Source organism: Dryobates pubescens, chromosome 1, assembly GCF_014839835.1.
Source record: "Dryobates pubescens isolate bDryPub1 chromosome 1, bDryPub1.pri, whole genome shotgun sequence".
Taxonomy (NCBI): Eukaryota; Metazoa; Chordata; class Aves; order Piciformes; family Picidae; genus Dryobates; species Dryobates pubescens.
In genome coordinates, this window is record NC_071612.1 from 33,623,027 (window position 1) to 33,767,205 (window position 144,179).

The following is a 144,179-nucleotide window of genomic DNA, read 5'->3' on the forward strand; positions in this document are numbered from 1 at the left end:
CTTTGAGATCATCAAGTCCAACCTATCACCCAACACTATCTAATCAAATAAACCATGGCACCAAGTGCCTCATCCAGGCTCTTCTTAAACACCTCCAGGGATGGTGACTACACCACCTCCCTGGGTAGAGCATTCCAATGGCCAATCTCTCTTGCTGGGAAGAATTTCTTCCTAACACCCAGCCTAAATCTCTCCTGGCACAGCTTGAGACTGTGTCCTCTTGTTCTGGTTGCCTGGGAGAAGAGACCCCCACCTGGCTACAACCTCCCTTCAGGGAGTTGTAGAGAGCAAGGTGGTCTCCCCTGAGCCTTCTCGTCTCCAGGCTAAGCAACCCCAGCTCCCTCAGCCTCTCCTCACAGGGCTGTGCTCCAGATCTCTCCCCAGCCTCGTTGCCCTTCTCTGAACACATTCAAGTATCTCAATGTCCTTCTTAAATTGAGGAGCCCAGAACTGGACACTGGACTGTGTCTTCTTGTTCTGGTGCTGGTTGCCTGGGAGAAGAGACCAAGCCCCGTCCTGCCTACAACCTCCCTTCAGGTAGTTGTAGAGAGCAAGAAGGTCTCCCCTGAGCCTCCTCTTCTCCAGGCTAAGCAACCCCAGCTCCCTCAGCCTCTCCTCACAGGGCTCTGCTCCAAACAGAATACAAAAATAGAATAAACCAGGTTGGAAGAGACCTTCAAGATCATCGTGTCTAACCCATCATCCAACACCATCTAATCAACTAAACCATGGCACCATGAATGGACTCACCTGTCCTTTACAGGTGCCATGCGTGCGGTCACCAGGTTGTCACAAGTCTTGAAGATGGTATCCTCATGAACAGGCAGCTTACTCTTAAGTCCAAACAAGAAAGAAGTGCTCCTGGCTAGGACATTCACAGAAGGCTCCAGCAATTGTGTTGCTACTGGCAGGAATCTCCATTCTCCCCAAGGCAAGTGCCTTTGCTTTTTCAAGACTGTTTTTGTTGTTTGCTCATCATGACAAAAATGTTCTGAGATGTCTATTTGGCAGACAACTACACCCCTGCCTTTGAAAAGTATTTTGCCATTGTAGTAGGCTCTGGCAGTTCCTGGTATTTGTGCAGCTGTGACTCACTTCATCTGGGACTTAACACAGGGTCTGCTGCTCTGCATAATGTAGCAGTGGCTGAAGGCCAAAAGATAGCATGAATGTGTCTTTTCCATTGGTGCTACCTTTATTCCAAAGGGCAAAACTCACTCTGCTAGGGAGCCAAGCTCTGAAGCTACAACAAAGGCTGAGACTGGCTCAAAGCAAAGCCTCTCGTTCTTGCTGTGATTCAGCTAGAGAGCACAGCTTCATTTCAGGTGCTGCTCACAACTCAGATTGTAAATGTCAAAACCTGGAGGCAGGACTTTATCAGCAGAACAATTTTCTGGCAGAAATTTGGGGAATGAAGAGAGGCAAAGCTCATGATCAACACTAGGCTATGCAGAAAAACAGCTCTTAAAAGAGTTTCACTTTCCCATAAGCTTCTCCACCCAAACTCTACAATTTTGGCTAAGTTGAGGGTGCAAAACCACCATTGAGATTTAACAAGAAATGATAAAAGTCACTGCTACTATAGGAAATATGTTGAAGAAATTCTGAGGGGAGAATGATACAAATCATGTGAGGATCAGCTGAGGAAACTGAGGGTGTTGAGTCTGGAGGAGAGGAGGCTGAGAGGAAACCTCATTCTCTATGACTACCTGAAAGGAGGCTGGGGAGGGGTTTGGAGCACAGCCCTGTGAGGAGAGGCTGAGGGAGCTGGGGTTGCTAAACCTGGAGAAAAGGAGGCTCAGGGGAGACCTCATTGCTTTCTACAGCTACCTGAAGGGAGGCTGTAGCCAAGTGGGGCTTGGTCTCTTCTCCCAGGCAACCACTGCCAGAACAAGAGGACACAGTCTCAAGCTGCACCAGGGGAGTTTTAGGCTGGATGTCAGGAAGAAGTTCTTTACAGAAAGAGTGATTGGCTATTGGAATGGGTTGCCCAGGGAAGTGGTGAAGTCACCATCACTGGAGGTATTTAGGAAGAGACTGCATGAGGCACTTGGTGCCATGGTTTAGTTGATTAGATGGTGTTGGGTGATAGGTTGGACTTGATGATCTCGAAGGTCTCTTCCAACCTGATCTGGTCTGTTCTATTCTATTCTATTTTTGCATGGCTGATGCAGCATGGTAACTGAGGTGAAGCTCCCCAAAAGCATGCAATGGTTTTTAGCAGCTATTAGGCAAATCAAAGGCTCTAACATCCATCCAGAGTATCGCTCGTAGCACAGCTGAAGCAGAAGATAATACAAGTGCCACCAATCTTGTCAGTGGAATTATTTTAGGAGGTGCTTTCAAGAATGGTTGAATTACCCCATGGAAGAAATCCGACTCCAGAATAATAGTATCATCAATGATCCAAACTGAAGCAGCTGCTCCATTAGTCTCCAATCAAAAGGGTGAATTGGTATTGATAATCCTGAAAGCGTCGCATAAACCAGCAAGATAATTCTTCCACTTTTAAAAACCAGTTGATTTCTGTGGCATTCACCAGAATTATCTCTGCACAGCAACATTTCTTTCCATGCTGGAATGATGAATTTTCATCACATGCAGATGGTAGAGTCTGCAAGTTGGTGATTAAAGGGAACTGCAGACACAAAAGTTTGTCTAGGAGCAAAAGACTAAGGGCCTTCTAGTCCCACTTTCTTGTACTTCTTGAGAGAGGAAAATACTCTTCTCTGGGAGAGGTTAAAAAGTGAAGTCCAATCATTGTTTGTTTGCTTGTTGTGGGTTGTTTTTTTGTTTTGTTTTAATTGATTGTGGCAGTTTTGGGCTGTGCCTAGAAAACTTTCCACAGATCTTGAACAGAAAGTAGTAGAATGTAAATAAATTGCCTTTGGATGTAAAAGGGAAAATAATAGAATAGAATTAATCAGGTTGGAAAAGGCCCCTGAGATCACCGAGTCCAACCTATCACCCAACACCATCTAATCATCTAAACCATGGCACCAAGTGCCTCATCCAGTCTCTTCTTAAACACCTCCAGTTATGGTGACTCCACCACCTCCCTGGGCAGCACATTCCAATGGCTAATGTCTCTTTCACGGAATAATTTCTTCCTAACATCCAGCCTGAGCCTCCCCTGGCACAGCTTGAAACTGTGTCCTCTTGTTCTGGTGCTGGTTGTGATAAGTTCTAAATAGTGCCACTGGGCTGAAAATCAACACAAAGTTTGAGTTGTATAAACCAACTTTCTCTCTTTTGGCTTCCTCCACTCTGGCAGATACTAGCTGGTAGCTTTTGCTTAGCTGTTGCTGACCTTGGCTGTGTTCTTTGTTGTGGTTAAGTACTAAAAGCAATACCCTGCTCTTCTCCCTTTTACCATGTACAGGGGGGAAGAGAGCAGGAAGGGGGAAGCTATTAGTAGCCCCCTGTTTTTTTCCAGGGAGCTTCTTGTGTTGTTTTTAAATTGTAAATATATGTAAACATTGTCCATTTTGTACATATTCCTTGCATTTCATATTTGGATTGCAGTTTAGCCTGTAAACGTAGCTTCACTTGTTTGCAGATCAGCTGGTCTGGCAATTTTATGTTGAGGGGGAATCTCAACCCACCACAGCGAGGCTGCAATGAAGTTGTTTGGAAAACATACCATGAAAATCATAGAATTGTCAGGGTTGGAAGGGACCTCAAGGATCATCCAGTTCCAACCCCACTGCCATGGGCAGGGAGACCTCACACTACAGCAGGTTGCTCACAGCCACATCCAGCCTGGCTGTACCCAGTCATGAGGCTGCCACCACCTCCCTGGGCAACCTGTGCCAGTGTCTCACCACCCTCATGGGGAAGAACTCCTTCCTAACATCCAATCTCAATCTACCCATTCCTAGGTTTTTTTCCATTCCCCCCAGTCCTATCACTCCCTGACACCCTCAAAAGTCCCTCCCCAGCTTTCTTGTAGCCCCCTTCAGATACTGGAAGGCCACAATTAGGTCCCCTCGGAGCCTTCTCTTCTGCAGACTGAACAGCCCCAACTCCCTCAGTCTGTCCTCATAGGAGAGGTGCTCTTAAAGGAAAAAAGAATCAGCAGACTGCTGCCTTCTGACACCATGGAATGTGCATTTCTTCCTTAAGCTCCATGTTGCTGTCTCAATGTTGCTTAATGTTTGGTATCATCAGCAAATGATTACTGGTAATTAACAGCATTTTATTTACACAGTCCTGTGAGGACCTGTCATGACACGCTACTGAAGAAGGTTAGGGGGGTGTGTGTGTGTTTGTTTTCTCTCAATAATTAGGTTTGGAAGCAGTGCTGGGTTTGCAGGGTGTATTTTGACATATTCACAGTATCACAGAACATCAGAAGTTGGAAGGGACCTCCAAAGGTCTGCACAGGAATGCATTCCTGCCTCAGCAAATAAATCTACTGACCCAAAAGTTGAATGCACACCAAGCTATGTTGTAGGATAATTCTGTTTGATTATGCAGGGAATATTCAATTGAAATAATTGGAAGTTCAGCCAGATCCCTGCTTCCCCCTGCCCCTACTGCAGGGCCAGTGCCCTAGCCTAGTGTCCAACTGTAAATAAGAGTTTTTTCCGGAGAATTTGAGTCTATACTCAGCACTGGTTAAGCCACACCTTGAGTCCTGTGTCCAGTTCTGGGCCCCTCAGTTTAGGAAAGATGTTGAAATGCTGGAAGGTGTCCAGAGAAGGGCAACAAAGCTGGGGAAGGGTCTGGAGCACAGCCCTATGAGGAGAGGCTGAGGGAGCTGGGATTGCTTAGCCTGGAGAAGAGGAGGCTCAGGGGAGATCTTCTTGCTGTCTACGACCTCCCTGAAGGGAGGTTGTAGCCAAGTGGAGGTTGGTCTCTTCTCCCAGGCAAGCAGCACCTGAACAAGAGGACACAGTCTCAAGCTGTGCCAGGGGAGGTTTAGGCTGGATGATAGGAAGAAGTTCTTCACAGAAAGAGTAATTGGCCATTGGAATGTGCTGCCCAGGGAGGTGGTGGAGTCACCATCACTGTTTAGGAAGAGACTGGATGGGGCTCTTAGTGCCATGGTTTAGTTGATTAGATGGTGTTGGATGATAGGTTGGACTTGATGCTCTCAAAGGTCTTCCCCAACCTGGTAAATTCTGTAATCTGTAATTAGGAGGTCTAGAGGTGAATTAACAACAATTCTAGAACTTCAGAATCTTTGTTTTACATGTTGCAGAGTCACTGTGTATGTTGTGGACAGCAATTGCATCACCCTTCATTTATATTTTTGCTATGGGATTCTGTTACCAAGAGTTTAAATCCTCACTCTGGAGAGAATTATTTTTCCTTCTGATTATCAGGCAGAGCAGTCCTGTGAAGAAACCTTTTTATGTCTTGTGCTTTGCAGGTTGAAAAACTTCTTGTACTCTAAGGAGGATTGGTCAGGATAGGGTATAAGTGAAGAGCCACTTTCAACCTTTAGCAAAGGCTGAGCCAGATATCAAATGACTCTTTTTGAAACTGGAAAAGAATACAGACTACAGCCTCTTGCCTGCCCCATTATTTTTCATTTTCACATGTCTTTGTCCTCTGGATTTGGCTGGAACAGTAAGTGCTCGCAGTAGTCAGGTAGAACAGCTGCCCTGTTAGCCTCTAACAAAATAAGACCAGACAGATAATCAAATAGTAGTCTCATGAGAGTGTTCTATAAGCCAGGAAACAATTCTTATTCTTAGCATTTGCAGGGACTTTCCATCTTACTTGGAGAGAGAGGAAGCATCAAAAACAAAAGGGTTCTCTGCAATGTGATTTCAAAGTATGGGAGCACCCACAGTAGCAGACTCTCCAGAGTGCCTGGAGAGCAGCCAGGTGTAAAGGGACCTGGGCATAGTGGTTGACAGTAGGCTGAATGTGAGCCAGCAGTGTGCCCAGGTGGACAAGAAGGCCAGTGGCAGTATCAGGAATAGTGTGGCCAGCAGGAGCAGGAAAGTCATTCTGCCCCTGTACTCAGTACTGGTTAGGCCACACCTTGAGTCCTGTGTCCAGTTCTGTGCCCCTTAATTTAAGAAGAACATTGAGATACTTGAACATATCCAGAGAAGAGCAACAAGGCTGGGGGAAGGTCTGGAGCACAGCCCTGTGAGGAGAAGCTGAGGGAGCTGTGGTTCTTTAGCCTGGAGAGGAGGAGGCTCAGGGGAGACCTTATTGCTCTCTACAACTACCTGAAGGGAGGTTGTAGCCAGGTGGGGGTTGCTCTCTTCTCCCAGGCAAGCAGCACTAGAACAAGAGGACACAGTCTCAAGCTGCACCAGGGGAGGTTTAGGCTGGATGTGAGGAAGAAATTCTTCCCAGAAAGAGAGATTGGCCATTGGAATGTGCTGCCCAGGGAGATGGTGGAGTCACCATGACTGGAGGTGTTTAGGAAGAGACTGGATGAAGTGCTTGGTGCCATGGTTTAGTTGATTAGATGGTGTTGGGTGATAGGTTGGACTTGATGATCTCAAAGTTCTTTTCCAACCTGGTTAATTCTGTATTCTGATTTGCTAGAGTCTTTGTCCTCTTATAATTCACTGTGGCTTTAGCTACATCATCAAATAGCATGGTGAAATAGAAACAGGTCTTCAGAGAGAATCAGTTGGCCCTGAAAAGCTAACACCCATAGTAAGCATGTTTGGAGGAAGTTACTTTTAGTCCAGCACTAATCTAATCCCACAGGCTGAAGACACATTAGTGCTGAAACACAGTAGGTTCCAGTACTCCTGGAAATCACCTCCAAAAAGATGCTACAAGCCCCTTCATGTGCTCCAGGGACTCTGTTGTGCCAGCTAAAGCTCAGTAGGTGGTGGCTGGGAGGCTCACTTTGAAAGCATGCTCCTCACTAGAGCTGAAGTGACAGTGTGTGTAATGTACACTCTGTGTGCTTGCACCACTGCGCTTGAACTATGTCACTTCCTTGCTAGGGGAAAAAGGGCATCAGCTGGAAGAGTTTGAATGGTTTAGTCATGAGGTCTGTGGTGACAGGTTGGAGGTGGGTGTGCCAGGGGAGGTTCAGACTGGATGTTAGAAAAAAGTTCTATACAGAAAGAGTGATTGCACATTGGAACGGGCTGCCTGGGGAGGTGGTGGAGTCGCCATCACTGGAGGTTTTCAGGAGGAGACTTGATGGGGTGCTTGGAGCCATGGGTTAGTTGTTTGGGTGGTGTTGGATTGGTTGATGGGTTGGACGCGATGATCTTGAAGGTCTCTTCCAACCTGGTTTATTCTATGTATTCTGTGTATTCTATGATGATCTTTGAGGTCTCTTCCAACCTTGGTGATTCTGTGAATGCTTGCCCATGCTTTCTAGGCTTGCTTGCTGCCCATGACATTGTGGTAGTCCAAGATGGACTTTCTAAAGGAACTAGAGTGCATCCTGGTGCCCCAGTCCCCTGTAAGACTCATCCCTTGCCTGCAGCATACATGTTCTTCACGTTTCTCATCAGTCACCACATTACCTAATCAAGTCTGCTGTCTTCAAAGATGTGTCTTGGCAGGTGGGAAACGCAGGCTCCTAAGAATTCCAGGCTCCTGTGCTCTCTGTTCTGGTAAAGATAAAACTGTGCTTTGGGGGAGGAGGAAGAGGACTGTGGATTTAGACCTTGAGAAACAGGAAGCATCAAAATGTATTTTTGCTGTTTGCTGACTCATTTTTGAAAACACTTGGAGACCTAGGCGAAAGGCAATGTCAATTATCACAGACCAAGGGACCACTTGTGCTTGGAAGTTATCTTTTTGTACCCAAGCACTTCAACCTAGACACTACAGTGTAGGATTTGATTTTTTTTTTCCCTCCATTTCATCACAGCTTAAATGTCTGCCAGTGCACCAACAGAATAGCTTAAATGTAAAAGGAATGTTTTCTTTGTGGTCTAACCCTTCCCCTCTCCCTTGGAGGCAGAGAGGGGTGCAGTTTCCTCCTTTCCTACATCCGTAGCTCTCCACTTCAGATTTTTTAAGTGCTGCTAAAGTTGTCCTGCTAGTAATGATCTTAATGAACAAGATAAGTGAGCAAGCAGTTAAATCAATGTATTGGAGATGAAATCTTAATTAAAATGATATTTAGCTATGGGAAGTGAGAGGTTTGTAATTTATTTTCTATTAAGATGTTGACTGTTTCACTGAACACAAACCATTTCGTGGCTTTAATCACAGCACGAAGGCTGCGCTGAAGTTGTGCTCCTGCACCTTTGTGTTCTCCTCCCATGGATAGCCATCATCCCCAGGGATAGCCACCATCCTCATATTTAAAGGTCCACTTTAAAAAGCCAATTCAAAAAAATGTTTGCATTCATTTTTCTTTGTTGCCCTGAGAAGTGTGGAGCTGTTTTCATTTGAGCTCCAGGCTTAAAATACTGGGTGTGTGACTCTGCACCTTCTAGCGCCTGAAGAGGTCCTGCAAGAAGGATGGAGAGAGGATGCAGTGATAGGATGAGGGGAAATGGTTTGAAATTAGAAAAGAGGAGATTTAGATTGAATGTTAGGAACAAGTTCTGCACCATGAGGGTGGCGAAACACTGAACAGGTTGTCCAGGGAGGTAGTTGAGGACACATCCTTGGAAATATTTGAGGTGAGGCTTGACAGGGCTCTGGGCCACCTGATGTAGTAGAAGATCATAGAGTTGTTAGGGTTGGAAGGGACCTTAGGGATCATCCAGTTCCAACCCCCCTGCCATGGGCAAGGACACCTCACACTAGATCAAGTTGCTCAGAGCCACATCCAGTGTGCCCTTAAAAACCTCCAGGGATGAGGCTGCCACCACCTCCCTGGGCAACCTGTGACAGTGTCTCACCACCCTCATGGGGAAGAACTTCTGCCCAACATCTAATCTGAATCTACCCATTTCTAGTTTTGTTCCATTCCCCCCAGTCCTGTCACTCCCTCACACCCTAAAAAGTCCCTCCCCAGCTTTCTTGTAGCCCCCTTCAGATACTGGCCTCCCTGGAGCCTTCTCTTGTGCAGACTGAACAGCCCCAACTCCCTCAGTCTGTTCTCACAGGAGAGGAGCTCCAGCCCTCTGTTCATCCTCATGGCCCTTCTCTGGACACATCTGTCAGGCAGGATTTGCCCTTGGTGAAGCTGTGCTGATTGTGTGAAATCACTTCTTTGTTATTCTTCTACCTCAACAGTGCCTCCAGGAGGATCTGCTCCATGATCTGTGAGACTGACTGGCCTGTAGTTCTCTGGGTCATCCCCCTTTCCTGCTCACTGCAGGATCATTGGGCTAGATGACCTTTGGAGGTTCCTTCCAATCCAAACCATTCTGTGCTTTGTGTTCTACCCAAATGCACTCACACAAATTGCATGTGCATGCTTTCTGAAGATGCCCCTGATGATTGCAAGTGGGTTGGACTAAAGGGCCTTCAAATCTTCCTTCGAGCCCAAGCTATTCTATGATTCTATAAATCTAGAGGGTGAGGCACATGTAGGAAGTTGCTTTATGTGTCTACACTTAATGTCTACACTGGCAACTTCACCAAAAGAAAAGGGTTGAATCTACTCCCTTGAGGACATGGCTGTGCTAGTCCTGGCTGGTTTATTATGCCTTTTTGTGTTGGTGGAGAACAGAACACCACAATAATTTTCTCTTCCCTCCCCATGCACTGGATGACTTTGCCCTCAGTAAGATAAGTGCTCCTCACAGAACTACATGAGTAAGGACCATCCAGTTCCCTCTAACAGGGGGAATGAAGATGGCTTACTCACTAGGGCTAGATTTTCAAAGCTTTTTATGCACTCCAAGTGGTCTGGAGGCACACAAACCTGCCATCAAGTTTCACATGGTCCTGTCAGGGAAGTAGTTGTGTCCAGGAGATAATAGAGCAGATGTGTGATGTCAACTATGGAAAATTACATATGAGTGCTTGAAGAAACAAAATGCATTGCAATACCAGGTGTGAAGGCTCCCAGGTGAAAAATAGAGTGATATCAGCTAGTTTCAGAAGTTATTTTTCCCTCTGCCTTCTATTTGGACTTCAGCTTTAAGGATGAAAATTCTTTCTCGTGTCATTTTTAGATTCATGCTAGATTATATGTACCTTGCAGTTGAATAGGTGGCTTCCAGACTGGAAATCACAAGTTTGTGCTCACTGCCTTTGCTCATTTTGCCAGAGCCTAAGGGTTAGGCCTATTTCTATGGAATCCAAATCAGTTCTTATACTTTTAAGAAGTGATATACCCTGACTGTGTTTTAGCAGACTTCTGCTTGTATTTCACTATCCTGCTCTCTTGCACTCTGACCTTGTGGCCAAGAAGGCTAATGGGATCCTGGGGTGCATTAAGAGGAGAGTGTCCAACAGATTGAGGGAGGTTCTCCTCCCCCTCTACTCTGCCCTGGTGAGGTCACACCTGGAGCATTGTGTCCAGTTTTGGGCTCCCCAGTTCAAGAGGGACAGGGAACTGCTGCAGACACTCCAATGGAGAGCTACCAGGATGATTGAGGGACTGGAGCACTGTCTTATGAGGACAGGCTGAGAGGGGGTTTAATAAATGTTTATAAATGTCTGAGGGCTGAGTGTCAAGAGGGAGGGGACAGGCTCTGCTCAGCTGCACCCTGGGATAGATCAATGGGTAATGGATATAAGCTACAGCACAGGAGATTCCACCTCAACATGAGGAACTTCTTCACTGTGAGGGTCACAGAGCACTGGAACAGGCTGCCCAGAGAGGTTGTGGAGTCTCCTTCTCTGGAGACTTTCCAGCCCCATCTGGATGTGTTCCTGTGTGACCTATGCTGGATTCTATGTTCCTGCTCTGGCAGGGGGGTTGGACTCGATCTTCAGAGGTCCCTTCCAACCCCTGACATCCTGTGATCCTGTGAAAGATTTCAGATGAATTTAGGTGCTGAGCTGCTCAAAACAGTGTTCTTCTGGATGTTAGTATGGGTGCTGCCCTGGAATCCTGGAGAAATTTCACAGTTACATTTAATGCTTTCTCTGGATCTTCTGCTATGAGGTAGAAGCAGAGCTGAGGTGTGATTTCCCATTTATGTACTTAAAATCTTTAACAATTCAATCCTTGAGTTATTGTGCTCTTTCTGTTTGCCAACATACCATCACTTCCAGGATTAGAAAGACTTTTCTATACTCAGATGAATTAATTAGTATTCTCTATTTTGTTCTATAGACTCAACCAAACTAAAGCTTTAATCTGTGTGTTTTCCTGTTTCTTGTCTTTAAAACCATTTCTTCAGTGGGGAATTGGCTAAACAAGATATTCTCAAGAGTAAGTTCATAAGACTCATAGAATGGTCTGGGTTGGAAGGGATCTCCAAAGGTCAAGATAGAATAGAATTAACCAGGTTGGAAAAGACCTTTGAGATCGAGTCCAACCTATCACCCAACACTATCTAATCAACTAAACCATGGCACTAACTGTCTAATCCCCTCTGCAGCAAGCAGGGACATCCTCAACTACATCAGGCTACCCAGAGCCCTGTTGAGCCTCACCTTGAATATCTCCAGGGATGGAGCCTCAACCACCTCCCTGGGCAACCTGTTCTAGTGTTCCATTACTCTCATGGTGCAGAACTTGTTCCTAATGTCCAATCTCAATCTGCTCTTCTCTAGTTTGAAGCCATTGCCCCTTGTCCTATCGCTGCAGGCCTTTGTAAACAGCCTCTCTCCCTCCTTCTTGAAGGACCCCAGCTCTTAAATGTGGCAAGCTAACCACTCTGACAGTGTTCTTGAGCAGTTTCTGGGAGCTGGTGTGACTCTCCTACTCATCCCATAACTGTACAGCCCCTTTAACAAATAACTGATAGACTTTAAAAGGTTTTGAAAGACAGTGAATTATGTAGCCTTGTTCTTCTGTTCTGGAACCCATTAAATATGAGTGAAGAATTTAGAGCCAGTTGTTTTCCCTTGCAGAAGATGTTCTGGTTTGTGTCTCTTTAATAATAATAGCAACTTGAATGCTACAATTTTGCTTCTACCTTAACAATGTTCCACTTGCTGTTTCTGAACTGATACCTAGCAGGTCTGGAATGCCATTCTTGACACCTACCTTTGCAGCCCTCCTACTCTCAGCAACAGATATTTTCAGCCGAGGATTTAAATATGGCTGTTAGGTCAGCTGCTCCAGTACTAAGTGGCTGATGAGTATCTGCGGGACATGATTTGCTGTCCTTTAATTCATTATCCTGCATCAGTATCTCCTTCTTTTGGTACTCATCTAGGTAATTTCCCCATCTTTCCTTCAATATCCACCTTTCCTAACCTGTACTGTGTCCACTTCTGGGCTCCCCACTTCAAGAAAGACAATGAACTGCTTGAGGGGGAACAGCAAAGGGCTACAAAGATGATTAGAGGATTAGAACATCTCTTGTGAAGAAAGTCTGAGTGGCTTGGGACTTTTTAGCCTGAAGAAGAGGGGGGGGTCTCATCAACGCTTACAAACTTGTGTCAAGTATTTGATAGTGTCTCGCATCACATTCTGGACACCAAACTGGAATAGCATGGACTTGAGGGGTGGAGCACTCACTGGACGAGGAATTGGCTGGATGGCCACACTCAGGGTTGTGGTCAAAGGCTCAGTGTCCAAATGGAGACCAGTGACAAGTGTCATGCCCCAGGGGCTGGTACTGGGACCAGTGCTGTTTAATATTTTTGTCAGGGAAATGGGCAATGGGATTGAGGCTCCCATCCTTCAATTTGCAGATGACACCAAGCTCTGTGGTCCAGTTGACATGCTGGAGAGAAGGGATGGCATCCAGAGGGGCTTGGACAGGCTGGAGAGGTGGGCCCAAGCTGACCTCATGAAGATCAACAAGGCTAAGTGCAAGGCCCTACACCTGCATCAAGGCAATCCCAAGCACAAGTACAGGCTGGGTGAGGAGTGGCTTGAGAATAGTATTGAGAAGAAGGACTTGGGTGTAGCAGTTGCCCAAAAGGCAGCCATGTGCATCAAAAAAGGTGTGACCAGCAGGACCAGAGGTGATTTTTCCCCTCTACTTTGTTCTTGTGAGACCCCACCTGGAGTACTGCACCCAGTTCTGGTGCCCCCAGTGTATGACATCATCTGACTGCTGGAGTGGGTCCAGAGGAAGGCCAGGAAGATGATTAGAAGCCTGGAGCACCTGCCCTGTGGGGAAAGGCTGAGAGAGTTGGGGTTGTTCAGCCTGCAGAAAAGAAGATTCCAGGGAGACGTTAGAGTAGCATTCCAGTACCTGGAGGGGGCTATAAGCAAGCAAAGAAGAGAATTTATACAAGGGCTTGTAGTGATAGGATGAGAGGGAATGGATTGAGGCTTGAGGAGGGCAGATTTAGACTGGAGATTAGGAAGAAATTCTTTACAGTGAGGATGGTGAGGCACTGGAATAGGCTGCCCAGGGAGGTCATGGATGCCCCCTCCCTGGAGATGTTTGTGGCCAGGTTGGACAAGGCCTTGAACAGCCTGGGCTACTGGAAGGTGTCCCTGCCCATGCTACGGGGGTTTGGAACTAGATGATCTTTTAGGTCTCTTCCAACCCAAACCATCTTATGAATCTATGACATACTTAAAGGGTCAGGAGGATGGGGCCAGTCTTTTTCCAGTGGTGTCCAGTGACAGGACACAATGGGCACAAACTTGTATATAGGAATAGAATAGAATTAACTAGGTTGGAAAAGACCTCTGAGATCATTGAGTCCAACCTATCACCCAACACCATCTTATCAACTAAACCATGGCACCAACTGCCTCATCCAGTCTCAGCCAGGAAACTCCACTTCAACATGAGGAGGAAATTCTTTATGTTGAGGGTGATGGACCACTGAAACAGGCTGCCCAGAGAGGTGACGGAGTCTTCATCTCTGGAGTCAAAGCCCACCTGGACTCCATCCTGTGCAACCTGTTCTAGGTGACCCTGCCTGTCTCTCTGTGACTTTCAGATTCCACTTTGCAGTTTTCTTTTATTGCTTCTTTGGTCCTTAGGAAATCAGACAATCAGAATTTTTCCAGTGGTAGTTAAAAAAAAATTGTAGTATTTCTTGTTTCTTGTTTGCTTTTCAACATTTTCAGACCTATTTTTTCATGGACCTGGGATTGCTTAGCCTGGAGAAGAGGAGGCTCAGGGGAGACCTTATTGCTCTCTACAACTACCTGAAGGGAGGTTGTAGCCAGGTGGGGGTTGGTCTCTTCTCCCAGGCAACCAGCACCTGAACAAGAGGACACAGTCTCAAACTGCACCAGGGGAAGTTTAGGCTGGAGGTGAGGAGGAAGTTCTTCACAGAGAGAGTTGTTAGCCATTGGAATGTGCTGCCTAGGGAGGTGGTGGAGTCGCCATCCCTGGAGGTGTTCAAGAGGGGATTGGACGTGGCACTTGGTGCCATGGTCTAGTAGGCATGAGTTGTTGGGTGACAGGTTGGACTTGATGATCTTTGAGGTCTTTTCCAACTTTGTTGATTCTATGATATTCAGACCTATTTTTTTCGTGTAGTATTTTATGTACTCATGAAAGAGGTTCTTCTCTAGTTTTGAGAGGGGTGGATTTCTATTGCTTACATAAAGGCACAAGGTGGGGGGGGAAAAATCAGATTTGGGACTTCCTGCTGTCACCCTTAGTCTTATGCTCTTTGAGGAATACCATTGGTGCTGATTTTATTTTAAATAATGAAGATGAAAAAACTTTGTTTTGTCACTGTTTGAGCTACCTGGCATTTTAGCTGCAGTCCTTCACCTCTTTCAGTGCTAGCAAGCTGCTTGGACCTACTACCCAGGGGTGCAATCAAGTGCTTTTAAAGAGGTGCTCCAAACTGCTCCTGTAGAGATTAGAGGGGTTATTTTAATCCTGAAAGTACCCTTAAACGTCTTACATCGAACTTCCTTGGCTGTCACATTAATTACATAATATATTTTAACGACAGGACGAAATTTTATAGACTAGTAAAGAGTTTTAAGGGCTCCATAAACATCACAATGCAAAAGCATCAGAGGAGTTTGTTGCTTATTTGGTGAAACGCAGGCAATTTGGCAGATCAATCCATAATAAAGCCAAGGACCGCGGCTATTTGCAGGGCAAAAGGACTTCCCAGAGAGAAAGGGACTTGGGGACAGGCTGTGCTTATTTTCGTGCTGGAGGGGACAGCAATCCTGCTCCCGGGAGCCGGTGCCACCAGCTGCATCAGGGAAGCTGCTCCTGTGCTTACTCCATAATAAATGCATATTTCCCCCTCTGAGCTCATCATGGTAGGATGCTGCCTGCTGTGTTAATCCACCAAGAAAGAGACCTCAGGTCATACAATAATATGTGCCTTTACCTTCTGCCAGTACCCCCAGGACTGGCTATTAATTTTCAAGTCGTTGAATTTTCACTTAATGTACTGCAGCTCTCTGAGGCATGCTGAGTTTCTTTAACCATTAAAGCAGCTGTAAGCTGTGTGTATAAAATAATAGCCAGATGATGTGTAAAGTAGCAGGAAAAACCCCAGCCAAAGCCCTGCCTTTCATCGGCATAACCACGGCAAGAGGGATTATTTACATTTCGGTGCAGTTACATCTTGACTCGGAGGAGGAGGATGGCTATAAAACGATTTGGTTTTGATGCAGCAGCGGTTACTCCAGGAGTGCCCTGTAAGACAGCTGCAAGCCGTGGCATCTCCGGGGCCAGGAAATTGGGCTGGGGATAGATTCAGGACCCTGAAGCCGTGCCAAGGAAGACCCTTTATTGAAGCGCTGGTCCCGCCGCCACCTAACTGGCTGTCCCTGCCGCCGGGGGAAGCGGCTCCCACCGCGGTTGCGTCTCCTGCCTCGGCTTTCGTCTTGGTGGGGGATTTGGGGTGATGGTAACGGTGGTTGTTGGGGGATTGTTGGCTACTTTGCCCCGTAGCTCTCCCGAGAGAGACAGGAGGAGGGAGCAGCAGAGAGGAGACAAGAAAGGGAGGGAGCAGAGCGTTTTGAATCTTGCAGCAAAGCCTTGTGCGTTTTATAGCACCGCGCATCGCTCGCTTTCCTCCCCCTTCCCCCCCGGGGGCGCTCCGCGGCCGCGTAGAGCCGCCCGCAGCCTTCTGGCTTGCACCACTCAGGTTCCGTGGCTGCGCGGAATTCCCGCCGTCGCACTTGCGCCCTTGACGAGCATGCCGCCGGCCTCCAGCACGGCTTTAGGGACCGCGGTTAGAGGGCTGAGCCCCTTCTCCTGGGGACGGACGAGGGACTGGAGGGTCCCTCCTTGCCCCCGCAACCGGTGCCGCCCTCCCCAGAATCACTTTCGCGCCGGACGCGGGGCCGCGCAGCCTGCGCGGGTGTCCGCGCACATCCCTCGGCGCTTCTCCTCCCGCCTGCGGGTCTCCACTTGGCAGGTCCGAGGGGCTGCCGCTCAGATTGCGAGCAGATCTCTGAGTGGTTTTAAAGATTAAAAAGATTTGAATATCCGTAGACACGTAGCTTCAAATATATGCTTATGACTTTCTCTCTTGGTATATTTCTGTACGGGCAAGACGGCATTATTTTCCCTCTTCGGAGGAAATAGCAAATCAATGCCACCCTTTCTCCCAAGCATGTTTCTCTTCTAGTAAAGGAGGCTCCACCTCTGCCAGGGACTGATTCGCCCAGCAGTTTTTAGGATAATTTATGGAGCAACCTGATGAGCCTATTGGGCGAGTTGCTCGCTCCTTGTAGAGTGGGTTCCTACCTGTTTGGGTGGTTTATTTTATTTTATTTTATTTTATCTCCCCCCCCCCTCCCCTTTCCTACCCCTCCTTCTGCCTGCCGTGTGCCGGTGTGTGTTGGGGGGGACGCACGGTGCGATTGGCAAGGTCGCTATTCCCCATCCTCTCCGGAGAAAACTCGGGGAAGGGAGAGAGCCTTCAGCCTCATGGATGCGTGGGGGAGCCCCGCGCCCCTCTGGAGCCGCCGCCGCGGGGCCCGGCTGCTGCTGTTGCTGCTGACGGTGCGGCTGGGGAGCGGGTGAGTACCGCGGGCATCCCGGCACCGGCCGCCCGCGCCCTGCCGCCGGCTCTCGGCTGGCTGAGCCTTGTGCCCGGGGGTCGAGGGGAGGGGGGCTCGAAGCAGGCTTGGGGAGGGGAACAGGGGAAGGGGGCGCGCTACGCGCCGCCAAACTTAAAACCAGAAGGTGCCCGTGCTCCCATGGCGGCTGCTGCGGGAGGCTGCGGGGGAGCCGCCGCCAAAGTAAAACTTCAGCCGTATCCCGCTCGGTCTCTGAGCAAGTTGGGCAGTCCGGGCTCAGCTCGCTGCTGGGAAAACCGCGGCGATCCCCCCGCAAGGCCGGGCCGGAGGACACGGGCTGGTAGAGAAGCCCTGAGTCCCTCGGGGGGCCGTCGGTGTGGGCTGCACCCACGCAACCAGCTCCCGCCGCGCCCGCACCTTCTGCCGCGGTGCCTGTGCTGCTGCTCAGCAGCTGGGAGCGGGGCTGGAGCTGGGCTGGCGAGCGGCTGCGGCGCTGGTGGCCGTTCCGGGAGAAGTCTGGTCCGGCGCTCGGTGGTAAGGCGGGGGCACTGCCCGTGGTGCCGGCACTTTCTCACGCTGCTGCCCGTGCAGTGGAGCATCATGCACCGCACCACCTTGAGCTGCCGCCGGCGGCAAGGGGATCGGGCCCACGCGTGGGGTGGTGCCGGGCAGCTGCTCAAGTCCCAGAAGTTGGAAACGTGCGTTTGAAGGGAGAGTTAACGGCAGCGATCTGTAGAGCTCTGAAGAAACACTAGCTTGGCATTGCTGTGCAGTTGTGTTATTAGTACCCATAACAACGAAAAGCAATCTAGTCATTCATCCCTATTAATAATGCAGAGCTAATGTGAACCATTCCACAGGTTATACTCTCATAAAAATCACAAAGCAGTTCTGAAAGGGTATTTGTCTGTGGATCTGTGTGTCTTTCTTTGTAACCATAGACCAAATTATCATTCTAAGAGGATATACCCAACGTGTAGTATAAAGACTGGCTAAAAAATACCCCAAAGTTTAAAGTCTAGTAAATGTTTTCTTTTAAGTATGTCAAGCACTAGACCCCTTCCCCATACTGAATGGTGATTTATCAATCTCTGTGAAGTGTGTTATCTCAACTCATCTCTTGTCTTCTGTGTTATCCTACTCAGAAATGCCACTCACTGATTATGCTTTTCTTATTCTGTGTCTTCTAAAACCTTGCTATGTTAGGGAAATATAATTTCCATCAATGCTTTTGGAAAAAAAGATTATAAAAAATAACCAGTGCAGCTGTGCATCTTCAGAATGTTTCTTAATGAACATATTGTACCTCAGGTATGAAAGAAATTATCAAGTGGTTTGAGAGAGAAAAGAATATGCATGCTAATTTATCAGTTCAAAGACTTGGATACAAAGGAGGAGGACCAGCCCTAAAAAAAAATATGTATTTTTTGGTTTTTGTTCCCTCTTGAAGTGTGGTTGTGATTAGAGGATTAGGTATAGATTATTATGTATGCATCTCATTAACATTAGCTTTCATAAATAAGTTGCTAAGAAGTCTTCAGTGAAGGGGGGGGGGGGAATGAAACCCTAAGTTACATGCATTATTTTGTGTTTCAGAGCATCTCAGATAAAATGGAACCTTTTGCTGTAGATATTCATGTATCTGAATCAGCTTCAGGCTTGCCTTTCAGTTGGAGGCATACTAAGGGAAATGGTGGAATGGTGACTGGGAGATGTATTTCTTCTTCAATTTAATTTTTAAGTGACCACAAATGGACATGTTTTTCAGATGCTGATTCTGTGCTCTGTAGTGCATTATAACTTGGGGGTGTTTGCAGAGAGCTCTGGAGCTCTTAGAGCCCTTTAGCAGCCTGCCATAAAGTAGGATGGAAATGCTATTTTTTTTCTCCTTCTTTGGGTGCCTTTCTGTAGTTTCAGCCCAAGCTTTACCTATGAAGGTCAAACTGAACCACCAAAGTAATGCTTTTCTCAAGAACAGACTAGGTTGCTCCAACGCGGGCTGCTTTTCTGAGCCAAGCCACCTTTTCAACACAGACTTTTGCAAGGCTGCAAACTGCATCACTTCCAATGTGCATTTATAGACTTTGTGCTGAGTGTGAGTCAAATTACTTCAGGTGTAAAAAGTGGAAAAGACTTTGGGAGCCAGGTCCAACCAAGAGTTTATCCTTTCAATGCTGTACTGTGACATAAGACCAAGCTTCCTTCACCAAAGGAATTCATTGCATTTAATGTCCATTGCAATGGGCTGCCCAGGGAGGTGGTGGAGTCACCATCACTGGAGGTGTTTAGAAAGAGACTGGATGGGGTGCTTGATGCCATGGTTTAGTTGATTAGATGGTGTTGGGTGATAGGTTGGACTTGATGATCTCAAAGTTCTTTTCCAACCTGGTTAATTCTACCCCATCCCTACCCCATCCACCAGTTCCACCCCCTCCCTCCCTCCCTCATCCAGTTCTCCGCATGCAGCACAAGCAGGACAGAATGGCCAATGCACTTGGTGTAACTTTGTGAGTCACTATATTGCCAATAGCTGACATCCCTTCTGTAGCAGATATTGGGCTGTAAGCCCTCCTCTAAGGTACATGCAAGGTAAACTCCTCAGCAGTCACTGCAGTCCTCAGTGTTCAGCAAACCCACAGTTCCTGCTGAACTCCAACAAATAGCTAATTCAAAGGGAGAGCATAAGAGCTGACAATATAATTAATATTATTTCCTTGGTCCTAACCATACAGGTGGAGCAGAACTGTAATTTCTTCTAATTTATGCTGCTCTAAGTGGTAGGTGCTGGTCAGCATCCCCAACAGTCTGTTGTAAGCTGTACTTAATGTTGGCCATATCTTCCCTTTCAGTTGTTGCAACCTGGTGTTCTGAAAAGCAGTTCTAAATGCTCCACTTCTACGTAGCTGTCAGCAGGCACAAGTGTCAGCTAATGTTTGCTTTCCCATTTCAAAGCATCTCTTAGGGAAATACTTTTATAACAGGGCCTATATTTTCCCCTCATAGAAATTCCTGGATCAGTGTTAAGCTTGTCATAACACTATGGGTTCTTTAAGGCTTGATGGTAGTGATTTACTGTTTCATTTGAACATCTGTGGTATTTATTCATTATTATCCTCACTCTTATGTGCTTTGTTCATGACGTGATGGTGAAGAGGAACTTTAGCAGTCCTGGTGGTTTGAGAGATGGCTTATTTCATTAAAAAGTTTATTAATATTTTGTTTGGTTAGTATAAAGTTTAATGAGACATAGACACTGAGAAATGTTTCTGTTCTTTGCACACAGTTTACTAACTATGGATTTAAAGGAAACCTTCAGACTATGACAATCCATAATAATAACAATAATAATAGAATCTCTCCCAGAAAACTGTACTTCATTTTCAATTACTTTTAACTTTCTGTTTGTTCAGTGTGCTTGATGTTATAAAAGAGCATCCTTGCTACCAATCCAGGCCTTCCTGAGGTGGGCAGAAAAGGTTAGAGTCAAGCATTTGCTGACTTCTGTCAACTTTCTTTCTGGGTACATAAGTCAGTTATTTAGGGGGTCTGTGACCCTTAGGAGTGTCTGTGGTCTCTAGAAATGGGTAGATTCAGATTGGATGTTAGGAAGAAGTTCTTTCCCATGAGGGTCGTGAGACACTGGCACAGGTTCCCCAGGGAGGTGGTGGAAGCCTCATCCCTGGAGCCTTTATGGCCAGGCTGGATGTGGCTGTGAGCAACCTGCTGTAGTGTGAGGTGTCCCTGCCCATGGCAGGGGGGTTGGATTTGGATGATCCTTGAGGTTCCTTCCAACCCTAACAATTCTATGATTCTCTCTGAAGCTGTAGAGGAACTGTAATTAGCTGGGTCAAATGCAACACTTAGTTTTTATGGTCAGGAGGTAGGACTACTGACATGGACTTAGCATATCCAGTGTTTGAAAGTGGATTGCCTTGGTTTGTGCTGTCATATATGCATACACTAAAAAGTCATTGTGTCTGTGGGGCTCAGACTAAAGCAAAGATGAGCATCTCCCAAGGTGCACAGAGACCTTTTTGTAGTACCTTTGTTAATTACCTGCAGAAAGCTTTCTTGCACTGCATCTAAGTTGAGCATTGACACCTGGATGCATTCCTGTGTGGTCTGCTCTAGGTGCTCCTACTCTGGCAGGGGGGTTGGACTGGATGAGCTTTCGAGGTCCCTTCCAGCCCCTGAAATTCTGTGTAAAATAACAATATCATAACTTGGTGAGGAGCAGCAGAGGGAAGTGGTGATGACAAATGAGAGCATGACAGGAACATTTCAAAGGGTGGTGGATGACAGTGACACACACTTTTATTTCTTAACACTTTCTCTGAATGGTAATCATTTGCAAGGAGTAATTCACAATGCAATTGAATTAACCTGGAGGTGACACAGAAGTCCTAATTTTGCATTTTCACACATGCAAACATTCCTAATAAGGCTGAAAGTATTGTGAGGAGTTCAGTGGCTTACCAGCCTGTGAAAGAACTTGATTCCACATCTCTAAACTTAAAATGGTAAATCATGCAACAGCATTGAACTAATAAAAAGGTAACAGGAAAGACTCAAAAGGTCATCAGGAGTTCACCAGGACAGAGCCTGTTTCAAAGGAGGAAATTTCAGAGATATGGCCAAGATGGAAAGAAATAGTTTCTAAAACATGCTTTCATTGGTGGATGCTCAAGTCAGAAGGATCTGTTGTGATAATCCAGACTGGTATCAGAATAAACAAAGCTGCAGCATTTATCTTGGCTTCTGCATCAGGTTTGTTGCTTCACTATAAGTGTTTTAAGTCCCTGCATAAAGATTTGATGAGGAGGAATCGATGAAGTGTTGTACAGTGTTTCTAGTCTGAGTTTTCCCTGGCTTCCAGCCAAAGGAGCCAGCTGAAAAGGCTGATTTAGTTATTTTTTTTCCTCCCCCCAGTGCTACCTGCTACAGCTGGCTCAGGCACTGGATCCCACATCCACCTTATCGTGAGGAGATCCTGGGTTTTGGTTCATACCTCTGGTTCTTCAGGCTGTCCTCAGGCTGTGTGGTAGTTTTAGGCTGATGCCTAGAAATTTTCCACAGGTCTTGAACTGAAAGTGATAGAAAGTAAATAAATTCCCATTGGATGCAGAAGGGAACATAATGATAAGGTCTAAATAATCCCATTGGCCTGGTGTCTAACATAAAGGTAGTTGTGTACACTAACTTTTTCTCTCTTTTTGCTTCCCCTGCTCTGGCAGATACTGGCTACTGCTTCTGCTAGCTTGCTGACCTCGGCTGTGTTCTTTGTTGTGGTTAAGTACTAACAGCCTACTTCCTGCTCTTCTCTCTCTTTTGCCTTGGGTATAGGGGGAAGGGAGCAGGGAAGAAAAAGCTGCTGGTAACCCCCTGGTTTTGTCCAAGGTGGAGTTCTTGTGCTGTTTCTAAATTGTAAATAGATGTAACGCACATAATCACAGTATCACCAAGGTTGGAAGAGACCTCAAAGATCATCAAGTCCAACCTGTCACCACAGACCTCATGACTAAACCATGGCACCCAGTGCCACATCCAATCCCCTCTTGAACACCTCCAGGGATGGTGACTCCACCACCTCCCTGGGCAGCACATTCATTGCATTTCATATTTTAGATTGTACTTCTGCTTGAAAATACAGCTTCATTTACTTTCAGCTGAGCTGGTTTGGTAAATTCATTTGCTTTCAGCTGAGCTGCTCTGGCAATTTTATGTTGGGTGTGTGGTGGGTGGAATTTCAACTCACACATGGGCGCAGACCAATGGCTGCAGCTGCACATCCAGAAATGGAGTATGGTCTGCAGCCATCTACTCTTCAAATGAAAGACAGCCACCAAAACTCTTATTTCCCTTGTATGTCTCTGTCAGGTTTTGCCTTGACAAGAACTCACAGCACCTCATCAAGCTGTGCCAGGGGAGGTTTGGGCTGGAAGAAGTTCTTCCCAGAAAGAGTGATTGCCCATTGGAATGTGCTGCCCAGGGAGGTGGTGGAGTCACCATCACTGGAGGTGTTTAGGAAGAGACTGGATGAGGCACTTGATGCCATGGTTTAGTTGATTAGATGGTGTTGGGTGATAGGTTGGACTTGATGATCTCAAAGGTCTTTTCCAACCTATTCTATTCTATTCTATTCTATTCTATTCTATTCTATTCTATTCTATTCTATTCTATTCTATTCTATTCTATTCTATTCTATTCTCAAAGGACTCAGCATTTTTTGTCACAAAACATCCTTCTGTCTTTCTCTTCCCAGCCTAGTGTTCCATGATATGTTGTACACTATCAGCTTGGAGAAACCTCTTCATCTGTCAGAGATGAGAAGCTGCAGTGCAATTCTGTGCCTAGCATTTGTTGCAGGACAAATGATCCAGTCCACAATGGAAGTTTTAGACAAATGGGTCACAGTCAGAGATAACTCTGTGCAGAGTGGAATGTTTCTGCTGAATCAGATTTACCCACGCTACACTCTCACCATACTGGTGAGATAGGAATGGCTAATTCTGTATTTCTAAATTTGCATGCAGCTATTTTTCTTATTTTCAGGAAGACAGTGAATAGAGATCATAGAATCATAGAATTAATGAGCTGGGAAAAGACCTCAGAGATTAAGTCCAACCTATCACCTAATACCTAACACCTCATGACAACTAAACCATCGCTCCAAATGCCACATCCAATCATTTTTTGAACACCTCCAGGGACAGTGACTCCACCACCTCCCTGGGCAGCACATTCCAAAGGACAATTACTCTTTCTGGGAAGAATTTCTTCCTAACATCCAGCCTAAACCTCCCCTGGCACAGCCTGAGATTCTGTCCTCTTGTTCTGGTGCTGGTTACCTGGGAGAAGAGACCAACCCCCACCTGGCTACAACCTCCCTTCAGGTAGTTGTAGAGAGCAAGAAGGTCTCCTCTGAGCCTCCTCTTCTCCAGGCTAAGCAACTGCAGCTCCCTCAGCCTCTCCTCACAGGGCTGTGCTCCAAACCCCTCCCCAGCCTCATTGCCCTTCTCTGGGCACGTTCAAATATCTCAATGTCCTTCTTAAACTGAGGAGCCCAGAACTGGACACAGGACTCAAGGTGTGGCCTAACCAGTGCTGAGTACAGGGGCACAATGACTTCCCTGCTGCTGCTGCTGGCCATACTATTTCTGATGCAGCCCAGGAGGTAACAAGATGTGTCCCCTTTGGATGTAATTAGATTATTAGCACTTTCAATGAATATGCTTTTCCTGTTGTTTAAGGCATTGTATCATGCAGGATGAAGTTTTATTCTTATTAAGTCTTGTTATTATTAATGCAATTTTATGGTCCAATTTATCATGCAGAATAAAGTTCAGCTGGGCAAAATTTATAGCAGGGAAAATTTGTGGTGTTATGTATTAAATTAGGTAGCTAACACTGTCACCATAATTCATAAAACACTATTTTTTTAGTTTTAAGATTAATTCTCTGATATATTGTCATGGTTTAACCCCAGCCAACTACTGAGCACCACCCAGCTGCTCTTTCATTCTCCCCACCCAGTTTATATTGTATGGAATATTCCTTTGGCCAGCTTAAGTCAGCTGTCCTGGCCATGACTCCTGCCAGCTTCTTGTGCCCCTCCAGCATTCTTGTGGGCAGGGCATGAGAAGCTGAAAAGTTCTTGTCTTAGGACAAGTGCTTCTTAGCAACAACATTCTGCCCCTGTACTCAGCACTGGTTAGGCCACACCTTGAGTCCTGTGTCCAGTTCTGGGCCCCTCAGGTTAGGAAAGATGTTGAGATGCTGGAATGTGTCCAGAGAAGGGCAATGAGGCTGGGGAGGGGTTTGGAGCACAGCCCTGTGAGGAGAGGCTGAAGGAGCTGGGCTCAGAAGAGACCTCATGGCTCTCCACAGCTACCTGAAGGGAGGTTGTAGCCAGCTGGGGGTTGGTCTCTTCTCCCAGGTAAGCAGCACCAGAACAAGAGGACACAGTCTCAAGCTGTGCCAGGGGAGGTTCAGGCTGAATGTTAGGAAGAAGTTCTTCCCAGAAAGAGAGATTGGCCATTGGAATGTGCTGCCCAGGGAGGTGGTGGAGTCACCATGACTGGAGGTGTTTAGGAAGAGACTGGATGAGATTGGATGTTAGGAACAAGTTCTGCACCATGAGAGTAATGGAACACTGGAACAGGTTGCCCAAGGAGGTGACTGAAGCCCCATCCCTGGAGATATTCAAGGTTAGGCTCAACAGCGCTCTGGGTAGCCTGATGTAGTTGAGGATGTCCCTGCTTGCTGCAGAGGGGATTAGACAGTTAGTGCCATGGTATAGTTGATTAGATAGTGTTGGGTGATAGGTTGGGCTCAATGATCTCAAAGGTCTTTTCCAACCTGGTCTGGTCTGGTCTGGTCTGGTCTGGTCTGGTCTGGTCTGGTCTGGTCTGGTCTATTCTATTCTATTCTATTCTATTCTATTCTATTCTATTCTATTCTATTCTATTCCCATCAGTGTGTTAATAACATTATTTTCTAAATTATTCTATTAGTTATGAAATTCAAACCACAGAACTACACCTGCTATTAGGAAAAAACACAATTGGCATTAACCCAGCTGAAATCAGGTTATACATTTGCATGGCAGAATTAATTTTGGAGATACTTTAAAAAATAAAGTATCCTCAGAGTTCTCTCGGGGAGAAAGGTACTTGATCTTACCAGCATGCAACCATCAAATATAGAACTGTAGAAAGGTTTGGGCTGGAAGGGATCTTCAAAGGTCATCTAGTCCAACCCCACTGCAGTGAGCAGGGACATCGTCCATTAATCAGGTTGCCCAGAGCCCTATGGAGCCTTGAATATCACCAGGGATGGGGCCTCAACCACCTCCCTGGACAACCTGTTCCACGGTTCTACCACTCTCATGGTAAAGAACTTCCTCCTAATATCTAAATCACCTCTAATTTCCAACCATTGCTCCTCTTCCTATCACTCCAGGCTGTTGTAAACTGTCCCTCTGCAGCCTTCTTATAGGATCCTTTCAGGCTGCTGTTAGATTTCCCAGGAGTCTTTTTTCCAGGCTGAACAATCCCATCTTCCTCAGCCTGTCCAAGTAGCAGAGATGTTCCAGTCCCCTGATCTTTTTCACAGCCCTCCTCTGTACCCTGCCCATCAGGTCCATGTCCTTCCCATGTTGAGGACACCAGAGTTGGACACAGTACTGTATTGTATTACACCTGATGCAGGTGAGCTATGGGCCTGTACCACTGGCACTGCTTTATCGATGATGGCCATCCAGTTGATGGCATGCAGGTTGAATCCTTTGGGAGACACCTGTGACAGTCATGAATTTAAGTCACCATATGACAAGAGGTGGATTATTCTGTGGTGGGTTAAAATTCATCCCCTCCTCCCCCCCCCCCATTAACTCTGCCAGACCAGGTCATTATGAAAAAAATGGAAGCTGTATTTACAAGCAAAACTACACTCTACAATAGAATGCAATGAATGTGTACAAAATATACAGGATTCACAATATTATACAGATACTTACAAGTAGCAAACAACATGAAACCCGCCCTGGGCAAAAAGACCAAGGAAACTGTTCCACTGCCCTCCCACTTCCTGTCCCAAGAGAAAAAGGAGCAGAGGGAAAGCAGTGGTTAGACTTAACTGAAATAATGCGGCCAAGGTCAGCCAGAAGCAGAAACAAGCAGAGAAGAGATCAGAAAAGAAAACAAATTGTTATCACAGAATCACCAAGCTTGGAAGAGACCTCAAAGATCATCAGGTCCAACCTGTCGCCACAGACCCCATGACTAAACCATGGTACCAAGAGCCACATCCAATCCCCTCTTGAACACCTCCAGGGATGGTGACTCGGTACAGCCAGTCTTACCTTGGATATTTTCTCCAATGAAATTGTTTAGAATACTCTTTAGTTTTCCTTTTCACACCCAATAGTGATTGATTTATATTTTTCTACTTTTCTGTTCAAAACCTGTAACTTCATTTTAAAGGCAGAGCCTAAAACCCACCACCACTCTTGTTGTGAAAAAAAAAAAAAGGCGTTCTGTTTGAGACCAAATAAATTGCAGGGGAGAAGACCTAATTTTGCTTGCAGACAGGAAGAGGCAGCAAGCTCTTTTATGACATGATTTAGGTATTTACATCAGCCTTTATGGAATACATTCACCTCTTTTGTACAATTATTCATTAATTTCATTGACCTTGGGATTAGTCTGCAAGTGCCTAATGGAAGTTACACTAAAATTTTAGTAGAACCCATTCACCATATTTCTCCTGGGGACATGTCATTGCCTAATTTGGTAGCTGTATGGCCTTTTCTAGGGTTTTAAACCAGATTATATGCCACAATTACAGTTCAGTGCAAGTCTCTGGTTCTCTTTCTGCTTCAGACATCTGCTGCTGCTTCAGTCTGTACATATTTCTTTGCTTCCTGTGGAAGGAGTCTCAAGCTGCACCAGGTGAAGTTTAGGCTGAAGGTGAGGAGAAAGTTCTTCCCAGAAAGAGTTGTTGGCCATTGGGATGTCCTGCCCAGGGAGGTGATGGAGTCCCAGTCCCTGGAGGTGTTCAAGAGGGGATTGTATGTGGCACTTGAAGCCATGGTTTAGTCATGAGGTGTTGGGTGACAGGTTGGACTTGATGATCTCTGAGGTCTCTTCCAACCTTACTGATTCTATGATTCTATTTCAAAGGAGCTTGTTTGTGTGAAGACCTGCAGTGGATTTCTAGTTGAAGATTTAGGAAGAAATGTCCAATCACAGAATCATAGAACCAGTAAGAATTAGTAAGGTTGGAAAAGACCTCGAAGATCATCAAGTCCAACCTGTCACCCAAAACCCAATGAAATGCTCACATTAATACCTTCAAGTACCAGCAACTTAAAATGACTGAAAATGTCTTATAAAGGAGAACTCATTTCATATATTACTTGAGATGCTGCTGATGGTTTAAAGTAGAGCTCTAATGAACTTTACTTTGCAATGTGATGATTGTTATAGTGACTGTGGTATGGCATTTAATTAGGGTAACTGCTTTTTATTGAGACTGTGGTTCTCAGCATTCATTTTTGTTAGATTTGTTAAGTGTAGTTCCACTGTGGAAAGGGTTTCTTGGATTAATGCACTTAACCCTTCAACAATGTATCAGTTCATCCTGAACTTGATGACCATTAAGCTCTCGTCAATCAAGTACAGAGAGAGATCTGCAGCCTCTTGAACAGGGTGCTGACATGTGGCACATGGATTTATGTGTCTATCTTTGTGTGATGATTCTAGTCTGCAGCTGCCAGATCTGATACTGCCACAGTTGGCACATGTTCCAGACGTCCAAAGTGGTGATGTCTTTTCATCATCATGTCCTTCCTGAGCAGGCTGGGCATATTTTGTCCTCTGTTTAATGTAGTTTGTCCTTTTCAGTTGTATCTGCTTAGGCTTTATGATTTGCCATTGTTATTATTTATCTTCTGTTCCCTCAGTTTAGGAAAGATATTGAGTTGCTGGAATGTGTCCAGAGAAGGGCAATGAGGCTGGGGTTGCTTAGCCTGGAGAAGAGGAGGCTCAGGGATTGCTCTCTACAACTACCTGAAGGGAGGTTGTAGCCAGGTGGGTTTTGGTCTCTTCTCCCAGGCAACCTGCACCAGAACAAGAGGACACAGTCTCAAGCTGTGCCAGGGGAAGTTTAGGCTGGAGGTAAGGAGAAAGTTCTTCCCAGAAAGAGAGATTGTCCCTTGGAATGTGCTGCCCAGGGAGGTGGTGGAGTCACCATCACTGGAGGTGTTCAAGAGGGTATTGGATGTGACACTTGAAGCCCACTTGAAGTTGGACTTGATGATCTCAGAGGTCTTTTCCAACCTTGTTGATTCTATGATTCTATGCTTCTATGATTCTCTTAATCTTCCTGATGCTTGGTCTTGATGAATAGCAGAATATGGCTGCTTGCATTTTAATGTAAGCATTGCATTTTAATTCCATTCCATTCCATCCCATTCCATTCCATTCCATTCCACTCTATTTAATTGCATGGTCAGGCCAAAACCCACACTGAAGGTAAGAACCAACTGAGAAGATAAGACTTACCAGCTTATATGTCTATGTTTCATTCAATTCCATCTGAAATAGATCTCCCTAAGAATTTTAGTAGGTTTAGACTGAAGTTGCAGTCATGGCAATATGGATTATTCTAAAGCCCACTTTATCTTCCTGATAAATTTTATATTTCATTCCATGCAGTGACTGGAAGGCTTTCCTTTAGAAGGCATTTATAAGAGGAGGATATATATATATGTATACCTATAAAAGTTGCAAAATGCTCTTGATCTCTAAGATTAAAGAATAGTTGGCATACGGGCTTGCATTAGAAATGTTTGGACTAGGACAAATTAAGGACCTACTTACTGGAGATAATGGATACTCTCAAGCACTTCCCTAGGCAAAGGGCTGCTTTAAGATGCGCTCTCAGAAAAGAGGAAGAGATGTAGAAGCTCTGTGAATCATACAATTGTTAAGGTTGGAAGGGACCTCAAGGATCATCCAGTTCCAACCCCTCTGCCTCACGCTACATCAGGTTGCCCAGAGCCACATCCAGCCTGGCATTGTGGGTGTTACAGTCACTGAGTTACCTCAGTGGTTTTGTAAGCCACAACAAAATACACAAGACAGACTACAAGTTTATAGTCAGAATGTGGAGTAATTGATGTGAGGAAAGAGAAGTGAGAAATGTGTCCTGTTTCCTTGCTTGTCTGGTGTAGGACAAGAACAGCTCAGAGCATCAATCCCAAGCACCAATATAGGCTGGGCAGGGACTGGCTTGAGAGCAGCCCTGAAGAAAAGGATTTGGGGGTGCTGGTGGATGAGAAGCTCAGCAGGAGCCAGCAGTGAGCATTTGCAGCCCAGAAAGCCAACCAGAGCCTGGGCTGCATCAAGAGAAGCATAGCCAGCAGGTCAAGGGAGGTGATTCTCCCCCTCTGCTCCACTCTGGTGAGACCCCACCTGGAGTACTGTGTTCAGTTCTGGAGCCTCTCTTACAGAAAGGATCTGGAGGTGCTGGAAGGTGTCCAGAGAAGGGCCATGAGGATGATCAGAGGGCTAGAGCTGCTCTGCTATGAGGACAGCCTGAGGGGGTTGGGGCTGTTCAGTATGGAGAAGAGAAGGCTCTGAGGAGATCTTATTGTGGCCTTCCAGTATCTGAAGGGGGCTGCAAGAAAGCTGGGGAGGGACTTTTGAGGGTGTCAGGGAGTGAGAGGACTGGGGAGTATGGAACAAAACTAGAAATGGGTAGATTCAGATTGGATGTTAGGAAGAAGTTCTTTCCCATAAGGATGGTGAGACACTGTCACAGGTTGCCCAGGGAGGTGGTGGAAGCCTCCTGCCTGGAGGTTTTTGCAGCCAGGCTGGATGTGGCTGTGAGCAACCTGCTGTAGTGTGAGGTGTCCCTGCCCATGGCAAGGGGGCTTGCACCTAGATGGTCCTTGTTGTCCCTTCCAACCCTAGCAATTCTATGATTCCATGATTCCAAAACAGTGTGTGGTAAGAGGATGAGGAACAATGGTGATGACTTGCAACAAAGAAATCCCAGCTAACTATAAAGATAAACCTTCACTGGGATGTCAATTTAACAGTGGAATAAATTGTCCAGTGTGGGTTGGGATCTCTGTCCATGGTACTAACCTGTATGGCCTGAATTCAGCATTAGCCCTTCTTTGAGTAGAAGTTAGCTTTCCAAGATCCCTTCTAAATTGCATGGTTATGTGGAAAATGACAGGAAACAGCTTGGTGGGTTTTTGTTGTGTGGTTGGGGTTTTTGTGTGTGTGGGTTTTCTCTTTTGTTTGGATATGGTTTGTTATCTCATTGTGCAAGAATCTTGCTCTCTGTTGTATAGCATAAAAGAGAAGAGAGCAGACACAGGTAATTGTTTTCATCAGAAATAGTGTGCATCAGGAATAGTGTGGCCAGCAGGAGCAGGGAGGTCATTGTGCTAACCAGTGCTGAGTACAGGGCACAAACCTTGAGTCCTGTGTCCAGCTCTTGAATGTGTCCAGAGAAGGGCAACGAGGCTGGGGAGGGGTTTGAAGCACAGCCCTGTGAGGAGAGGCTGAGGGAGCTGAAGTTGTTTAGCCTGGAAAAGAGGAGGCTCAGGGGACACCTTGCTGTCTACAACTAACTGAAGGGAATTTGTAGCCAGGTGGAGGTTGGTCTCTTCTCCCAGGCAACCAGCACCAGAACAAGAGGACAGAGTCTCAAGCTGCACCAGGGGAGGTTTAGGCTTGAAGTGAGGAGAAAGTTCTTCCCAGGAAGAGAGATTGGCCATTGGAATGTGCTGCCCATGGAGGTGGTGGAGTCACCATCCCTGGAGGTGTTCAGAAAGGGATTGGATGTGACACTTGGAGCCATGGTTTAGTAGTCATGAGGTGTTGGGTGATAGGATGGACTTGATGATCTCTGAGGTCTTTTCCAACCTTGTTGATTCCATGATCGGGTCTAAGAAACTGGGAAGTATGTCTGTGACCACATATGGGGGAAAAAAAGCCATTTTTACTAAGACTGTCAAAATGCTATCACTGTACTAATCAGGCTGAATATGTCCAGCAACTCTGAACTGGCACAGAGAATTACCTGCACTTGGATAGATAGATGTGAAGAAAATTTTCAATTGATTTCTGGACTGCAACTTGATAGGAGTAGAGGCAGCAGTTCTGCTGGTCTGAGTATATCAGTATTTGGATGAACTGTCAAGGAGATAAGATTAATTCTGTGTTATATGAGAAGACTGACAGATAAAGAATATCTCTGCTGCTCTGGGCTCAGATAATAATTCTGCTGAGGTCTTTAAAAGCCATTTGAAGTGATAACAAATTTGACCAGTGATGGTTTCAAACAGCATGGGGGATTTTCTGAGAGGTGATTTGGAGGAGGGCACTTTTTTTTTTTTTTTTGGTCTGGAACAGATCTTTATTAATACCTGTTGTTCTTAACCTTGACAATTCCCCTTTCTTAGATGTTCTTTGCAGTCAGGTTGTGCCTTCATTAAGTGCTCATAGTTAAGGCTGGCTGTGCTGTTCAGCCATTTCTGTTCAGAGTGCTATTTGTGATATCAGATACCACAGAGATGTCAAAGATCATCTTATAAGAAATTTGATAAGTGAGGGCCTTGCTGAGACTAAATGTAATTGTAGTTAGAGTATTGTGTGTGAGAGAAAGTGTTTCTCTGAGGTCTTGGGTGACAGGTTGGACTTGATCTTTGAGGTCTTTTCCAACCTTATTGATTCTATGATTCTTTCAGAGATGTACTTCAAAGCTGCAGTGACTCAAGAGAGCTTGATCACCTGATACTTGTGATATCTGTTAAGGTATCACAAGTCTGATGGTCTAAACATACAAATATATAGGCAGCACTTTTTGTCCTGTGGCATGAACAGCAGATGCTCCTGCTTTAATCCTTGGGGTGCATTAAGAGGAGAGTGTCCAGGAGATGAAGGGAGGTTGTCCTCCTGCTCCACTCTGCCTGGTGAGACCTCACCTGGACTATTGAGCCTAGTTCTGGGCTCCCCAGTTCGAGAGGGACAGGGATCTGCTGAAGAGAGTCCAAGGGAGAGCTACCAGGATGATCAAGGGACTGGAGCACTGCCCTATGATGAGAGGCTGAGAGCCCTGGGGCTGTTCAGTCTGGAGAAGAGAAGACTCAGAGGGGATTTAATAAATGTTTATAAATATCTGAGGGCTGGGGGTCAGGAGGGAGGGGACAGGCTCTGCTCACTTGCTCCCTGGGATAGGACAAGGAGCAATGGATGTAAGCTGCAGCACAGGAGGTTCCACCTCAACACAAGGGGGAACTTCTTTACTGTAAGGGTCACAGAGCACTGGAACAGGCTGCCCAGAGAGGTTGTGGAATTGTCTTCTCTGGAGACTTTCAAGCCCTGTCTAGTTGTGTTCCTGTGTGACCTGTGCTGGATTCTATGGTCCTGCTCTGGCAGGGGGGTGGGACTCGATGATCTCCAGAGCTTCCTTCCAAACCCTAACATCCTGTGATCCTGTTACTGCTATGATTGTTCTTTTCTCTTTTACACAAAGCTTTACTTGTTTAATACTAAGAACTTCTTTATGTGGCTTATCCATACAATCTAATGTTTCTTTCAATATATGTTTCTTTTCTCACGCTTTTCCATGATAAATTTACTGCTGATTTAAGGTCCAGATCCATTCCTACATTAAAAACTCAGGCAGGAGAAGGGAAAGTGATAAATATGAGATTAAAGAAGGGGAAGAGCACAACACAGGTTGTGTAGCCCGAGGAAGAATTAACCTAACAGTATGTGGTAGGTTTACTGGAAAAAAATATGCAGAGAATAAGTAAAACAGAATCAGCCAGGTTGGAAAAGACCTCAGAGATCATCAAGTCCAACCTATTACCTAATACCTAACACCTCATGACAACTAAACCATGGCTCCAAGTGCCACATCCTATCCCCTCTTGAACACCTCCAGGGACAGGGGTTCCACCACCACCCTGGGCAGCACATTCCAATGGCCAATCTGTCTTTCTTCTCACTTTGCGCCTAAACTTCCCCTGGCACAGCTTGAGACTGTGTCCTCTTGTTCTGCTGCTGTTTGCCTGGGAGAAGAGACCAACTCCCACCTGGCTACAACCTCCCTTCAGGTAGTTGTAGAGAGCAATAAGGTCTTCCCTGAGCCTCCTCTTCTCCAGGCTAAGCAACCCCAGCTCCCTCAGCCTCTCATAGGGCTGTGCTCCAGACTTCTACCAGCCCTTATACTTGGACAAAGTACATAAATGTAATACATACTAGGAATTGCAGCCAGTGAATAGCAGCTGTCTTAAGGACATTCCATACTTTTGAACAGTGGAATCCTGTGTTAGTAAAAATCCTGGAGCAGCTGCTTTTGGCTGATGTTAAAGATCCTCAGCTAACTGAACCAACTCAACCTGGGGAGGGACTTCTTAGGATATCAGGTAGTGATAGGATTATGGGGAATGGAATGAAGCTGGAGGTGGGGAGATTCAGGCTGGACGTGAGGAAGCAGTTCTTCACCATGAGAGTGAAGGGAGGTTGTAGCCAGGTGGGGGTTGGTCTCTTCTCCCAGGCAAACAGCACCAGAACAAGAGGACATAGTCTCAAGCTGTGCCAGGGGAAGTTTAGGCTGGAGGTGAGGAGAAAGTTCTTCCCAGAAAGAGAAATTGGCCATTGGAATGTGCTGCCCAGGGAGGTGGTGGAGTCACCATCCCTGGAGATGTTTAGGAGGAGACTTGATGGGGTGCTTGGTGCCATGGTTTAGTTGATTAGGTGGTGTTGGATGACAGGTTGGACACTATGATCTTGACGGTTTCTTCCAACCTGGTCTGGTCTATTCTGTTCTGTTCTGTTCTATTCTGTGTTTTCTGGTTTGGAATAAGTTTGCTGTCTTCTCTCTTTCCTTCTGCCTCATTCCAAATCCGGGAGGGAAAAAAAAGAAATCAAAGTTTACAAAGTGAGATGCATAGAGATTTAAGTAAAGTCAAGAGGTTTGGACCACCTTATCTCCCAAAGTGAATAATTCCTTAATGAACATTGTCTAAGAACTTAGGTTTGATCCTGATAGATGATCATCCTGATAGATCATCTCAACTCAACTTGCTGAGTGTAAATGTGAAGAGATTTCTACCTCTGAAACAGAGTAGTTCAAATCTGTTTAGTAAGACAAAGAGCAGTGATCCAGCCCCTAGAAATGAACATGTACACAGTGTCTGTCCTGTTGTCCTCTTGTGGCTAGGTGTTCTTTTGGGGGAGCTTTATGCAACATCCAGATTGAGAATTCAGGTTGGCAGGTATTGTGTGCTCTGCTTCACTGAAGAGAGTACAGAAGACTTTCTATATATTCTGGACACTTCTTTTTTTTCCCACCCAGCATAATTTCTTTCTTATCTCAGTCCTGTGGCTGCGCATCAGTGGCTATGGCTTAGGAATCAAAAGTGTAGCACTGGATGCCATCAGCACTGCAGCCCTTATTGCATGTTCACTGGTCTTGAGCATACTTTAAAGAAGAGTTTAAAAGATGGGCTGGTGGTAGCTAGATGGGTTAATCACAATCAATCATCTCTGAAAAGGTCAGTAAGATAGCAACAGAAAGAGTGAGATTAAGTCCTTTCCCTGTATAGAACAGGGGTGGTCCAAGTTAACATGTCCAGAGAAGGGCAATGAGGCTGTGGAGAGGTCTGGAGCACAGCCCTGTGAGGAGAGGCTGAGGGAGCTGGGGATGTTTAACCTGGAGAAGAAGAGGCTCATTGCTCTTTACAATTACCTGAAGGGAGATTGTAGCCAGGTGGGGGTTGGTCTCTTCTCCCAGGCAACCAGCACCAGAACAAGAGGACACAGTCTCAAGCTGTGCCAGGGGAAGTTTAGGCTTGAAGTGAGGAGAAAGTTCTTCCCAGAAAGAGAGATTGGCCATTGGAATGTGCTGCCCAGGGTGGTGGTGGAATCCCATCCCTGGGGGTGTTCAAAAAGGGATTGGATGTGGCACTTGGAGCCATGGTTTAGTTAGTCATGAAGTGTAGGGTGATAGGTTGGACTTGATGTTCTCTGAGGTCTTTTCCAACCTTATTGACTCTATGATTGATTCTAGTTTCTCCATGTTTGGTTCTATTGATTTCTGTGTGTGCTGCTTTAGCTAATAGATTAGTGAGCCACAAGCTCTGGCTAACCTTGTGTACTGGTATGGAAGTCTAGTGTATTCCTCTTCTGGCAGTTGGCACTTTGTTCAGACTGTCTTATTTTCTAGACAAAGTGAGATGTTTCTGGGTAAGTAGTGGGGAATGTGCATTTCAAGCCAAGGCTCTTGTCAGGCACAGAGAAAGATTGCCTTTAATATAAGTGCCTCCTTAAATCGATTTGCTTAGTTGTGACTGGAAAACCTCTGGGATGTTGGGATGGAATTTTCTCTTCCTCCTCTGAAACTGAATTATTAATAAAGCTATCAGTGTCCTCAGCTCTATACCTATTTCTGGGGTTGCTTAGCCTGGAGAAGAGGAGGCTCAGGGAAGTCCTTATTGCTCTCTAAAACTGCCTGAAGGGAGGCTGTAGCCAGGTGGGGGTTGGTCTCTTCTCCCAGGCAACCAGCACCAGAACAAGAGGACACAGTCTCAAGCTGTGCCAGGGGAGGTTTGGGCTAGATGTTAGGAAGAAATTCATCCCAGAAAGAGAGATTTGCCATTTTAATGTGCTGCCCAGGGATGTGTTGGAGTCACTATCACTGGAGGTGTTTAGGAAGAAACTTGATGGGCCATGATTTAATTGATTAGATGGTGTTGGATGATAGCTTGGACTTGATGATTTCAAAGGTCTCTTCCAACCTGGTTAATTCCATTCCATCCTATCCTATCCTATCCTATCCTATCCTATCCTATCCTATCCTATCCCATAATTCAGAGTTCTAAAACTGGAGTAGGACCAGAGGGCAGAAAGTGAAAATTTGAAGTGTATTTGTTTGTTTGTTTGTTTTTCTTGTTAATTTCAAATTTATTTAACTACAGTAAATAGGGGAAAAGAGAGATGTGGAGAGCAGGTTACTCAGAGATGTTGTATCATTGTCATCCTTGGAGAGCCAATGTGAATCAAGCCTTAAGCAACTTGCTGTGACCTCAGTGCTGGCCCTGCTGTCAGCAGGAGAGTTGTCTAGAGACCTCCCATGATCTCTTTTTTCCACCAGAGCTGTCCTGTGACTCTATAAATAAAATTAAGAACACTTGAAAATGTCAGGATGCTCAAGTGACTGTGAGTGAAGGCTTCATGGTTGTATCTCCTCTTGGGTTTAGGTGGGAAAGGCCTGACCTCTTGTACTTTCCATTTTGACTAGATCTGTGCAGCTCTTAATAATAGTGTGGAAAGAACACTAAAGCAGGACAAAACTGTGTCACCATCACTTCAAATTCCCTGCAAATAATTGAGCTGACCCTGAGATTCTGTGCAAAACTGGGTGCTTGGGGTTATGGTTTAGAGGTGAACTTTCTAGAGCAGGGTCAGTGGCTGGACTTGATCCCAGGGGTCTTTTCCAACCTGAATGATTCTATGAACTCTGGCAGTTTCACCATGCTTTCTCCTGCTTGTGAGATGGAGGGCAAGAAGAAGAAGAAGAAGAAAAGGTCAGTTTTGCAGTGGGCATGGAAGAAAAGGTCAGTTTTGTAGTGGGCATGTTTCTTTCCTTAGAGAGCTGCTTATAAATTAAGTTTTGCTCCTCATCATCTTAATGCTCCTGGGGAAAGACCAGCAATGCCTCTGCACTCTTAGCAACCATAACCTCATTTATATAGTAACTAGATGACACAAAGTGCAAGCAGACCAAAAAGATGTACTGAAGAAAGCTGCATGGTACTGAAAGATGAAAGATCTGGCAGTAGGTAGCTTTGAGGGAGAAAGAGTGGACAGTTCCAAAACCTAGTTTCCTACTTCTTTTAGTGCTCCTGTTAGTGGGCTCCTGCTAATGGGAAATGTTAAATATTTAATATCTGGCATGTCTGTAATGTCTGTGTGGTAAAGTAAAGACCAAGTATTTTATGGTGCATTTCAACTTAAAAGAAAGCAAGCACTTTGCAGACTGCTACAGGGGAAACTGTCAGGGAACCTTATATTTAGAGTGCATATTACTCTCAGCTATAATAGACCCTTGCAACTTGTTTGCAGGTATGAAAGTCCTGATATACAAGCAGGCAGTGCCTTTTGTTCATCCTCTGGGAACCTGCTGAGCTGTGGTAAATTCTCTGTTGCACTTCCCAAATTAAGCAGGCATGCCAAAACCACTGAGCATTTTCCACAGCAGTGACAGTCTTGATTTTCACTATTATTTGAGAGCTGATGCAAGGTCTTTTGCATGCAGGCTGGTTTGGTGCATTCCTGCAATGGAGTGTGATAAAAGCCATGCACATGTACTCCATCCATGTCCTTTCCTGATTTTTTTTCCCCTGTCCTTTCCTCCTGAAGGTATGGGCTCCATGTGTAACACAGCAGTGGTCTTCATTCCTGTAGGAAATGTGGCCAAGAGAGCCAGTGGTATCCTGGGGTGCATCAAGAAAAGTGTGTCCAGCAGGTCTAGGGAGGTTCTTCTCCCCCTCTACTCTGCCCTGATGAGACCACACCTGGAATACTGTGTCCAGTTTTGGGCTCCCCAGTTCAAGAGAGACAGAGACCTGCTGGAGAGAGTCCAATGGAGAGCTGCAAGAATGATTAAGGAACTTGAGTATCTCCCCCATGAAGAGAGACTGAGAGCCCTGGAGCTGTTTAGCCCAGAAAGGAGAGGGAATCTAGTCAATATCTATAAATACCTGAGGGGTGGGTGTCCAGTGGAGGGGGCCAAGCTCTTTTTGGTTGTGCTCAGTAGTAAGACAAGGAACAACAGGTTCAAGCTTGAACATAGAAGGTTTCAGCTCAACATGAGGAGAAACTTCTTTACAGTGAGGGTGACAGAGCCCTGGCGCAGGGTGACAGAGCCCTGGCACAGGCTGCCCAGAGAAGTTGTGGTGTCTCCTTCTCTGGAGCCTTTCCAATCCCACCTGCATGCATTCCTGTGCAGACTACCCAGGGTTTGGCAGGGGGTTTGGACTTGATCTCTGGAGGTCCCTTCCAACCTCCAATGCACTGTGATACTGGGTACTGGGATAAATGTACTGAAAAATTCCACCCTTAGTTATGACAGCAGCATGTCTGTAATTTAGAAGCCCTTAAGTCCCTTTCTAATGATATTGCAGCAACATCTTTGGTTTTGGTGTGCAATACCAATTAGTACAAGGACAGTCATTCAATTGCTGTCCTTTACTGGAATGCCTGGGTTTATGTTACCATTAGAACTGGCTTATATGGACTACATGCATCCTGTAAGGCTGCCCTGGGGGGTTGTGGAGTCTCCCTCTCTGGAGATATTAAAAACATGCCTGGATGCATTCCTGTGTAATCTGGTGTAGGTGATCCTGCTCTGGCAGTGGGGTTGGACTGGATGATCTTCCAAGGTCCCTTCCAGCCCCTGAAATTCTGTGATTCTGTAATAACTGCTAGCCAGTGCCCATTTGTTGAAGATATGTGGTGTGACTGTCAGAGCTACTGCTATCACTGTGATGCACTCTGCTTGAATTGAAGCCCATAGTTCCCTGAAATAAGCTGGGTGAGTAATATAGATTGCAAACTTCAGTGCTGGAGGAATGCTGAAGTCCACATTTGTTTGATTCAAATGGAAAGAAAACTACATCCAGGCACTCTTTGACCTCTTGGTGTTCTCTGAGCCAATCTGCAGACACAATCAAGGTATTGCAGTTTCTTCCTAATGACTTAGTGATTAACTATATATTGCAGCTTCTCTCATTAACAGATAGACATGTTTGTTTCATCTTGATAAGACAGGTAGCTAACAAAGGTTATTCCTAACTGAAAGGAATGGTGCAGCAAATTAACTATAGGTTGTTGTACTAAAAATGTATACTTTAATATATTTTGTAATTAATATTTCCTGGTGAGGGTGGTGAGACACTGGAGCAGGTTGCCCAGGGAGGCTGTGGATATCCCCTCCCTGAAGGTATTCAAGGATGGGTTGGATGAGGACTTGAGCAACCTGCTGTAGTGGAAGGTGTCCCTGCTCATGGCTGGGGTTTGGAACTAGATGATCTTTAAGATCCCTTCCAACACATCCAATCACATCCTGGGCTGCATCAAGAGAAGCATAGCCAGCAAGATGAGGAAGGTGATTCTCCGCTTCTCTCCACTCTGGTGAGACCCCACCTGGAGTAATGTGTCCAGTTCTGGAGCCCCTAGGACAGGAAGGATCTGGAGGTGCTGGAAGGCATCCAGAGAAGGGCCATGAGGATGAGCAGAGGGCTGGAGCTGCTCTGCTATGAGGACAGACTGAGGGAGTTGGGGCTGTTCAGTCTGGAGAAGAGAAGGCTCTGAGGAGACCTAATTGTGGCCTTCCAGTATGTGAAGGGAGCCTACAAGAAAGCTGGGGAGGGACTTTTTAGGGTGTCAGGGATCTTGACACATTAGGGACTTGATCTCAAAGGTTTTTTCCACCCTGCTTAATTCTGTATCTAATTGTTTTGTTTTAATAAGGGCCTGCCACTTTCTCTTGGCACCAGAGTGCATTTGAAGCTTTGTGAAATACTCTCAATAATGTTCAGTATTTCAGCAGTTTTTTCCTCACCTCTTGTGTATTTAAGTTTCACTGTCGAGACGATTATCTTTTAACCTAACCTTCTTTTTCTTCTTCCTCTTTTTGTTCACTAACCATAGAGCTGATAAAGCAGATGACGAGGATGATGAAGATCTAACTGTGAACAAAACATGGGTCCTTGCACCCAAGATTCATGGTGGGGATGTAACTCACATCCTGGACTCCTTGCTTCAAGGATATGATAACAAGCTCCGGCCAGATATTGGGGGTAAGCCCTATAAAATAATTCAGTAAATAGAGGATGTGAACCAAAGCTGGTGTACATTTTGTGAAAGAGGGCAAAAGTCTGCTTCATGCAAATTTTAACTCTCAATATAACATGCCAGATAGAACAGCAATAAAATGAAATGATTTTCTGCAACTGGGAAAAATAAGATTTGTGAATGCTTTATTTACAGTCTCTCTTATTGTGAGGTATTGCTTTTTGGGGGGGATAGTGGGCAATCTGTATTTGCCAGCAGCAGCAGGGAAGTCATTGTGCCCCTGTACTCTGCACTGGTTAGGCCACACCTTGAGTCCTGTGTCCAGTTCTGGGCTCCTCAGTTTAAGAAGGACATTGAGATATTTGAACGTGCCCAGAGAAGGGCAATGAGGCTGGGGAGGGGTTTGGAGCACAGCCCTGTGAGGAGAGGCTGAGGGAGCTGGGGTTGCTTAGCCTGGAGAAGAGGAGGCTCAGGGGAGACCTTATTGCTCTCTACAGCTCCCTGAAGGGAGGTTGTAGCCAGGTGGGAGTTGGTTTCTTCTCCCAGGGAACCAGCACCAGGACAAGGGGACACAGTCTCAAGCTGTGCCAGGGGAGGTTCAGGCTGGATGTTAAGAAGAAATTTTTCCCAGCAAGAGAGATTGGCCATTGGAATGTGCTGCCCAGGGAGGTGGTGGAGTCACCATCCCTGAAGGTGTTCAAAAAAGAATTGGATGTGGCACTTGGAGCCATTGTTTAGTTGTCATGAGGTGTTGGATGATAAGTAATAGGTTGGACCTGATGATCTCAAAGGTCTTTTCCATCCTGGTTGATTCTATGATTCTATATTAAATCATTACAAGGCAATTATAATTTGCTGTGTTCAGATATATCTTCTGGCAGGAAGGGTTGTAGATGTAAAGCAGTGCTGGTTATTTAAAAAATCTGATCTTGAGTCAGTAGGAGTTTATTAAAGGAGCATTCCTAGATATTTTTACTCTTTCATTGTAAAGGGTTTATGCTGAGCCAATTTAACTCAACCCAGTTGTCTTTTTCCCCTTAGCTCAGATTTTGAAGAAAGACTGCTTTTAAGTATCTTAGAATATATTTTAGTACTAGAGGAAGGACTACAGGATGGAAAACTGCACTTCCTATGTATGCAGCTAGAAGGAAGGTAGTTTTGTCATTCAATAGTCAAAGCATCAATTTGCATATAACTATTAAGTGTAAATGTCTGGAATAATGTTGTGTTGAAAGCATGGCGTGCATGAAACCTTGCCAGCTCTTGCCTACCAGGTGCATGCTGGAGCAAACTGAGGAAAAATAATTTGCCTCTGAATTTGTTTCAGAGGTGGAGGAGATAATTATTTGTTAAATCCTTGGCTTTCCCTGTCAAAGGAACGTGGTGTAAGTCTGTAAGCTGCTTATGTGATAGACAATTCAACAACCTAGACTTCTTTCATTCATGTAGGAGATGCAGTCAGATGCAATCTCAGCTGAAGTATCTGCTTTTGAAAGCCTCTGCCAAATTGCTTTCTTCCCCAAATCTCTTAGTTCTGTCATATTGTTGACTGGTCCCCTGAAGATGCTGAGTGACAACTTTTCTCTCACTGTCACAGCACAACCACATGGGAATCCCATGAAGTTCGTGGCAAGGCTTTGCCTTCAGGTTCATATATCAGGTTCATCAGAAATTGTGTGGTCAACAGGAGCAGGGAAGTCATTCTCCCCCTGTACTTGGCACTAGTTAGGCCACACCTTGAGACCTGTGTCCAGTTCTGGGCCCCTCAATTTAAGAAGGACATTGAGACACTTGAACGTGTCCAGAGAAGGGCAACGAGGCTGGGGAGGGGTCTGGAGCACAGCCCTGTGAGGAGAGGCTGAGGGAGCTGGGGGTGTATAGCCTGGAGAAGAGGAGACTCAGGGGAGACCTTATTGCTCTCTACAGCTCCCTGGAGGGAGGTTGTAGGCAGGTGGGGGTTGGTTTCTTCTCCCAGGTAACCAGCACCAGAACAAGAGGACACAGTAGGGGACCTGCCTCAATCCAATAGATTAAAACATGAATAATGAATAATCATGAATAATAAGCCAGAGTCCGAAGAGCTGGAGACAGTTGGCTGTATTCACCTTGTTGCCAGTAGAAGCCATGTTAAGACTAAGTCCCTTCAGAATAGAATATAATAGAATAGAATAGAATAGAATTAACCAGGTTGGAAAAGACCTTTGAGATCATCAAGTCCAACCTATCACCCAGCACCATCTAGTCAACTAAACCATGGCACCAAACGCCTCATCCAGTCTCCTCTTAAACACCTCCAGTGATGGTGACTCCACCACCCCCCTGGGCAGCACATTCCAATGGCCAATCTCTCTTTCTGAGAAGAACTTCTTCCTAACATCCAGCCTAAACCTCCCCTGGTGCAGCTTGAGACTGTGTCCTCTTGTTCTGGTGCTGGCTGCCTGGGAGAAGAGACCAACCCCCACCTGGCTACAACCTCCCTTCAGGTAGTTGTAGACAGCAATAAGGTCTCCCTTGTGCCTCCTCCTCTCCAGACTAAGCAACCCCAGCTCCCTCAGCCTCTCCTCACAGGGCTATGCCTCACAGGGCTGTGCCCCACAGGGCTTGTGCTCTGGATGGACAGGAAGCTGCAGGGTTCTACTACAAGGAAGAAATGAAGAAATATGGACAACATAAGTTGACATTTTGAACTTTGAGTGAAAGCATCACATTCTGTCCAGCTACAGACATTTAAGAGTCAGAAAAACAGAATCAGGCTATAGTGCATTCATCTCAGTCTGCTTCAATTATGCAGATAAAATCTGGTGTCAGATTCCACATCTTCAGCGTATATGTCAGTACTTGTACAACAGGGTTATTGAACTGGAATTCTAATTATCTTGCAAGGCAATAATAACCCACAGAACATTTTTACTATTGAATTACAAAGCTTAGTTACAATAGCAACATTTTTGTTTTGCTTGTTTTGGACCTGGACTTTTTGGGTTCGAATGCCAGAGCAGAATTTTGTTCTCCTCCTGATGCTGACACAGAATTGCAGCACCTCAGAATATGAGACAAGGAGGTTTCATTGTTGAACATGCACTTGGTTGAGGGAGGTGATAAGGGAGAGAGTCAAATTAAAATCAAAATGTCAGGGGCAAACATGAAATCTAATAGCAGGAAACCACATTGTCCTTGCCAGCATCTCAGACTGAGACAAGAAGGTTTCATTGTTAAACATGCACTCAGTTGAGGGAGGTGATAAGGGAGAGAGTGGAAGTAAAACCAAAATGTCAGAGGCAAGACTGAAAGCTAACAGGAGGAAACCACATTGTCATTTTCTGTTTGCCTTATTCAAGTATCCAGGGGGCTGCCTGGCTGGCTTAGTGTGAGAGCCCGTTATTGTGCTGAGCTGCAGGGACAGAAGTGGTCAAGAGGGAAAGGATTGAGGCTGGAGGAGGGGAGATTTAGACTGGAGATTAGGAAGAAATTCTTGACAGTGAGGGTGGTGAGACACTGGAACAGGTTGCCCAGGGAGGTTGTGGATGCCCCCTCCCTGGAGGTGCTCAAGGCCTCATCCAACCTGGGCAAGTGGAAGGCATCTTTGCCCATGGCAGGGGGGATTGGAACTGGATGATTTCAAGGTCCCTTCCAACCCAAACCATTCTATGAATCTATGAGTTGCAGTTCTTTACTGCTACTCTTTGTTCTGTTTATCAAGCTTACTAATCTTTAATTTAATTTACAAAATTGTACCTTGAGGTCTTTGGAGCATAAGGGAACTAGTACTGAAGAACCTTCTGCTCAATATGGAGCAACAGTACTTACCAGATAAAGTCTCTCATCTGTGGGAACAATCCCTTTAATTACAGATGCAACCTTGGAGTGTGGACAAAGCTGTATTATTCTCACTGCAATGTTACCTTTTGAATACCTGATTTTATAACCTGTCTTGGTCCAGAGAGGGAAAGAGCCTCAGTTCTTTTGACTATTCCCATGTTGTGAAATGAGAGGCACGCACAAGGCCAAAATATCAACAGCTAGACTATTTATTACAGAAATAAAATGGAAATAAGAAGGGGAGAGGGAGAAAATAGAGAGAGAGAGAGAGAGAGAGAAGAGGAAAGGAATTACCACACCCCTCACCCCCCCACCCCCCCACCCCCCCCCAAGAGAGTCTGAGTCTGTGGAGGAAAGGTGCTGCAGGAGGTGCTGGGTTTGTAGAGAAAGGGTGCTGAGGCTTTGGCTGGAGAAGAGATGTGGTCCTCTGGGCAGCTTCTTCAGCTCCATGAATTGCAGCAGGCGGAACTTAGGACACGGAGAGAGGGTTCAGTCTGCTTCTTCCAGGCTCCATGGCCTCTTTTCTCCGGAGCAGCATCGTCCTGGGCTTTTCCTTCTTTCTCAGCGGCATGGTCCTTCTGTGTTTTTCTTCTACAAAGCCAGTAGTGGTCAACTTTTATACAGTTTTCAGTCCTTAGGTACGTGTCCAAGCATTGTCCCTCAGGAATTCAGGGGCCAGGAACTCCTCCTTAAGTAAATATCCAGGTATCATTCCCCAGGAAATCTTTCTGTGCATTTCTGTGTGTTTGGGCAGGAGTCTGGATGGAGGGGGGGGGCTTCACCTTCCCCTTCTCCATCTACCTGCCCTCACACCCATTACACATCAGGAAACAGGTGGTGAGTCCATTGTCTTGCCATCCTCCCTTCCTGGGGGTATCTGATAGCTGGAAATGATCTTGTCCTGAAGGCATGGTGGCTGGGTCCTTGGGCCGTTGTTGTAGGCCAGCTGCAGTCCGGTGTTATCACGATGCAATCGCAAGGTGATTTGCATCCAGGATTGGTAGACAGGATTCCTACATGATCTTTGCACCTTCCTTCCAGTGGCTCTGCCCAACACATGTCAGCTATTGTCTGGGCAAGCAGCAAGTGAATTTATCTTTGTTGAGTCACACAAGGAGAGACAAGCTTTAGTCTCTCACATAACCACACTAGCTGTTATTCCTTTAACTTTCTTTCTTTAAAGGAAAGAATCCTGGCTGTACACTCTTTCACCTCTAACTTCTTTTCAGGCACACTGATCTGTTATTAGCCTATCAATGCACAGCACATTTTTATTTTCCCCAGCTATGTCTTGTGTCCAATATGATGGAGATGAAAACTTAATTAAGAATAGGGAACAATCATTACAGAGCTACAATTATAGAATCATGGAATGGTCTGGGATAGAAGGGACCTCTGACGGTCTTGTAGTCCAACCTCCCTTCAGTGAGCAGGGACATTCTGCCCTGTACTCTGCACTGGTTAGGCCACACCTTGAGTCCTGTGTCCAGTTCTGGGCTCCTCAGTTCAGGAAAGATGTTGAGTTGCTGGAACGTGTCCAGAGAAGGGCAACAAAGCTGAGGAGGGGCTTGGAGCACAGCCCTGTAAGAAGAGGCTGAGGGAGCTGGGGTTGCTTTGCCTGGAGAAGAGAAGGCTCAGGGGAGACCTTATTGCTCTCTACAACTGCCTGAAGAGAGGTTGCAGCCAGGTGGGGGTTGGTCTCTTCTCCCAGACAACCAGCACCAGAACAAGAGGACACAGTCTCAAGCTGTGCCAGGGGAGGTTTAGGCTGGATGTTAGGAAGAAATTCTTCCCAGCAAGAGAGATTGGCCATTGGAGTGTCCTGCCCAAGGAGGTGGTGGAGTCACCATCACTGGAGGTGTTTAAAAAGAGCCTGGATGAGGCACTTGGTGCCATGGTTTAGTTACTAGATGGTGTTGGGTGATATGTTGGACTTGATGATCTCGAAGGTCTTTTCCAACCTGTTCTATCCTATCCTATCCTATCCTATCCTATCCTATCCTATCCTATCCTATCCTATCCTATCCTATCCTATCCTATCCTATCCTATCCTATCCTATCCTATCCTATCCTATCCTCTCGTCAACTAGATCAGGTTGCCCAGAGCAACCTGAGTCTTTCAATCAGCAGTTTGAGGAATGTCATCATTGCTAGAATTTTTAAGCATGGTGAAGATGATTGATCATGGATGTGGAGAAATTAGGTACCTAGAGAAATCTGTGTAGTTACAATTGCCCAATAAGCAAGGCATGGGTAAGTAATTGTGTCTTAGCACCCTAATGTGAAAATTCATGTGCTCAGGGATAAAAAGGATGCATGAACAAAAAGTGGACTTTCAAGAAACTAATAGAAGCACTGCTTCAGAAAAGATAAGGATATCAGAGGGAGATTCTGCTGAACAGGTGCTCTTAGTGTGGCACTGATGAAAGGATGATACAGGCAGGGAAGTAATAAGCCCAAATAAGCAGGAAAATATCAAGTAAAACTAGAGAGGAATGAATTCTGAGGTGAGGAATATTATGTAAGAGCTGAAGGAAATTGAAATACAAGAGCAAGATGTAGAAGAGCTTACTCAGTGAACGTTGAAAGTGCTGGATGTGTGCACTGAGTAGAAAAGGGTGGAAATCATAGAGGTGGTGGGGTAGAAGCATTGGCTAAAGATGGGTTCCTTTTAAATAAGAAAAGAAGATAAGAAATGTGGAGTGCACGGCTCTGCTTTCATCAAAATCACTTTGAAAAACATTCTTCAGAGATGGAGCTGGAAGCCTTCTGCAGACACTCAAGGCCGAATTTTCAATATAGATAGCCACATAAGTAATGCTCTGAGATAACTGCTGGTGAGAATTGCATTAATCCATGAAAAACTCTTACAGGCTGAAGGCCTCTCTTATTTCTCAATGTTTAGTTACCTGCATGCTTAATCTTTTTTTTTTCTGAACAACTGCTTTATCACCAAGAAGAGATGCTTCTTTAAGCAATTAATGAGGAGTTACAGGAAAACATGCTTGAAGAAAATATGCTTGGATGGAATGATCAAAGAGTGTCTTAGTTTAAATGAAATAGCATGACAAGTGATAGTCATGAAAAAGGTCCAGTACAAAATAAGGGACTGGGGTAAGCTAAGGGAAATGCCCAGTGAATTTAGATGAATGGGCAAGCTATTGTAGCCTTCCAGTATCTGAAGGGGGCCTATAAGAATGCTGGGGAGGGACTTTTGAGGGTATCAGGGAGTGATAGGACTGGAATGGAACAAAACTAGAAATGGGTAGATTGAGATTGGATGTTAGGAAGAGCAACCTGATCTAGTGTGAGGTGTCCCTCCCCATGGCAGGGGGGTTGGAACTAGATGATCCTTGAAGTCCCTTCCAACCCTAACTAGTCATTCCATTCCATTCCATTCCATTCCATTCCATTCCATTCCATTCCATTCCTTAATGCTGAGGCTTGGTGTAATGAAAATGGATCAATATTAAGCAGTGAAAAGCACAATCTTCTGCACTTTTACCATAAAGATGATAATTTCTATCAGGAGCTGGGGGTTTATAAACTGACAATAACCAATAAGGAGAGCTCTTCAGTGTAGCAGAGAGAGATCTTTCAAATACTAAAAGCTGAAAATTGGGTCTGGATAAATATAGGCTAAAAAAAAAGAGGGAAAAAGAAAGATAATTTGGATAGCAAGAACAATTGCTAAACTAATTTGTCAGTGGCTGAGGTGGATTTTTATCACTGTGGTGATAAAATACAGATTTTGAAGTGAGATTGGAGTTCAGATAATGCCTACATCTTGGGTTTGTGTGGCAAGGTTCTCATAGTGGGGGAGGCTACAGGGGTGGCTTCTGTGAGAAGCTGCTAGAAGCTTCCCCTGAATCTGATACAGCCAATGTCAGCTGGCTCCAAGATCCTAGGATCCCAGGATGTTTGGGGTTGGAAGGGACTTACACAGAGCAGGGCCATGGAATCTAGCACAGGTTGCACAGGAACACATCCAGATAGGTCTTGAAAGTCTCCAGAGAAAGCAATGGATCCACCAGCGGCCAAAGCTGAGCTCATCAGTGATGGTGGAAGCACCTCTGAGATAATTATCATGCCCTGTTGACTAACTCCTTGAAGAGCTGGTAGTTTGCTTTCCTAAATATTAGGGTCTTGTCTTTACCCTTTGCCTGTCCTATATTCCTCAGGTGTATGAACTCCACCAGAGTGTGATTACTGCAGCCCAGGCTGCCTCCACTCTTGACAGCACCACTTAGCTCTCTTGTTTCTTGTTTGGAAGTTCATTCTTGATCTTGGATTCCAGCCACCAGAGTTGCTTATTTATGATATTTATTTCTTGGGACAAGCCTGTCCTTGACTCTGTGTTGGTATTAGTTGATGCTCAACACTTGCCAAACCTTTTGATCCAGGAGAGGAAAAGTTTTGTGTTGTGAAGAAAAAGTGGTAAGGCAAGAAACCAGAAAGTGTGAGTAGTACTCTCTAGAGTAGAGTTAGCAAGCAGTTTACCTGTGTGCTTCAGCTACCTTAGGAGTTGTTGAACTATCCCTTGGGGGCAGCTAAGCCTTGATGATCTTCTCTTTCTCTCTTTGTTCAGTATGCAATCTGCTGTCCTCTCAGCTTCTGACTTTAGCCCAGGCCAGTATTGTCTTTAGGTGTAAATATTTAAGGTGCACAAGCTCTTTCTCCCCTTTCTTAGAAGTTCCTGTAAGTGTATAGTGCTGTTTAGTGCTTTCAGAATACACAATTAACCAGGCTGGAAAAGATCTTTGAGATCATTGAGTCCAACCTATCACCCAACACCATCTAATCAACTAAACCATGGCACCAAGTACCTCATCCAGGCTCTCCTTAAACACCTCCAGGGATGGTGACTCCACCACCTCCCTGGGCAGCACATTCTAATGGCCAGTCCCTCTTTCTGGCAGGAATTTCTTCCTCACATCCAGCCTAAACCTCCCCTGGCACAGCTTGAGGCTGTGTCCTCTTGTTCTGGTGCTGGTTGCCTGGGAGAAGAGACTAACTCCCACCTGGCTGCAACCTCAGTGTAACTAACTAACTAACTAACTAACTAACTAACTAACAACTAACTAACTAAGGTTGGAAGAGACCTCGAGGATCATCGAGTCCAACCTGTCTCCACAGACCTCATAACTAGACCATGTCACCAAGTGCCACGTCCAATCTCCTCTTGAACACCTCCAGGGATGGTGACTCCACCACCTCCCTGGGCAGCACATTCCAATGATGAATGACTCTCTTGGTGATGAACTTTCTCCTCACCTCGAGTCTAAACCTCCCCTGGCACAGCTTGAGACTGTGTCCCCTTGTTCTGGTGCTGGTTGCCTGGGAGAAGAGACCACCCCCTTCCTGGCCACAACCACCTTTCAGGTAGTTGTAGAGGGCAATGAGGTCACCCCTGAGCCTCCTCTTCTCCAGGCTAAGCAACCCCAGCTCCCTCAGCCTCTCCTCATAGGACTGTGCTCAAGGCCTCTCACCAGCCTTGTTGCCCTTCTCTGGACATGTTGAAGTGTCTCAATGTCCTTCTTAAACTGAGGGGCCCAGAACTGGACACAGTAAGGGGCCCAGAACTGGACACAGTTCAGGTAGTCCCTTCAGGTAGTTGTAGTGAGCAATAAAGTCTCCCCCAAGTCTTCTCTTCTCCAAGCTAAACAACCTCAGCTCCCTCAGCTGCAGCTCACAGGGCTATGCTCCAAACCCCTCCCCAGCTTTGTTGCTCTTCTCTGGGCATGTTCTACCCTTCTTCCTGCTTGTCGTGCTTTCAAGGCTGATACCAAACATTTAAAGAAAAAGAAGCAGCATTCACAGTAGAAAAATCTTCTGAAGCCCTCTTTCACTGTTAGCTCTTTGCGGAGAGAAATGAGCAGTAGTAATTACGTGGATGTCAAATTAGCACCAAGGATGTATTTTCCTCCAGCATTTGTCATTTTCATGGACTCCAATCAGTTCTAGTTGAGGAACACGAGAAGGGTGAATAGAATAGAATAGAATAGACCAGGTCTTTCTTCTAATTCACAAAAATACTTTGCTCTGAAGCATGCAGAGAAACTAAGGTAACAAAGCAACTTCTTCCAGCCTTCTTGAGTTGTATCTTTTCCTCTGGATCATTTGGGTCAATTAGAATAATTTCAACAGAGGGAGATTTTCAGGCTCTTCACCGGCCCTTAATGGCTGTAACAATCTTCCTCAGAGCAGTATGGGAAATGCAAATTGAACTCCATGGCACATTAGAGGAGAGCCCTTCTGGCAGATCAAGTAGTGCTCACTGCAAGCTGGAATTTCATGAAATTGACAGAGCCCCCATTAAAAACTGGCTGGCTGACAGAGCTCAACATTTAGTTTGCTAATAAGGAAATATCAGTTGTGTGGCTGTCTGTAGTGGGGTCTCAAAGGAAAGTCCTGATCAAGAATAATGATACTTTGAATGATTGCAGCAGTGAATTTTTGGTAGTGAAGTTGGCAGATGATACAAAGGATGCTGGGAAGGAAGAGTTTGGAATCTGCAGAGTAATCAACTCCTTCAGTAAAACTGGAGATACAGAAATTGAGATGGAGAAAAATGAGAAGATTATAGGGGGGGAGTGGGGAGGAGGGAGGAGGATAGGAGGAAGCCTGTGGGTCCTATTTCAAGGTGAGGGATTCTGCATAATAAAGCAATGATTTAGGAGGAAACTTAGATATTTTGTGTAGTATAAGGTCTTAGCTATGTATCCCCTGAGCTTTTTCCTGAGATTAAGTCTCCTTTTGAAAAGGAACTCAAGTAGAAACTTGAAAATGTTGAAGCAGTGCTGATAACTCTTATGAAGATTTGCAGTTCTGGTTCCCACTTTTCGAGATGGATCTGGAAACAATGGGGTAACTTTAGAAGTTAAAGCTGAACGGATTATCTGTAGATTGCATCTGCTGTATGCAATATGAACTGTTCAGCATACTGAAGGCAAGTTTCAGAGGTGACCTTAGTCACTGTATGTGGGTACCTGTATGTGAAGAAGAGGTTTCACAGTATCACAGTGCATTAGAGGTTAGAAGGGACGTCCAGAGATCATCCAGTCCAACCCCCCTGCCAGAGCAGCATCACCCAGGGCAGTCTGCACAGGAATGCATCCAGGTGGGTTTGGAAAGTCTCCAGAGAAGGAGACTGCACAACCTCTCTGGGCAGCCTGCTCCAGGGCTCTGTGACCCTCACTGTAAAGAAGTTTCTCCTCATATTGAGATGAAATCTTCTATGTTCAAGTTTGAACCTGTTGTTCCTTGGTTTATTACTGTGCACCACCAAAAAGAGCTTGGCCCCCTCCACTGGACACCCACCCCTCAGATATTGATACATGTTGATGAGTTCCCCTCTCAGTCTTCTCCTCTCCAGACTAAACAGCCCCAGGGCTCTCAGTCTCTCATCACAGGGGAGATGCTCAAGTCCCCTGATCATCCTCATGGCTTTCTGTTGGACTCTCTCCAGCAGGTCTCTGTCTCTCCTAAACTGCAGAGCCCAACACTGGACACAGTATTGCAGGTGTGGTCTCACCAGGGCAGAGTAGAGGGGGAGAAGAACCTCCCTAGCCCTGCTGGGCCAGGAGGCCATTGGCTCTCTTGGACACAAGGGCACATTGCTGTCCCATACAGAACTTGCTGTCCACAAGCACCCCAAGGTCTTTCTCTGTGGAGCTGCTTTCCAGCTAGCAGCCCTTAACCTGTCCTGGTGCCTGTGGTTGTTCCTCCCCAGATGCAGGACCCTGCACTTGTCCTGCTTAAACTTCATGAGGTTTGATACAAGCCTAGGCAGTTCTGAAAGTTAGAGTCAAAGATCTGAAGCTCAGACCAAAACAAGATTTCTCGACTGTAAGGAGAGTCAAGATCACAGGATGTTAGGGGTTGGAAGGCACCTCTGGAGATCTTTGAGTCCAACCCCCCTGCCAGAGCAGGACCATAGTATCCAGCACAGGTCACACAGGAATGGATCCAGATGGAGCTGGAAAGTCTCCAGAGAAGGAGACTCCACAACCTCTCTGGGCAGCCTGTTCCAGTGCTCTGTGACCTTCCCAGTGAAGAAGTTCCTCCTCATGTTGAGGTGGAACCTCCTGTGCTGTAGTTTCTATCCGTTGCCCCTTGTGTTATCACAGGGCACGAGTGAGCAGAGGCTTTCCCCTCCTTCCTGACCCCCAGCCCTCAGATATTTATAAATATTTATTGAATCCCCTCTCAGCCTTCTCTTCTCCAGACTAAAAAGTTCAACATTTTCTGAAAAGCTGACCACTTTCCCTAATATGGTTTAAAAGTAGTGGCATTGCTTAAGCCATAAAACAAGACGAGATTCACCTCTTGGTGTTGTAGTCTAGTAGTGAAGTTGCTGTTCTGCAGCTCAACAGAGTTGCAAAACTAGAGGAAGAGGACATCTGTTGGGGCCATGTGGCATGTGTAAAATATGTTATATTGTACATATGTGCACATACATGGTTTAGTTGATTAGATGGTGTTGGATGATGAGTTGGATGCCATGATCTTGAAGGTCTCTTCCACCCTGGTTTATTCCATTCCATTCCATTCCATTCCATTCCATTCCATTCCATTCCATTCCATTCCATTCCATTCCATTCCATTCCATTCCATTCCATTCCATTCCATTCCATTCCACATAGGCTGGAGGTGAGGAGAAAGTTCCTCCCAGAGAGAGTTGTTAGCCATTGGAAAATGCTGCCCAGGGAGGTGGTGGAGTCACCATTCCTGGAGGTGTTCAAGAGAGGATTGGACATGACACTTGGTGCCATGGTTTAGTTAGTCATGAGGTGTTGAGTGACAGGTTGGACTTGATGATCTTTGAGGTCTCTTCCAACCTTGGTGAGTCTGTAATTCTGATTTCACCCTATGGCGTTCTTTTGACAACAGTATACCTCATGCAGAATACTATCCCAGCTGCTAAAAATTGATTTTACTTGAGGAAACTTTGGAAACTTTGGAGCTGATGACAGGAATAGCACTAACAAGCTCAGAAAGGAGGAGCTTGGATGTTAGGAAGAAGCTAGGAGCTAGGGGTGTTTAGCCTGGAGAAGAGGAGGCTCAGGGGAGACCTTGTTGCTGTCTACAATTACCTGAAGACTGGTTGTAGCCAGGAAGGGGTTGGTCTCTTCTCCCAGGCAAGCAGCACCAGAACAAGAGGACACAGTGTCAAGCTGCACCAGGGGAAGTTTAGGCTGGAGGTGAGGAGAAAGTTCAAGAAGGGATTGGAAGTGGCACTTGGTGCCATGGTTTAGTAGTCATGAAGTGTTGGGTGATAGGTTGGACTTGATGATCTTTGAGGTCTTTTCCAACCTTATTGTTTCTATACACACATGCTATATACCTTTTTAGTCAGTTTTTTTCCTTGCTGCAGATCTAAACTCTTGCATTGCACTTCTTGTGTGAGTACTGCAGATATTGAAAACATTTTCTGCCCAAGAAGTACTTTTTCTGGTTTTCTTTTTTTTCCTCTCCCCAGGAAATAAATTGGGTTTCCAGAGTCCATTTAAACTTTCTGTGAAGCGTGCTGGGGATAGGATGGTGACCAAGAGCCTCTGTGCTCCGTGGTTGTGCAGAAAATCCTTTGTGCAGCCTCTCTGGTGTGCCTTACTGGCAGGCTCAGGGTCACAGGAGTAATCGGATTTAGAATCGGGGAGAATTTCCTCCCAAGTGAGATTGGCAGCTGAAAGGTACCTCAGGATATTCAGGGAATGGATCTTGCCTGTCATTGTCGCTGGCAAGGATGTTAATGATACCCTGTGTTTGAGTCTTTGATTTTTGGAGATCTTAAAAATCCTCTTAAGACTTTAGGTCTTAATGTTGTAGAGCGTTTGGGCAATCTCTGGTGGTTTGCAGCATAAAGAAATCAAATTCAGTGACCTAGGGTCCCTCTCCTACAGAATCAAAGTGCCTTTCTTGTTTGCACCTTCCTCATTTTCCAACTGCAGATGGACAGAGATGTTTCATTTTAACCTGCTACAACGGGACAGAAGGCCCAGGAGAGCTTCTTATTGGCTATCTTTATTCCACTGGGGACTAGGCTATGCGTGCTTTTCTTTTCACATTCCGGATTTCCAGCACATCCAGAAGAAAATGCTGGGGAAATCAGTGAAGCTAAAATGTATTTTTGATCTTTAAAATGTCTTTTGAATTTTTTTTTTATCATTATGTTTTTACCTTTCCCCCCTATAAACCAGCCAGGCAGAAAAAACCTGAATTTATCAGTGTCACCTGTGCATCAGATGTGACTTTCATGGGCAGTCACTTAAGGTTTGTGCCCTTTTGTAGGGGCGCAAAGTAAGAGAGGGCAATCTGGAGGACTATTTTTAAAACAGTTTTTGTTTGTTTGATTGTTTGGTTTTGGTTTTGGGTTGGTGTTTGTTTTTTTTTTAACATATATTCCCCCAATGAGGACAGACTGAGGGAGGTGGGGCTGTTCAGTCTGGAGAAGAGAAGGCTCCAAGGAAACCTAATTGTGGCCTTCCGGTATCTGAAGGGGGCTACAAGAAAGCTGGGAAGGGACTTTTCAGGGTGTCAGGGAGTGATAGCAGTAGGGGGAATGGAAAAAAAAAAAAACTAGAAATGGGTAGATTGAGATTGGATGTTAGGAAGAAATTCTTCCCCATGAGGGTGGTGAGAGACTGGCACAGGTTGCCCAGGGAGGTGGTGGAAGCCTCATGCCTGGAGGTTTTTGCAGCCAGGCTGGATGTGGCTGTGAGCAACCTGCTGTAGTGTGAGGTGTCCCTGCCCATGGCATGGGGGTTGGAACTGGATGATCCTTGAGGTCCCTTCCAACCCTAACAATTCTGTGATTCTATAGTTACATAAGCAGACAATATAAATATAATATAAAATGGGGGTGTGTGGTGTGTGTGTATTTGGTTAGTTGGTTGCTGGATTTTTTTGTTGTTTGGGTTGGTTTTTTTCCCCCTCCTCATTTACCATTTATACCTTTTAAACCTGTCTTCCATCTGCTCACAAAGCACAGGTGGAGACTTCATTGTGAAGAAAAAAATTCATGCTGATAATTCCAACAACTGACATGGAATAAGGGAACCAAGCCATATATGACCCTTCACAGAATGAGCAAAGAAGAGGTTGAACTATTCTGAGTTGTTCTGAATTATTCTGAATCTCATAAAAGAATGCCAGATTTGCTGCTGGTTTTAGTAGATAGATTGAATTATACTAACAATGCATAGAATTAATCAAATATGTAATTATTATGATTGCTGTTTTGTTTAGTGAGAACTACAGTGATTGAAACAGATGTCTATGTCAACAGCATTGGCCCAGTTGACCCTATCAATATGGTAAGTCCCAATCATTGGCAGAAAACATTTCCTCAGTGTGCTGTGGGTTAATGCTATGGAATACTTCTGACCTCATTCCAAATACACTTCTTTATTTCTTACTGTGTGTTCTTGCACTGTGGGTCATGCTTGTGGGTATTGCAGAACTAGGGTTAGACTCCATCTGAAATGGTGATTTAAAAGAGATAAGTTTCTTCTCTTCACACACAGGACATTGTACCCGGTCTTTACTTTGGGTTGTGGTGAACATTTTCGTTGTGTTTTCTAACTCCTGCTGTATCCCTGGCCCAGTATAGTTTCCTGCAGCTACTCTTCAGAGGTTAAGAAAAACACCTGGGGGCAGGAGTTGATCTGTTAGAGGGTAGGAAGGCTCTGCGGAGGGACCTCAACAGGCTGGACAGATGGGCAGAGTCCAAAGGCATGATATTTAACACCTCTAAGTGGCAGGTTCTACACATTGGCCACAACAACCCCATGCAGTTCTACAGACTGGGGTCAGAGTGGCTGGAGAGTAGTCAGGTAGATAGGGACCTGGGGGTGCTGGCTGATAATAGGCTGAACATGAGCCAGCAGGGTGCCCAGGCAGCCAAGAAGGCCAATGGCATCCTGGCCTGGATCAGGAATATTGTGGCCAGCAGGAGCAGGGAAGTCATTCTGCCCTGTACTCAGCACTGGTTAGGGCATACCTTGAGTCCTGTGTCCAGTTCTGGGCTTCTCAGTTTAGGAAAGAAGTTAAGTTGCTGGAATGTGCTGCATGTGCACCTCATCAGTTTTGTCTGCCCTGTGTTCTTCCCCCAAACCCTACAGGCCTGCTGGCACTCCAAGGCGTTTTGGGGAAAGCCAAGCCACTACCATAGCTTTTGTGTTTTGACAGGCCATGGAAGTGTGCAATTAAATGAGTTAGGAGAGGTATTGCAGCCCTCCAAGGCATTTTTACCTTCCTTTAGCTAAGAGAATAGCTAACCTTGCCATTTCTGTTTGATCCAGACTGGTATCCCAAACAAGAGAATTCTTGGAGGAGCAATACAGGACTTTAAGAAGCAGTATTACATAGTTGTGTCAAAAATGAAGAGTTGCCTTGTCTTTAATTTCTGTTTAGTGAAGTTTCACATAGTAAATAGTGGAACAACAGGTGAGTAGCAAAAGCAGAGGATGGGTTGGAAAGAGGCAGATCATTTCTACAGAGAGACTTTATGACTGAGAGATGAAAAAACTACCCAAAGGAAATACTCTGCCTGTATCTCTGTGCCAGTGCAAACCTGTGTGACTGTGTATGGTTACAGAAACAGGGTTTTTAAACTACAGGATTTTCAAATTATTTTGTATTTTTCCATGTGATTTTAAATCAGGGTTTGACAGTTTGAGACGTTAGATGTTCAGTTGCTGGAACGTGTCCAGAGAAGGGCAACAAGGCTGGGGTGGGGTCTGGAGCACAGCCCTGTGAGGAGAGGCTGAGGGAGCTGGGGTTGCTTAGCCTGGAGAAGAGGAGGTTCAGGGGAGACCTTCTTGCTGTCTGCAACTACCTGAAGGGAGGTTGTAGCCAGGTGGGGGTTGGTCTCTTCTCCCAGGCAAGCAGCACCAGAACAAGAGGACACAGTCTCAAACTGTGCCAGGGGAGATTTAGGCTGCATGTTAGGAAGAAGTTCTTCATAGAAAGAGAGGCTGGCCATTGGAATGTGCTGCCCAGGGAGGTGGTGGAGTCACCATCACTGGAGGTGTTCAAGAGGGGATTGGATGAGGCACTTGGTGCCACAGTTTAGTTGCTTAAATGGTGTTGGGTGACAGGTTGGACTTGATAATCTCAAAGGTCTTTTCCAACCTGGTTAATTCTATTCTATTCTATTCTATTCTATTCTATTCTATTCTATTCTATTCTATTCTATTCTATTCTATTCTATTCTATTCTATTCTATTCTATTCTATTCTATTCTATTCTATTCTGTTCTGTTCTGTTCTGTTCTATTCCGTTCTGTTCCGTTCTGTTGTGTTCTGTTCTAGGATCATAGTAATTTTACTGCTCTTGATGGCTACATTTTCTTTCCTTGCATTGTTGTGGATGCAGATGATGCTCTCTATTAAACTTTAATTTCTATTGGTGGAACTTGGTGTTAGGAGGTCCAGACCGGAAATTCCAGGACAAACTTGTAGGGCTGCACTTGACAAAGTGGTTTGGTTCCCAGCATTTCTCTCCTGAACATGGTTTAGCTTTTGTTGTGTGATCTTTGCTAGCTATGTATTGAAGGCTACTATGACTGCAAGCTGAAGGCCATACTTTGAAGCCCAGCATTCTTGTTTTTAACAAGAGAGCAAAACCACTGAGCAAATAAGACACTGACTGAATGCACAATGTGCTGCTGTTTTGGTACAGAGGCTGTGTGGCCTCGATGCTGTTAGGATGCAATTTTTTCTTGATATGTTGTGTCATTTATGACTTCGTGTAGAAGGTACTGATGGTGAATTTTAATTATCCTTTGACTTCCAAGTTCCATTTTCATTCTCAAGTTGCGGCAACTAGCAACATGGGCTTTTTTTAAACATTCCTTTTTTAAGGATCAATGTGATGAGTATCCTAATACTCATTGCTTGGTGTAATTCTACTTGTGGAGGATGTTTTGTGGTCAGGTATGTCACTGGCTGGAGCTCCTCTCCTATGAGGACAGACTGAGGGAGTTGGGGCTGTTCAGTCTGGAGAAGAGAAGGCTCTGAGGAGACTGAATAGAATAGAATAGAATAGAATAGAATAGACCAGGTTGGAAGAGACCTTCAAGATCATGGTGTCCAACCTATCACCCAACACCACCTAATCAACTAAACCATGCAACCAAGCATCCTGTCAAGCCTCGTCCTGAACACTCCCAACAACGGTGACCCCACCACCTCCTCGGGCAGCCCATTCCAATGGGCAATCACTCTCTCTGTGTAGAACTTCCTCCTAATCTCCAGCCTAAACCTTCCCTGGTGCAGCCTGAGACTGTGTCCTCTTGTTCTGGTACTGGTTGCCTGGGAGAAGAGACCAACCTCTGCCTGACTACAACCTCCAGCCAGTTCCTAACCCATCGCAGTGTGCTCCCATCCAAGCCATGGGCTGACATCTTGGCCAGGAGTTCGCTGTGGGGGACAGTGTCAAAGGCCTTGCTGAGGTCCAGGTAGACTACAATTATGGCCTTCCAGTATCTGAACTGGGCCACAAGGAAACTGGGGAGGGACTTTTGATGGTGTTAGGGAGTGATAGGACTGGGGGGAATGGAAAAATAACCAAACTAGAAATGGGTAGATTGAGATTGGCTGTTAGGAAGAAGTTCTTCCCCATGAGGGTGGTGAGACACTGGAACAGGCTGCCCAGGGAGGTGGTGGAAGCCTCATCCCTGGAGGTTTTGAAGTCACTGAAACTGTACTAAATGTTTGATGTTTTGTGTATATTTACTTTACATTGCCAGCTAATTTACATTAAGCACATTAGAATATAAGTAACCATGACCCAGAGATGCATTATCTGGAGCTACCCTGAAATCCACCACTTAAATCTGCACACTCTTTGTGTGCATTATTCTTTGAATCAATGGATTTTTAACTGTGTTTTTGAATGGCAATGTATGTTTTGTTACTGAATGAACAGTAACTAGCATGAAGAATGGTGAGGCTTAGAAAGAGGCAGAAATAAATACTGAAATTAACATAGAATCATAAAATCAATAAGGTTGGAAAAGATTTCAAAGATCATCAAGTCCAACCTGTCATCCACGACTTCATGACTACTAACCATGGCACTAAAAGTGCCATGCTGAGGGAACTGGGGTTGCTTAGCCTGGAGAAGAGGAGACTCAGGGGTGACCTTATTACTCTCTACAACTACCTGAAGGGAGGTTGTAGACAGACGGATGTTGGTCTCTTCTCCCAGGCAAGCAGTACCAGAACAAGAGGACACAGTCTCAGACTGCGCCAGGGGAGGTTCAGGCTGGATGTTAGAAAAAAGTTCTATACAGAGAGAGTGATTGCCCATTGGAATGGGCTGCCTGGGGAGGTGGTGGAGTCGCCATCACTGGAGGTTTTTAGGAGAAGACTTGACGGGGTGCTTGGTGCCGTGGGTTAGTTGTTTGGGCGGTGTTGGATTGGTTGATGGGTTGGACGCGATGATCTTGAAGGTCTCTTCCAACCTGGTTTATTCTATGTATTCTATGTTCAATCCCCTCTTGAACACCTCCAGGTGTGGTGACTCCACCACATCCCTGGGCAGCACATTCCAAAGGCTAACACTTCTCTCAGTGAAGAACTTTCTCCTCATCTCAAGCCTAAACCTCCCCTGGCACAGCTTGAGACTGGATCCTCTTATTCTGGTGCTGGTTGCCTGGGAGAAGAGACCAAGTCCCCTCCTGCCTACAACCTCCCTTCAGGTAGTTGTAGAGAGCAAGAAGGTCTCCCCTGAGCCTCCTCTTCTCCAGGCTAAGCAACCCCAGCTCCCTCAGCCTCTCCTCACAGGGCTGTGCTCAAGGATTCTCCCCAGCCTTGTTGCCCTTCTCTGGATACATTCAAGAGTCTCAGTGTCCTTCTTAAACTGAGGGGCCCAGAACTGCATATACCTGGGTATGTACTGCAGTTTACATGTGTGAGCCATGTCACACTGGCATAGATTTAGCAAACCCAACTGGAAAAATTCTAAAGTATGAAGCATCTGAAAGAAATGACCTCTATGTCCCTCCCTCCCTCCCTGTCACAGAGAGCTGTGTGTCTAAGTGGACACAGTTCCATACAAGAAACATAAACATAATAAATTACAGTGCTATCCAGATGCTGCAGAGTGTAATAATGTTTCAGAACTGGGTGAACACTGCTTGATAGGGCTTGTAATGGTTTGTGAACTGTGTTTAGAGCTTTCCCTGAAGGCTGAAATTGCTTTTGTGTTTGGAGAATGCTGCTTTGTGGAGAACCGTTGCCTCTATGAGCTGCATGATGACAGACTGAGAAGTAAAGCACGAGGGATGCATTTCTGCCCCAAATTTGAGGATGTATGAATGATGTTTCCTAAGGTTGTGTGGATGCAGCATGCAAGCACTGTCAGTGTTTGAAGGCTCAGGTGTGTGCATTTTATGCAAACTGATTCCATTGACACCAAGCTGTGTGGTGCAGCAGACATGCTGGAGGGAAGGGAGGCCATCCAGAGGGACCTGGACAGGCTGGAGAGGTGAGTCCATGACAACCTCATGAGGTTCAACAAGACCAAGTGCAAGGTCATGCGGCTGGGTCAGGGCAATCCCAAGCACTGATATAGCCTGGGCAGGGAATGGCTTGAGAGTAGCCCTGAAGAAAAGGACTTGGGGGTGCTGGTGGATGAGAAGCTCAACAGGAGCCAGCAGTGAACACTTGCAGCCCAGAAAGCAAAATACATCCTGGGCTGCATCAAGAGAAGCAGAGCCAGCAGGTCAAGGGAGGTAATTCTCCCCCTCTACTCCACTCTCATGACACCCCACCTGGAGTACTGTGTCCAGTTCTGGAGCCTCTATTACAGGAAGGATCTGGAGGTGCTGGAACATGTTCAGAGAAGGGCCACTAGGATGAGCAGAGGGCTGGAGCTGCTCTGCTATGAGGACAGACTGAGAGAGTTGGGGCTGTTCAGTCTGGAGAAGAGAAGGCTCCCAGGAGACCTAATTGTGGCCTTCCAGTATCTGAAGGGGGCTACAAGAAAGCTGGGGAAGAACTTTTGAGGGTGTCAGGGAGTGATAGGACTGAGGGGAATGGAACAAAACTAGAAATGGGTAGATTCAGAGTGGATGTTAGGAAGTTTTTCCCTATGAAGATGGTGAGAGACTGTCACAGGTTGCTCAGGGAGGTGGTGGAAGCCTCATCCCTGGAGGATTTTGCAGCCAGGCTGGATGTGGCTGTGAGCAACCTGCTGTAGTGTGAGGTGTCCCTACCCATGGCAAGGGGTTTGGAACTGGATGATCCTTGAGGTCCCTTCCAACTCTAACAATTCTATGATTCATTCTCTTGTTGGTGATAGGTTGGACTTGATGATCTCTGAGGTCTTTTCCAACTTTATTGATTCTATGACTCTATGATTCAGTTGCTGTGGATTATCTTTATGCCATTGAGGCCTGAAATCTAAATATTTTTCATGACACAATGGACCTTAAAATCAGGAGCTGGGTGTCAGCTGCAGTCTTGCAATTTCTGAGTGGAAAGGGGCTTTGTTGTTACTACTTTTTTAATCCAGCAGACAGAATCTCTTGCCCAGACTCTCATTGCTATGCCAATGTATTTTTGTAACCTTTCCAGTGGCAGTCTTGCTCCATTCATACCATCTAGAAATCATAGAATCAATAAGGTTGGGGAAGACATCAAAGATCATCAAGTCCAACCTGTCACCCAGGACCTCATGACTACTAAACCATGGCACATGTCCAATCCCCTCTTGGACACCTCCAGGGACGATGACTCCTCCACCTCCCTGGGCACCACATTCCAATGGCTAACAACTCTCTCTGTGAAGAACTTTCTCCTCACCTCGAGTCTAAACTTCCCCTGGCACAGCTTTGAGACTGTGTCCTCTTGTTCTGGTGCTGCTTGCCTGGGAGAAGAGACCAACCCCCACCTGGCTACAACCTCCCTTCAGGTAGTTGTAGAGAGCAATAAAGTCTCCCCTGAGCCTCCTCTTCTCCAAATGTTCTAACAGTGAGAATTTTCCACCAGTTCTGCTGGGCTGTTTCTGGCTCAGGTTATTCCTCTGTCTTCTCTCACTGAACTTCACATTGAAACAGTTTTTGTTCACTTTCAAGGCACCTCAAAGCCTGTTCCCATCCTTTTATTTTTATTTTTTAATTGTTTTAATATTTTTTTCTTCTTCCCCTCAAGAGGCCATTCCCTATCTAAGCTCTCACTAGTCTGTCCTCCCATCCTTTCAACTTTTCATCCCTTTTTTTCCCATGCTGCCCTTTAGGCTTGGAAGAACCTTTCTATAGATGTCTGCAAAGACTCTTTATTCTTTCTCTTTGTGTTTCCGTTTAAACTTTCTTTTGTTTTTGTTTGGGTTTGGTTTGGTTTGGTTTGTTTCCCTCCCCTTCCTTTTGCCTTTCTTTTTGTCTTTCTGTGGAGGCTACAAAACATCACAATCAATCAAGCTTTTGTTGTGCTAAAAATCAGTGCCTGTAATCCTGACTGGTGCTGGGTGCTCTGTTTCATGTTGCTCATGACCCTGTTGTCTTTCCAAATGTTATTTTTCTCCACATTAAATTCAAACCCTAAGCTCCTTGCAGAGGATGTGTATCCTGTGTAAGCAGTACTGAGTGCCTGCACAATTCAGTTGTGATCCAAGATGATCTGAACCAAGGATTGTTATCTAAGCACATAGCTCTTCCTTGAGAAGCTAAAGATATTGACTAGGGCTGAAGCTAACCCAAACTGTGCTTTAGTCCTGCTTTTCCTCCCAACACTGCATGGGCTGCTTGGCTGCTGTGTCATACAGTTTATTGTTGCTTCCAATGCTTAATATCCTCTCCAAATCCTTTCTGTCTGCTTCTGCTGTGGCTGTCTCCCTTCTGTCTGCAGCTGAGACAAGCTACAGCTGAGACAAGTTCTTTGTCTTGTACCTCTTATCTTTGTGTCAAATAGATGATAAATATTTTGAAGAGCATTACACACCTGCTCTTTGTTATTATTTCCTAATCTGTCTGCCTACATGGAAATTTGTGATGCTGCATTCTAATTGTGGGAATAATTCTGCTGACCTACATTTGAAGGGAGTTTGGGGGTGGGGGGAGAGAAAGGCTGAGGGTGTGCTTTGGTTGTTTCTGTTTGCTTATAACAGCCTGTAGCAATAGCAACTGGCCTGTATCAGGAACAGTGTGGCCACCAGGAGCAGGGAGGTCATTCTGCCCCTGTACTCAGCACTGATTAAGACACACCTTGAGTCCTGTGTCCAGTTCTGGGCTCCTCAATTTAAGAACGATGTTGAGGTGCTGGAAGGTGTCCAGAGAAGGGCAACAAAGCTGGGGAGAGGCCTTGAGCACAGCCCTGTGAGGAGAGGCTGAGGGAGCTGGGGTTGCTTAGCCTGAAGAAGAAGAGGCTCAGGGGAGACTTGAAGGGAGGTTGTAGCCAGGTGGGGGTTGGTCTCTTCTCCCAGGCAAGCAGCACCAGAACAAGAGGACACAGTCTCAAGCTGTGCCAGGGGAGGTTCAGACTGGATTTTAGGAAGAAGTTCTTTATAGAAAGAGAGGCTGGCCATTGGAATGTGGTACCCAGGGAGGTGGTGGAGTCACCATCACTGGAGGTGTTTAGGAAGAGCCTGGATGAAGCACTTGGTGCCATGGTTTAGTTGATTAGATGGTGTTGGGTGATAGGTTGGACTCAATGATCTCTGAGGTCTTTTCCAACCTGGTTTGTTCTATTCTAATTCTATTCTATTCTATTCTATTCTATTCTATTCTATTCTATTCTATTCTATTCTATTCTATTCTATTCTATTCTATTCTATTCTATTCTATTCTATTCTAACTGTGATTGGCAATGGCTTCTTCCACACAGGTTTTCTTTCCTTTCTTTACTGCTGTGCTCCGGAGTAAAGCTGCTGCTGTTCACTGGCCCTTAAAATGGGTGATGCCAGGATCTGATCTGACACTTCAGAGCCACATCCTCTGTTAAAAGCCTCTGGGCAGCTACAGGATGGGAAAGCAACCACATTTTAGATCTTTTGTTAAGAGGAGTTATACATCAGAGATAAGTTATGTAATTTAATACATTTCTTAATAGCCCTTTATTGATGTCCAGAGATATTTGGATGAGGGAAAAAGGTAAAGGTTACCAGTGTTTATTGGCAGCACACTGACAAGATAGAGACAAAGTGGCTAATGCTTGAAGGTTCATTTGCTGCTTACCTCTCAGGAAAGTGTGTGGTTATCACAGAATCACAGAATTTCAGGGGCTGGAAGGGATCTCAAAAGCTCATCCAGTCCACCCCCCTGCCAGAGCAGGATCACCTTCACCAGATTACAAAGGAATGCATCCAGGGGAGTTTTGAATATCTCCAGAGAGGGAGACTCCACAACCCCACTGAGCAGCCTGTTCCAGGGCTCTGTCACCCTCACAGGGAAAAAAAAAAATTCCTCATATTTACAGGAAGCTTCCTATGCCTCAACTTCCACCATTGCCCCTTGTGCTGTCACTGGGCACCACCCAGCAGAGCCTGGCTCTAGCCTCTCGGTACTCACCCTTTACATCTTTATAAACATTGATGAGGGCACCTCTCAGTCTGCTCTTCTCCAAGCTACAGAGCCCTCAGCTCCCTCAGTCTCTCCTCGTACAGAGGATGTTCCATTCCCTTAATCATCCCCATGGCTTGCACTGGACTCTCTCAAGCAGCTCACTGTCTTTCTTGAACTGAGGGGCCCAGAACTGGTCACAATATTCCAGATGTGGCCTCACCAGTGCAGAGCAGAGAGGGAGGAGAACTTCTCTTAACCTACCGGTCACACACTGGTGGTGTTTAAGAGGAGACTGGATGGTGCCATGGTTTAGTTGATTAGATGGTGTCGAGTGATAGGTTGGACTTGATCTCAAAGGTCTCTTCCAACCTGGTTAATTCTATGCTATGCTATGCTGTGCTATCGACCCCAGAATGGCATTGGCCTTCCTGGTTATCAGTTTTATCTGGGACTTTCTTGTTTCAACCTCTTGATTTGCTTACTAAATTGAATTTTTGGTATCAGATCACTTCTCTTAATGTCAAAACATGCAGGTTTGCAGAATGCTTCCTCTAGTTTTTCCTTCTTCATTGTCCTTTTTCTTATTTTGCTCCTTGCCTCACTCCCATTGGATTGCAATTTAAATGATCAGAAAGCTGGAAAGAACTAAGAAATAGGGAGAACATCTTGAGGCTCAGATAGCTGCATAAGTTAGCTGTCATACTTGGTGACTGGATCGAGTTCAGTGCCTCCCTATGAAACAGAATACTGAATTAGCTTCTTGTACTCCTGAGTGCCCTTCAGGTGAAATTTTGAATCCAGGAGAAAAGCTCAGGTGGGTTTCTGAGCAAAGATGAAATGTCAGGAGCATGTTTTTATTCACCTTTCTCTGAAAGTCGCTGATCATGAACTGTACTGCAGGCCTCTAGTTTGCTAATACCGTTTTTTTTCCAGTGCTGAGTTTCATTTTGGGAGTTTGCATTTGGCCTCAGAAGACTTTTCCCCATTCTCAAACAAGATGTAATGCACTTACCATCATCCAGCCAACGATTTAGCTACTCATTGCTTGATTTCTCCACATAACTTACTGTGCAATATCAAATCAGTCATGAGACTGACGGACAAAATATCTAAGAAAAACAATAATCATCTGCTTTGTGAGGATGTACTCAGCACTGGATAGGCCACACCTTGAGTCCTGTGTCCAGTTCTGGGCCCCTCAGTTTAAGAAGGATATTGAGACATTTGAACATGTCCAGAGAAGGGCAACAAAGCAGGGGAGGGGTCTGGAGCACAGCCCTGTGAGGAGAGGCTGAGGGAGCTGGGGCTGCTTAGCCTGGAGAAGAGGAGGCTCAGAGGAGACCTTCTTGCTCTCTACAACTACCTGAAGGGAGTTTGTAGCCAGGTGGGGGTTGGTCTCTTCTCCCAGGCAACCAGCACCAGAATAAGAGGACACAGTCTCAAGCTGTTCCAGGGGAAGTTTAGGCTGGAGGTGAAAAGAAAGTTCTTTCCAGAAATTGTAATTGGCCATTGGAATGTGCTGCCCAGGGAGGTGGTGGAGTCACCATCACTGGAGGTGTTCAAAAAGGGACTGGATGTGGCACTTAAAGCCATGGTTTAGTTAGTCATGAGGTGTTGGGTGATAGGTTGGACTTGATGATCTCTGAGGTTTTTTCCAACCTTATTGATTCTATGATTTTTTGACCCTTTATGGCATTTCATTTTTTGCCTTGTGAGGACTTTCTTACCCTTATTGCCATTACACTGGAATTCCTGTGATGCAGTTCGCACTGTGATGCAATTTGCCATGTGCTAGGATGAGATCTGCTTCTCTTTTTTTCCACAACTTTCCAGTAAAAAGCCCTATCCACTGGCCAATTTTGATGGCTGACTGTAACTGAGATATGAATGACAATCATAGAATCATAGAATTGTTAGTGTTGGAAGGGACCTCAAGGATCATCCAATTCCAACCCCCCTGCCATGGGCAGGGACACCTCACACTACAGCAGGTTGCTCACAGCCACATCCAGCCTGGCCTTAAAATCCTCCAGGCATGAGGCTTCCACCACCTCCCTGGGCAACCTGTGCCAGTCTCTCACCACCCTCATGGGGAAGAACTTCCTATCAACCAATCTCAATCTACCCATTTCTATTTTATTCCATTCCCCCTATCACTCCCTGACACCCTCAAAAGTCCCTCCCCAGCTTTCTTGTAGCCCCCTTCAGATACTGAAAGGCCACAATTAGGTCTCCTCAGAGCCTTCTTTTCTCCAGACTGAAGAGCCTCAACTCCCTCACTCTGTCTCCATAGAAGAAGAGCTGCAGACCCCTGCTCACCCTCGTGGCCCTTCTCTGGAGGCAATCTGAACCCAGATCCTTTCTATAATAGAGGCTGCAGAACTGGACACAGTACTCCATGTGGGGTCTCACTAATGCTGAAAATTTCACTTATTCCCATATGGTTTAAGGGGTGAACTTTGTAGACCAGCGTTATTAGTTGGATTTGGTGATCCTAAAAGTCTTTTCCAGCCTGAATGTTGCAGTGATTCTGTGAGACAGTAGCTGGACCTCCTTCATTTGAAGTCATTGCTTTTATTTATTAACTGAATTTCTCTCAGGCTATACACCTGCTTGTCTGTATTCAGTTTGTTCACAGCCTGGCCCTTTGATGGCAATCGCTGATTAGTCTTTGTGTTCCCAACCTTTGGAGTTGGTTGTGATCTTTTAGAGAGGGAAGAGATGGAGGAGGACTGCAGTTATCTATAAATCATTAAGCAGGTGGGCTCCTTATGCCAGCTATGCAAATGACAAAAAGGATAAAACCAAAAAGAGTCCAGTGATCTAATCAAAGGCCAAACAGGAGCTAATGTGTGCCTTGGTTGTTGAACCTTGTGATGGAGATTTGAATAAGCATTCATACAGCTGGACAGATGGGCAGAATACAAGGGCATGAGATTTAGCACATCCAAGGGCCAGGTTCTGCAAATTGGCCACAACAACCCCATGCAGTGCTACAGGCTGGGGTCAGAGTGGCTGGAGAGCAGCCAGGCAGAAAGGGACCTAGGGCTGCTGGTTGATAGTAGGGTGAACATGAGCCAGCAGTGTGCCCAGGTGGCCAAGAAGGCCAATGGCATCCTGGCCTGCATCAGGAATAGTGTGGCCAGCAGGAGCAGGGAAGTCATTGTGCCCCTGTACTCAGCACTGGTTAGGCCACACCTTGAGCCCTGTGTCCAGTTCTGGGCTCCTCAGTTTAGGAAAGATGTTGAGTTGCTGGAAGGTGTCCAGAGAAGGGCAACAAGGCTGGGGGGGGGGTTTGGAGCACAGCCCTGTGAGGAGAGGCTGAGGGAGCTGAGGTTGCTTAGCCTGGAGAAGAGGAGGTTCAGGGGAGAACTTATTGATGTCTACAACTCCCTGAAGGGAGGTTGTAGCCAGGTGGGGGTTGGTCTCCTCCCAGGCAACCAGCACCAGAACAAGAGGACACAGTCTCAAGCTGTGCCAGGGGAGGTTCAGACTGGATTTTAGGAAGAAATTCTTCATAAAATGAGAGGCTGGCCATTGGAATGTGCTGCCCAGGGAGGTGTTGGAGTCACCATCACTGGAGATGTTTAGGAAGAGACTGGATGAGGCACTTTGTGCCATGGTTTAGTTGATTAGATGCTGTTGGGTGATAGGTTGGACTTGATGATCAGGAAGGTCTCTTCCAACCTGGTTTATTCTAGTCTAGTCTAGTCTAGTCTAGTCTAGTCCATTGCCATAGATAGATTCAATTTTATTCTCCAGGGCTATTTTGTCATTATTTTCATTTGAAAGTGAGAGCAGCAATCCAATTGTGGTTTGATTTTTTTGGTTACACAGTGACATTGCATGGTGGGTTTATGAAAACCTTATAGGAGCAGTGATAAGAGTGTTAATTTGAACTTTTGTGTTAGAATATAGGGAAAACAGAGTAGTTGCTCAGAAGGACTCATTGCACTAAATGAGTATTTTATGAAATCTGGCTGCTATTGTGCTTGCTCAGATGGTGTCTAAGCAGAGATATGGGCTTTATTCACCTGGGTCTGGAAACAAAATACTCCCAGAAATGACACAGTCTGGAGAAGAGAAGGCTCCCAGGAGTCCTTGTTGTGGCCTTCCAGTATCTTAAGGGGGTTATGAGAAAGCTAGGGAGGGACGTTTTAGGGTGTCAGGCCGTGATAGGACTGGGGGGAATGGAGCAAAACAGAGTTGGGTAGATTCAGATTGGATGTTTTTCCTAAAACCCAAAGTTCATTAAACAGCTCCTGTTTTACACAGGTAAGATAAAAACTCACACACCTAATAGTGAAAGGTAAGAGGATACTAACCTCTGGGGCTGCTGAGGCCATTCCTTTGCTTTGTGTGCACAAAATGTTCTCTGCACTTGCTTTTCTTTTTTTCCTCTTAACTTGTTAGGTTGGTTGGTACCCTGTGATGAGCTGAGTTTTCTTGCTCCAGGTGGATTTGACTGTAATGACACTTTTGATAAATCTTTGTCTCAGGCCATGCAGAGCTGCTGTGAAGTGGCTGCTTAGAACTGCACCTTCAAACTCAGAGCCTGCTCTGTTCATACACTTGGTCATGTCTGGTGATTTCACTCACTGATCCCCTTTGTTTTTTACCCCCTTCCTATTTGTACTGTAAAAGTGACATGGAAAACTTTGTTCCTTCTGTTCCATTGTAAGCCCCACAGTTTGGTTCACTGCCTCAGGCTCTCACATATGCTGCAGGCAGGCAAGTTTCCAGATGAGCCACCTCAGATGAGCAAGCACAGGAAGATGAATTTTGAGGTTAAGCAAGTTTGGGTTTTCACAGGTGTCTTGAACATTATTTACAGAAGTAAACTAATCAAGGGCTTGTTTTCCTAGAATCATAGAATGGTCCAGGCTGGAAGGGACCTCCAAAGGCCATCCAGTCTGACCTCCCTGCAGTCAGCAGGGACATCCCCAACTAGATCAGGCTGCCTAGAGCCCTGTTGAGCCTCACCTTGAATATCTCCAGGGAAGGAGCCTCAGCCACCTCCTTGGGCAGCCTGTTCCAATGTTCTACTATGCTCATAGTGAAGAACTTGTTCCTAACATCCAATCTAAATCTGCCCTTCTCTAGTTTGAAGCCATTGCCTCTCATCCTGTCACTGCAGGCCTTTGCAAACAATCTCTCTCCATCCTTCCTGTAGCCCCCTTCAGGTAGTGGATGTCTGCTATTAGGTCTCCCCAGAGCCTGCTCTTCTCCAGGCTGAACACCCCCAGCTCCCTCAGCCTGACCTCACAGCAGAAGTGCTCCAACCCCCTGATCATTTTTGTGGCCCTCCTCCAGACCCTCTCCATCAGGTCCATATCCTTCCTGTGTTGAGGGCTGCAGACCTGGATGCAATACTCTAGACCAGGTGAGGTCTCACCAGAGCAGAGCAAAGTGGCAGAATCCCCTCTCTGGATCTGCTAGCAACACTCCTTTTGATGCAGCCGAGGATGTGATTGGCCTTCAGAATCTTCCCCTGATGATACCGCCTCTTAAGGAATAAGCAGAGATTTAGAGCCAAGTTATCTCTAAACCACATTTTTCATTAGTCCTTTTGTTCTCTCTGTCCCTCTGCTCTTCACCCCATGCACTATGTATGAACAATCTTTAAATCACCAAGTCACCACAGTCCAGGTGGTAATTCACGTGCAATGCATTACAGAACAAGGGCAAACCTCTCTTCTGCATATCTGTTTCTTCAACCTGGACAGGTGGGAGAATTGAGAGAGATTTAGGTAGGTAGTCCTGGAATATCTGCTTTGGGACTTCTCAAGGATGAAATGCCTGATTTCCCAATTTTTCCTGGGAAATAGGTGGTATCAGCTGCAGAAGTGAGTGAGCAGTGAGTCACACAGCTGGCTGCTGTGATGATTTAAAGGTAAGAGAAACAAAACCCCCTCACTCCAACCAGCAAAGCCTTCCACTTTTCTTTTATGTAACCCCAGAATTACCTGTCTGCATTGTGTCTTTTTATTAACCAAACAAACTGGTAGTGACTCCTTTGGCTCAAGCAAAGTTTGGACTGCTGCCTGCATCTCTCTTCCTGCTGCCCACTCATGCCATAACTGCCAGGTGAGCAACCAACTCCGAGACTTAGGTCTGGTCTCCAGCTCTTCTTTTTTCCTGCAGAGGAACTGCTGAACTGCTCATTGGAGCCCTTGTGGGCAGCCGTGCAGGAAAGGTCACATCTGCTGTTAAGCAGAGAAACTGCTACCCTTAAGGTCACAGTTGTGGTCTGGAGCTGTGACAAATGCAACAGAGAAGAAACTGCTGCTTCCCTCCTTTGTCTGAAGTGCAGGAACAACTGTCTGGATGCCTTGAAAAACGATATGTAATTGCACCTCATGTGTTTGCCTGCCCAAAGAGCTGTCTCATTAAAAGGCTGTGGGTTTTCCTGTCATTTATTAATCTGTTTTTCAGCTTTTCTGACCATGAGGAATTTTGCTTTCTATCACACACACACACACACACCAAAAAAAAAAAAAAAAAAAGGAAAGAAAAAAAATTTCCTTCCTGATTATGGTTCTATATATTTTTGTGTGTCGGTAGGTATCTGAGGCAGATGGCAGGGGATAGTTCTGCAAACTGTCCTTTGTACTTCCTGCATATTCATGACATTTCATGAAGGATCTTAAATGACATCTTGTTTTGGGAGGTGGGGGGAGAAATATGGAAAGTTTATTTGGTTGGTTTTGTTTCTATTTTCTGTCTAGTACACCCCCAGAGGTGGTTGCACTGTGCAACGACCTCCAAGTTGCAGCAAGCTCCTATCACATCTCCTCTTAACTGATCAATGTGTGTCAGGGGAGAGGAGGTAGGTGTGCAGCTTTTTGTCAGCCTGTAATTTCTCAGTTTGGAGTTCCAGGCTGCAAATACAACAACAACAACCACCAGGCCCTTCTGGATGTGTTCCTCTGTGACCTGAGCTGCGTGGTCCTGCTCTGGCAGGGGGGTTGGACTCGATGATCACTTTGGGTCCCTTCCAACCCCTGACATCCTGTGAGCCTGTGAACAATGACGACAACAAGAAGAAGTAGAAAAAGTGGTCTCAGATTTATATATATGAGTTAAAAACTGCTGGCTTGGTCAACCTATGCAGAGCTGTGATTGTTTCTCTGTTTTTCAGGAATACACTATAGATATCATTTTTGCCCAGACTTGGTATGACAGCCGTCTAAAATTCAACAGCTCAATGAAGGTGCTTATGCTCAATAGCAACATGGTTGGAAAGATTTGGATCCCAGACACTTTCTTCAGGAACTCCAGGAAATCTGATGCTCACTGGATCACGACTCCAAATCGTTTGCTTCGAATCTGGAGTGATGGAAGAGTGTTATACACTCTAAGGTGGGTAGAAAAACAGCCAACCAACCAACTGGTTTGGCCAGGAATATGTGAATAATGAATATGAGTCAAGTCCTGCTCATCTCTTTTTGTTGGGGACCACAGGGATTTGCAAGGAATTTACCAAAGGAGAGAAAAAAAATGAAGGCTGTTACATTATCACAAACCCCATGAAATCAATGCTACTGAAAGATCTTGCCTAAATAATGGGATATGGAAAGATCTTGCCCAAATAATTGGATACTGAAAGGTGTTGCCTATATAACTGGATATGCAAAGAAAGAGTTTGCCTAAATAATTAGATACTGAAAGGTGTTGCCTAAATAATTGGATATGGAAAGATCTTGCCCAAATTATTGGATGTGGAAAGATCTTGCCTAAATAATTGGATAAAGACAATTAATTGAAGGAGACAGCAAATTTTGGTCTGTTTTAGGGCCAGACAAGATTTGAAGAAGATGCCACACAGGTAGCACCCTGTTGGTCTGTCACTAACCATGAATTGTTTTGCAGGGTTTCTGCTCTAAAACAGCTCAGCATCTAATTTCCACCAAATGCTGCTTTGTAAGTAAAATATGAAAGGCTTCAGATCATAAAAAAATCCTAAGTCTGATTAAAGCTCAAGCCCCACTCCTGTGTATATATACTTCTAACAGGTTTACCCTTGCAAGCTATTAAAATCAACAAATCTGTTCATTCAAATCAGACAGAAGCAAACATGGTTTAGTTAGTCAGGAGGTGTTAGGTGATAGGTTGGACTTGATGATCTCTGAGGTCTTTTCCAACCTGGTTAATTCTATGACTCTATGTTGGTAATAATTCTTCTTAGCAGATGGGGGTTGCTGGGGCTGCTTTTAAGCTTAGTGTCTGGGCCAGTCTGTACTAATCTCTGAACCACTTTTCAACCACTTCTTGAGAGGCTGTAGCCTACAGAAAGCATTTTGGAGACCTCTCTCCATTTTAGTATTTTTTAAGAATCTCTAAAAAAAATAATCTTGCAATAAATGAGGAGCTGGTCAAGAAGGAGTCTATGCAGAGGATGACATAAATCTGAGTCTTCTCATTAGAGTACCTTGATTTATTTCAACCAAAATGTAACAACTTCTAAGTACTTCTTAGTCATTTGAGTTGACAAATGTGTTCTTCACATCAGCACCAGGCACCAGTACAGTTTAGGAGTTGTCCTGCTGGAAAGCAGCTCCAAAGAGACAGACCTTGGAGTCCTAGTGAACAGTAAGTTATCTATGGGACAGCAAAGTGCTCTTGTGGCCAAGAGGGCTAAAGGCATCCTGGGGTGCATTAGTAAAAGTGTGTCCAACAGGTCTATAGTGGTCCTTCTCCCCCCTCTACTCTGCCCTGCTGAGACCACACCTGCAGTACTGTGTCCAGCTTTGGGCTCCACAGATCAAGAGAGACAGAGACCTGCTGGAGAGAGTCCAACACAGAGCCACGAGGATGATTAAAGGACTCAAACATCTCTCCTATGAAGAAAGACTGAGAACCCTGGGGCTGTTTAGTCTGGAGAAGAGAAGGCTGAGAGGGGATCTGATCAACATCTATAAATACCTGAAGGGTGGGTGTCTAGAGGAAGGGGCCAGGCTCTTTTCAGTGGCACCTGGTAACAGGAATAAGGGATATAAGCTAGGACACAGGAAGTTCCATGCCAGCATGACAAGAAAATTCTTTACTGTGAGGGTACTGAAGCACTGGGACAGGCTGCCCAGAGAGGTTGTGGAGTCTCCTTCTCTGGACACATTCAAAACCTATCTGGATGCATTCCTGTGTGGACTACCCTTGGTGATTCTGCTTTGGCAGGGGGGTAGGACCTGGTGATCTCTGGAGGTCTCTTCCAATCCCTAACATTCTATGATTTAGAAACTTCCTTTATTTGCTATCATAAAGTCCCCTCCTTGTCCTACTCTCAGTCCCTCCCTTTGATCCCTTATTTGTGGTAAAGGGCTGAGAAATTCTCCCCCCATATCAACTGAAATTGACTTGCCAATTGAAATGCCAGCTTGAACCAACACAGGTCCTCAGTCCGCAGGTAGCAGGTATTGAACAGTTTTTGTTCATCCAGTGATGCTGGATGTGTTTGCAGATACACAGCTGGCTATGCATAACCTCCATTAACTGGCAACACTGATTTCTGTGCATGTTCTTTACTGTCTAGCTTGAAGTGTCTGCATGCTTGAATATAATCTTGGGTTTGGTTGTTGTTTTGTTTGTTGTTTTGTTCTTCTTTTCTTTTCTAATTAGGCTGACAATTAATGCTGAATGTTATCTTCAGCTTCATAACTTTCCTATGGATGAACACTCCTGCCCACTGGAATTTTCAAGCTGTAGGTGGTAAAAAAAATTCTTTTCATTATTATTATGTGGGGGTTTTCTAACTGTACATTAAGGCTTTAAATTTCCTTGAGTTCTGGCAGCAAGAGAGCAACTGTTTGCTTTCAAAGCTTTGTAGTGAGGGAAAGAACTGACTTGTTTATGTTTTGGTTCAATATTAATAGGTTGGACTTGATGATCGCTGAGGTCTTTTCCAACCTGGTTGATTCTGTGATTTTATTTTTTAGCATTAATTTAATGCTTTATTAAATGCAGCAATGAATGAGTTGAATTGCATGCATTTCATCTAGGGGCAACTTCAAAGATAACCTTATTCCTTAAGAGTCTGATATACAATGTCCATTGCTGTTAATGGAAATCTATTGCCCTGCCAGAACTTTGGGGATATTTTTATGCCAGCCAGACTTGCCAGCTTTGAATTAATTCCATGTGATATATTTAAAAGCCAAAATAAGATCTCTGTCCTTGAATCCTGTGTCCAGTTCTGGGCTCCTCAGTTTAAGAAAGATGTTGAATTGCTGGAATGTGTCCAGAGAAAGGCAAAAAAGCTCAGAGGGGTTTGGAGCACAGCCCTGTGAGGAGAGGCTGAGGGAGCTGGGGTTGCTTAGCCTGGAGAAGAGGAGGCTCAGGGGAGACCTTCTTGCTCTCTACAACTACCTGAAGGGAGGTTGTAGGCAGGAGGGGGCTTGGTCTCTTCTCCCAGGCAACCAGCACCAGAACAAGAGGACACAGTCTCAGGCTATGCCAGGGGAGGTTTAGGCTTGATATTAGGAAGAAATTCTTCTCAGCAAGAGAGATTGACCATTGGAATGTGCTGCCCAGGGAGTCACCATCACTGGAGGTGTTTAAGAAGAGCCTGGATGAGGCACTTGGTGCCATGGTTTAGTTGATTAGATGGTGTTGGGGGATAGGTTGGAGTTGATGATCACTGAGGTCTTTTCCAACCTGGTTAATTCTGTATTCTTCATCCTGTTCCCATAAATATTCATCAGTATAAGAAGTTCTTCTCCTTTCAGTGCGAATAAGAAGCACAACTTCCAGGCTTGAAAAATATTGAAAAATAAAAAATGAGAAAATAAAAAGATTCCTAAAATCAATTTTGCTTTTACCAGCAAATTAAACCCAAACCACCTGAACACAGCTAAATGACTAATTCCTAAAAGCGAAAGCTAACAGGCAATGAAATCAAACTTCACTGATTCTTCTTTAATTAATCTTTTCATTTAATAAATTCTACTTGAGTTCTTCCAGCTAAAGGAGCTTTGCTAGCTCCATTGATTCGATAGTTTTGCCACATAAGCAAGTCTTGCTTGATATCATTGCTGCTTTCCTGCAAGATGATGGGGATCAACATGTGAGGCACAAGAATATCAAGAAGGCTTCACTGCCTTAAAGTTGGAATACTGGGCACTGAATCAGGCCACAAAAATCTGTTTGGAAGGTGAAGAGAGAGGTGTTCAATCAGGGATTGGATGTGGCACTTGGTATCACAGTATCACAGTATCACTAAGGTTGGAAGAGACCTCGAGGACCATCAAGTCCAATCTGTCTCCACAAACCTCACAACTAGACCATGGCACCAAGTGTCACATCCAATCCCTTCTTGAACACCTCCAGGGATGGTGACTCCACCACCTCCCTGGGCAGCACATTCCAATGATGAACAACTCGCTCAGTAAAGAACTTTCTCCTCACCTCGAGTCTAAACCTCCCCTGGCGCAGCCTGAGACTGTGTCCTGACTGTGCCATGGTCTAGTAGTCATGAGTAGTCAGGAGGCTGACAGGTTGGACTTGATGATCTTTAAGGTCTTTTCCAGCCTTGTTGATTCTATGATTCTATGGTAACTGTCCAGGAAATTATCAATAAACATAATAGAGATTTTATCATATGATGTACTAATAAGTGTCTGTGTGAACTGTTAGTCTGTGTACTAATAAGCTCTTTGAGAACTTTTAATGATAGTGCCTATTAGATTTGTGTATTAATTCATAGAGATGATCCTGAGCCAGTTTTTCATATCTTGAGTCCCAGAATATCATTTTGGCTGTTTCTTAAATATTTGTATTTACATAGTATTTGATTTGATTGATGAAAAGGAAAGGAATGGAATGGAATGGAATAGAAATAGAATAGAATACAATACAATACCATGGCACCAAGCGCCTCATCCAGTTTCTTCCTAAACACCTCCAGTGATGGTGACTTCACCACCTCCCTGGGCAGCACATTCCAATGGCCAAAATCTCTCTCTGTGAAGAACTTCTTCCTAACATCCAGCCTAAACCTCCCCTGGTGCAGCTTGAGACTGTGTCCTCTTGTTCTGGTGCTGGTTGCCTGGGAGGAGACCAACTCCCACCTGCCTACAACCTCCCTTCAGGGAGTTGTAGAGAGCAAGAAGGTCTCCCCTGAGCCTCCTCCTCTCCAGGCTAAGCAACCTCAGCTCCCTCAGCCTCTCCTCACAGGGCTGTGCTCCAAAACCCTCCCCAGCTTTGTTGCCCTTCTCTGGACACATTCCAGCATCTCAACATCTTTCTTAAACTGAGGAGCCCAGACCTGGACACAGGACTCAAGGTTTGGCCTAACCAGTGCTGAGTACAGGGGCTAAGAGTACATTTAGCTAAACTTAAGACTGTGGCTAGATAGTATTTGATTGATCATGCATTTAGCTGAGCTTAAAACTATGGTTAGATAGTATTTGATTGATCATGCATTTAGCTAAGCTTAAGACTATAGCTTGATAGTATTTGATTGATCATGCATTTAGCTAAGCTTAAGACTATAGCTTGGTAGTATTTGATCGATCACGTATTTAGCTAAGCTTGAGACTATGGTTAGATATTTAGTGGTTAATTTTTGAGTGTACAGGTGTGCTACAGGTTGGCTTTCTCTCTGACCCACCACATTTATCTCATGATTTATCTTATGAACAGCTTCAGAAACCACAAAACGTGCTTGGAGCACGTGCCGTGTCTTGAATGCTGGATTTGCTCTGTTTCATTCTAGATGGTTATCCCAGGAATGAAATTGAATACAAATGGAAGAAAACCTCTGTTGAAGTGGCAGATCCAAAATACTGGAGATTGTATCAGTTTGCATTCGTAGGGTTACGAAACACCACTGAAATTTCTCATACCTTATCTGGTAAGGCTAAGTGTTAAGTTTTATTTCATCTAATATCTATGTAGAGCAGGCCTGGAAAAGGGGAAGATACAGCTGAAAACCATTTCCAATGTCATGTAAGTATTTCTTTCTTTTATTTTGTTTTAACTTGTAGGTGATTACATTATTATGACAATCTTCTTTGATCTCAGCAGACGTATGGGATATTTCACTATTCAGACATACATTCCTTGTATCCTCACAGTTGTTCTTTCATGGGTGTCTTTTTGGATCAATAAGGATGCAGTTCCTGCAAGGACTTCTCTGGGTAAGAATGCCTTTTTCTTTGTCAGACTTGAAAGTTCTGCTACTCCCCAGGAATACAAATCTGCAGCAGGGAGTAGATTAACCACAGCTTATTCCCCTCCAGATTGTGACCATTGGTCACCTTTGCTCTTGAACTGCAAGATTAAGAGTAGGAGGATCCTGCTGTGGATGCACAGGGCTTAAGGTGGGAGTGTTGACAATGGAAATCTGAAAATCCTGAACCAGGCCTTGTGGTTCACATAAATACATCTTTTTTACCCCTCACTTCTTTATATTCTTGTTTTCATCACCATGGAAGGTAACATGGCAATCACTAGTCCAACAAGTCTAGCAGGCTGGATGTGGCTCTGGGCAACCTGATCTAGTGTGAGGGGTTGGAACTGGATCATCCTTGAGGTTCCTTCCAACCCTATCAAATCTTTGATTCTATCAAACTTCACTTAGCATCATGGAACAAAGGATGTCATTACGGCAGAGGCAAAAACCATGAAGATCTCCATTCTGGTTTTTTTTTTAGTTGCCTGCTGCGTTGTTGTGGTGGTGATGATTATGCTCACTCATTTTTGATAATAGCAATGATGACAGGATGAAAAATTTGCAACCAAATGTGCACTTCAAGCAGCTATGCCTAGAACTCACTAAAACCTGACTCACTGTCCTGCATTTACTGCTGACTACTGAAGTGTGTTGCAGAGAGAATTCTGTGTTAGTGTCATCCTGGCTGACCTATGCTGTCAGTCTCCTACATTTTCCTGTTTAGTATCTGTGTGCTGCCTTGGAGTAGAGTTGGTGTCCCCACAAAAATGTGATAGACAGGACACAGGACACATACATGCTAGCAGCCTTGAGCTCAGCAGTGAAAGATGGTTTTAGTAAAGCTGCTGACAGCAGTATGACCGTGCAGTGCTACAGGCTGGAGACAGAGTGGCTGGAGAGCGGCCAGGCAGAAAGGGACCTGGGGGTACTGGTTGATAGTAGGATGAACATGAGCCAGCAGTGTGCCCAGGTGGGCAAGAAGGCCAATGGCATCCTGGCCTGGATCAGGAACGGTGTGGCCAGCAGGAGCAGGGAAGTCATTCTGCCCTGTACTCAGCACTGGTTAGGCCACACCTTGAGTCCTGTGTCCAGTTCTGGGCCCCTCAGTTTAGGAAAGATGTTGAGTTGCTGGAAGGTGTCCAGAGAAGGGCAACAAAGCTGGGGAGGGGTTTGGAGCACAGCCTTATGAGGAAAGGCTGAGGGAGCAGGGATTGCTTAGCCTGGAGAAGAGGAGGCTGAGAGGAGATCCTGTTGCTCTCTACAGCTACCTGAAGGGAGGTTGTAGCCAAGTGGGGGTTAGTCTCTTCTCCCAGGCAACCAGCACCAGACCAAGAGGACACAGTCTCAAGCTGTGCCAGGGGAGGTTTAGGCTGGATGCTAGGAAGAAATTCTTCCCAGAAAGAGAGGTTGGCCATTGGAGTGTGCTGCCCAGGGAGGTGGTGGAGTCACCATCACTGGAAGTGTTTAAGAAGAGACTGGATGAGGCACTTTGTGCCATGGTTTAGTTGATTAGGTGGTGTTGGGTGATAGGTTGGGGTTGATGATCACCGAGGTCTTTTCCAACCTAGTTGATTCTGTACTCTGACCTATGTTGAGGGAACGACCAAGAGCTGAGAGTGTATCTTAGGAAGTGAGAGATGAGTTATGTTTCTTCATCAGCTTTATAGGATTGTGAATGCATCATTCCCACATTATAGGAGAGTTTTCTACTAGAAAGGAGTCCAGGCTTTGACTCCCTGCCTTTCCCACTGAAACTGGATCACTGTCCAGCCAAGCCTGCAAGGTTAGTAAGTCAAGAAAGAAAGGAAGCAGAAGTGAGCATGACTCAGTACCCTAATGAAAGTGTAAGGAAAGGAATGTCTTGGATCCTAACTTGCTGCTATTTAACAATGCTGCAAGGCTCAGTGAAGAGAGCCTAAAACCTTCAATCAATAAGTGAGAGTGTCTCTTAATAGTTTCAAATCTTGATTTAGACAATAATTTTAAGGTTTTTATTGGCCAGCTAATCACTGGACATTGTTGTGAGTACTCTCTGGAAATCCACTAGCTCTAACAAGAAGTTGTTGTTTTAACATCCTGCTGGTGATGTTTCCAGTTGTTCTTTCTGCAGAGCACTCTTTCTTCTTCTTCTTTTTTTTCATGCCACAAATCTAGAAACTTTGCTTTTGATCTCATGGTTAAGCTGGAGCTTTCATGCTCCCACTTCAGCAGTACTAACCTTCATCTGCTTGAGATGTACTACAAATATTTGCAATAGAATGTTTACAGCTCCCTGCAGTCAACTCTGAGCTCCTTTTGTGTGAACATGCAGAAACCATTGTTTGACAGGTGGTAGGATGACTTTTCTCACATGCAGATGTTCTGGTGGAAAAAGAAAGTGATGGATACACCAAAGAGAAGCAATTTTGTAGAATAAGACTGAGAAATTCAGAAAGCCAGGCAAGGTCTATTGTGGCAGTCAGTCATGGTGCTGTGGGAGATTTGCTCCCTGTGACAACCTCCTGAATGCCTTTTGCTTAGTGGAGAGGGACTGGGAAAGCCCACATCTCCTTTTCTCCTTTCTGAACAGAAGTCAGGAGGCTGTGGGTATGACTGCCCACCTGGAAGCTGTCCTGTGGTCTGGCTTCACTGAACATGCTAGGAACCTTTTCTTCAATGTATGTTGAAAGATGCTGGCAGATTGTAGATTTGAGAAGGTTAAAGGTAATTAGATAATTAACTATGCAGAGAAATGCCTAATTGATTTTCAAAAGCATCTAGTTGGGAGCAGAGCATTTTTGAGAAGCCCTGTGGTTATTGCCCTTGTAAGAATGCAGTTTCACTGAGAAATTCCTTGCAACACCACTGCAGCTTTCCTGCTGCAAGATCAGGTCAGAGTGACCCCTGATTCTATGCTTTGATTTACAAGCCACAGACAGCCTTGGAGTGTTTTCTTCTTCATCGTGCATTTCTTCTTTGCAATAAGGCCATGCACATAAATAGCAAATTGTCTGCTCAAGTGTTGCTCTCCGAAAGGAAAAGCCACATCTTAATTTTGGCAGTGGAACACTGGAACAGGTTGCCCAGGGAGGTGGCTGGGGCCCCATCCCTGGAGATATTCAAGGTGAGGCTTGGCAGGGATCTGGGCAACCTGACCTATCTGAGGATGTTCCTGCTGACTGAACGATGACCTTTGGAGGTCATTTCCAGCCCAAACCATTCTCTGATTCTATGACTACTATGAAAAACTCTGTGCCTCTTCCTGAAGCATCAAGTAGAAGAAGAAAGTGTTAACACCTTGTAAATGTTAAAGCAGTGAAAAATGGTATAGTTGAGATTCTGAACACATCCCTGTTAAGACCAGCTTGGTCTTTTAATTAACTCCCAGGTAAGTGAATCAAGGGAAACATTTTCTATTACTTAAGACAAAATATTGAAGAAATACCTGGTAACTTAGAGAATGAATCTAGAGAGGCCATAAAAGTCATCTCTGTTGGTCTGCTACATGTCAGTAGCACATAACATGACAATAGGCTGAACATGAGCCTGCAGTGTGCCCAGGTGCCCAAGAAGGTCAATGGCATCCTGCCCTGCATCAGGAACAGTGTGGCCAGCAGGAGCAGGGAAGTCATTCTGCCCCTGTACCCAGCACTGGTTAGGACACACCTTGAGTCCTGTGTCCAGTTCTGGGACACTTAGTTTAGGAAAGATGTTGAGTTGTTGGAAGGTGTCCAGAGAAGGGCAACAAAGCTGGGGAGGGGTCTGGAGCACAGCCCTGTGAGGAGAGGCTGAGGGAGCTTAGCCTGGAGAAGAGGAGGCTCAGGGGAGACCTTATTGCCATCCATAGCTACCTGAAGGGAGATTGTAGCCAGGTGGGGGTTGGTCTCTTCTCCCAGGCAGCCAGCATCAGAACAAGAGGACACAGTCTCAAGCTGTGCCAGGGGAAGTTTAGGCTGGAGATGAGGACATAGTTTGTCCCAGAAAGAGTAGTTGGCCATTGGAATGTGCTGCCCAGGGAGTTGGTGGAGTCCCTGTCTCTGGAGGTGTTCAAAAAAGTCTTGGATGTGGCACTTGGAGCCATGGTTTAGTTGTCAGGAAGTGTTAGGTATTGGGTAATATGTTGGACTTAATGATCTCTGAGGTCTTTTCCAACCTGGTTGATTCTATGATTCTAACTGAAACCATTGAGTTTTTCTCATGTTTTCAGAAAGCCTGAAATAATTTGACAAATAAGACACTTTGGGGTTTGCTTGGTTTTTTAAACTGATGTCTCCTTTGGTGCCTTTTAATCTTTCAAGAGAAAAAAGACCTTTTTTTTTTTTTCCCTGTGTGTTTATAAATTTTTTGTGTGCTTATTTCAACCCCTTGGTCTCTTGTAATTGTTTTATATGTGCCACCTAGAGCAGATTTGTTAGAATCATTTCCCAGTGTTGTGGTTTATTCAGTATGTTGATAAAACTGTGAGGAATTTCAAGTGAAGGGGAAATGTGCTGCCTTCTGTTTGATCCCATGGTGATTGCTAGAGTCCTAAGGTGGGCCCAGGTGAACCTCGTGAGGTTCAACAAGAGCAAGTGCAAAGTTCTGCACCTGGGCCTGAGCAATCCCAACTATCATTTGGGGGGATAAGGTGAGAGAAAGCAGCCCTGTGGTAAAGGATTTGAGGCTGCTGATGGATGAAAAGCTGGACATGAGCAGGCAGTGTAAGCTTGCAGCCTAGAAGGCAAATTACATCCTGGGCTGCATCAAAAGATGCATTGCCAGCATATCCAGAGAGGGGATTCTGCCACTTTGCTCTGCTCTGGTGAGACCTCCCCTGGAGTACTGTGTGCACCTCTGGAGCTCTCAATATACTAAGGACATGGACCTGATGGAGAGGGTCCAGAGTGGTTCAAGCACCTCTGCTATGAGGACAGGCTGAGGGAGCTGGGAGTGTTCAGCTTGGAGAAGAGGAGGCTCTGGGAAGACCTAATAGCAGACATCCAGTACCTCAGAGGGGCTACAGGAAGGATGGAGAGAGACTGTTTGCAAAGGCCTGCAGTGACAGGACGAGGGCCAATGGCTTCAAACTAGAGAAGAGCAAATTTAGATTGGATGTGAGGAACAAGTTCTTCACTGTGAGAGTAGTGGAACACTGGAACAGGTTGCCCAGGGAGGTGGCTGAGTCCTCATCCCTGGAGATATTCAAGGTGTGGCTCAATGAGGCCCTGGGCAGCCTGATCTAGTTGGGGATGTCCCTGCTGGCTGTGGGGAGGTTGGACTGGATGAGCTTTGGAGGTCCCTTCTGGCCTGGACCATTCTACGATCAAGGATAGCTTCTTGCAACAGCACTGATGTGTGTGGGTGTGACTGAGGGTGAACACTGTTGTGGCTCTGTTTTTGTATGCCTCAGGAATGAATCAAGGGCTAATTTGAGGATTTTTTTTGGTGACAATATGATTGGATTATTCATTCACTTCCTCCCTCCTCCCTGTGTTTTCCCCCCCAGGCATTACAACGGTGCTGACCATGACAACATTGAGCACAATTGCTCGGAAGTCTCTCCCAAAGGTTTCCTACGTGACAGCGATGGACCTTTTTGTTTCAGTTTGCTTTATTTTTGTCTTTGCTGCCTTGATGGAATATGGCACCTTGCATTACTTTACCAGCAACAGGAAAGGCGACAAAGGCAAAGAAAAAAAGGCAAAATCTAAGCCATCGGTAAGTTTAGCAAAACAAGAAGGGAAAACAAAGGAAAAAGTAATGCTCTCCCTTGTAACATCTGATTTTGAGGGGCTGGTTCTTAAGTAGGAGGGTTGCTGTTCAAATATAATTAGCAATATTTGTTTTATAATTGACTTTATTTTAATTTTTTTCCCCCAGTTTGGTGCTTGCATTCATTTTCTGTAAATACCACTAATGACCATGGGGTTGAGATCATTCCACTCAGAAGCTCATGAGAACACAGAAAGTCTAAGCTAGAGGGTGCTTAGAGATAATACTTCATGTTTCCATGCTATGTCCATGCCCTTGAGTTTTCTAGAGCTGCCCATGCAGGGTGATCTATCTCATCACAGTGCCTTTGAAAACAGCCCCTAGCAGAAACTAAAGATGAGGCTCGAGCAATAAAGATAAGGTAAATGGACAGAAGGTGTGAGGAATATTTTGGATCTGCATCACCTGACTTGTGTCTTACCTCAGCATCTCTGCAGGGGGAAAAGTGTTTATTATTGGTCAGTATTCTGATTTCCTTCCCCTTTAACTCTTTGTGTGTCATTTCATTCCATCTTTCTCTCCACAAAGTGAACATTTGGCTTTTAGAAGTTGATGTTTGCAGGGTGTGACTCCTCCCACACCCCAGCAACAAGAACTGTTCATTTTTAAGAGGCTTTCTGTCCTTCTAGTAGCAATGCTGGACCTTCCAGGGAATCAATTATTGAAAGTCAGTATAAATAATTAAAGCTAATCTGCAAACTAATAGAACATTGAGGTAAATGCATCAAATATCTTACTAGTTCAACACCAGTCTTAGTAACTCGAGGCTTGATTGTAGTCATATTTTTTGACACAGTAAGAGGAAGGACGATGTTTACAAAGCTCTCTTCCAGACCATTTTGTGGAAGGAAAGTGGAGCACAACTGAATCACACCAGCTGCCTTTTCTGGGTGAAGGCTGAATGTCACCTGTGTAAGATTAAACAGAAATAGAAATGAAATTATAGAAGTGAAGAGAGAGAAATGCAGAAAACCTGCTGTGAGTCTCATCCATTCTGCAGCCAGCGTCAGAAAGCACTGTTGCTCCCTTGTTTAACAGAGCTGCTATGGGAAGCTGGCTGAATATCAGGGAAATGAGAACCCTTGCATTTCCTATGGTGAGCTGGTCTGAGTGGATCAGCTGTGCATTTAATCCTGCCCTGTGATGCCTTGGTTGGCCATCACTGTGATCTTAAGGGAATCCAACACTGCCAAGAGAGCTGGAAAATCTAAACCCCAAATCTCCTTCCTGTTAGTGGTGGAAGCCAATGTGGGCACAAAGGACAGGATGGAAAACAGGCTTTGGCAGGGGCCACAGCTGAGCAGTGAGGATAAAAGGTAAGAGAGGCTGCAGAATTTGGAGGACTTCCCAGTGCCTGCATAGCAAATTAAGTTTTAGGTTGTTGCAGCAAGGCCTCAACAACACTTAGGGAACAGGGAGCTGAAATAGACCTGCTCTCAGCATGCACAATGAAGAGAAAAGGCAGAGTGGAGGAAACGCTGTTTATTCAAACCAGGGAAATATTAAAGATCAGGTGCTGGCAGCTCAAAAGCCATTGAAGTGGTTTGCAAATATGCTCTGTTGAATGGAGTAACAAGACTTTGGAGAATCTATTCACATATCAGCCATTTGTGCAACAATCTACCAAGTGAGTTGAGATTTTTCAGTGCCTTACAGCAATTTAAAATGCAGAATAATGGTGAGATTGAAACCATGACACTGAGGAAGTGGCTGGAGTTTGGGCTGAGATTAAAATGAGTAATATAATACTCAGCACACTGTTCAGTTGTGGTTCACTGTGTTCTTTCTTTTGTTTCTAAGCAGTTAAAAACTAATCATCTTTCCACACAGAATTCTTTGAACCTGTTTCAGCACATTATGGCTACAAGACCACATTAAATAAGAGATTACTCTTAAAGAAAAAAAAAAAATATGGAGGAGATTAAATTTAATGCACTTAGATGCAAAGATTCCAATTTGATAAATAGGGTTTGGTGTTTTATAAAGGGCTATAAAGTTTCTTGTTCCAAACAGAGCAATTAAAGAAGCTAGCTCATTAATGGGAAGTCATACAATTACAAATCCTTTTTTAATTCATTTTTTCCCCTCCTTATATCTGGGTCAAAGACTTCTATTAATTCTTTTTGGTTTTTTCCTCTTATATTTAGGGATATGCAACTCAAAACCCCCCAGTTTAATTAAAATAGTCAGTTTAATTCCTCCTGAAGAGTTCTTATGTGCAGATGTTTTTTCTTTGGTTTCTCTTTTTTTTTTTTGCTTGGAAAACTTGCCTTTCATACATCTTCTCTTTCCACTGCAAAATACAGTCAAAGCTTCTTATTCCAGGAGCTGATGGCAATAAGTTGAAGGAAATGATCTTGTGAAGAAATGCTGGAGTTTAACAAATGATTACAGCACTTTTATCTTACAAAAATATGTGCTGGCATCATTCAAGTGAGATAGTATGAACTGGCTTATGTAAATCCACATTAGGAAGGATAATGAGTTTGGGTAGGAAAGATTACACTTAATTAGTTGTGGATCTTGTGCTGATCACCTGCAGTGAATGCATCACCTTTTGTACCTGTATTAGTGCTACTACAGAATAATTTGCTTTTGATCCTATCAGAGTGCACTTTAAATGCTTCTCACTGTATTTGGAGTTCTATCTACAATATCAGTTGGCATATATATCATGTGCTGCTGGAGCTACATGTTGTTCTTTTTCTTTTTTTCTCAAGCCTCTGCCAGTTGATGTAAGGTCATTTTCCTGCAAGGAGTTGGTCTTTCATCCCTTTTTTCCTTCACATTGTCTCTTACACACATTTTATGTGCCCCCTGTAGGTAGTCAGTCCTGTAAGAGGGCACTGCCTTTCTTCTTCTTTCAGGCCATCTCTTCAAACCTCTTATTCAGCAGCCAGCTTCAGTCTGTGCTGGTGAAAAGCAGCACTGTTATTTTTTAACTCCTCCTAGGGTGTTCCTGAGTTGAGGGCTCCTGATTTACCCCACCAGCAGAAACAAATCATTGCATGAACTTTAACACTGGTGGAACCAGGCCAGAAAGCCCTATGAGGAGAGGCTGAGGGAGCTGGGGTTGTTTAGCCTAGAGAAGAGGAGGTTCAGGGGAGACCTTATTGCTGTCTACAACTACATTAAGGGAGGCTGTAGCCAGGTGGGACTTGGTCTCTTCTCCCAGGCAACCAGCACCAGAACAAGAGGACACAGTCTCAAGCTGTGCCAGGGGAAGTTTAGACTTGAGGTGAGGAGAAAGTTCTTCACAGAGAGAGTTGTTAGCTGTTGGAATGTGCTGCCCAGGGAGGTGGTGGACTCACCGTCCCTGGAGGTGTTCAAGAAGGGATTGGATGTGACACTTGGTGCCATGGTCTAGTAGTCATGGGTGACAGGTTGGACTTGAGATCTTTGAGGTCTCTTCCAACCTTGGTGATTCTGTGAAAACACTTGTAAAGCCAGAGTAGGTGTCAGTCAGAGCTAAGTACTTTCCCCTGTAGATCCTCAACAAAAATAATGATGTTTGTAAGTTAAAGAAAAAGAATTTGAACAAAAATAAGCCCTGCTTGTAATGCCTCAAATGAAATCTAGAAGCATGTAACTGCTGTGCATTAGTATTGGCAGTGTTTTACCATACCTGCAAAGAATAATGAGGCCCTTTAAGATGATAATTAGCTCCCTAGGTCATCATGTCTCAAAAAAAAAAAAAAGTGTTGAACCAGCAGTCTGTGTGAAACTTCCTCTGGTAAAGACAGTGATTAAATAAAGCTGTTTGAAACTGTGGAGGAAAGAAACCGCACTGCTTTAACATCACCCCTTGAGACGCTGAAGAGAATGTCCCTGCAGCGGTAGAATTCCTCCTTAACAACGTAGAGAGACTTGTGTGCTGGCCAAAGTCATTCCCTGGAAGTGGGACAACACTAAAACATAACAAGGCTCTCAGTGATGTGGAGTGCTGGGTTTATTTTTAAAATAGTTTATTCTATTTCTTCATTGCCTATTCTGCAGAATTGTTTGAGAGAGATTCTTCTCACATTGGCCACAACAACCCCATGCAGTGCTACAGGCTGGGGGCAGAGTGGCTGGAGGGCAGCGAGGCAGGAAGGGACCTGGGGGTACTGGTTGAGAGTAGCTAAACATGAGCCAGCAGTGTGTCCAGGTGGCCAAGAAGGCCAATGGCATCCTGGCCTGCATCAGGAACAGTGTGGCCAGCAGGAGCAGGGAAGTCATTCTGCCCTGTACTCAGCACTAGTTAGGCCACACCCTGAGTCCTGTGTCCAGTTCTGGGCTCCTCAGTTTAGGAAAGATGATGAGTTGCTGGAAGGTGCCCAGAGAAGGGCAACAAAGCTGGGGAGGGGTTTGGAGCACAGCCCTGTGAGGAGAGGCTGAGGGAGCTGGAGGTGTTTAGCCTGGAGAAGAGGAGGTTCAGGGGAGACCTTCTTGCTGTCTACAACTACCTGAAGGGAGTCTGTATCCAGGTGGAGGTTGGTCTCTTCTCCCAGGCAACCAGCACCAGAACAAGAAGTCATAGTCTCAAGCTGTTCCAGGGGAGGTTTAGGCTGGATGTTAGCAAGAAATTCTTCATAGAAAGAGAGATTTGCCCTTAGAATGTGCTGCCCAGGGAGGTGGTAGAGTCACCGTCACTGGAGGTGTTTAAGAAGAGACTGGATGGGGCACTTGGTGCCATGGTTTAGTTGATTAGATGGTGTTGGGTAATAGGTTGGACTTGATCTCGAAGGTCTTTTCCAACCTGGTTTATTCTATTCTATTCTATTCTATTCTATTCTATTCTATTCTATTCTATTCTATTCTATTCTATTCTATTCTATTCCCAGTCAGTTCTGGTTGCAGCCTTTCCTGCTGTGTTTATTCCTTACAGGACAAAATGTGGGGATGGTAAGGGAAAAAAAACCAGAAGGCAGTGTAAGAGTAGTGTTGCTATAACCCCTGTCCTTGCTCTGAAGATTTTAGAATAGGTGGCAACAGGTCAGGTGCAGGGTAGAGTGTTGAAAGAGGATTATGGAGCAATTTTTAAAGGCTAGGAGGTTTAGAAAGAGGGAAAAAAGGAGAGATAGTGGATGTCTTTTGAAGAATTCAGGAAAACAAAGGTGAGGAGTGAAAAACTGCATTGGAACAAGAAAAGGGGGAAAGATGAGCTGTGGCAGTGCAAGTAAAAGGAAGGTGAAAAGGCAAACATTGCAAGAAAGGGAAGAGCAAACAGAATGTGTCCTAGGCAATGAGGCATCCCATCTTTTCCTATGAAAATTATTTGTGAACCTTAACATCTATTACACTGAGGATTTACCACATTGCAAGAGCATTGAGTTATGCCCCTGGAAAGCAAAACTGAGAAGTAACAGCTGAATTAATAAGTTTCACTGACTTGAATGATGTTCTCCTATGAGTTCCTATGTCTTGCTTTATAAAGGCAGGGCAAATTTAGGGATTTAACATCACAGAATTAGATGCCATGGGCTGGCCTTATGTATCTTCATCAATGATGCTGTACCAATCTCATTAGATTATCTTTTGGGGTGAAAATGTATCTTTCAGAAACAACTCCAGTCTCATTCCAAAGCTGCTAAATGCTGGGAGAACCACCATTCCCTTGGTAGGGATGCTTGTGGAGTTGCTTGTGACCCAGTTGTCAAGCTGTGTCTGACTTCAAAATGTTCCTTTGTGTTGTGTAGATGGGATCAGCTAACCCTGTCTGTGTAACTAATTATCCACTATTCCCAAATCCCAGCACAACCCAATTTTTACTGTGGCAGGTGAAAATCATTTGTGATCTTTTGCCTGTGTGAGCTAATTATATACAGCAGTTCATAATTCACCAAGCTCCCCACACTGTTTTCTTTCATATGAGAATTTCTGTGCATTACTGAAGGTGCTTGGATTGTCCTCTGCTATGGAAAGCCTTTGGAATTCTTCAAGGATAAAAATAAAGAGAAAGAGAGATTGGCCTTTGGAATGTGCTGCCCAGGGAGGTGGAGGAGTCACCATCACTGGAGGTGTTTAGGAAGAGACTGGATGGGGTGCTTGGTGCCACGGTTTAATTGATTAAATGGTGTTGTGTGATAGGTTGGAATGATGATCTTGAAGGTCTTTTCCAACCTGGTCTATCCTATTCTATCCTATCCTATCCTATCCTATCCTATCCTATCCTATCCTATCCTATCCTATCCTTCTATCCTACTCCTATTCTACTCTACTCTACTCTACTCTACTCTACTCTACTCTACTCTACTCTACTCTACTCTACTCTACTCTATTCTATTCTACTCTATAATACCAGAAAACTGTTTATATTTTTCTTTTCTTCCCTCTCTATTTTTTTTTTGTGTGTGTGTTTGTTTGTTTGTTTTTTTCCCCCTTGTTGGTGATTTTGGTTTGGTTTGGTTCGGTTCTGTTTGCTGTTTTCCTTCTTAAGAGACCACCTGCAATTGCTGTTCGACCCGGCTCGACGCTAATTCCAATTAATAACATTAATCATCTCCCTGAACGTGATGATGATTACGGCTATGAGTGCCTAGAAGGGAAAGACTGTGCTAGCTTCTTCTGTTGCTTTGAAGACTGCCGCACAGGATCTTGGAGGGAAGGAAGGATACACATCCGCATCGCAAAAATTGACTCCTACTCCCGAATCTTCTTCCCAACGGCCTTTGCATTGTTCAATCTTGTCTACTGGATTGGCTATCTCTACCTATAGGTTTCAGAGGTTGGGCAAACTCAGAAACAAAAACAACCCCCAAAACCCCCAACATGCTAATTGAACACGCTAATTAATGCTTTATCGATCAGCAGTCAAAGGTTAGAACTGGTCCAAACATGAGGAGAGGAAATAGGGTGATGTAGTCTCCCTCTTGTGATCAACCCTAGAACTGATATTGGTATTTTGGAGAGGAGACTCAAAAATTAGGTATTCCTATGATTTAACTTGCCTGAACACACACACACACACATTTTTGTCTTGCAGAGTTAAGAGGCTATGTTAATCAGCCAGATGGTTCCACATAAGCTTTTGATTTTAATCCTAATGATAATGCAGATGAAATTTGTAGCATCTCTAAGACCTGTGCAGAGAAAGCCTTAATAAAATGGGATTGGTTATTCTCATCCATTTCTAGCCATAAGGTGATGATTTCATTAATCCCTGCTTGAAAAAAAGAAGTTGATCTGGGATATTTCTATTTTTCAACCAGCCATTTGTTCTCTGCAGTGTGTTGAAAAGAATGATTAAGTCCTAATTCATCACATTCAGATTCATACGGAATGCAGGGGTTAGAGCAATGAGAAATAGATGGATCACAGAAAAGCCCAAGGGTAGTTCTGAGCTTGTTTTATCCTGACCATTGGTACAGGCTTTTGGCTTTCAACCTTAGATTTATGTTTATGTTTGTGCATCACTGTTGTGAATTTCCCTGAAGTTCTTCAAGAGGGCTACAGCTTTTAAATACTTCTACCCACCTTCCACTGCTTGTTCATTTCTTCAAAAGCAGACTAATTTCGGCTGACGTTTTGGCCATTAAGCTTAACCACCTTCACATCCTCTCCATCCTGTGTTTGATTCACAGTCAGGACCAGAGAACCAGTCCTAACTCTACAGTCAGTGGAGCTTGTACCATTAGAGTTTGGAAAACCTGTCACAGTCATTGTATCCAAAGCCATTCTATTAAATCTCCAGCCCTGCAAGTGCAGTGTGTGCCCTGCCCCACTTTGCATACAGTCTGGTGTAGTAGATTCTGCTTGTCGCTGCAAATGCTGCTCACTGAGCCAAACCAAACAGTTTGAATTCACTGGACCTGTGTCATGGATTGCTGTGTCATTGCCCCCTTCATATTTCTTTGTCTCTAATGAAAAGCCCTGTGATGGGGGTGAGTGGGTTGAGAACAATCTTTGTGAGTTCCAGATCCTCCTCCAAGGTGGGATGCATCCCCCCAAACATCATAGCACCAGTTCCCCTGCCTATCTGTGGTCCCAGCTTCTGTTCACTTTAGCAGCAAGTCTTCAGTAGCAACCTTTGTGGATTGACTTCTCCGTGTTGACTGTTGCTGGCTGGCAGCATTTTTGTGTCTCGTTTCTATTTTTAAAGCCATTGTCTTCACTAGGGAGAAGAGCAGTCTTTCCTCCTTTCTCTAAAGAGAAACTGATCTCCAGTGAGTTGGCAAAAAAAATCCCTGTAAAATTAAGGTAATGCAGTAAGTGAAAGTCAGAATCACACAGAAGACCTTACAGATCTTTAAAGAGGATTAATGAGATTAGCATTTGGCTGTAGGTAAGGATGTTCAGTACTGGAGATAAAGACACGATTAATGGCTAATAATAGAAAATGATACAAGGGACCCCTCCAATATTTCTGTTGATTGTGCTCCTTCCTCTGAATTTCTCAGTGAAGATCAATGTATTTTTGTATCCTAGTTGGTACCAGACATCATAAAATGCGGTATGCAATACACATTTCAGACAAAATTTTACTGCAGTGTTCAGCCCCAAGAGTTTAATAGAGAATGCAAGACTGTGGGCAGCGATTCTGGAAGAAAGTGTGGCAGAGAAGATCCCTCTTTCATATTTAGCTGATGGAATAGGAAAGTGATTGAGAGAACTGAAAGTGTGGCAGAGAAGATCCCATTTTAATAGAAAATTATCTCAGTGTTTAGCTGATGAAATACAAAAGTGATTGAGAAGAACCTGAAAGCCTTCAGTGGAGGTGGGCTGACATCATTTGTTGCATGACCTTTGTGAGCACCAACATCTTCTGACTTGTTAGGCTGAGCATAGAAGTGTGGCATCGTTACCAGCACTGATCTGCTGTAATTTGCTTTTTCTTTAGAGTCTCATTTTCCAGCAACTGTTCACTACAATGGAAATGTGTCAGTTTTGATTCCATGCTGCAGTTTGATGCTTCTTGACAGCAGGCTGAACACATTTCTCTGTGGGAGGAGTGAAGGTGGCTTCAGTGGCAGTGTGTTGGATGTGTACTTGAGGAGCAGTTCACTTGCTTTGTAATATGAGGCCCGGATTTTTGTGAGCTCCTGAGTTTCATTAATTCACCTTTAAACAAAAGGAACTTGAGAGAAAAAAAAAAACAAACCAACAAAAAATCCCCCCAAAACTTGGCACTTCACAAGAGGAAATGCAAATTTCACAGCCTGCTCTCCTCTGGCACATCTAGTTAGCTTTTTTCTCCTATTCATGTGGTTGTCAGTTGCCAATCAGCCTCCAGTGACTGAATTGGAGAACAGAAAACACTCAGAATTGGCAAGGGATGGATCAAAAGTCTTTCATCTCTAATTTCTATGAAACAATGTAATGGAGCATTAAACCTATTGAATCTTGTGGCTGTTTGGCTCGTGGATACACTTGCTTCTGTCTGTTGACAAACTTTCCTGTGTACTTCATTTGTTTCTGATGAAATAATTTTAGTTTCCCATAGTGCTGTGAGTGCAAATAGAAATGGGAATGCAGTGAACTGTAACATGGCATGTAATAAATGTGGTGTTTTGGTCCTACGTGTTTCCTTTCTAAGCTGCCTGTAAACACTTGATTCCAGCGATACTCAACAGAAGAGAGACTGTAATTACTTGGACTTCTCATTTTTCCAGCCTACCTGGATAAAAGTTTGTTTTCTGATGGCTGGGATCACAGTATCTGGAGTCATATTTTTCTGACCATTACTGCTTAAGCATATGCTTAAACCTATTCCTAATCAGTACTGTAATTAGAGCAGAACTCAGAAAATCCTGTGCTTATGTACTGTCATAAGGGATGATGCTGTCCTGAAGTGATGCCATTAACACATGCTTAATTTGCACTAATTTCAATAATGAGTGTTCAGCAGCTCAGATGATTGAACATTAATGATGTGAAGCCAGAGCCTCTTCAGTAAGTTATTTTCTCACTGAAGGAGAGGGACAGAAGAGGAGAAAATGCCATGAAGGTGGAGGTATGAAAAACTCTGCGGAGACTGTTTCAGAGTGCACCTATCTTAAGCATCTCCTGAAAGGTATATTTCACCCAAAGATGCTTTTCCTTGATGTTTCTGTATTACTGTTCACCACTTGTCTACTTAGTCGTGAGTACCTGCCAGTGTGTTCTTCTTTGGTAAGGTCCTGTCTGTGATTGTACCTTGCTGCTCTTCGGTGCATGTCTTCAATGTCTGACTGAGTCTGTTTCACGTAGTGGCAGTGCAACCAAAGCGTGAGCTTTACACTCATATGTTGATGTGCTTCATAGGCTTCTACCTGCTCTGGTTATCTGACGTTCAGAGACACAGAGTTGTGTAAGGCTTTGAAGGAGAATCGCCTCCAACCTGGGTTTGGTAGCTTCTGTCACTTGTGTGCTGCGGTAGCAAAAGACTGGATTGGAACCAAGGTGTGAACTGTGCTTGTAGTTTGTAGGTGTAGTTTATGAACACCGTTCAATTGAAAGCCCAAGAGGAGGAGTCTGGATTTGTTAATCTGCCTAAAGTATTGCAGGTTTTGTTTAATTGCATCAGTCTTTGTGGCACTGTACTGTTTCCAAGTATCTGAGAATTAGTGCAAATGCATCCAACTGAAATCGTGAAATTATAATTATTGGGTTGTTTTGGTTTTGTAACTGATTGCAGTTTCTCTCAGTGGTACATTAAATGTGATCTGGTTTTGTTTGTGAAATAATACTCTTATCTATTTATTTTTCTTTTTAGCCATTATAATAAGGATAGAAAATAGAAAGTGCTGTAGAATTCCTCAGTTGAAGAGCACAAGGCTAGGAAGTGGAATTACTGTGCAGAAAAGGCTCAGTGAATGCTCACATGCCCCTGGGAATGTTCTGTGGGGAGAACTGACTCACACTGAGAGGCAAGATATTCAGCAGGCTATATAAAAGGCCTTTGCATTGATTCATACCATGGGCTTCATACCCAAGCAGTGCAAGTCAATGAAAGAAGTAGATCTCTCCTCCCTTTTTCACTCATCTCTTGTTTCTGCTGCACTTGTACCAGCAACAGCAGTTGTAAAGCTGTGTTGCCAGGTAAATCAAAACCAGGACACTTACTTTTACTCTTTTGAAAGTTAATGTTTCAACCAGCTGGGTGGGATTACCTGACTGAACACGCAAGACTCCAACCAAGTTCTCTTTCAAGACAGGTGATGGGAACTTGCAGCTTGAAGCTGAAGGTTGGCTTCTTCTAATTGGACACCTTCCATTCTTCTGAGAATCTGCACTGAAAGCTGCTGTGAAATAAAAGGAAAGATGAAGTGGTTTGGGGGGGAAAGGTTACTGGAGGCAGTGATTCCAAAATCCAATTGCATGGATCTGAGTGACTTCTATTTAGTTAATAGGTTTCTCGCTGGTATTTGTAGCAATGCTCTTCGTTTCCCTGCCACATAATTAAGTCTTCTTTCTTCTTTAATTATAAAGCCCAACCCCATGCATTTCTTATGCATTAATTGCAGAATGAATGAGCATTAGACAGTTATCCTGAGTGATCAGTCTGGTGAAACTGACAGAAAAGGAGGTTTAATGAGAAGGAGGCCAAGGTGTCTAAATCTTCACAGAGCTCAGTATTTTGGGTTCTGAGCTGTCTTTTATGATGCTAGAGACAAGGCAATCAATAGCAAGGTTTTGATTTTACTGACTAGTAAATCTCACTGAGAAAGAGTGTTAATCAAGGTTTTAGAGGAAACATCAGACAGCCTATGGATGTAGGAAATTAGCTAAAACTCTATCAGACTGAAAGATCCAGCCCTCTTTTCCACAGGTGGATCTTCTTGCTTGCTGGCAATATCTTGTTTCTCAGGGGAGACCTTATTGCTGCCTACAACTACCTGAAGGGAAGTTGTAGCCAGGTGGGGGTTGGTCTCTTCTCCCAGGCAACCAGCACCAGAACAAGAGGACACAGTCTCAAGCTGTGCCTGGGGAGGTTTAGGTTGGATGTTAGGAAGAAATTCTTCCCAGAAAGAGAGATTGGCCATTGGAATGTGCTGCCCAGGGAGGTGGTGGAGTCACCATCACTGGAGGTGTTCAGGAAGAGACTGGATGAGGCACTTGGTGCCATGGTTTAGTTGATTAGATGGTGTTGGGTGATAGGTTGGACTCGATGATCTTGAAGGTATTTTCCAACCTGGTTAATTCTATTCTATTCTATTCTATTCTATTCTATTCTATTCTATTCTATTCTATTCTATTCTATTCTATTCTATTCTATTCTATGTCTCCTGGTATTTTAGGGGGGGGGGGGGGGGGTTGTGGAAAAAGGCTGAACAAACCATAAAATTCCTGGACAATCTCCATTGCCTTTCCCAGTGACAAAACTTTCTTTGCCTGCAAATTTTCATTATCACCTGTACTCGAGCCTCGTGAGGAGAGCCATGAGGAATGTAAGACAGAAGACCTATAAAATATTCCACCTTGTTCTTCCTCTCAGTTCCTTTTCTTAGTCAAGGAATTTCAGAAGAGTAGGTGTGTGGCATGTGTAAATGAGGACACTTTTGCTGTTGACAACAGGGCCAAAGTCCCAGTTGCTGACAGGATCGAGAGAGCCAGGAATCTGCTGGCTAATGCAGCTTCTCTTTGGTCATTCTTTGTAGCAGCTGCTTTTCCGTACACCTCTACATGCCTGCCTGAGACTTGAACAACTTTCAGGTTGGAAGCAATTGTTGTGTGTGTTTCTGGCTTCACAGAATGATCTCTATCATCAAGGCCTTAGTGAATTCAAAAGCGAAGGTTTTCTCTTGAAGTTTCTCTCTCTGGGCATTGCAGGTAGGAGATGTCTTGCCTTGTGAAAGTGATTTTTCAGTTGATCCCACAGAGGAGGCAGAGTGGCTCTGCAGGGGGACATTAGGATTGCTTTGTCATTTAGACTTGAAAAGGTTGAAGGCTGTTAACAGCAATGACCAGCAGTGCCCCCGCAGAGGATGTAATACCTTTGCCAATTGGATATTTAAAAACAAAGCCCAAACCTAGCTGCTGTGGGTGGGAAGTGAGAATGAATCATTATTTCACTGCAGATGTCGATTTCCCCTTGATTTATTTTCTTCCCCAACCCACCCCTCTTTGGAAGAGAGTAAATAGGAATCTTGGCTTGTGAAACCTGCAGGAAACAGCTCGTGGTGGTTTTAAATAGGTAAAGGTGTGTTTGCCCCTCTGCCCACTGGTGGCAGAGGAGCAGGAGCAATGAACATACTTCCACCAGGGCTCAGATTTTGCAAGAGAAGTAAATGTGGACTTCTGCATATCAATAGGCCCAAGGCACCCACGCAGTCTGTGTTCACACTTCAGTCACTGAGGAAAAAAGAATCTCAGTTGTTTGTGCTGCTTTGCAGGATCTGTTGTATTTTCCACAGTTTTTGTGTGAATGTCAAGGGTCTCATTATGAAACTTTTACTAACACCTAAAATTGCAATAGAATCGAAGAATGGTTTGTATTGGAAAGAGACTTTCAAAAGTCATCCTGTGCAACTCCCTCTGTAGTAAGCAAGGGCATCCTCAACTGGATCAGGTTGCCCAGACCCCTGTTGAGCCTCCCCTTGAATATCCCCAGGGATGGGGCCTCAACCACCTCCCTGGGCAACCTGTTCCAGTGTTCCACCACCCTCATGGTGCAGAACATGTTCCTGACATCCAATCTAAATCTCCTGTAGTTTGAAGCTGGCATCCTTCATTCTATCACTGCAGGCCTCCATCCTCCTTCTAGGATAGAATAGAATAGAATAGCATAGCATTAACCAGGTTGGAAAAGGCCTTTGAGATCATTGAGTCCAACCTATCACCCAACATCATCTAATCAACTAAACCATGGCACCAAGTGCCTCATTCCAGTCTCTTACTAAAACACCTCCACTGATGGTGACTCCTTCAGGTACTGGAATATAGATATTTAAATGAAACTGAAGGATCTCATGTTGATTTCTATCTTGCAAATGTTAATATCTGTTCTTAATTGCTGTTTCCAGTTAAGTGCATAATGCTGCTGTTAATTTGCATTATAATAGTTTTATAAACAATTGCAGTGGTCTAATCCCCAAATTTACAGCCATGTGCTTCAAAAATAACTTTTGTTGCTTGATTCTGTGCAACTACCTGAAAGGAGGTTGTAGCCAGGTGGGAGCTGGTCTCTTCTCTTAGCAACCATCACCAGAACAAGAGGACACAGTCTCAAGCTGCACCAGGGGAGCTTTAGGCTGGATGTTAGGCAGAAATTCTTCCCAGAAAGAGAGACTGGCCATTGGAATGTGCTGCCCAGGGAGGTGGTGGAGTCTCCATGACTGGAGGTGTTTAGGAAGAGACTGGATGGGGCATGATGATCTTGAAGGTCTCTTCCAACCTGGTCTATTCTATTCTAGTCTAGTCTAGTCTATTAGATGGTGTTGGATGATAGGTTGGACTCAATGATCTCTGAGGTCTTTTCTAACCTGGTTAATTCTAATTCAGTATTTGCTATTTTGAGGTTCCTTTATTCAACTACAGTCTTAATGCAAGTCTCCATCTCAGCATCTCATCTAGCATTTCAGTGATTCATAGTTTGGGCTTTGTACTTCACTAATGCATTTCCCCCCCTTCTCTTTTTAACAAAATGCTGATATATCTGACTACCTAAGTGACCATTCATACCCTGCATTTAATTTGATAGTGTTTTGGCACCAGTGGAAAATGTTTCTGTATTACGCATCAGTGTTCCTTTAAAATTTATTTATTGAAGGCCCTGTGGAGAACTTACTGAAAACAAAAAAAGCAACAAACCATCAAGTGAGGAACATTAAGATTAATTTTGTAAGCCACGGTGCTGCTTCTAAGGACTGTATATAAAAGACATGATACTGGTGCAAAAGTATCCTTCCAGTTCAGTTTTCCTTCCAAAGGCCTTCTCAGCTGGGCTAATAATATTATTAAAAGTCTGCTGATATTTACAGTTCTATTCACTTATTTGGTACTTTTCCAATAGCTTTGGTATGCACTCAGCCATTATTGCATTCCATTACCTAGAAACATCAAGGTATCCTCACAGGCTTTTAATGTGATTAAGCTGTGGCTTCTTCAAGCCTCTCTTAAAATGCCGCCACCCATTGTGTGCAATGCCAAAACTGAAGCATGGATTGTCATTTGTTCCTCCAGTTTAACAAAGCCTGGCTGCTGGCTTAGGCTGAAATGTTGATGTCATCATTCTAATACTTGACAATGTCGTTAGTGGGCACAGGTTAAGCAGAAGGCTTCTCAAACCATAAACTGAAGATGCTCTTGGCTACATCCTATACATTTGAGACTCTGTGAGAGTGGTAGGAATCATATTGGTGATGGCAATGATGTGTTCATACCTCCATATGTAGACTGGGAAGCAAGACATGGAAAGTTTTATCTGTACATCCAGTTCTGATGATCATTTAAGCATGCTTTTTCCCCTCTCATATATCTATGCTGTTATGTGTGACTCCCTCCCAAAAAACCCCCAAACAACAACCATTTGGATTTGCAGTTAGAATGTAGACGTGGTTCAGAAGCTTACAATAATGATGACTCCATTGGATGGAATTGTGGATTCAATTTTAGGTTTATTGAGGAAGAAGGGGAGGACACAGAGGTCCTGGTGGAAGATAGGCATTGCTACCACTGAAGGTAACCATGAAAATTCCCTAATGATGAGTCCATTGGATGGATTTGTGGATTCATCTTTAGTAGAACTTTGTTTATTAAGGAAGAAGGGGAGAACACAGAGGTACTGGTTGAAGATCGGCATTGCTATCTCTGAAGGTAAACATGAAAATTCACTATTTGGTGACAAAATGATTTTATAGACAGAGGTAGGAGCAAATTTTATCTGAGGAAGTTGCTGTGATTACATGTACAGAGTAGATGGATTCTGCTCTTTATTTTGATAACTTTACTGGTGGCATGGTAAAAAAATCGATTCAGTTTGACAATCTTAGTTTTTGGGTGGCTCAATTTCTGATGTGTAGATAAAGATGTATGAACAGGACCTGAATTTCAGCTGGTGAGTGTTTGGCCCTTTCTAAAAATCATTCCTTAAGCTTTCAGTTTAAAGCATCCCCAAAAAAGGCTGGGGTCAGAGTGACTGGAGAGCAGCCAGGCAGAAAGGGACCTGGGGGTACTGGTTGATAGTAGGCTGAACATGAGTCAGCAGTGTGCCCAGGTGGACAAGAAGGCCAATGGCATCCTGGCCTGAATCAGGAATAGTGTGGCCAGCAGGAGCAGGGAAGTCATTGTGCCCTGTACTCAGCACTGGTTAGACCATACCTTGAGTAGCGTGTCTAGTTCTGGGCTCCTCATCTTATGAAGGACATTGAGACCCTTGAACATGTCCAGAGAAGAGAAATGAGGCTGAGGAGAGGTCTGGAGCACAGCACTGTGAGGAGAGGCTGAGGGAGCTGGGGTTACTTAGCCTGAAGAAGAGGAGGCTCAGGGGAGACCTGAAAGGAGGTTGTAGCCAAGTGGGGGTTGGTCTCTTCTCCTAGGTAACCAGAACAAGAGGACACAGTCTCAAGCTGTGCCAGGGGAGGTTTAGGCTGGAGGTGAGGAGAAAGTTCTTCCCAGAAAGAGAGATTGGCCTTTGGAATGTGCTGCCCAGGGAGGTGGTGGAGTCACTGTCCCTGAAAGTGTTCAAAAAAGGATTGGATGTGGCACTTGGAGCCATGGTTTAGTTGTCAGAAGGTTTTGGGTCTTAGGTAATAGGTTGGACTTAATGATTTCAGAGGTCTTTTCCAACCTGGTTGATTCTATGATTGTATGAAAACTGAGTAGCTTGGCATCACTGAGAGTGGTTTAATTGAATGAGAAGTTTAGATTAACAGAGGACAGATTCAATACACATTTCAAGGCCAGCATTTTCCAGCCTTTTGTTCTCTCTTGACCTGGGATGATATTTTATAATTATTGTGTTTCAAACTTTCTTGAAGTTTGGTTTAGAGATGAAATCAAATGGCCAGATTTTAGGTGTTCTAGAGGGGATTGGATGTGGCACTTGGTGCCATGGTTTAGTCATGAGGTCTGTGGGTGACAGGCTGGACTTGATGATCTTTGAGGTCTCTTCCCACCTTGGTGATTCTGTGGTTCTGATTTCACCCTGTGGGGTTCTTTTGACAACAGTATACCTCATGCAGAATAGTATCCCAGCTGCTAAAAGCTGGTTTTATCTGAGGGCTGGTGAAACTTTGAGGCTGATGACAGGAATAGCACTAACAAGCTCAGAAAGGAGGTGCTTGTGGCCCTCATTATCAGAAGGGGCTCGGCTGCTCAAGGCTTTGAAAGCAGGATTTCTGAGGGAAGATTTTGGGAGAGAACTGAATTATAGAAGCTTCTAGTTAAATAAATAAATAAAATAAACCCACAAAAATCCAGAAACCTCTGGCCAGGAGGAGACTGTCAGTAGCTTGAAGGATAGGTTTTATAGCTCATGGCTGTACTGTGAATATCAATTGTCTCTCGGATTTTCATATAAGTGTTGCACTCGTCCTTGTGCATTGAATGGGAACATGCTTGCACCCCGGTGCATGGGTCATACAGGTGTTTCTGAGGTGTAGCCTGCTGCTGTAATCTTCTAAATGTTAACAATTCTGAAAGCCATAGTCTCAAAAGATAAATGGGAAGCCCACCCATCGACTACCATGTGTTCTGTGCAAAATGAATAGAGTAGATGTTTGTGCTCTTATGTCTCTTAAACCGGTAGGAACAGAGAGAGTTTCACCACTGGACTTTGTAAAGCAGTTGTAATGCATTGTTTTTACTGTATCTGCTGTGAAGTTGGTTGGTTACACTGTGAAAAAAAAATAATAAATAGTGCCTGGCTACCTGATTTTTTTGATGTGATTTATTTTCTGCATGTCATGCATTCTTTTCTCTTTAGGACCCTGATGGTAACAGCCACTCTGGTGTATGAAAATAGTCTGGTATGCTGCTCTGATTGAGGGCTTTACAATTTTTCCTTCCCTCCTCGTTCCTTCCCCTCCCCTTCCTGTTCCTTGCCCTCTCCCCCTCATTCCTTGCCCTCTCCCCCTCATTCCTTGCCCTCTCCCCCTCATTCCTTCCCCTCCCCTCCCCTCCTCATTCCTTGCCCTCTCCCCCTCATTCCTTCCCCTCCCCTCCTCATTCCTTCCCCTCCCCTCCTCATTCCTTCCCCTCCCCTCCTCATTCCTTCCCCTCCCCTCCTCATTCCTTCCCCTCCCCTCCTCATTCCTTCCCCTCTCCCCCTCATTCCTTCCCCTCTCCTTCCAGAAATAATTGCATCAATAGAACATAAGTCATCTCGCAGAGTCATCTCTGGAGTTAGAATTCCACTCCACCAGCCAATTTGGCTGGTAGCAGTTTTAGAGCTAATGAAAGACGTCTTGCTTATACTGCCAAGAGGAGTGGTCCTGCTCTGCCCCACAACCCCTTCACTTCTACCAGTGCTGTTGCTTGGCTAATCCTGCTTTCCTTACCCTTCCAGGATCCCTTGAAAGCCATGATGTGTGCCTGCTTCTTTTTTGTCATGTTTGTCAGTCTAGGAGAGGTTGCAGCTTTCTGTTAGACATGTGGGGCAAAGAGCAGGGCTCACACTGAAAGCAAATATCCAGGGCAAAAATCACACCTCATTATTTTCTTCAAATATGTTTTCTTCTTGTGCCTTGCTGGCTCACCGGAGGATCTGCCTGGAAGCATCAGACTCCTTGTTTGGTCAGACCCAGAAAATATTCTTTATTGATTCTAAACAAAGGGTGGAAAGGTAATGAGGGTGCAGTCGAAGTAAAACCTCTGGGAAAGAGACACAGAAGCACAGAATGTTAGGAGTTAGAAGGGACCTCCAGAGATCATCCAGTCCCACCCCCGCTTCCAGAGCAGGATCACCCAGGGCAAGTCACACAGAAGCACATACAGACAGATTTTGAAAGTCTCAAGAGAAGGAGGTTCCACAACCTCTCTGGGTTCCTGTGCTCTATAACCATCACAGCGAAAAAGCTTATCCCTATATTTAAGTGGAACCTCCTCTGCTCCAGCTTGCACCCATTGCCCCTTCTCCTATTATTAGACAACATTGAGCAGAGCCTCTTAAAAATTTACTGCCTTACTCATGAGTCCTGTGTCCAGTTCTGGGCTCCTCAACTTATGAAGGACATTGAGACACTTGAACGTGTCCAGAGAAGGGCAACGAGGCTGGGGAGGGGTCTGGAGCACAGCCCTGTGAGGAGAGGCTGAGGGAGCTGGGGTTGCTTAGCCTGGAGAAGAGGAGGCTCAGGCGAGACCTTATTGCCCTCACCAGCTACCTGAAGGGAGGTGCAGCCAGGTGGGGGTTGGTCTCTTCTCCCAGGCAACCATCACCAGAACAAGAGGACACAGTCTCAAGCTGTGGCAGGGGAGGTTTAGGCTGGAGGTGAGGAGAAAGTTCTTCCCAGAAAGAGAGATTGGCCATTGGAATGTGGTGGAGTCCCCTTCCCTGGAGGTGTTCAAAAAAGGTTTGGATGTGGCACTTAGAGCCATGGTTTAGTTGTCAGGAGGTGTTGGGTGATAGGTAATAGGTTGGAGTTGATGATCTCTGAGGTCTTTTCCAACCTGGTTGATTCTATGATTCCACGACTCTATGTTCTGCACTGACATGAGCTTCAGTCAAGCAGGTTTGTGCCCACCCGAGCCTTAGCAGTCTCCATTTTGTAGAAAATTATATTACTCTTTTTTTTCTTTGGCATGTCAGAGAGAAATGAATTCATTTTAGCTCCTTGCAGGCATCTATTGCTGAAATTCACCCTATTGACAGTAATCATGAAAAATGTTTACCTTAAAAATATAGATGACAGGTTTTACTCTGAAGTCTGTACATAAAGCCTTTGCCTAATTCCCTGATTTATCAGCTACTTCAGTGCTGTGGAAGGTAGAGTTTTGATTATCATCATGATGTTTGGGGTTTTTTTGAGCTAAAAAGCTATTCAAAACATTATGCTTGAGAGGTTTGATGTTATGAAATGGCACAGTTCATTGCACCCTTCGTACAACGGAGAGGACAGCAACAATCTGGAAGGAAAATACAAATGCATCCTATTATACCTTAAATAACCCTTAATAATTTAAGTAACATAGTGTCAGAGGTAGTTAGCATGGGGGTGGGGGGGGGAAAGAACATATGATGCTAAAGGGGATGCAGGTATTGCTGGGATTTCTGATCTTAATCAGCCCACAAAGCCAATCACATCTTGGGCTGCATCAAGAGAAGCACCTCTGCTATGAGGACAGGCTGAAGGAGCTGGGGGGTTCCACCTGGAGAAGAAAAGGCTTTGGGGGAGACCTAATAGCAGCCTGCCAGTACCTGAAAGGGGCTACAAGAAGGATGGAGAGAGACTGTTTACAAAGGACAGGAGAAGGGGCAATGGCTTCAAACTAGAGAAGCACAGATTTAGATTGGATATCAGGAAGAAGTTCACTGTGAGGGTGGTGGAACATTGGAAGAGGTCGTCTAGGGAGGTGGTTGACCCTCCATCCCTGCAGATGTACAAGGTAAGACTTGAAGAGGCCCTGGGCAACCTGATCTAGTTTGGGATGTCCCTGCTGAGTGCGAGGAGCTCAGACTGGATGAGCTTTGGTGGTCCCTTCCAGCCTGGACCATTCTATGATTCTATGAATGATGAGAACTGAAGCCATTCCTGGCAGGGCAGTGAGCAGCCAGCAGATGGTAACAGACCCCCAGGTTGGGTATTCACTGGTAACTGAAACTTTCTCACAATCAGTTACCAGACCCTGATGGGTTGTGTCAGGTTAGATACTGCTCTTCTGTTCTCTCATGTATTCCCTCCTGTGAGAAACATCACCTCAGATTTCCCAACCCCTTCTCCTTGTTTAGTGCTCTTGACTGCCATCTTCCCAGCAATATCCTCAGCAAATCTGATCCCCTGCTTCTTTTTCTTGCCTTAGAAATCACCTTGTCTGCCTAAACCTCCACATGCTGCCCATCCTTTTACCTGTTCCCACACCTTTGTTTTCTCATTTCCTGCCTAGTCCTGGGTTAATTCACACATTCATAGATGAGAGCTGTGGAAAGTGAGAGATGATCACTGTGAAAGTGATGCTGACATAAGGAACGAGACATTTCCTCCCTGTGCACCACCAGCAGTCCATGATGCAGCCTCCTGCTGTCTGATGAAGCCCTCAGAGACCTCTGGCTGGTGTGAATTCATCTGACAAGAAATGGTAAATTAGCAGCAGATCTTTCCTGACACTCTGCTAAGGATGTTAAAAGACAGCAAGGACAATACATCCTTGAGAATGATATTATTTGGGGGGGAAGGAGGGTGGTGGAGGGGGGAGGATAAGGTGCTGGACATTCTTACATGGCCCTGCTGTTGAGGTCAGTGAGCTCTCCACAGCAGTGTCTTCTCATCTGGTTGGGTTCTTGAAAGCACTTTTCTTATGCCATGGTTATGATGGATAACCTGACAGAAGTTCAGATACTTTACTAAGCTTGCTGATGTCAATTGATATATAAACAGGAACACTGATACCTCAGCACTGACCTTATTACCCTGCTTCTAACTGTGGAGACCACTATGAGAAGTCCTAGCTTAAAATCACTGCTGGTTGCTATGCTCAGTGTGAATCAAAGGTTAGAATCACAGAATCATAGAATCAACCAGGTTGGAAAAGACCTCAGAGATCACCAAGTCCAACCTGTCACCCAACACCTCATGACTAACTAAACCATGGCTTCAAGGGCCACATCCAATCCTTTTTTGAGCACATCAATGGATAAAAGCCTTAAGACTTAGACTTTTAAGGCTCTCCTGTCCCTATATTGAATCTTTGTGACTCAAATGTTTTCTGTTTTATTTTATCTAAATAGTTTTCTTTTGCTTCAGTTTCTATGTGCATAGATCTCGTTAGTGAGAGCTATAATGGAGCAAGGAGGCAGGGGATAGTTGTGTGCCTGGATCTTCCCTACTAGTACAAATACTTTTAATGCAAGTATTAGAAGTCAAATTAAACAGTCATTAAAGTAGACAGATCCTCAGAAGAACTTAGTGATCAGGATTACCCATGAGCACAGATCATACAATCAGAATTGTTAGGGTTGGAAGGGACCTCAAGGATCATCCAGTTCCACCCCCCCCGCCATGGGTTGCAGGTTGCTCACAGCCACATCCAGCCTGACTGCAAAAACCTCCAGGGATGAGGCTTCCACCACCTCCCTAGACAACCTGTTCCAGTGTCTCACAACCCTCATGGGGAAGAACTTCTTCCTAACAGCCAATCTGAATCTACACATTCCTATTTTCTTTCCATTCCCCCCAGTCCTATCACTCCCTGACAGCCTCAGAAGTCCCTCCCCAGCTTTCTTATAGCCCCCTTCAGATACTGGAAGGCCACAATTAGGTCCCCTTGGAGCCTTCTCTTCTCCAGACTGAACAGCCCCAACTCCTTCAGTCTGTCCTCATAGGAGAGGAGCTCCAGCCCTCTGATCATCCTCCTGGTCCTTATCTGGACACCTTCCAGCACCTCCAGATCCCTCTTGTAATAGGAGCTCCAGAACTGGACACAGTACTCCAGGTGGGGTCTTACCAGAGCTGAGCAGAGGGGGAGAATCACCTCCCTCGACCTGCTGGCCACACTTCTCTTGATGCAGCCCAGGATCTGATTGGCTTTCCAGGCTGCAAGTGCATGCTGAGAGCTCATGTTGAGCTTCTCCTCCACCAGCACCCCCAAGTCTTTCTCCTCAGGGCTGCTTTCCAGCCAGTCACTGCCCAGCCTGGATTTGTGCCTGGGATTGCCTGGACCCAGATGCAGGACCCTGCACTTGGTCTTGTTGAAGCTCATGAGGTTGGCTTGTGCCCACCTCCCCAGCCTGTCCAGGTCCCTCTGGATGGCATCCCTTCCCTCCAGCGTGTCTGCTGCACCACACAGCTTGGTGTCATCAGCAAACCTGCTGAGGGTGCACTCAATGCCACTGTCCATGGCACCCACAAGGATGTGGAACAAGCCTGGTGCCAGGACTGATCCCTGTGGGACTCCGCTTGTCCCTGGCCTCCCCTGGGACATGGACCCATTGACAGCCGCTCTTTGGGTGCGGCCATCAAGCCAGTTCTGTATCCATCTAGTGGTCACCCATCCAACCCATGTGTCACCAGCCTGGAGACCAGGCTGTGGTGCGGGACAGTGTCGAAGGCTTTGCACAGGGCCAGGTAAACGACAGCAGTTGCTCACCCCTCAGCTATTGATGTTGTCACCTGTTCAGGGAAGGCCACCAGGTTTGTCAGGCAGGATTTGCCCTTGGCGAAGTCATGCTGACTGTTCCAAATCACCTCTTCACTATTCTTCTGAGTCAGCAGTGCCTCCAGGAGGATCTGCTCCATGATCTTTCCAGGCACAAAGGTGAGACTGACTGGCCTGTAGTTCCCTGGTTCCTCCTGGCTGCACTCCTCTGAATATTAATACTCTTTGGGAAGAAGTGTGGCACTAAGTACAGTGATATCTCTCTGTTGTTACTAATGATAGCACACAAATGTAATTTTATCCTGCCTATCTGTCCCCTGGTTTGGGTCTGTTGCTGATAACAAACCAGGCTGTCTTAATACTGGTTTTGTTTGGAGTTTGTCTTACAGGCAGTATTGGAAGATTCTAATACCTTCATAGCTGCAGCAAATGAAGTTGTAGTCCCCAGTGCAGCTCAGCACTGCCTAAGGTCTGAATGGGTGGAGGTTAAAAAAATAAATAACTCTGCCAGAGAACAACTAAAGTTAATAGCAAAGTTTAGTCTGCTGCTCTGAGAGTGCTGATCCAATTTCATTTCAACATTGTACAGGACCAGAATATCAGAGTAAGGCAGTATTCCTTCTCAGAGATCAGTGGAATTACGCTGATTTAGAGCTGATGCTGCATGACTAAAATTATTTTGGAACTAAGAGCTGTGTTTTCTGACATGAGTGAGAAGTATTACCAGTGTTCTGCATGAAATATATATATATATATATGTTTGGAATTGCAGCTTCTCCCAGCACATAGTAAACTCATAGTTCGATCACACTGTGTCTGCACATGAGCAGGCAGTGTGAGCTTGCAGCACAGAAAGCAAATCACATCCTGGGCTGCATCAAAAGATGCATTGCCAGCAGATCCAGAGAGGGGATTCTGCCACTTCACTCTGGTGAGGCCTCACCTGGAGTACTGTGTGCAACTCTGGAGCCCTCAGTATAGGAAGGACATAGGACCTGATGGAGAGGGTCCAGATGAAGGTCACAAAAATGATCAGGGGCTTGGTGCAGGCTAAGGGAGCTGGGGTTGTTCATCCTGGAGAAGAGAAAGCTTTGGGGAGACCTAATAGCAACCTACCAGTACCTGAGGTGGGTCTTACAGGAAGGATAGAGAGAGACTATTTACAAAGGATGAGGGACAATGGCTTCAAACTAGAGAAGAGCAGATTTAGATTAGATATCAGGAAGAAGTTCTGCACCATGATGGTGGTGGAACATTGGAACAGGTTGCCCAGGGAGGAGGCTGAGGCCCCTTCCCTGGAGATATTCAAGGTGAGGCTTGACAAGGCTCTGGGCAACCTGATCTAGTTGGGGATGTCCCTGATGACTACAGGGAGGTTGGACTGGATGGGTCTTTGGAGGTCCCTTCTGGCCTGGACAATTCTGCCTGTGACAGAACAACAGGACACAGTCTCAAGCTGCACCAGGGGAGGTTTAGGCTGGATGTTAGGAAGAAATTCTTCCCAGAAAGAGAGACTGACCATTGGAATGTGCTGCCCAGGGAGGTGGTGGAGTCACTATCACTGGAAGTGTTTAGGAAGAGCCTGGATGAGGCACTTGGTGCCATGGTTTAGTTGATTAGATGATGTTGGGAGATAGATTGGACTCGATGATCACAAAGGTCTTTTCCAAGCTGGTTAATTCTGTATTCTGTATGATTCTGTGATTGTTGTTCAGTCTGTCAATGAATGCTCAGCACTACTCTCATCAGTAGCTTCGACTTAATCCATGCAGCCAGCTGCACTGCCTCTATATGCTTGTGACTTCAGAGAGGACTGGGTTTGATTCCCTGTGTTTGGAATTCCACAGCAATGGGCTTTGAACTATTATTGGTTAGAGTGTCCCCATCCATCTGCTGCTTGTTAAGGCTGGAGATTTGTTGCTGCCTTCGGATAGCTGAGTGCTTTAAAACCCTAACCTAATTGTTTAACTTAAATGGAAAAATCTCATTACAGACAACCTTCGCATTTCCCAGCAGCCACAATGAAGATAAATGTGCATGGGTTATCGTCACAGTGTTCAAAAAAAACCACCCCAAACAACACATTAGGGAAGTTATACATCAAACCTGACTTGTCCTCCAGACTGCTGGGGAGTTGTGGTCAATAACTGGGCAGAGGCAGAAGCGAGCAGACAGCCATTAATGGAGCACTTGCTCTCAGGGTGAGTGTCTTGTGAAACAGGCAGCAGTCATAAACTTGCGGAAACTTGGATGTCCAGCACCAGAACAAGAGGACAGAGTCCCAAGCTGTGCCAGGGGAGGTTCAGACTGGATGTTAGGAAGAAATTCTACACAGAGAGAGTGTTTGCCCATTGGAATGTGCTGCCTGGGGAGGTGGTGGAGTCACCATCACTGGAGGTGTTTAGTAAGAGACTGGATAGGTTGCTTGGTGCCATGGTTTAGTTGATTAGATGGTGTTGGGTGATAGGTTGGATGCAATGATCTTGAAGGTCTCTTCCAACCTGGTTTATTCTATTCTTATTCTATTCTTGTTCTAGTCTATTCTATGCTATGGTATGCTATGCTATGCTGTGCTATTCTATTCTATACTAATTCTATTCATTTATATTAATCTCAGAATTGAGCTGTTTGCAACTGCATAAAACAACAGGTATCTCCTCTTAGAAAAGAAGTAAACAAATGTTGTTGGGATTTTGTTGGTGGTGTTCTGGTTGGGTTTTTGTGGTTTGGGGTTGTTGTTTGTTTGTTTGTTTGTTTTTTTTATGTGGACCACTAAGTTAGTGATCCAGTCAGTGGGAATTATGAATACCTCTTTGTATGGTTACCTCTAACATCTATGAGCTTTCTGTACACTCTGCAGCTTTTATGACTGAAGCTCTTCTCCAGGAGCAAACACCTTTTAATATCACTGTTAGCACAGAGCTATCATCCTAGTGCCGCCTTAGGAAAGAGGACAAGAGGCACTTTGTCAGATGTTGTTCTCAGGCTTTGGTTAAGAGTATCATTGTAATTTCCACCTAAAGACTGGAAGTGTTGATTGAACTGCAGTGGAGGCAACACACAACAGAATAGTGTGGCCAGCAGGAGCAGGAAATCATCCTGCCCTGTTCTCAGCACTGGTTAGGCCACACCTTGATTCCGGTGGCCAGTTCTGAGGTCCTCAATTCAAGAAAGATGTTGAGATGCTTCAACTTGTTCAGAGAATGGCAACAAGGCTGAGGAGAGGTTTGGAACACAGCCTGTGAAGAGAGGCTGAGGGAGCTGGGCTTGTTTAGCCTGGAGAAGAGGAGGCTCAGAGGAGACCTTATTGCTGTCTACAACTCCCTGAAGGGAGGCTGTAGCCAGGCGGGGGTTGATCTCTTCCCCCAGGCAACCAGCACTAGAACAAGAGGACACCATCTCAAGATGCACCAGGGGAGGTTTGGGATGGATATGAGGAAGAAATTCTTCCCAGAAAGAGAGATTGGCCACTGGAATGTGCTGCCCAGGGAGGTTGCGTGGTTGACGATCCTGGAGGTGTTCAGGAAGAGACTGGATGAGACACTTGGTGCCATGGTCTGGTTGATTAGATAGGGTTGGACTTGATGATTTTGGAGGTCTCTTCCAACCTGGTTGATTCTGTGACTCTCTAAATATTCTGAGCTGCCTTCTTTAGATTTGAAGACAGGTTTGCCAATGCTGATTTAACATTTGCCCATGAGCTCTGCACTGGAGGCTTACAAAGTTGTTTTGGAGAGGTGTATTTTATACCACTGTGTAGAACTAAAATGTGGGGGGTTTTGTCCACTGAAACATTTTCCTTATTATTCCTGTAAACAAGTTTCAATGCCAGGAAGGGAGGTAAACAACTAGAAGCTAGACTGTAATGAAAGAGATGCAAGTGAATGGAAATTGCCACTACTGCAGAACAGCCTAGGTGGTTAAACCACTCCACCTGAGAGCTTAAGGCCACTTGCTACAATTCAGTCTCTAGTCCTTCATTAAAAAATGATTCAAGACCTGCAATATTTTCACATTATTTTTATAGGTTTCTTTTTTCTTTCTTTTACCCCCAGTAGTTTGCATTTTGGCTGTGTAAATGTTTTTCTCATCAATCAACAAGCCCTTCAGTTCCTTATTCTATCAAGGTGATACCATTGCTTCCCATCTCTCACTTGGGTTATAGAATAGAATAGAATAGACCAGGTTGGAAGAGAACTTCAAGATCATCAAGTCCAACCTATCATCCAACACCATCTAATCAACTAAACCATGGCACCAAGCACCCCATCCAGTCTCCAAAATGATTTTGTTCATCCTTGCCTCCTCTAGCCCCTCCTCACCACCACTTCTCCCTCAAGGAAACTCAACTCCATCAGCTGAAGTAATACTCCAGAAAAAAAAAAAAAAGAGCATCAGAGTATAAAATGATGATTGCATGGCATTTGGAGCCATCAGCCAGGCAAACAAGCAGCTCAATATTTCAGGCACCCAAATAAAAATTCAAAGGCAGGGGAACAGGCAGGACTGGACTGAGATGTTATAACCTGCCACTAAAAGTGATTTAAACCCTGAAATTCTTGCTTTGCAACAGATTGAAAATGCAGTTCCATGAGGTTCTTTGGTCCATGCATAGGTTGGACTTGATCTCAAAGTTTTCCAACCTGGTTAATTGTCGTCCTTCTCTTCTCCTTCTCTTCTCTTCTCTGATGCTTGCCAAAGCATGACAATAAAGGACAAAAAAGGTTGAATTTGAAAGAAAATTTTAGAGGGGTGAGAGGAACTGGCGTGGGTTCCTGAGGGCCCCTTAGCATTATGAAGAGTGCTGTGCCATGTTCTGCCACGATTTGCTTTCCTGAGTGCCATGATCCTTGGTACTTCTTTATCAGAGCAATGTGTAGCTGCTTCCTGGTTCAGTACTGGCATTAGAAGGGCAAGAGAGACTGACAAGACCCAGACAAACCCAGTTTCTTGTCTGGTGGTTTTGGGGGGCAGGATGCCCAGGCAGACCACTCTGCTCTGGGCAACTCCCCAAGTGTCCAGCCCAAAGCTGGTGGTGTGCTGCAGGCACAGCTGCCCAGAGTTGCACACAGAGCCTTAGTGAGTCTTCAGTGCCTCTGCTAAACAGAGTGGGGAAACAGGAGGCTTTAAAACCCAAGAGGCAGGCTTCCCACCACTCCAGTCTCCTGCCCTCTGAGAGAAAGGCAGCAGTGCCTTCTACTCACAGGGAAGAAGGGCACTACTATCTTTCTCTCCCAATACCCACCCCATAATACATACTGGCATTTTTTTTCAGGGCTGGTGGGTGCAATGCTTCAGAATGAAGGAGGAGATGAATCACTGAGAGCACACAGAATTAACAAGGTTGGAAAAGACCTCAGAGATCATAAATTCCAACCTATCACCCAACACCATCTACTCAACTAAACCATGGCACTAAGTGCCTCATCCAGGCTCTTTTTAAACACTTCCAGTGATGCTGACTCCATCACCTCCCTGGGCAGCCCTCTTTGCTAAGCCATGCTAATATCAAACTCTGTAAAATCCCTGACTCCATTATTTATCATCTTCTGTTCAAGTCAAAGGTGTAACCCAGCTGATGTCTTCATTCAGGTCCCACACAATGGATTGTGGCTTTCTAATCAGTTCTACTGATGTTTATGCACCAGGCTTAGGTAAATTAGTGCCTAGAAGTACAGCTCCATACAAGGGATGGGAAAGCTGGGTGATTTTACCTCTCCACAGAAGCACAAGACAGTTCTAAGCAGCTAACAGTGCAAGTCCTCCAAGGCTCTGCTGTGGAGAGATGAGAGGTGAGGTGGAATCAGTTTAGGTAGTTGTAGATAGCAATAAAGTCTTCCCTGAGCCTCCTCTTCTCCAGGCTAAACACCCCCAGCTCCCTCAGCCTCTCCTCACAGGGCTTGTGGTCCAGATGCCTCTACATTCTTCTTGTTCGGTGAAAAACACCAGAGGAACTTCATTTGTAGAATTACTTCTGCTGAAAGCCTCTTGATCACAGCTATCAGCTAATGCAAAATCATCTGCAGTGCTGTTCTCCTGAGCAAGTTGTGTTTTTTTCCTCATGAGCCTGCCTCAGTTTCGTTGCTGTTTCTCTGGCCTTCTGCTTTATCTTGCCTGTCACCATCTCACTTAGAGGCAGCTGCCCTAAAAAACCCCAGTCAGTCAGTTTCACAACTGTGCATTTTAAATGGATTAGCACACAGGGGTAAATGGAAATCTCTGTATTTGAGGCCTTTCCAAGCACTTGAGGCTCTGGACTGTTTAGAGAAGGGAGAAAGCTTGCAGCAAGCTGAGATTAACCTCTCTTTGCTTTGTATTTCCAAGCTCCTTTGTTTTCTCAATTGAAAATATTCCCTTTGAAGGCTTTCCTTCGTGAAAGGGATTATTTCTTGCCTGAAAAATAATAATTAGCTGATAATTTAGACTGAAAATAAACCACTAGGTCTAGATTCACAGTCCAGAAGAGAAACTGTAGTCTTCTGTGTGGAAAACAAAAGTTATAATCTATTTTATTTTCTTTTTACCTTCTAATGGTGGCAATGCCTTAAAAATATGCTCATTGTGTCTTAGGACAGCTGGGAAAATCACTTGCAGTTTAATGAAGAGAGAAGCTGGTTATGAAGGATGCTTTAAAGGAATAATGCAACCCAGAAAGCCAATCACATCCTGGGCTGCAGCAAGAGAAGCATAGCCGGCAGGGCGAGGGAGGTGATTCTCTCCCTCTACTCTGCTCTGGTGAGACCCCACCTGGAGTACTGTGTCCAGTTCTGGAGCCCCTAGGACAGGAAGGATCTGGAGATGCTGGAAGATGTCCAGAGAAGGGCCACAAGGATGAGCAGAGGGCTGGAGCTGCTCTGCTATGAGGACAGACTGAGGGAGTTGGGGCTGTTCATTCTGGAGAAGAGAAGGCTCCAAGGAGACCTAATGGTGGCCTTCCAGTATCTGAAGGGGGCTGCAAGAAAGCTGGGCAGGGAGTTCTGAGGGTGTCAGGGAGTGATAGGACTGGGCAGAATGGAAAAAACCAAACACCTAGAAGTGGATAGATTCAGATTTGATATTAGGAAGAAGCTCTTCCCCATGAGGGTGGTGAGACACTGGCACAGGTTGCCCAGGGAGGTGGTGGAAGCCTCATCCCTGGAGGCTTTTGCAGCCAGGCTGGATGTGGCTGTGAGCAACCTGCTGTAGTGTGAGGTGTCCCTGCCCATGGCAGGGGGGTTGGAACTGGATGATCCTTAAGGTCTCTTCCAACCCTAACAATTCTATGATTCTAATGTCCATAGCCGAGGAATAACATAAGTGAACAACTAGTGAGAGCTATCTTTCATTTGAAACTAAAATAGCATCTGTTGTTGACTGGTTTATATTCTTTTAGGTATTGCTTTCCAGAACACAGAGATGTTGCTGGTTTTGCTTTCAGGGAACACTGAGGGCATGCTAAGAGATTATCTGGTATGACCTGTGCTAGATTCCATGGTCCTGCTCTCACATGGGCCTTGGACTCGATGATCTTTGGAGGTCCCTTCCAACTCCTAACATCATGAAGTCTTACATTTCATAGAGTTCATACAGAAATACAGACTCCAAACCAGCAAACAAAACATCTCTAAGAGTCTGACTGCATCAGGCATTCAAAAGGGTCACTGTTCATGGCTTAAACCTCAGTAAATGGAGTTGTTGCCATTTGGGAACCTTATCAACATCTATAAATATCTGAGAGGTGGGTGTCAAGATGAAGGTGCCAGGCTCTTTCTGGTGGTGTCCAGTGGCAGGGTTCAAGAGGGGATTGGATGTTGCAGTTGGTGTCACATGGTTTAGTAGTCATGGGATGTTGGGTGACAGGTTGGACTTGATCTTTGAGGTCTTTTCCAACCTTATTGATTCTATGATTCTATGACAAGGATCAAGGGGTATAAACTAGAACGTAGGAAGTTCTGCCTCACCATGAGGAGACATTTGTGTATGGTGAGGGTGGAACAGGCTGCCCAGAGAGGTTGTGAGTCTCCTTCTCTGGAGACACTCAAAACCTGCTTGGATGTGTTCCTTTGTGACCTGCCCTAGACGTCCTGCTCTAGCAGGGCGGGGGGTTGCACTTAGTGGTCTCTATTTTCTCTGTGAATCCTGTGGTTTAAAATACTAGTTAGTGCAGTTGTAATGTTTGTATCTGAAGAGCTGATGACTCTCTGAGTGGGCAATATCTTTTACCTGGAAGGGAACTTGGCTTTTCACTCCAGCATACAATGTAATCCTCTTTATGATAAGCTGAAAAAGCTCTTTTTCAAAGGCATCTTTCTTTGGGCTTTGAATTATGTTTGGAACTCTTTGTGTTCCCTGAGAGCTCTTCAGTGCTGAGGATGAGCACAGTGTTCTTCTATCAGCTTAATCAGTGGTCTAGTGGAGAGAAAACCTCTAGTTTCAGTGTTTTAATTAACCTTGTGTGTTCACATGGGACATGTGAATTGCCTCCCAGTACTTTCAAAACTACTGCTTGTGTTGTACTTTCATGTTCAGATTAAATCTGAGTGAAGCTCTTAGCAGAACTTAGAGGTGGGTAGGAATAATTCCCTCATCTGGAGACATTGTCAAAGAGGTGGTCTAAGGTTTAGGACACCAAAATGTTTATGAACTGCACATGCTGCCACATGCATACCTATGGTTCAGAAGAGAAGAGAAGAGAAAGAGGAGACGAGATGAGACGAGATGAGACCAGGTTGGAAGAGATCTTCAAGATCATTGCGTCCAACCTATAATCCAACACCACCTAATCAACTAAACCATGCAACCAAGCACCCTACCAAGTCTCCTCCTAAACACCTCCAATGATGGTGACTCCACAACCTCCCTGGGCAGCACATTCCAATGGCAAATCTCTCTCTCTGTGAAGAATTTCTTCCTAACATCCAGCCTAAACCTCCCCTGGCACAGCTTGAGACTGTGTCCTCTTGTTCTGCTGCTGGTTGACTGGGAGAAGAGACCAACACCCCCCTGGCTACAATCTCCCTTCAGGCAATTGTAGTGAGCAAGAAGGTCTCCCCTGAGCCTCCTCTTCTCCAGGCTAAGCAACCCCAGCCTCTCCTCATAGGGCTTGTGTTCCAAAACCCTCACCAACCTTGTTAGGGTTAGGCTGGATGTTCGGAAGAAGTTCTTCCCAGAAAGAGAGATTAGCCATTGGAATCTGCTGCCCAGGGAGGTGGTGGAGTCACCATCCCTGGAGGTGTTTAGGAAGAGACTGGGATGCTTGGTGCCATGGTTTAGTTGATTAGATGGTGTTGGGTGATAGGTTGGACTTGATAATCACCGAGGTCTTTTCCAACCTGGTTAATTCTATTCTATTCTATTCTATTCTATTCTATTCTATTCTATTCTATTCTATTCTATTCTATTCTATTCTATTCTATTCTATTCTATTCTATTCTATTCTATTCTTAAGATGTAGATTGATTTGTCTGAATCATCTTTGAGATGACAACTTATTCCCCCTAACCTCTCATCTCTCCACAGCAGAGCCTATGGAGATGGGGAGGGACTTTTGAGGGTGTCAGGGAGTGATAGGACTGGGAAGAATGGAACAAAACTAGAAATGGGTAGATTCAGCTTGGATATTAGGAAGAATTTCTTCCCCATGAGGTTGGTGAGAGACTGGCACAGGTTGCCCAGGGAGGTGGTGGAAGCCTCATCCCTGGAGGTTTTTGCAGCCAGGCTGGATGTGGCTGTGAGCAACCTGCTGTAGTGTGAGGTGTCCCCGCCCATGGCAAGGGGGGATGGAACTAGATGATTCTTGAGGTCCCTTCCAACCCTAACAATTCTATGATTCTATGATTTAAATTGATTTGCAGTCTTTTTATAGGTTCTCAGTGGTTTGTTTTTTAATTCTGCTTCTCATAGAATAAACAAACAAATGAAAAAATAGAAATAATGACAACATTAAGAAGGAGTTCTTTTGCATATGAAACTGTGTGGTTTGGTTAATCTAATGTACAGTCGTACTGGATGTTACCAAGCAGTTTAAGATGAGTCTTGATCACATTATAGACGTGTAAATCAGTGGGAAGGTAAAGAAGTTAATCAAAGACACACCTAAAGGGAAAGAATCTAACTGCTGGTGAGTCAAGGTAATTTAAGAAATTCCACTGGAACACCTACTCAACAAATAACTTTTTCATTCCAACAACAGAAGATCTTTTTGACAGAGACAAAGCAGATTGCATTTGCTTAGGACTTCTACTCAGTATCCAAGTTGTCTGGGTTATACTTTCACTGAATTATCTTCCGGCCAGCAAAGGATATTTCTAAGTGGGAGTGCCATGCAGAGGGGATTGGTTATGTGTTCCATCCTGTCTTTTGGGGTCTGCTGCAGTAACAAGTTCTTCCTGAGGTAGAAAGGAGAACATTCTGCATAGCTGCACACTGGAACTTTAGAGAATTGCTGCATGCTTATTATGGAGACATCTGACATTAGCAAACTGCTCCCATACCTCTGTCAGGAGGATTTGTAAGGCTGAAGCAAGGAAGCAAAACAAAACACAGAAGTTTAGGCATGGTGACATTTACACAGGTGAATCAAGCTATAATGATACTGCTTTGGAAAGTGGCAGCTCTTGTCATTGCACCATGGATAGCATTGCACTTGGAGCCATAATCTAGTAGTCATGAGGTCTTGGGTGACAGGTTGGACTTGATGATCTTTGAGGTCTTTTCCAATGTTGTTGATTCTGTGATTCTATGGTCAGCTCTTGTTCCTGATCTGCACAACAGCCTCCCAGACATATTTTGAATGTGTCCAGAGAAGGAGAACAAAGCTAGTGAGGGGTCTGGAGCACAGCCCTGTGAGGAGAGGCTGAGGGAGCTGGGGTTGCTTAGCCTGGAGAAGAGGAGGCTCAGAGGAGACATTATTGCTGTCTACAATTACCTGAAGGGAGGCTGTAGCTAGGTGGGGATTGGTCTCTTCTCCCAGGCAACCAGCACCAGAACAAGAGGTCACAGTCTCAAGCTGTGCCAGGGGAGGTTTAGGCTGGATGTTAGGAAGAAGTTCTTCATGGAGAGACTGGCCATTGGAATGTGCTGCCCTGGGAGGTGGTGAAGTCATCATCACTGGAAGTGTTTAAAAAGAGAGACTGGATGAGGCACTTGTTGCCATGGTTAAGTTGATTAGATGCTGTTGGGTGATAGGTTGGACTTGATGATCTCCAAGGTATTTTCCTACCTGGTTGATTCAGTGATTCTGTGAAAATATTTATATCACCTAAAGAGTTTTTCAGCCCAGCTTGTTTTGATTTTTCCCTGTAGATACATGATAGTCATCCTGTTTTATCCAAGGATAACATCTTTCATGAAACTGACTATTTACCATTTCAAAGTTCTAGACCCCTTGGTAATATTTGGCAGCATGATTAAAACACGAAAGCAAAATTGCTGCTGCTGTTCAGAGCACAGCAGCAGGGAAAGGCCAGACTGCTGATCAGCCTGATGCAGAGATATCCTGAGAGCAGACAATTTATTTACCATTTCTAATTCTAGGCTGCCCCAAAAAGTGTTATTTGGTTTTAGCAGTGATTCAAGCTGACATTTGCATTGCATTGCATTGCATTAAGCAGTGTTATGATCTGGAGGAATACAGAACTAACCAGGTTGGAAAAGACCTTTGAGATCATGGAGTCCAACCCATCACCCAACACCATCTAATCAGCTAAACCATGGCACCAAGTGCCTCATCCAGTCTCCTCTTAAACAACTCCAGTGATGGTGACTCCACCACCTCCCTGGGCAGCCCATCCCAATGGCCAATCTCTCTTTCTGGGAAGAACTTCTTCCTAACATCCAGCCTAAACCTCCCCTGGCACAGCTTGAGACTGTGTCCTCTTGTTCTGCTGCTGGTTGCCTGGGAGAAGAGACCAACCCCCCCCTGGCTACAACCTCCCTTTAGGTAGTTGTAGAGAGCAAGAAGGTCTCCCCTAAGCCTCTTCTCCAGGCTAAGCAACCCTAGCTCCCTCAGCTGCTGCTCATACTAAACTGTGTAGGGAGACCAGACAAATCAACCAGGAGAAACATGGCCCAACCCATTACAAAAGGCCTTTGAGGTTTTAGTGCAGCTGCTAAAGGAGGGTTGAGTGGAATTTGGTCTATGAAGACCAAATACAGCATTTCAGAAAGAGAAGTGGTCCCATCCACCTAACCAGGGCCCACAGCTACTTCTTGAGGTGCTTAAGTTGATTAAATCTGCCTGAGAGCTTTTTGTGTGCAGGCAAAATTCTTTCCTAAAACTCCCTGTAACTGCAGTTCCAATAACAGGTCTCAAATTAACTTTTTCTCTTTTTTTTTTTTTTTTTTTTTCCCCATCCAGAAAACTCATGGAAACCAAACATATTTGCTTCCTGCTGCCCTCCAACCAGACTTCCATATTGTGATTTCCATTAGCCTCAGCAATCAAGTAGAAGGTGAAAAAGCTAAGTTGTTTTTTATCTTTCCCCTCCAATGTCTTGTTCTTTTCTCTCTCCAGGAAAGTTTACTACCTTCCAGAAGGCTTAATAATGGACAGATCTCCTTTTTAAATTATTCTTCTTCTTTATTTGCCCATTTATTATTGGAAAGGTATTTGAGGGTCTAGCATGAGCTCTGAGGACTCCAGCATAATGCTGTGTAGGAGTTTGGGGTTCTCAGTAGTAGAAATATGCGTAGATGCTCAGGAATATGTGGAGGTTTGGTGAATTGTCCTAAACCCCTCAGCTTAGCTCAAGAGACAGCTATTAATATTCAGCAGCAGTTTAAAGATGGATTCAGTCTGCCCATTCAGAGAAACCTATCTAGTGAGAAGAGTATCAAAACTTTTGTGGCAAGCTGGGCAACAAAATAAAAGGCTTTCTACCTCTGCAAACATTCACTTGCTAGAGATGGGTGAGATGAAGACAGTAAGTTTTCCCCTTTCTAGCTGCTGCTTTCACTGTTTTTGGTTATTGCAACAACTGCAGGCCTTTACCAACCTCATTCTGAAGGATGACCTCACCAAAGTAAGTCAAAAAGTGCTATTTCCATAGCTGAAGTTAACAACTCCTAGATTTCAATGTGTAACATGGGTTCCTTCTTTTCTCCTCCTCTCATATGTCTCCTTTTCCTTCCCCAGCCACATTCATTTTAGGCTGGATGTTAGGAAGAAGTTCTTCCCAGAAAGAGAGTTTGGCCATTGGAATGTGCTGCCCAGGGAGGTGGTGGAGTCACCATCACTGAAGGTGTTTAGGAGACTGGATGAGGCACTTGATGTCATGGTTTGGTTGATTAGATGGTGTTGGGTGATAGGTTGGACTTGATCTCTGAGGTCTTTTCCAACCTGGTTAATTCTACTCTATTCCATTCCATTCCCCCCACTCTCTCTCTCTCTCTCTCTCTCTCTCTCCATTTGCATTTTGCTGACTATTTGGCTAGCAGACTAAGACAAATTTTCTTTGGTAAAAACTCTTTACTCTTATTAGAATCTCATTATGATTCTATTGCCATGGTCTAGTTGATTGGTTAGGGCTAGGTGATAGGTTGGACTGGATGATCTTGGAGGTCTCTTCCAACCTGGTTGATTCTGTGGTTTTATGGTTCTATGAAAAGTGGCAAAAAGATCTGGTTCAAATATCCTTATACTGGCACAGGTCTACCAGGTCTTGGCAAGGCTAACAGGATCAGGCACCAGGCACTGCAAAGTATTAAGATGCCTGAAGCAGGATTCATGCAGAAATTTAGTGTTGAAATCCAAAATTCTGACCTCCAATTGTATCTCCTTAATCTTGAAGCTGTCTAAAATCACCAAGCCTTAATTTCTGTCACTACAAAATCCATTCTTACACTGATGATGAATGTGTATAGCTCCACAAATCTCGTTCCCAGATTTATTTAGGCATTGGAATGTGCTGCCCAGGGAGGTGGTGAAGTCACCAAGCCTGGATGTGTTTAGAGGTGGTTTGGATGTGGTGCTTGGGGCTATGGTTTAGGGGTAAGCCTTGTAGAGTAGGGTTCTGGGTTGGACTTGATTCTGAGGGTCTTGTCCAACCTGAATGTTTCTGTGGTTCTGTGATTCTATATTTTCATCAACCAGAATGTCACAGGACTACAGTACTACAGCACACAAAGCAGGGAGGTGCCTTTTCTGGGTTTCACCTCTGGTTCTGTTGCTCTAAGCTGTTTGTGAAAGGCCATGAGATAATCCTGGCCACTCCTAGTTAAGAAAATAGTGTCTAAGCAGAATTGATGATACTGCAGGCTCCTAAAATTCCCTCTTTCTCAGGTTTAATTTATGCTGGTGAGCATGTCTTCAGGATAAAAGAGGGTAAGAATAGAGGAAGAACTGTGGAAAGTACTGATGAAAGTGCTATCTTCAGCTCCTTTGAAAAGATTTGACCCAGGTCAGAGGCTTGAAATGTGGTCTGTTTATTTTTGCTTTCTTTTTTTGCCTTTCAGTTATCTCTGCCCCTTTCCATAATGCCCACTCCACTGCTGACACGGGACTGCAAAGCATGTCTTCTAACTGCAGCTGCAATAGCTGAGCTTTTATTTTTGGCTACCTTTGCCTGAAACTCTACTGGTATGGTGAAACTGGTATGGTGTCTATGGTGAAACCATACCAGTGGTTTAGAAGAGAGTTTTTCTGACTGAGAGAAAAAGAGCAGTATTCAGCGTCCCCCAGCTGTGAATTCCCTTTGCCTGTCACTAGTTTAGGAAGGCAAAACTACTCTCCCTCTCTCTTTCTGATTACGCAGGATCATTTTTCATAGAATCATAGAGTCGTTAGGGTTGGAAAGGACCTCAAGGATCATCCAGTTCCAGCCCCCTACCATGGGCAGGGACACCTCACACAGGTTGCTCAGAGCCACATCCAGCCTGGCCTTGAAAACCTCCAGGGATGAGGCTTCCACCACCTCCCTGGGCAACCTGTGCCAGCGTCTCACCACCCTCATGGGGAAGAAATTCTTCCTAACATCTAATCTGAATCTCCCCACAATTAGGTCTCCTCAGAGCCTTCTCTTCTCCAGACTGAACAGCCCCAACTCCCTCAGTCTGTCCTCATAGCAGAGCAGCTCCAGCCTTCTGCTCATCCTCATGGCCCTTGTCTGGACACCTTCCAGCACCTCCAGATCCTTCCTGTCCTAGGCACTCCAGAACTGGATGCAGTACTCCAGGTGGGGTCTCACCAGAGCAGAGTAGAGGGGGAGAATAGCCTCCCTCGCCCTGCTGGCTATGCTTCTCTTGCTGCAGCCCAGGCTCTGGATGGCTTTCTGGGCTGCAAGTGCTCACTGCTGGCTCATGTTGAGCTTCTTATCCACCAGCAACCTTTGTTGCATCTGCGCATCAGTCAAAGACCAACTGCTTCCACAGATTCTCATTTATAAGTGTCTGTGCACCAGCATACAGACAAAGACAACTGACAGAAGAAAAGAGAACAGATGATATTTAAGTGCATGTTTCTGTGTGGCTGCTTGTTTTCAATGACTGAAAAATAATGATTAGAAGATGGTAACTGCTGCAATGACAATGGTAATGATAAATAATGCTCCAAGTGATCTTATGGCAGTGAAATTCCTACTGTGCCAATTAGATACCATGGGGGGCGGAATCATGGAGAAGAATGTTTGACATCATGATACAAGTAAAAACAAAAACTTGTTAGACACTGCTGGCTCAAACTAAAACCTGAGGGAAGAGGAAAAAGGATGTTTAAGTGAGAAATGGCAGAAGAAAATAATTAATTGTCATTAAAAGGAGAGATTGAAGTCAAAACTTGGACCTTGATTTCCAATTGCCTGGTGAATTATTGCCAGCAGTTCATTGTAGGAGTAGACAATGCCAATGTGTTAATGAAAAGCACTCTATTAATTAAAAAATTTGGAAAAGCAGGGATGTCAGCAGATGAAAAGACATAGATTAATGTTAATTTTCTTTTATTATTATTTGGTTTTTAAATAGACTTGTGTTTCCTGCAAAGAAACTCATTGCTTGTGTGGCAGAAGTGAAAGCATATATTCATTAACAAAGCTAGCGTCTCAGACCCTCAGGGAAACAGTCAACACTTTGAGACTGTCTCTTGATGGGTTTCAAATCAGTAAGTGGGCACTAAGTGTTGCCTCTTCACTGGATCTCATGATGGGGAGCCAGCCTGTGCTCAAAGCTGAACAGGGATTGAGTCAGCTGACTCTGTCCTGTAGTGAATAATCTGATTTCTTAGCTCCTTGTGACTGTCAGCACTTCTGTTTGGGATGTCTTCATTAGAGATAGACTAGACTAGACTAGACTAGACGAATAGAATAGAATAGAGCAGGTTGGAAAAGATCTTTGAGATTGTCAAGTCCAACCTATCACCCAACACCATCTAATCAACTAAACCATGGCACCAAGCACCCCATCCAGTCTCTTTTTAAACACTTCCAGTGATGGTGACTCCACCACCTCTCTGGGCAGCACATTCCAATGGCCAATCTCTCTTTCTGTGAAGAATTTCTTCCCAACATCCAGCCTAAACCTCCCCTGGCACATCTTGATACTGTGTCCTCTTGTTCTGGTTGCCTGGGAGAAGAGACCATCCCCCACCTGGCTTCAACCTCCCTTCAGAAAGTTATAGAGAGCCACAAGGTCTCCTGTGAGCCTCCTCTTCTCCAGGCTAAGGTATGGAACTCTCTACACTATGGGCTTGATTTGTTTTTAATGTTGTACTCTACATTATAGGTTTGAGTTCTTTCTAATAAGTGTTTTTATATTGCTCCCTATTTAGAACTTCTCTCTGGTTTGGAACCTGAGTGACAAAGTGGCACTGAAGAAAAGAAAGAAAGAAAAGAAAGAAAGAAAAGAAAGAAAGAAATGAAAGAAAGAAAAGAAAAAAAAAAAAGAAAAGAAAAAAGAAAAGAAAAAAGAAGGAAGGAAGGAAGGAAGGAAGAAAGGAAGAAAGAAATTCCCCAAAATTTGTGTTTGCTTCATTGGGAGCTGTAATAGAGGCTCCAGAACTGGACAGACTACTCCAGGTGTGGGCTCACCAGAGTGGAGTTTAAGGGGAGAATCACCTCCCCTGACCTTCTGGCTATACATTTTTTGAGTTTTACTATCTACTAGTTGGCATACAAATATGTCTTCTAAATTTTTTGCCTGAAAATCGTTTGCAAACTCAGAATGACACACTTTGAATACTGTGTCAATTTCTGGGTTCCTCAATTTAAGAAGGACATTGAGATACTTGAACATGTCCAGACAAAGGCAAGGAGGCTAGGGAGAGGTCTGGAGCACGGCCTGTGAGGAGAGGCTGAGGGAGCTGGGGGTGCTTAGCCTGGAGAAGAGGAGGCTCAGGGGAGACCTTCTTGCTCTCCACAGCTACCTGAAGGGAGGCTGTAGCCAGGTGGGGGCTGGTCTCTTCTCCCAGGCAACCATCACCAGAACAAGAGGACACAGTCTCAAGCTGTGCCAGGGGAGGTTTAGGCTGGAGGTGAGGAGAAAGCTCTTCCCAGCAAGAGAGCTTGGTCACTGGAATGTGCTGTCCAGGGAAGTGGTGGAGTCCCTGTCCCTGGAGGTGTTCAAAACAGGATTGGATGTGGCACTTGGAGCCATGGTTTAGTTGTCAGGAGGTGTTAGGTATTAGGTAACAGGTTGGACTTGATGACCTCTAAGGTCTTTTCCATCCTGGTTGATTCTGTGATCACATGTGACTTCACACTTGCAAGCAAAATGGCCTAGAGCACATCAATGGTCAGTTCATGGATGAATGACAGCTGGTTAAAGGTGAACCCAGATGAACTTGAATCTATTGTAAATTCATCTCCTTGCTTTGTTTTCTACTTGGATTCTTCCTCAGCACTGTGCTTTCCTCTGGCTAATGCTTGAGTAATGCTCAGCTCTCTTCTGTGCAGGGAAGGAATTCTCAAGCATTTATACTTTTGACTGTACCAATAAGCTACACCTAAAGCCCTTTATGCTTACAAAATTCTAGTGCAGAACACTGAAATGAATATTCTCAGAGAAAAAACCCCACCAAAACCAACCAATCCTTAGACTCTTTTTCCAGCCTACTTTCCATGTTTCTCATCTCTTGTATGGGAGTATAATTATGAAACAAAGAGAAATCCATGTCTTTAATTCTTTGCAACCAAACTGCTTATTAAACCCAAATTTTATTTCATGTGGCTCTTCATATGGAGCAAACATGCTTCCATGGAGTGAGAGGCAGCATTTGACTACCAGTTTCCATCTGTCAGATGGCCTTACAAAGATACAGTCAGTTTGGCTATAACTGTAAGAGTCTTCCCTTGGGATACTGCATCAGATTGGATCTAAGTGTTTAATTGTGATTATTCTGCAAAAAGGTGCACTGTCACACTCCAGTTACACCTACACAGCTCTGTATGGACTTCTGTTTGCCCAGCTGCAAAGGAATTGTAGCAGTCAGGGTATTTGGTGTCATCTTAAATTAGTCTGTGTTCCTTATCTAATATATTGAGGCTATAGCTTTATGACACAAACTGGCCTCACAAACTGGAGCCTTGGCAGCTCCAATTCATTAAAACAATGTTATCATCACCATCCATTCAAGTCAGTAAGCCTTGGTACCAGCATTCTTCTGTTGCTCTCAGCAGTGCTGCAATGATTATTTCTGATTAATCAAGCTGCTCCACAGAAGGTGTATTCATGCCAATTACATGCTGCCCATTGCATGAAATGCCTAATTAACGTTTTCTCTATAAATATTAGCCTGATTAGAAGTCAGCCTGCTGGCAGTCACACCGTCAGAGTCATGCCAAGACCTAGATAAGTCCTGGGAGGTTAGGGAAGCTTCTTTGTCTCTGACTCAGTTGCATTAAGCCAATTTATATGCCATGAATTCAAGGAGAAAAGGCAGGACTGAAAAACTTCACATGGAGGAAAAAGGATTTAAAAGTACTTCTAGGCATTGGACTATAATCTCTGGCTTTCTTGGAGTTTGTTGTCAGTTCTCCTGGATTTCCTTTCCAGAGAGTGGTGGTGAATGGTGCCACATCCAGCTGGTGACCAGTCACCAGTGGCGTCCCCCAGGGGTCAGTGCTGGGCCTCATCCTCTTCAACATCTTCGTTGATGATATGGATGAGGGGGTTGAGTCAGTCATCAGCAACTTTGCAGATGACACGAAGTTAGCAGCAGATGTTGGTCAATTAGAGGGTAGAAAGGCTCTGCAGAGGGACCTCAACCAACTGGACAGATGGGCAGAGTCCAATGGCATGGCATTTAACAAGTCCAAGTGCCAGGTGCTGCACTTTGGCCACAACAACCCCATGCAGAGCTACAGGCTGGGGTCAGAGTGGCTGGAGAGCTGACACACAGAAAGGGACCTGGTGGTACTGATTGATGCCGCCTAAACATGAGCCAGCAGTGTGCTCAGGTGGCCAAGAGGGCCAATGGCATCCTGGCCTGCATTAGGAATAGTGTGGCAGGAGCAGGGAAGTCATTGTGCCTCTGCACTCTGCATTGGTTAGGCCACACCTTGAGTCCTGTGTCCAGTTCTGGGCCCCTCAGTTTAAGAAGGACATTGAGACACTTGAACGTGTCCAGAGAAGGGCAACGAGGCTGGGCAGAGGCCTTGAGCACAGCCCTATGAGGAGAGGCTGAGGGAGCTGGGGTTGCTTAGCCTGGAGAAGAGGAGGCTCAGGGGTGACCTCATTGCCCTCTACAACTACCTGAAAGGTGGTTGTAGCCAGGACGGGGTTGGTCTCTTCTCCCAGGCAACCAGCACCAGAACAAGGGGACACAGTCTCAGGCTGCGCCAGGGGAGGTTTAGACTCGAGGTGAGGAGAAAGTTCTTCACTGAGCGAGTCATTCGTCATTGGAATGTGCTGCCCAGGGAGATGGTGGAGTCACCATCCCTGACGGTGTTCAGGAGGAGATTGGATGTGGCACTTGGTGCCATGGTCTAGTTATGAGGTCTGTGGAGACAGGTTGGACTCGATGATCCTTGGGGTCTCTTCCATCCTTGGTTATACTGTGATACTGTGATATATATATTTTCTGTCTAGTTCTGGGCCCCTCAGTTTAGGAAAGATGTTGGGATGCTGGAACATGTCCAGAGAAGGACAACGAGGCTGGGGAGGGGTCCGGAGCACAGCCCTATGTGGAGAGGCTGAGGGAGCTGGGGTTGCTTAGCCTGGAGGAGGCTCAGAGGAGAGCTTATTGCCCTCTACAGCTACCTGAAGGGAGGTGCAGCCAGGTGGGGATTGGTCTCTTCCTCCCAGCAACCAGCACCAGAACAAGAGGACACAGTCTTAAGGTGTGCCGGGGAGGTTTAGGCTTAGGCTGGATGTTAGGAAGAAGTTCTACATAGATAGAGAGATTGGCCATTGTTATGTGCTGCCCAGGTGGGTGGTGAACTCACCATCATGGGAGGTGTTTAAGAAGAGACTGGATGAGGCACTTGAAGCCATGGTTTAGTTGTCAGGAGGTGTTAGGTATAGGGTAATAGGTTGGAGTTGATGACTCTGAGGTCTTTTCCAACCTTATTGATTCTATGATTCTATGTTTGAGAAAGCAGCATGAGTGCACACCACATCCAAGCCAACAGGTCTTTGAGTTTAAACATTTCATTAAGTCTCCTGTGAGTGATACATTGAGACAAATTAGTATTTTCTGTATTTTATAAAGATAAAGAACTGTTTTGAAAGAGTCTCTTGTCTTAGACTTCAGTGTTACACTTTTAATTACAGTCACCAGCACTGTGTACCAGTGTGGAATGGAATGGAATGGAATGGAATGGAATGGAATGGAATGGAATGGAATGGAATGGAATGGAATGGAATGGAATGGAATGGAATGGAATGGAATGGAATAGAATAAACCAGGTTGGAAAAAACCTTTGAGATCGTCAAGTCCAACATATCACCCAACACCATCTAATCAATTAAACCATGGCACTAAGTGCCTCAGCCAGTCTTTTTTTAAACACCTCCAGTGATGGTGACTCCACCACCTCCCTGGGCAGCACATTCCAATGGCCAATCTCCCTTTCTGGGAAGAATTTCTTCCTCACATCCAGCCTAAACCTCCCCTGGTGCAGCTTGAGACTGTGTCCTCTTGTTCTGGTGAGGAGCCCAGAACTGGACAGAGGACTCAAGGTGTTGCCTAACCAGTGCTGAGTACAGGGCAGAATGACCTCCCTGCTCCTGCTGGCCACACTATTCCTGGTGCAGGCCAGGATGCCATTGGCCTTCTTGGCCTCCTGGGCACACTTCTGGCTCATGTTCTTCATTTCAGCTTTGTGAGGCAAGGAGAACTTCAAGTGAAATCATTTTGGCTTTGTTAAGTGAGCATATCCCGCTGATTACCCACCAACAGTTATGTAATACAAGCAGGGGCAATCAAACCAGGTAGATTTAAACTCTTGCATTACACAGAACTATATTATGTGGTATGTGGCAAGAACATGACACATTTAGTGTAGTGATGATAATTTTCCAACACACAAGTCATTTAAATGGAGACAGATCCAACAGCAGTCAGCAAAAGTGACTTCCCTAAAACTCCTGCTCCATTTCAGTTTCACTGCCTGAAGCTTATGAGGGGTGACACTTCCAACATCCTTTTTCATGGGCTTTGGCAGGAACAAGGTGTCATCTCATTAAGATAAGCAGAATATATGACAGTGAGCAGATCACAGTCATTTCTGGGAAGCTGTAGGTATGGAGAGGATGTTCTAAGTTTTTCTATATTTCTTCTAATTGGGAAGCTGAAAGGAGTAGAAATCATAGAATCAAAGAATCAGCCAGGTTGGAAAAGACCTCAGAGATCATCAAGTTCAACCAATTACCTAATACCTAACATCTCATGACAACTAAACAATAGCTTCAAGAGCCACGTCCATTTCCTGTTTGAACACCTCCAGTGATGGTGACTCCACCACCTCCCTGGGCAGCACATTCCAATGACCAATATCTCTTTCTGGGAAGAACTTTGTCCTCACCTCAAGCCTAAACTTCCCATGGCACAGCTTGAGACGGTGTCCTCTTGTTCTGGTGCTGATTACCTGGGAGAAGAGACCAACCCCCACCTGGCTACAACCTCCTTTCATTTAGCTGTAGAGACCAATAAGGTCTCCCCTGTTGTTGGGGTTTTTTTATACCCTTCACCTCCACCCTGATGGAAAAGCAGAGCTGTCTTCATTATATGCAAACATTACTGGCAAATCTCCTAATGTTTTGAATAGTATCTTATACCAACAGGAAGAAGCAAAGATCAAGCACAAAGACAGGTGAAGGTATCTGAAAAAAACATATGGAGCGAGACATTCATTCTCTTTTTGTTGTGAGGTTTGCAGTAGAATCAAAGAATTGTTAGGGTTGGAAAGGACCTCAAGGATCATCCAGTTCCAACTCCTCTGACTGGGCAGGGACACCTCACACTACAGCAGGTTGCTCACAGCCACATCCAGCCTGGCTGCAAAAACACCTCCAGGGATGGGGCCTCAACCACCTCCCTGGACAACCCATTCCAGGGCTTCACCACTCTCATGGGGAAGAACTTCCTCCTCACATCCAGCCTGAATCTCCCCACCTCCAGCTTCATTCCATTCCCCCTAGTCCTATCACTACCTGAGATCCTGAGAAGTCCCTCCCCAGCCTTCTTGTAGCCCTCTTCAGATACTGGAAGGCCATAATTAGGTCACCTCGGAGCCTTCTCTTCTCCAGACTGAACAGCCCCAACTCCCTCAGTCTGTCCTCATAGGAGAGGTGCTGCAGCCCTCTGCTCATCCTCGTGGCCCTTCTCTGGACACCTTCCAGCACCTCCAGATCCCTCTTGTAATAGGGGCTTCAGAACTGGACACAGTACTTCAGATGGGGTCTCACCAGAGCTGAGTAGAGGGGGAGAATCACCTCCCTTTACCTGCTGGCCACACTTCTCTTGATGCAGCCCAGGATCTCATTGGCTTTCTGGGCTGCAAGTGCACACTGAGAGCTCATGTTGAGCTTCTCCTCCACCAGCACCCCCAAGTCTCTCTCCTCAGGGCTGCTTTCCAGCCAGTCATTGCCCAGCCTGGATTTGTGCCTGGGATTGCCTCGACCCAGATGCAGGACCCTGCACTTGGTCTTGTTGAAGCTCATGAGGTTGGCTTGTGCCCACCTCTCCAGCCTGTCCAGGTCCCTCTGGATGGCATCCCTTCCCTCCAGCCTGTCTGCTGCACCACACAGCTTGGTGTCATCAGCAAACCTGCTGAGGGTGCACCCAATGCCACTGTCCATGGTACCCACAAGGATGTGGAACAAGCCTGGTGCCAGGACTGATCCCTGAGGGACTCCGCTTGTCACTGGCCTCCAGTGGGACATGGACCCATTGACAGCTACATAAATAAATATCAATATGAGAGCAGATGCAAAAATTTTCTTGATGATGCTTGAGAATGTGCTTTTTTTGCTGAAAGATCTGAGGCCTGGGAATACAAAATGACCTTTTCTCTCTCAGCCTCTCCAGTGGGGATTTGAAGCCTAAGATAAAAATGCTTCCTTCAGGTTCTTTGTGTTAGGAATAATCTTCACAGATATATACTTCACTTTTTTTTTTTTGCTTCTGAGGTAAAAGCTGCACACTTTTCCCTTGAAAAAAAAAGAAAAAAAAGAAATATCATAGCAGTCACTTAATGGTTTCCACTTACTCTGCTCTAGAAATATGGCTCTTTTTCAAACAATCAGTATTTTTCCCCACAAACAGCCACAGCAGGAGTTACTCCGGGTAAAAGCATGTACTGCCTTGTGTTCTCTGTCTCATGGAGGGGAAAACAAAGCATGGGAACATTGCTGACCTGTTTTGCCACACAAATACCTGCCCCTTGGAAGGTAAAACACCCATGCTAATTGCAATAATTCAAGGATCTGGAGTGCTGGAAGGTGTCCAGAAAAGGGCCACCAGGATGATCAGAGGACTGGAGCTGCTCTACTCTGAGGACAGACTGAGAGAGCTGGGGTTATTCAGTCTGGAAAGAGAAGGCTCTGAGGAGACCTAATTGTGGCCTTCCTGTATCTGAAGGGGGCTGCAAGAAAGCTGGGGAGGGACTTTTGAGGGTGTCAGGAAGTGATAGGACTGGGGGGAATGGAACAAAACTAGAAGTGGGTAGATTCAGCTTGGATGTTAGGAAGAAGTTCTTCCCCATGAGGGTGGTGAGAGACTGGCACAGGTTGCCCAGGGAGGTGGTGGAAGCCTCATGCCTGGAGGTTTTTGCAGCCAGGCTGGATGTGGCTGTGAGCAACCTGCTGTAGTGTGAGGTGTCCCTGCCCAGTAAGGGGAGTTGGAACTGGATGATCCTTCAGGTCCCTTCCAACCCTAATGATTCTATGATTCTCTGATTTCACCATGATAGATCCAGCATTTCATTGGATATGCATTATGCAGGGTTCAGAATACTGTGAAATTTAAATGGGGGAGAGAATGGTACTTCTTTTTTTTTTTTTCCTTTCTTTTTTAATAAAAGCCTATATATATCAAGAAATCTTAAAGGAAAGAAAAAAATTGGTTTTCATCCAAGGAAATGCATTACTATTTTTCCCTCTAGGTTTGCTTTTTTCCCATATTGTTTTCTGAATGAAAACATATTCCATACATACAGGAGAGATGTGGAGGTGATGGAGAAGTGTAGAGGAGGTCAAGGGAGCTGGGGAAGGGCCTGGAGAATAAATCTGATGAAGAGCAACTGAAGGAGCTGAAACAGAGGAGGCTGAGGGGAAACCTCATTGCTCTCTGCAACTACTTGAAAGGACCTTGTAGAGAGGCTGCTGCTGGTCTCTTGTCCCAGGTAATTTGTGACAGAACAAGAGGGAATGGCCTCAAGCTGTGACTGGATAGGTTTCGACTGGACAGTAGGAAAATTTTTTGAGGGCAAGAGTGGTCAGGGATTGGAATGTGCTGCCCAGGGAGGTGGTTGAGTCCCCAAGCCTGGATGTATGTAAAGGTGGTTTGGAAGTGGTGCTTGGGACTATGGTTTAGGGGTGTGGTGGATTGAGGGAGGGCTTAGCTCTCCCTCCCCCACAGAGAAAAAACACACAGCTAAACTCAGTTGGAGAAGCAAAGCTATATTTACAAGCATATATGAAATGCAGGTTATATATAACACAATATATACAGTATTTACAATATACATAGAAATATACAGCAAAGGAGAATAATACAACAAAATTCTCTACTCTGGACAGAGAGGAGGGTCTCCCCCCTGTACCCTCCTCTCTCCCCCTACCTCCCATTTTTCCCAAAAAGGGGTTAGAGAGAGAAAGAAAGGCAGTTATTAAGGAAGAGAGTTCTTATTAGGCTTCAAAAAAGCACATGCAGGAATTAGTTTTGCTTATCTTAAGGTCATTCCGGCAGACAGGCTGGAACTGAGAAAAATTCCCACTGTACTAAAACTTAAAGTTGCATTCTACCAATCTACCAATGAAATTCATTTAGAATATCTGAATGCTTTCATTTTGATACCAAAACATTCAGACAGAGTGTTCCAACACTGTCCCTCTCTTAAAGGCACAACCTCAAACGGTCACAAGGGGTGATCCTTGCAGAGTACGGTTCTTGGTTGGACTTGGTGATCCTGAGGGTGTTTTCCAACCTGAATATTTCTGTGATCCTTTTCATATTGTATTCATGACTAATAAACCATGGCACTAGGTGCCATGGTTTAGTAGTCATGAGGTCTTGGGTGACAGTGTTGACTTGATGATCTTTGAGGACTCTTCCAATCTTATTGATTCTATGATTCTATGATTCTATTAAGTTATTAAGTTGAAAAATGAGATACCTTTTTTTTTTTTGAGAGGAAACCACAGCGGGGCAGACCAAGTTTGCACCCAAAAGCAAATGATTTAGCTTACAATTTAGAATTCAGCTTACACAAATTTTGCAAACCAATTTTTGCCCACTTTGGTAATTATTAATAAAATAATAAGCAGCTGCCAAGGGCTTGCTGGCCAAGTACCCATGCCAGTGAGATTTTTATCCATAGGTTTTTACAAGCTATCATAGTATCAGAAACACTTTTGCTTGGCTCTGACAAGTGCTCTAAGAGCAGTTGTAGTTCTTAATATCAGGCAGAAGAGGTGACAGTTCAATTCAAGGGAGTTATGAGAGAGAGAGGTCTCTTCCTGGGATAACATATCTTATATGGGGGGAAAAAACAGGTTCTATGAGGCTAAGTCTCCATTAACAACTAGTGTGATTTTGTAGAATTGATCTGCACAGAAAAACAGTTGTCCCTGAGGACCTGTCAGACATATAATCACCTTAGAGGTGATATGGAATACCTCTGGAGTGATATGCTCCTGGGTTCCCTCTCTCAGTTTAGTTTCATACAACAGTGTGATGAAGATGCTTGCAGGCAACCCCACAGTGCCAACCACAGTGCAGCAGGTGGTAGTAAGCACAAGATTTACCTCCAAGGTGCAGTAGGTGGTAGTAAGAGCAAGATTTACTTCCAAAGTGCACTCTCAATTTCTGTCAAATGGAGGTACAGAGGCACTCTAAGTTTCTAGAGTGTGCTGGCTAGCTCTGGTTATTTATGCTCTGTAAAACTGGGGCATGTGGGTGTTAATGTACCACAAGAAGCTGCTAATCCTTTTATGATTTTATGTGAAGGCAATGAAAACCTAATAAGATTAAAGATTCAATTTTTCTCTAGAAAAGGTGACTTTATTGGGTAGCTGCCAAGAACACAACATAAACTGAAGAAATTAACTCTATATGTCTAATAAATAAATAACTAAATAAACCACACAATTACTGAACTGTTATTATCTTTATGTACTTAATTTCAGTAGGCAGTTATTCAGGTCTTTGCCTATACTTGTGGCTCTAATTAGAATCTAGGGGTTCAGACAAAGCTGTGTGAAAGAGTCTTACCCTGTGATGAATACTGATGTCTTTCAAAGTAGATGATCTGTCTGATTAGCCTGGAGAGGAGGAGGCTCAGGAGAGACCTTGTTGCCATCTACAACTACCTGAAAGGAGGTTGTAGCCAGGTGGGGGTTGCTCTCTTCTCCCAGGCAACCACCACAACAAAACACGAGGACACAGTCTCAAGCTGCACCAGGGGAAGTTTAGGCCTGAGGTGAGGATAAAGTTCTTCACAGAAAGAGTAATTGGCCACCGGGATGTGCTGCCCAGGGAGGTAGTAGAGTCCCCATCCCTGGAGGTGTTCAAAAAAGTATTGGATGCGGCACTTGAAGCCATGGCTTAGTTGTCAGGAGGTGTTAGGTATAGGGTAATAGGTTGGACTTGATGATCTCTGAGGTCTTTTCCAACGTGGTTGATTCCATGATTCTATGATTCTATGATTCAGCACATGAGATTATTTGGGAATTCACATTCTTCCAAGCTGATTTTTCTGGATGACATCTCACTGAAGTTCAGGAAGTCTGTGGGATCAAGTTTTCAGTGTCTGTATTTAAAGGAGAACAAAGAAGTCAAGATATCTTGCAGGAATGACTGTGTCGTGGTTAATATTCCATTCTATCTCTTTACTCACGAGCATGTTTCATGTCTTCTAAAAGATTCTGTAAGGTACAGCCAACACCACCAGTGTGTATGTGCACCGACAGTAGATAAAGAGATACCCTCCTGCTGGGACAGGCAGGCAAGGTCCACTACCATCCCTGGAGGTGTTTAGGAAGAGACTGGATGGGGTGCTTGGTGCCATGGTTTAGTTGATTAGATGGTGTTGGATGATAGGTTGGACTTGATGATCTTGAAGGTCTTTTCCAACCTGGTTAACTCTATTCTATTCTATTCTATTCTATTCTATTCTATTCTATTCTATTCTATTCTAACCCCAGTGCATTTTCACTCTGTGCAGATTTGGTCTTCAAGTTAAAATCTACAACAAGCACACAAGTTTAATTGGCTTTGAGTTTAGAATAGAATAGAACAGAATAGAACAGAACAGAATAGAATAGAATAGAATATATCAGGTTGGAAGAGACCTTTGAGATCAAGTCCAACCTAACACCCAACACCATCTAATCAACTAAACCATGGCACCAAGTACCCCATCAAGGCTCTTCCTGAACACCTCCAGGATGGTGACTCCACCACCTCCCTGGGCAGCACACTCCAATGGCCAATCTCTCTTCCTATGAAGAACTTCTTCCTAACATAGATGCTTGCACCTCTGGATTATCAGAGTGTTGTAAAACTGTTGAAGGCCTACAGATAAAACACAGACATTTCTATGGCTGATTTTGGCTCTTTTCTCCTACTATTAAAAAAAGCCAAACCCAATCTCTGTTGAATTTTCTACTATGCTCTATAGAAAGTAACATGATTTCTCAGAGCCTTCTGCAAATGCCAAAAATTGATCTTTTTTTTTGATGTGGGATTATGAACAAAAAATTCTCATTAATTTCTTTCCCCCCCCCTTCTTTGGAAGCAGCTAGATCCTTCCAAATTAAATCCAAACCCTGGGCTCAACACACTTGAATCAGTGCCACTCCCATTTACTATGGTGCCTCCAACAAGCTTGGTCTATACCCAGCCAGATCAGGTGGCAACTAAAAACAAACAACACAACTCAAACCAAGACTGCACATCTCATGCTCAGACTCTGAAAACAGTTGTACATAAACTCAAAATTTTAGCTGAAAACCGTTTTAAACTTCATTTTTCCCCCCACATATGCTCTCTTGGCAAGCAGGCTCAGAAAGAGGTATGCTAATGAGTTATAGTCACTGTTTTCAGAGTCCACATATATATGGTGTTTTATCTACAAAACTGATGTGTTTTTTCTAACTTCTAAGTTAGTCAAATATTCTCAAGAAATAGCAAATAAGAGCTTCATAAATATTTATGTGGGATCCTGGTACAGTGTTGCACTTCAAATAGCAGTATTAGTGCATACTTTTTCTATTGTTTTCCATAGGCTGTCTTAAAGACAGGAGTACTAAATATATCTGAAGTAAGGCTTCATGTTGTTTTGATGAGCTAGGCAAGTCTTCAGAAGAAAGCTACACTTGGTGCATCTCCAATTTACACTAAATTCCAACAAGCTAACCAACTTGGCGCAGTTGCTGATGTGATATGGAAATTTTAGGGTCTATGATATCTTTGTGGTATGGCTGATAACATTTGGGACTGGGACATCTCTCTTATGAGGAGAGACTGAGGAAGCTGGTGAACTGCTTAGCCCAGGAAAGAGAAAGATGGGGCGATATTATCTTCATACATAAATACCTCATGGGAGAATGTCAAGAGAAAGAAGTCAGGCTCTGGACCTGATGGAGTGGGTTTGTAAGAGGGACATGAAAATGATCAGGCATTGGAGCACCTGTGCTACAAAGACAAGCTGTCTTTTCTCAGAGGTCTTTTCCAATCTGGTTAATTCTGTTCCGTTTCATTCCATTCCATTCCATTCTGTTCTACTCTGTTCTTGTTCTCCCTTCTTCTCCCTTCCTTCTTCTTCTCCCTTCCTTCTTCTCCTCCTCCCTTCCCTCTTCTCCTCCTCGCTTCCCTCTTCTCCTCCTCCCTTCCCTCTTCTCCTCCTCCCTTCCCTCTTCTCCTCCTCCCTTCCCTCTTCTCCTCCTCCCTTCCTTCTTCTGCTCCTCCCTTCCTTCTTCTCATCCCTTCTTTTTCCTTCTTCTTCAAAGGCCATTGTGGTTCATCTGTTGATTTGGTTCCTCCTTGCTTAGTGTTGCAGATCAGGGAAAGATTGTAAATGTATAAATATACACATGGGTATAGATATGTATATATAAATGAAGAAGAGTTATTTCTTCTAGTTTCAAACTCTCTCAGCAGTGTGCTTTGACTGCTAAAACTCAATAACAGGGGGAAAAAAAGAAGCAACTCATCTTGGGAGCTTTCCAGAAAATTTCAAACAAGTTTATACAGTTTCTTCATTAGTGTTTGTAATATGAAACAAATCAGCCTGGCCAGTGGGATCTAACAGTAATTTGAAACCTTAGTAAGGTTGAGTTCTGGAGAAGGAGATAACAGATAGTGGTTTTGATTCAATAATGTCTAAGCATTTAACTCAAAATAGACTCAACCAGTAAATCCAAGCACAAAAATATTCATCACAAAGCCAGCTAATATTGCACTCAATAAACCCAATTCTCACTTAGGAGGAGAAAGTAATAGGCTATTTCTTCCATTGAGAAACCTGTAAAACCACCTTCTGTCTATTTAAGGTAGGTGTGTATTGCATTTGTGTTTCATTTTCTCCATAGCATCTATCAACCAATTCAGGATGCTTATTGCATACTTATTGCACAGAAGCCACTGTTTCCTACTGGGTTCCAGAGATGGTAGTTACACTCCATGTGCCTCACAAAATTGTCTTGCTTCAAAGGTCTTGCAGCAGCTGGGGATGTTTAGATTGGAAAAGAGAAGAGAAATGTGGAGGTGCTGGAGCCAGTATGGAGGAGGGCAAGGAAGCTGGGGAATGACCTGGAGAATAAATCTGATGAAGAGCAATTGAATGAGCTGGGGACGGTTAGTTTGGAAAAGAGGAGACTGAGGGGAGACCTTATTGCTCTCTACAACTACCTGAAGGGACATCGTAGAGAGGCTGCTGCTGGTCTCTTCTCACAGGTAATTAGTGATAGAACAGGAGGGAATGGCCTCAAGCTGTGACTGGTTAGGTTTAGATTGGAGATTAGGAAAATTTTTTGAGGGCAAGAGTGGTCAAGGATTGGAATGTGCTGCCCTGGGAGGTGGTTGAGTCACCAAACATGGGTGTGTTTAAAAGTGGTTGGGATGTGGTGCTTGGGGTTATGGTTCAGGGGTAAACCTTGTTGAGTAAGGTTAATGGTTGGACTCGATGATCCTGAGGGTCTTTTCCAACCTGAATCATAGAACCAACCATGTTGGAAAAGACCTCAGAGATCATTGAGTCCAACTTATCACCCAGCCCTATCCAGTCAACTAGACCATGGCGCTAAGTGCCTCATCCAGTCTCTTTTTAAACACCTCCAGGGATGGTGACTCCACCACCTCCCTGGGCAGCACATTCCAATGGCCAATCACTTTCTGTGAAGAATTTCTTCCTAACATCCAGCCTAAACCTCCTCTGCCACTGCTTGAGACTGTGTCCTCTTGTTCTGGTGCTGGTTGCCTGGGAGAAGAGACCAACCCCCACCTGGCTACAACCTCCCTTCAGGTAGTTGTAGAGAGCAATAAGGTCTCCCCTGAGCCTCCTCTTCTCCAGGCTAAACAATCCCAGCTCCCTCAGCCTCTCCTCATAGGGCTTGTTCTCAAGACCTGTCCCCAGCCTCGTTGCCATTCTCTGGATACGTTCAAGGGTATCAATATCCTTCTTAAACTGAGGGGCCCAGAACTGGACACAGTACTCAAGGTGTGGGGGCAGATTCTGCTGATGCCTGGCCAAACATTCCCCCTGTCACCTGTCCAAATGGAGAAAATCGAGTAACAGGTGCCTTGGGAAAAAAACAAACCTGGCATTTATTTTTAAGTCTGGATTTATTGCTCTTAACATTATGAGAACAAGCACCTGTTGCTGTCTGCTGAGCACATTAATTTCTATGTCTGAGGGGATGCTTGGTTTCTGTGTGTCCTATGCTAGCTCCAGCATAACTGAAGAGACAAAGTGACAAATACTGCAGTTTATATGCTGAAAGAAGGATGTGCAAGGGCTGAACTGCAGTCCCATGATTGGCAGATGGTCTGTTAGGAGTTCTCTTTGTGCTGTTTGTCCAAAGCCTGGTAGTAATAACAAGGCTATCAATTTTATTTACTCACTTCATTGTTTAGAATACCTCAGTAGAGGAGTGAATGATGGACCAGATCTGCAGCTCTTGGTAAAGCCCACTGTGAAGGTGTTTAAGAAGAGACTGGATGGGGTGTTTGGTGCTATGGTTTAGTTGATTAGATGGTGTTGGATGATAGGTTGGACTCAGTGATCTCAGAAGTCTTTTCCAACCTGGTTAATTCTTCTCTTCTCTTCTCTTCTCTTCTCTTCTCTTCTCTTCTCTTCTCTTCTCTTCTCTTCTCTTCTCTTCTCTTCTCTTCTCTTCTCTTCTCTTCTCTTCTCTTCTCTTCTCTTCTCTTCTCTTCTCTTCTCTTCTCTTCTCTTCTCTTCTCTTCTCTTCTCTCCTCTTCTCTTCTCTTCTCTCCTCTCCTCTCATTTGTCCATGTTTGTTGTCTGAAGCTGCATTACAATGCACAAACAAAGGCTTCAAAAGCAGGCAGAGAAGAGCTAGCAAAATTCTCCTGGTCCTGCTTTTCAATTTATCTAATGAAATTACCATTCAAATCACCTGTTAACTGTCTGTGGGCTAATTTAAAATTCTTAATGTCTGCCTAAAGGAATAAATATAGATTTTACCCTTTAGATTCATGAATTGGTGTTTCTGATCCATTTTTCATTCTAGTTGTGTACAGAATGGAATTGGAATACAGAAACCTGCTAAACTTCGTGTCTGTGGAGAAGTAGCGGCAGCTAAAAAAAATTGTGCCTTCATTAGAGGCTTCTCTTTCACCCAGACTTGTGTGGAGTAGTCAGTGATGCCCACAGCTATATTCAGTTGAAATTTTTCCAGGTAAGCTTGAATAATTCACACTTCATTGCCTCTTTCCAAAGAAGAGCCTTCTTAGAAAAAAAAATAAATAAGTGTTATTTCTTTGAATCCTGTGAGAAAATTAGGTTCCACAGTCAGAGCACAAAGAGCAGTGTGCTTTGGATGGATTTTTCAGCAGTGGGAAATGTGCTCAACCCCTTTGCTCTGTGATGGCCACAAGAGATGTATAGAAACATGTCTGAAAGCTCTTCCTGATGCTGAAATGGTGCACAGCTAATTGTTCACTCCACAGCATTGGTTTTTGAGAATCATAGAATCATAGAGTGAGGCTTTAGGTGTAGCTTATTGGTACAGTCAAAAGTATAAATGGTTGAGAATTGCTTCCCTGCACAGAGGAGAGCTGAGCGTTACTCAAGCATTAGCCAGAGGAAAGCACAGTGCTGAGGAAGAATCCAAGTAGAAAACAAAGCAAGGAGATGAATTTACAACAGATTCAAGTTCATCTGGGTTCAGCTTTAACCAGCTGTCATTCATCCATGAATTGACCATTGATGTGCTCTAGGCCATTTTGCTTGCAAGTGTGAAGTCACATGTGATCACAGAATCACAGAATCAACCAGGCTGGAAAAGACCTCAGAGGTCATCAAGTCCAACCTGTTACCTAATACCTAACACCTCCTGACAGCTAAACCATGGCTCCAAGTGCCACGTCCAATCCCCTCTTGAACACCTCCAGGGATGGTGACTCCACCACCTCCCTGGGCAGCACATTCCAATGGCAAATTACTCCTTCTGTGAAGAACTTTCTCCCCTTTTAACAGGCTTGGCTTGTCCTGTGATTTCTCCACAAATGGAACTTCACTTTTCTATTTCAAAAGGAGCAGGGGGAAACAACAAAATAATTACAAGGTGCTGCTGAACCTCTGGGGAGTGCTATTATTGTCTCCTCTCAGTCTCTCTCCATGGCCTTACCCATCCTAAGCATTCTCTTGCTGCCAATACTAAAGATCTTAAAAGGCTTACTGCAAATTTTCATGTCTTAGCTTTCAGGTTGTCTTTTTCCACACTCAAATTCTCCAAATGGAAGCAATTTGTGCACTAACGCAGAATTGCTCTGATCCATCCTTGCAGTTTATGGCAGCCCTGTTATTATTAGGCACTCATCAAGCTGTAAATGCTCATTATTGTTTGTTTATTTAATGAAAGGGGTTTGGTTCATGGTTAGAGTGTTGATTTTTTTCATAAGATATCTTGACTTAGGTCTGCAAAAGTGTCTGCTTTGAACTTTCCTCAGCTGTAGAGAGACTTTAGTACAATGCTCATCTCTCAGAAGCATATAGTAGGCATTGCAGCTTCCTACATCCTTTTATGTGAAGGACTGAACCCCATGCTGACTACCTAACTGTTTTTTAACCTCAGAAGTATTTTTGGTGTGAGGTGTTGTCTCAGTTCAGAGAGGGGAAGAGACTCAGTTCTTTTGAATATTCCTGTGTCATGAAATTAGAGGCACAAACAAGGCCAAAATATCAACAGCTAGACTATTTATTACACAAATAAAGTGGATGGATCAGCAGGGGAGAGAGAGGATAGAGAGTGAGAGAGAGAATAGGGAGAAAGAGAAGGAAATGAATTATATTACCACACCCCTCACCCCCCAAGAGAGTTTGAGTCTCGCTGCAGCTTTGGATGTGGAGGAGATATTGGGTCTGTAGAGGAGGGGTGCTGCAGCTTTGGCTGTAGAAGAAGGGTGCTGCATCTTTGGCTGTGTTGTCCTCCGAGCAGCATCTTCAGCTCCATGAGTTGCAGCAGGCAGAAGTTAGGACACGGAGAGTGAGTTCTTCTTGGTCTGCTTCTTCCAAGCTACATGGTGATGTCTCTGCCTCCATTTTTCCTTCTTGGTGGCATTGTCCAGGCCTCTTCCTCCCGTGTTTTCCTTCATCTGTGTTTTCCTTCTGTGTTTTTCTTCTTCAGAGCCAGGAGTTGTTCAAGTCTTTTTATACAGGTTTTTAGTCCTTAGGTATGTGTCCAAGTATTGTCCCCCACAAAATCATCCTTAGATAAGTGTCCAGGTATTGTTCCCCAGGAAATCTTCCAGTGTATTCCTTGTGTTTGGACAGGGGTCTGGAGGAAGAGGGTGGGGCTCTGCCTCTTTATTCTCCATTTACCTGCCCACAAACCCAATACACACCAGGGGCCAGGTGGTGAATCCATTGTCTCACCATCCTCCCTTTCTGGGGTACCTGATGGGTGGAGATGATCTTGTCTTATGCATATTCCAGAAGGTATCCATAGCAGTGGCCCTGGCCCATTGTTGTCAGGCCAGCTGTAGTCCAGTGAGCAATCTTTTATCCTTGCACCTTCCTGAGAGTTATTCTAGTGGCTCTGCCCAATACACATCAGCTATTGTCTGGGCAAGCAGCAAAGGTGATTTTATCTCTGTTGAGTCACATCAGAAGAGACAAGATTTTAGTCTCTCATGGGTGGGTGGAAATGTGGAGAGCTGAGAGGTGGTTCTCAGTGTTGGCAATGAATGATCAAAACTTCTGTTTCACTGAAGGACAAGGAAGAGGTGATAAAGTCTCCTCCAGCTCGCTGTTTGACACACTAACCTCATTTGCTCCTCACTAATACTTACTGCAGCAGCAGCAAGTTAATTAGTAGCACCTGAATATCTTGCTCATTCATCAGGATGTGGGCTTCACGAGTAGCCACTCTGGGCTGTTCACTGCATGGTTATCCAACAGTTACAAAAAACCCCACCCAATAATAATTGTATTTAGTGATTAGCAGTGCTTGGAAATGGCCCCAAGGAAGATGAATGCTGGTTCTTAATGACTTTCCTTTCAAGGTTACTTGCTTTCTTAGGGCAGTGTGCTTTGCTCCAGGAGAATAAATGTCACTGTTTCCCTCAGTGAATTCCAGCTTTATTTTGCTTTCCTCCTTATCCATTCAGCACATATAGAGATGAATCCATAAAAGCCCTTACATAAAAATCTGAAAAGTTATGGGTATAGATCATTTTAATAATTATATCAAAGCCACAGCTCCTTCCTGACCATCTCAGTCATCACTTTTGTTGTCAAAGTGGATTAAAAGATCGAGGAGGTTAATTTAGAGGGGGGAGAAAAGTTGTTTACGGAAAGTATGATTGAAATCCAGATGAGATTTGATGCTTTAAATAGCAGAGGGATAATTCATCATGTCTAAGACCAAGAGCCTAGGAAATGAAGCATTGAATAACTAACCTGTGGTGAAACAGCAGAACTATAGTGGTTGTTTCAACATCTCAGGACTGGCACACCCAACTTGAAATTCATTTGCTCCATCTGAACCACAAAAGGAGATTTCTATTCCTATCTGCTACTGAATTAGAATCAAATAGTTTTCAGGCAGGTTTTCAGCTTTGCCAGTTTGCAGAGTAGAATAGAGTAGATTAGAATAGAATAGAATAGAATAGAATAGAATAGAATAGAATAGAATAGAATAAACCAGGTTGGAAAAGACCTTTGAGATCATCAAGTCCAACCTATCACCCAACACCCTCTAAGCAACTAAACCATGGCACCAAGCACCCCATCCAGGCTTTTCTTAAACACCTCCAGTGATGATGACTCCATCACCTCCCTGGGCAGCACATTCCAATGGCTAACAACTCTGTGAAGAACTTTCTCCTCACCTCCAGCCTAAACTTCCCCTGGCACAGCTTGAGACTGTGTCCTCTTGTTCTGATGTTGGCTGCCTGGGAGAAGAGACCAACCCCCACCTGACTACAACCTCCCTTCAGGGAGTTGTAGAGAGCAATGGGGTCTCCCCTGAGCCTCCTCTTCTCCAGACTAAGCAACCCCAGCTCCTTCAGCCTCTCCTCACAGGGCTGTGCTCCAAAACCCTCCCCAGCTTTGTTGACCTTCTCTGGATGCCTTCCAGCAAGTCAACATCTTTCCTAAACTGAGGGCCCCAGAACTGGACACAGGACTCAAGGTGTGGCCTAACCAGTGCTGAGTACAGGGGCACAATGACCTTCCTGCTCCTTCTGGCCACACTATTCCTGATACCGAATATGGGGCTTAGGCTTTTGCTGATGGGGAATAACCAAGCCTTAGGTCCAACTTGGCTCAGTCATATACAATGCTCTCTTGCCTCACTGTCTTTTCCTCACTCCCCTTAGGGCTTGACAGTTGATGCTTTGCCATGATGCTGACAATCCATACAGCTCTGAAGGGAAGAGTGTGATCATTTCCAGCCTAAATGGCAAATTTTGGCAGGGCAAATAACCTATTGGAGCAGTTAGGATTTGTCAAATTTGATTGACCTACAAGGTGTGTACCTCATGATGCTTTCAGAGACCTTTCTGCTATCTTTCTCTGATGAATATTTTGTCTGATTTGCAAAGAATGTAAAACAACGACAAAAAAAAAAAGAGCAAAGGTGTGCTTTAAAATAAAAATATTGTTATAATAATAATTTTAATGTTTTAATGACATTCATCATTATTATTTTCCATTAATATTGATTTACTTATTTATTTACATAATTTCCTTATTTACTAATAGTTTTCTTTCTTAGGGGACAAAAAAATCATAACTGATTTGCTTTTTCAGATTTGATTTTATTTTTCATTTGTCCTTTAACTTTTCTTCTCAAAGCTTAAAGATGGCACAGAAAGATGCATGCCACCGAGATTAACCCCTGGTATAATGCATTATCTCTTCCATTAGGCATCTGAAGGATGACTCAGGGAATTTAGCTTGCAGCAAATTATGCAGTAGCTCTTTGGGCAGTTAAAGCACTTTAAGAGGGTCAATCCACAGAGTTTTTGGTCATAATGCATCTATATTTTTGCACAGTTTGTGAAATATCACACAAGTTCTACTCTTTGATGGACAAATCATTGGACATGAATGTTCATTTATTAATGTGTTGCCTGTCCAATGAGTTGAACAATGTGTATCATCCCATTGTGTAATCTCTGGTACTTGGCAATCTCTAATGAGTATTAGAGGTGCTAATGAGCACTTTTATAGTGCAGTAACACTACTGGTTTTACTGTTATCCCCTTTCCTT

General features: G+C 44.7%; 1 protein-coding gene across 1 annotated transcript; it reads left to right on the forward strand.

Annotated features, from left to right (window-relative positions):
• Positions 1 to 16,421: 16,421 nt before the first annotated feature.
• Positions 16,422 to 90,647, forward strand: GABRG1 (gamma-aminobutyric acid type A receptor subunit gamma1). Its single transcript, XM_054163655.1, has 9 exons — positions 16,422 to 16,888; positions 40,132 to 40,280; positions 55,342 to 55,409; positions 71,742 to 71,962; positions 74,216 to 74,298; positions 77,310 to 77,447; positions 77,581 to 77,733; positions 83,233 to 83,444; positions 89,917 to 90,647. Exons 1-9 carry the CDS (start codon positions 16,566 to 16,568, stop codon positions 90,193 to 90,195), a joined length of 1,626 nt encoding a protein of 541 aa, XP_054019630.1. The 5' UTR covers positions 16,422 to 16,565; the 3' UTR covers positions 90,196 to 90,647.
• The last annotated feature ends 53,532 nt before the right edge of the window (positions 90,648 to 144,179 follow it).

Excerpts from the sequence above, each read along its gene's own strand:
- GABRG1 (XM_054163655.1), top strand. The coding sequence starts at position 16,566 with ATGAGCCTATTGGGCGAGTTGCTCGCTCCTTGTAGAGTGGGTTCCTAC. Across the intron at positions 16,889-40,131 it reads ACGGTGCGGCTGGGGAGCGG|AGCTGATAAAGCAGATGACG; the intron begins GTGAGTACCGCG and ends CACTAACCATAG. Across the intron at positions 71,963-74,215 it reads AGAGTGTTATACACTCTAAG|GCTGACAATTAATGCTGAAT; the intron begins GTGGGTAGAAAA and ends TTTTCTAATTAG.